Genomic DNA, 125,977 nt, shown 5'->3' on the forward strand with positions numbered 1-125,977 from the left:
GAGATAACAGCTCAGGGAAGACCAAGCACTTCAGCTTGAGTTAAACACACCACGGTCAGCTCCAGGGGAGGGCTTGAGTCATAGCACAGTTTCACCAGCATAAATACAAAGTGCTGAGTCTCCTCTTTTTACTTCAGAATAGGTCCAACAGTTATTTATCCATTTATCCATTATTTATCCTGCATTTTGAGCAGTGAAGACCAAGCCTTCTGCAATATGGCCGCTTCTGTATTGGTTCATCCATTTCCAGGGGAAGTGAAACACAAAATGCCACTCTTTCTGCAGGTGAGCAGAGGGGATTTTTCAACCTCTGAGGGATGAAGCACTGTTGACTGGTCGTACTGCCCAGAAAAGTCCTGACCAACCAGTTCTGTCCTGTGCCAACCTCTTTAATTCGCTCATGTTTTTAATATGATCTTATTAATATCTTCATAGTAACATATTAATATTAATTAACATAACAGACATTTCTCTCAATGACCACACTCATGATCAGGGTTAATATTTTTCAATTCTTAACATAATGTAGAAAGTCTTTCTGTCTCATCTCCTTTTTCGCACTCAGATTTCTAAAATACGTCTTGCTTACAAAGCCCTCACTACTAAATAGTGTTTTAATTCCATTTTATAGACTTGGTTTCATCCTACAAAGGCAACTTTAGCTGGCACAGCATGTCCATATTTGCATGATCTGAAATGGCCGTGCTTGACCTGCCCATTCCAGCGATACCTGGTCACAGTCACCTGAGTTATGAGAGGTGTTTCCCAGACAAACTACTGGTGACCAACCTCAGCTCAGCAGCACTGCGCTTTCCCCTCCCCCCGTGGCAGTGAGACCAGTCATTTTTAAGGGAGTGGTAACGATCCCAGCTTTGTGCTGAATCTCTTTTTCCTGGCAATAATCAGGAGGTAGATGTGATAACAAAGCCTGGGGCTCCGAGCCCAGAGTTTACTTTTGAAACTTTGGTGTCTGTGCAGGAGATCCCTTGTGTGGCTCAGACAGTGAAGATGCAGAACAACTAGGTGGAGATCACACATTCTCCCCAACTCCTTCAAGTATGTAAGATGTCCTCAAAGCCCACCCAGCACCTCATAATCTGACCATTCTTTCCAGTCTGACTGTCCCTTACACAGCTTGACAGATGCAAACAAGATTTCCCTACTGTTTGCACTTCCTTTTATGAGTTATTTACTTTTTTTTTATCTGGAACCTGGATTTGAAGCGCTCCTGTGCTCACAGTTTTGATCCAAGGGAATCCAGTGGCTGGCTGTTTGTAGCTTACTCACTGTTTAAACAAGCCCATAGTTAGGCAAAGAGAACAACTAGCCTAGTTTACAGAGTTTAGTCTATCCTACACTGACAGAATTATCTCTATTTTAACATGATTAGGCCAAAATTTACTGCAGTTACTGCAGTTGCCACAATAGAACAGGCAAGGCCAAGATTGGTTAAAATACTTCTGTAGGAAGCTTAATGATCTTTGAAAGCTGTTTGTCATTCTTTCGTTCAGAGTCCAGTCTGAGGATCATGTACTTAAAAATCAGCCCTTGGGCTTCAGGCTTCACTTTTCCATGCTGGTGACCATCCTTGTCATGTGGGTCCAGAAATAGAGCCTTGATAAACCTTTAGCCCAACATTTCTTATGGCTGAGACACCAGGAGAAGCAGAGCCCAGCAGGTAATGGGGCAATGAAAAAAGGGATTTAACCTACACTTGAGTTCAAAAGGTACAGGGAGAGGTGAGGAACAGAACACAGGAAGGGCAGGAACAAATGAGCCAAAGAACTACACAAAGAAGTACAAATGAGACACCAAGCCATTATGAGTTGCTCCCTTGGTTTATGACAGGTAATTGTTTGCCTTTGTGTGCTCATAAATGCATCTAAAATAAACAGAACATTTCCTAGTATAGGCCATGGCACTGTTTTTTTCCTGGTAAAAGTTTTAAGAATACCATCAGAATATTTAGATGCTGACATGTAAAACTCAATAAAAGAGCTACAAGCCTTTTCCTGTTATTAAACAAACGGAAAGTAAATATTCAAGACTGGGATATATTCCGTAAGAGGATGTTCTGGGTTTGGTTGGTTTTTGTTTGGGTTTTTTATTTAAAAACATATACACTTTTGGCAACAAATTGATTCATTTTGTTTATTTCCATTCTCAGAATGTGATGATTTAGGCCTTTATCTTGATTTCCTTGTTATTTTGTCCTTCTGTCGGCTATGACACATGAACCTGGAGAGCATTTAGGATGAGCTCTGAGACACAGTTCAGGTAATATCTGAAGCCTGTAGGATTGTTTCTGTGCTTAAAGGCAGACAGCCATGTTAAAGCACATTCCTGGACCAGGCAGGGTCTAAATTAAACGGAGTGACACCAGATTTTCATTTTGTTATGTAATAAAAAAAACCTGTTCTGTTTTCTTAATATTGTAAATGAAGTAAAAGTGTTGGAGTCAAATTCAGTTTTAGATTTTACACTCACATATACGAGAATTATAAATCACTAGAGCCTAGTTTGCATCTGGTGCTGGAACCTGCCTTAAAATGTTCTGGCACATAGCATTCCCTCAAATCTATCCTATCCTTACATTTAACAAACTGAAAATGCCTGGAAAACCAGAAGAAAAACAGTGAAAAAAAATCTGCTGGGTTATGCCTAGAACAGAATTCAATAACCTTAAATAAGGCCTTCATTTCAGCTCCTTGGAATTCCCGAGTATTTGAATGAAATAGCTGCTCTCCGACCTCTTATTAATGAATGGGTATGGAAATCACAAAAATTTGCAGTGAAGAGCATCTTGAATAAACAAACCTAGAGTTTTATTAAAATTGTGAGCACAAACTTACATGCACAGGAGCATGACTGTGCCTTCCAACACCCATTAGATACTCAGGCAAAGTAGGTAAACACTAGCCATCAATATTTGAAGAGAAATGTAATGAGCAAAGCAATTATTTAACAATTATGCAGGTGGATCTAAAAATGTGAGCCACTGTTTTAAGGATTCTGCACTCAGCTGAATGCAAAACAGAGCTATGAATAGAGAAACTAGGGGGGAAAAAGCTTTTTCCAACTATTTATATTAACTGCAAGTTAATATAAAACACAGAATAATTTGAAAAATGATTAGGAAAAGAAAGGTTGTAAACAATCAGGGAGACAACAATCAATATGTAAAAAGTCTGCCAGCCTTAAAGGACCTGTTTGAGAGCCTAAGATGTGCAAGTGAAAAGTGGGGTTTGAGTGTTTTGTGCTAGATTTGGTGCCTTTTTAGACAGAGGCCCAGGTGCACACTTCCCTAATATGAAAATCTATCTTGTATTTACATCTCTCAATGGAGCATAGCAATTTTTCTGCTTTCTGCACAGGGCTGCTGCGGTCACTGAAGCTTTAATTGAAAATTGCTGAAACATGGACACCTAGTGGAGACACCCCACTCTGACACTTCTCTTTCCAGTTGAAATACAATTTAAAAATGGACTTTTACTGACGGTCTTGCCCGAACCTGGAGTTTTGTCCTTGTTTCTCACTGCCCTGCCCAGTGCTCAGCCACACGAGGTGAAGGCGAGAGTCAGAATTTGACAAAACAGAAGCTGTACATCATTTAACAACTCACCCAGGGGATTGATGAAGCAGAAAAACTAATGACCTACAAAAGAACAAATGTTTCATCACCAAAAGATAAATAAATCTGATGCTGGAGCTCAAGGGCTGGGTAAAACTCAGGGGCTGTAAGTGCCCTTAATTGCTCCTGGAATGGCAAGCCCAGACTTTCTGCATTAGTTTCCATGGGGAGAAGGAAAGAAGTGACTTTGGGGAGGCTGAAAGATTTGATGCAGAGAAAATGAATGTTCACATCATTTACAGATTCATGTAGTTTGTAATAGAAATTACAAAAGGACAAGGAGTGACTGTGCCCTGTGATGTCTCTGAGAGCCCTCAGGCTATACCTGCTGGGATGGGATGGGATGGCAGCTGGATCAGAGGGTTTGTTACAATAATTCCTCATCCAAGTGTGTTTAATCTCCAAGAACACAAAAGCACTGTCCAAGTCTGAAGTAAGTATGCTAACAACATACTCATATTTAATGTTCTCTTTTCTCATGTTATTCATTTTACTGCTGTCCACCTCGGGATTTCTATTATGGGATTCCTTACTGGGTTGATGCTTGGCCAATATTTGTCTGACTTCTTGGGTTTTTTGTCTCCTGTGAAAACCATCTGAAACTAAGCAGAAACTAACCTTGATTTATTTCTTTAATAAACAAAATTAAGATACAGCATATTAATAAAAATGAAAAGTATTCCCTAGCTGGTTTTTTTTTTTTTTTAAGTTTCCAAAAACAGTCCCATATCTCTGTCAAAGTTAATGTAATCAGAATTTCCATGGGAATTTCTGTCAGTCTGGGGAAACTGGAACTGGCTAATGTAAATAACTACAGTCCATCTTCCCACTACTGTCCAAATCACCTTGTGAGAAAGAAAAGGGCTTTATTTAAAAAGGAGAGTGACCTCATGTTTCTTCTGTGGACTATAACTAGTATGGGATAAGAAAACTTCACAGGTACATTCTGTCGAAACCAGAGACAGAAATTATTATAATGACAAATCATTACTTGAATTTTATGAGATTCTATGCAAAACCTTTTTTCTTGGCATGGATTCCAAAATTACCTAAAGACACTACAAGAATAGATCATTCTTTTATGATTTTATGACTAACTTTCTCAAGAGTGCTACATGGGCAAAGAGTTTTACAAGCTGACATTTCTGGTTTTTTTAATAAGCCTAAGTACGTAAAATATGTATTTAAAGAGTACCTGGCCTGTATGTTTTGGCTGAGATAGGACTGAGAATTAACTTCCCAACTCCCTGTAAAAGCTCCTAAGCATCCAGGAAACAATCACCTTGGATAACAAAATTCCCGGCATATGGCAACTTAATTTTATGGAGTAGAAACTCCATAGCATGATAATTGGTTAATATCAGTTGTTAAATATTAGTTAATGTAATAGTAAATGAACTCCTATTTTATAAATGGAGTGTTTCATACAAATAATTCCAGATGAACTCTGCAGTGCAACAGTCACTGTGGAAGGACACAAACCACAGAGAGGCTGAGAGCACAAAATTGTAAATGTTATGCAGATTTGAGAGGAAATTACCACGTGTGTGGTCACAGGAGGAGTTTAATAAGCCTGGCAGGGAGAGCATGTCTTGCCACTGTAACTGGTTTTCAGCTCTACTCCTCCACCATTGCCTGAGAAATCCCGTAACAACACAGAGCAGAAGCATTTTCCTCCTGGCAAGACATTGCCAGCTCAGAGGGTTTCCTGTGGATGCACTCATGTCCCACATGGGACTATGCTATAGAATAAACATATTTATATCCATATAGCATGGAACTTCTAGGGGAGGCAACATAAACAACGGGACACAGCCAGACAACACCACTGAAAATCAGGCAGCAAAGACAACTGTGTCAGAGTTGAAGGCAATGCATTTCTAGAACTGAAGGCTTCCAACCATCATGATTTAGAGAGTCATATTAGGCTTGTCAGAAAGCTGACATTGGTTTGGACCTTAATTTAATAATGCAGTAATTCAGCTGAGTTTCAAGAAATAGTAAGCAATTGAAAACTCCCGTTAGAGCAATGAATCAGCCAGAGACAACACCAAATAGTCTGTTCTCAGAATGACATTCCTGAACCGAAAGACTGTAACAGGGATGGAAAGCTGAAAGATGACTTGGCAAAAGCTGCAGGTGTTCAGCCTCTGTAGGGCAGCACAGAGCCATGGATTCTCTGCCGCACTGCAGAGAGCAGGAACACTTCTGGAAGGAAAAACAAACCCTGAAAACTCCCAGGAAAGGGATCTTCAGGGCTTTTAGTGCAGTCCCCTGTCTCGAGGCAGGATTAACTTTACTTGTAGTGGTCCTGGAAGATGTTTGTCTAACCTGCTCTTAAAATTCCCAGTGATGGGCACGATTCCTCAGTGTCATCTTCACCTCAAAGGTACAGTATTATTTTGCAGTGTGACCCCCTTGCTCCTCCTATATTCCAGTGGTCATGCAGAACAATGCATGACCCCCTCGTTGCAATGGTCTCTTTTGCCCATTTTACCATTTCTAGACAGTTATTTCAGTCTTTCCTCACAGATCACTTGTCCCTCTTGCCTTGGCTCCTGGCAGCAGTGCGATATTTCTGCCTCTCTGTGATTCACTCTGACCTTGAGGGTTGCTGTTCAGAGCCTCTCATTTAGGTGCTGCCCAAACACCGGCTCATCACAAAAAGAGAGCTGCAGACATTTGTGAAAGTGTCTGTACAATTATTGATATTCTAAAAGAAATGTGGCATGACTTGTCTAAGAGAGTTTGTCCTTCAGATAGCAAGTTCTGGCTGCAGCACAGTCTGGGCTTATCATCAGAAACGGGAGCAGATATTGGGTTGAAGGAACAGGGGTGTGATTAGTTAATTGAGTGACTGGCATATGCTGCTGGTCTCTCTCAAGGCTGCTCAGAGATAAGGAGATGTGAAGGAAAGCCAGTGACCTGTATCTCTGTGTTTTGTCTCCTTCTCCCTGTCATGCACATCTCAGAGTAACGTCTGCACAAGGAGAAAATACAGATGTATCCAGCACAGATAAACTCCACTTCCATTGAAATGAGGCTTGATTTGACAAATTCAGAAGGAATTTTGAGTGAGTAACAATTTTGATGCCAGCTTTCATCTTGTTACCTGCAATATTTTAACACTGGGTATTTTAATGGTACAACTCTAAGAACGAGCCTGAAGTTATCAGAGCATTTCTCTCTACTTTGGTGACAGGAATACAACAGGCCCTCTGTGGTTTAGCTTCAACACTTTGTATGTGAATCAGCATTCAAAATAAATTAACATCTTGAGCTGGTATAGAAAGTGAACCTCTGTAGGCAACAGCCGTAAGAACACAAGCTTGTATTCTCATGGTTTGTGCTGTATTTCCTGTGTGGCCTTGTAACCATTATTCCCTGCCCCATGACTCACTGGTCTGCCTGTAAAATGGCAGTGGGAGATAAAACACCTCATAAGAATGATGTGTCTTTACAACTTTTCACCAGTGAGCTCACTGATCTCTCTGTTGGGAATCCGAATTCTCTACTGAGAGTGTGTCCCTGGAGCCAAACTGGCTTGATTCTCTTTGTGTGTGACAGTGGTACCTCCCAGTGTCACCTCAAAACAAGAGCAGTTGTACGTAGGTGCAGGTGTTGTGTGGGTTTGATGGGCAAGGCTCAAGCTGTGATTCAAAACAGAAGAAGGGATGTCTGCTCCTCACTGAGCAGTGAAAACACTTTGCATTGTACTCAGGTACCTGTTTTTATGATTGCACGAGCAGGTCCTCCCGAGCCAGCCCTGGTTCCCTGGGTCAGCCAGGGCTGTGTTATCCCGGGTGCTTCCTGAGCCACAGCCGTGACAGGCATTGTTACGGAGCCAAACCATCCGCTCGAGCGGAGCACCGGCTGTGCCTCACCTCCCCCGCTGTGCAATGGCATCTCCGTGTCCCATGGCCAGCACCGAGCTCACCGTGAGGGTGCAATGGCATCTCCGTGTCCCACGGCCAGCACCGAGCTCACCGTGAGGGTGCAATGGCATCTCCGTGTCCCATGGCCAGCACCGAGCTCACCGTGAGGGTGCAATGGCATCTCCGTGTCCCATGGCCAGCACCGAGCTCACCGTGAGGGTGCAATGGCATCTCCGTGTCCCATGGCCAGCACCGAGCTCATCGCTCCGGGCCGGGTGTTCCACACAGTGTCACCTTCCCGCACTTTATGGTGTTTGAGCCGCAGTGCCGGTTCACTTGCCCCTGGGGACACCACGGCAGCCCCGGCGGAACCACGACCGCACCACCGGCGGGGACATCGGCAGGGACATCACCGCGGCCCCGGCGGGGACGACAGCGCTGCAGGGCGGGGGCACCGGGCAGCCCCCTCCTGCCTCTGCCCGCCTGGAGCAGCTCCGCGCCCCTCGCTCGCAGGCCGGGGGTCCCGCAGGCCGGGGGTCCCGCAGCCCGGGTCCCGCAGCCCGGGTCCCGCAGCCGGAGCCCGCCGTGCCCGGGGCTCCCCCTCCCCTCAGCGCCGGCACCGCGGGCGCGCGGCCGCGGCGGGACGGGAGCGCGCGCGAGGCCGGGGCTCGGTGCGCACGCGCGGGGGGGCGGGGCTGGCGGCGCGCGGGCCGTGGCGCGGCGGGGCCGGTGCGTGAGGGGAGAGGGGGGGGGGCGGGGGGCAGGGGGCGAGACCCCTGGAGACAACCCCGGGACCACCGCGGCAGGGCCCGCACCGGGGACGGGGGTGCCGGGGGTCCTGGTGCGGCCCCGCGGGGTCCCCGCGCTCCGGGAGCCGCAGCTCCGCCCGCGGCCCTCGGCACAGGGGCCGGGTCAGGGGGTAGAACCCGCCCGGCCGCGGCCCCTCTGCAGCACCGCCCTCAGCCAGGGAATGTCCGGGCTGGGGGGACCCGCCGGTACCGTCCAGAGCAACCTCGGCCCTGCCCGGGCACTCGCCAGTCGCACCCTGTCCCTCAGAGCGTTGTCCAGACGCTCCCTAGGCTCAGACTGTTCAGGACACTCCGTATTCAGAGACTTGAGTGCTGTGGTTTCTGCTCTTCTGCTCATTCCTCTCCTTTATTCCTGAAGCCCTCACAGCGTAACAGAAACTCACAGTTTATGTCCTGAAGTTTCCTTTGTAAACTCTTTCCTCTATGACCTTTAAGAAACCTGCAAATTGATAAATATATGAATATATATGCACAAATTTATAGATTTATTAATATATAACAATTATATAGATTCATAAATATACAGATGTATACTTATAAATTTTTAAAAATTATAAGTCTTTTATTTGTAAGTTCTCTTTATAAACTGTTGGCTGAGAACCATCCCCCCCGGTCTAGGGACACAGATGAACAGAGAACACCAGCAGATCAGTGCCTGTGTTTGTATGGTGTAAGAGTTGCAGAATTAAACTTGTATTATGGTGGAGGATTCATTGATAATTACTTATTGCCAAGGGAATGTTGCTGAAATATGGAAAAACACTAAACTTAAACACTAAAGCTTTTCTTTCCACTTTTTAGGAGGAAATATTAACATCAGGAAATGGCAGAAGCAGTTTTTCACCCCCCAAGAAGGAAAAGAAGAGTTTTTGAGTCCTACGAGGGTCCCTTCCCTGTGGATGTGGGTGGGAAGGATTTCAGAATGTGCCAGGCTGAAATCATCAACAACAACGTGATTGTGAAGAACCCAGAGGATATTGAACAGCTCTATAACAAGGTGCTGCACCCTGTTTGCATAGTATTTTTAGTGTTTTAATTGCAGGTAAAGCATAGTACTGGTTAAAATCTGCTGCCTTTATGTTTTCCTGCACCTTCAGCCTTGTGTGATTCTCTGTATCTCAATTCTTTCCTGAAATCAGTACAAAACATATATTCTGGATCGAATGTGAATAGTATTTCTTATCCAAGCAAATAAATATTTTGAATGAATCGACATTGTGACCTAAAAAACAGCTGCAAAGCCTTCATGTTTGTTAACGTCTCCTTTCAACATTTTATGTAACTTCTTAAAAGCGCTTTCTTGTTTTTAAAGCCCAGGAGGTTGGAATATTAATATTTTATAAATGCTTCTGTAATTATTTTAGCTTCAGAGTGATTTATTCCTGTATAAAATAAGCTACATTACTCCTTTTATGCCTGAGTACCATTTCAGCACCATTCTTGTGCAGTAGTATCTCTTTGGTTTCCATCATGCATTGTCACAGCATCAATACACAGGTGGTGTCTCCTGCATTCGTTTTGAAATGTCTGTTTGGAGATGTTGCCTGACAAATATTTAGAATTGAGGAGAAGACCAGACACCCTCCCAGTTAAACCACCATACCTGGTTAAATCTCTCAGTGCAGGGGTTTAATACTGATTTAATACTGGTTTAATACCAGTTACCAGCAGATAAACAAGCTCTAGGCAAAGCTTAAATGCTGCTGAATTTTAGTTGTGTTTAGTTGTGAATTTTAGTTGTGTGGTCTTGGCAGTCCACATATTGTAATTTGGAAATAAATTCATCTGTTTGTTAAGAAATAATAAGGATATTTTCCCTTTCCTTTGCAGGGCTATTTTGGAAAAGGAATCCTTTCAAGAAGTCGGCCGGTGTTCAGCATTTCAGACCCTCTGCTGGTTGCTAAGTGGCAAGGTAAATGTCCTCTGATAGTTCTTCACTTTTCTTCACAAGGATCTCTCTCTCCCCCTCTCTTGTGCTTGGGGAATGCCTGGGAAAAACCCAGGAACAGGAAATGTGTTGTAGCTCCTCAGTGCACTCTCCTTGCCTTCCTGGGGTTGTTCCTTGGGAAGTCTGTAAGTAAAGGGATCCTTGGACTTCTCTTCAGATAACTCTCCAGTTTTTCTTGGGTTTAATCTGTAGGTTGTAGTGTCCATGAAATCATGAGGGAAGGATATGGGAAGTTTTTTATCTGCTTGTGGCCAATTGCATCCAGTCTGCTCTTGGTTGTTTATACTGTCATTCTTTGCTCATCTTTCCTGTGACAGTTAAGTCTCAGTGGGCATCACTGGATTTTATCATATCCCTTCATCATTGTCTTTTTATGGGCTGGAGAAGAAAAGGTGTATTTAGTTGTTCTCTTGTGCAGGCTGTTACCTCTGTACCTTTCCTGGTTCTACTGTGTCCTTGAATACAAGTGGGACCAAAATGGCTTTGAAGACTGAGAATGGGGGTAATTGTCAGGCTGCAGATCACCCCAGTGACCAAAACCACACAAAAACATCTTTATATTGATGAAACAATGTATGGTTTTTCTTTGTACAGGTGTTAACACAAACATGCCTATAATTACATCTCAAAAGTAAGTTAATTTGCTTTAATTTATTCTTGGTGCTTTTAGGAAACATATTATTTTGTTTTACATTTTTTCTTTCTGGTTTTCAGGTTGTTGGCTGTATAAGTGATGATTTGCTTCTATTTCTTTCCTCATTATTTCATTTATAAATCACATTAGAAGAACTAGAAATAGAGTGGGGGATATTCAGTGTGGTTTTTCATGTAATCTTGCAGGTATTGATTGCTGAATAGAGGCCAAGACTGAGTACATGCATAGTAGGGTGGGTGATTAATCGTAATAATCATAATAAACTTGTGTCTTAGCTGAGGAGGAGAAAAACAAGTTTCTGGGGTAGGCTCTTTAAAACAACTTCCACTTCCTCAAGGAATTACTGTAGCATAAACTGAAGCAGCTCTTGAATTTTTATAATGCACTAATATTTTACTTTTTTAATATAAATTATCAATTACCATTGCTAGTTTGTCCACTTAGCAAAACAGAGTGTTGGACCACATTTTTATTTTGCTTAAATAGTAGATGAACTGTTAAGCATGTGCAGGTGGGTTACTCAGTTTGTTTCAATCTTATGATAATTTTAAAAAATTTACTTAAATTTGAAAATTATGCTCCTTCAGTCCTCGATTTTAGATAAGAAAAACAGTATCAATATTACTGCTAGTGCTAGTACAGTTACTACTGCTCACAGAAATACTTGCCATTCTTATTAGTCTGTCTTGTGACAGCTTTATGTGCCAGCTGTGCCTCAGCATCAGTGCAAGTGTGATTATTGGTGCTCAAAAGGCATCGTGATCTGTTCCGGTAGAGATCTGGAAGTGCAAATTCTATGGTAATTAAATCATAGGACCACAAGGAGTCTGGTTTATATAACAAAGAGTGCAGCACTGAATTGTACAGCTTTATTATGAGGCTTCACAGGGACTTGTGTTTGTGTTGACACGTGAAATTTGCATTTAATTATCTCTGTAGTTCTTCATTACCTGCTCTGGAATTGCTGCCTTAGGATTTTGTTCAGGAAAGTAAAGAGTATTGTCCAGGTTCAAGGAAGGACAGCTGCCCTGAGGTCCCTGCAGCTGCACAGAGGGAAGATTCATGTCTTCAACTGGATATTAATGTTATTTTCCAAGAGAAATAACATGGGGCATGAACAGAGTGGTGTTCTTTGGGGCCCCTGAATCCAAAGGAAAAGGAGAGGGGAAAACCTGTTGGTGAGAGTGCTGTTGCAGTCTGGTCGGGAGTGGTGAGCTGCAGTCTTCCTCTGGATCCCACGAGTGGTTAAAAAGGTCCCAAGACTCCAAGATTATCTATCCTCCAGTTCAGGCAGGAATGCTCAGTAGCCTCCCTCAGGGCGGGGAAGTTCCTTAATGGGTGTGAGGACAAGAGCAACTCCTGTCTCACAGGCTCTTAGCACTTAGTTATAGCCTGAGGAGTCAGGCTCTATGTGCAGATGGTGTAAATGGTTCATTGATAACAGTTTCTGGGAAATGACATGGAGGCTATAGAATACACAGTTTTGGGTTACACCCATCCAGTGATGAACTGGTCTCAGCTGTCCTAACTAGGACAGAAAGGTACTTAGAACAGAGTTTTGAAGCTACTGCTCTCAGTTGTTATCTGTAAAATAGATGAAGTGTGTGAGAGCTCTGTATGCAAAGTCTTGTTGCATATTTTAATCCTGCAAGTTCTACTACCAGGACATTTTTGGGGGGATTCAGGTTTAGGGCTCCCATGGGAGAAGGGACTTTTTGCCCAGTGAAGTTCTTGCTTCTTGAAACTACACAGTCCCTTGTGTAGCCCTTGCAGGGCTCAGTAGTGTTTAGGCCACACAAATTTAAAAGGGAAAACCAGAGGAGGGGAAGAATCCTGATGCTCAGTGGTGTCACCTCCAAACCCCTAAAATCTGGAGCCCCATTGCACTGGGCACACTTGTGTTTGCACAGCAGTTGTTGGGGTGTGTTCAGATTTGCTTGTGAACTGTGCTGAATCCTCTGCTTTTAAGGGCCCTGTTTAAAAATGTTAATTAAAGGATGCAATGCCCTCCAAGTTCCCATTTCTCCTGTTTCCCAGGTACCAGCGGCGTGTTCAGTGGGCCAGGAGTGTTTTGCAAGAGCAAGGCCTTGATGACTGCTCAGTTACCCAAATCCTTGAAAATTACACCAAACCTCTGGAGCTGACGGAGGGTGGAGCTGAACAAACCGTTAATAACAGAATGGGCCCACATAGAGAAAATACTGAACTTTCCAGGCAACCTTCTGCAGATGCTGGCAGTGCAGGAGCCCTGAGTGCTGAGGATCAGAATGGGGGCTCCAGGAAAGCCTGTCTGGAAGGAGATGCAGGGATGGGCCCTGTGTGTGGCTCTAAGGAGCAGGAACAAGGTGACTCCAGAGGGCTGGAGGAAGGGTCCTGCCAGAAGGGTGGTGCTCCTGTGCTCTGTGGCTGTGAGGGGAAGCAGAGCCCTGAGCAAAGGGCTGGGCAGGGGGGCGAGGCAAAGGAAAATGCTCCAGAATATGTGTTGGTGCAAGAGGAAGAAGAAGAAGAGAGCTTATGTCCTGAAGATGACTCTGCTTGTTTACAAGGAAATGTAAGGAAAAAGAGTATCCCAATCTTTTAGAAAATCTCTAGCATCAGTGCTGTTTTCAGAATTCAGTATTTTTTCCAGTTAAAAGTTGTAATAATACAGTAATTTTTTTTCTTATAGCTTGTCAAGAAGGAGAAACTGGTATGTAGAAAAAATCCATTTAGGATTTTTGAATATTTACAGCTCAGCTTGGAAGAGGTATGTTCCAAGTACAAGTTGGTTTGCTTTTAATCTGAAAAAGTAGACATTAATGTATGTTACAACATAATTTAATACCTCTTTCTAAAGTGCAAGGCTCTCCTGTGTCTCCTAAGGATTTGGATTGTCTTAGTCATTAAACTCCTTTTTAATAACCTGCAAGAATTACATGATATGGTTAAAAATATTTAGGGTCCGATCCCATTTACTTTAGATGAATAATCCCACTGGCAGAGAGACCAGTGATTTAAGTGTAAAAATACCAGGAATATAACGTTTAAATAAATCCTGTTTCAGTTGTGCTGCCTCTAAATATATTAGTTTTAACACCGGGCCCCCAGGAACGTACAGCACAGGCAGAGATGGTTTGTAGCTTGTAGATTTTTCTGCGTCTGTTGAAATGTAAAGGTCATGATCACAAGTCTCGTGACATGAGGACTCTTGTATAAAATTAATTTGAGCCTTTGTTCTTGCATGGAACATAAGCCACAGGAAGAAATGAGATATTAGTTAAACTTACTCTGTTTATTTTTTCAGGCTTTTTTCTTGGTGTATGCTCTGGGATGTTTAAGTATTTATTATGGTGAGGTAAGAGATTGGATTAATTTTGGGTTACTGGGGATACCATTAGTCTGGATACAGTTTGGTCTGAAATTTTTAGTTAATATGGCAGTAATTTATGCTGTTAATTCTGGAGGAGGAAATACCAAACAGAGTAATTGGGAAGTTTTTCTTGTAAGTAATGGTATTTCTGTTTATGAAATACCGGTCTGAAAGTTTTAAGTTTAGCCAGACAAATAAAATTAAGCAGAGTCCTTTTGTAGAGGAAGGTTTTTTGTTATAGTTTAGGCAGGAAACATGGGAAGGGCAAATAAGGGAGAAATAATACCTGAGATGGCAACATTCTTTGGAGCTTTAAGCATTAATCTCCAAGTATAACAAGCTATTGTTAATGTCATGGCAAAATAATTGAAACCTGTGCTTCTAGTTTGAGATTGATCAGCCTTTCCTTTAGATAAGGGCATTGTGGGACTGATTGTGAAATGCTAAAAGACCCACTAAATAGAGCAGCAGGTTTCTGGAAGTCTTGTATTTAGGGATTCCGTATTTCCTTGCCGGCAGCCCCCGCTGTGTGCAGCAGCCTGGTTGTGCTGTGGTGTGGCTGTCTGGCTGTCCTGGTGCTCTGTCTGTCTGTGCAGTCCCAGTGCCCTGTGTGTGCTCTGCAGGAGCCCCTGACCATCGTGCAGCTGTGGGAGGTGTTCAGCGAGGTGAAGCCTGATTTCAAGACCACCTACATGGCCTATCACTATTTCCGCAGCAGGGGCTGGGTGCCCAAGGTGGGGCTCAAGTACGGCACCGACCTCTGTGAGTACCTCCTCACCTGGAGCATCTGCACCTCCCTTCTCCTCAGGCAGGGCAGGGCTGCAGTGCCACAGGGGAATTCAGGCACTGCAGCAGCCTCTGCCTCTTGCCCTTGGCAACAGACGTTTTTGGCTGGACTGTGGGTTGGCAGTAAAGCTGGGATGTGAGTGGAAAATCCCATCCCAGAGTCAGTAGCTGAAGAGGGAGCTTGAGAGGCCTGTTGTTTGCCTTCATGAGGTTAATAATTCCTGCAGGATTCCACTGGAGTTCCCTTCCCAAGTGCTTCCGTCCCCTTCTAAACACACCCTCTGCAGTGTCAACGTGACAGTCCCTACAATAACAGGTTTGAATCCAGATCCAAATTCACAAAGTCCATGGATCTCATTCATCCCAGTTAATAGAAGCTGGACTTGTGCTGAACTTACTGCTAGGACTGTTTCTCTGGGTGGTTTTTCTCAGGGCTTTTTTTGGATAGAGGGAGAATGGATTTGTTTCTTTGTTAATGGTTGGGAGTTTAATCTTACAGAAATTATTAGTACTGTCCAAAATCCCTTGCTAAGTAGTTCAAGAACTACATTTAGCTCATGTGCACACAAACAGTACAGTAAAGCCTGTCATTTCAGGAGAATGTGCATTAAGGGAGGTGTTTTTTAATGATTGCTTGCAAACCAGCAGGTGTTTTAATGCTGCTGATGTAGTTGTACATTCTGGGGGTTGTGCTGAGCTCATCCTCGAGATAGTGAGTGGCTTTGGCTGAATTCATCCTCGCTGTTCTTACACCCTGGGCTGTGGATGGGGGTTTGCTGTTGATCACCTGATGTACAGAGAAATTGATACGAGTTGGTTCACCTTTCATTTGTGTGTTGGTCTGAATTTGTTGTTTGGTCACTCACTGCCTTTGGATTTGTGCCAGGCCAAGGAAGTGGAGTAGTTTAAGGTTTGGAGGAGTTCTGCCTTAGTCCTGAGCTTCTGTGCAGCACCTTCTTAGAGTTGGTATTACTACAGTTGGTGATAATGGATAATTTTCAAGTCATGGTTGTCATGAATGAAGTGCTGCTCATCCCCTCCTGACAGGGAAAGCTGTGTAAGAAAAGCTCTGCTATTTAAAGAAAGTTCTCTCTTACAACCCCCTGGCAAAGGGAAGACAGGAAATGTAACCCTTTAATTCAGTGACATCAGTCCAGCTGGGAGGAGTCTTGTGTACCTTGTATGAAGAGGGACCTTTTAGAGGGTCTGGTGGGCAGTATGTAAGAACCTGTGCCTCTCCTAAAACTTGTGGAAAATACTTGTTTGGAACAGAAATGTGATGGCTTACTGTCATTTTACTTGTACTCCAGTGCCTCAGCTTCTGTTGTAAATACAATGTCAAAAACACGAGTCTGTTGCAGAAAAATTCCATCCCAAACTTTTTCCCACAGCAACAGCAAACTGTCCTTTGGCTCTTCTGATTTATCTTTTACCTACTCCACCATTTCTTTGTCTCTTCCCTCTCTCTACTCTTGCTGGAACAACTTAATTCTGAGCAGGATTCAAAAACATTGAAGTTTTGTCTTGTGTAATTAAAACTTAGAAACCATTTGACAATATTGATTGACCCTGGTATTAAACTCTGATGGGAACTCTGTGATTATCAGACTAAGGTGTTTCTCTTCCATTTCAGTGCTGTATCGAAAAGGCCCCCCCTTCTATCATGCCAGGTTTGACATTCTTGTTTCTGTCAAATTTCTTTGTTTCAAATTAGATTTCTTTCACACATTCTCACTGCTTTAAGTACATATTCATCACTCAGAATATATTGCTGGATGTATTCATGCTGGGAATGTGAAAATCCTTTTAGCAGAAGTACTGAATGACACAATTTAATTGAATTTAAGTAACAGACATTAAAAATTAGAAGTTGCAGTGAGCATATTTAACACTTGTATGATGAATGCACTCTGGAAAGTAACTTGATTTATAAGTAAATAAGTAAAACTGACTTTGGAAAATATATGGTATGGGTAACTTATGTAATTTGGGAGATGATATAGTTTGAAGCTGGCTCCCTGCCAAGTCTCCAGACCTTACCACAAGGAGTTTCCCCCCCCCCAAACCTCAGGGAGAAGAGGCAGAAAAACAACAAAGAAAAACCGAAACGAGAGAGAGAGCTAAAGCAATATACATATATTTACACTTATGTTACAGTTAAATACAATTGAAATATATATACAATTTCACAAGGGAAAGGGAAGGGGGAAGGGAAAAGGAACAAAACCAAAATAAAATATATATATCCCGATTAGTAGCCTAATATCTAACAACTAAAAGAGTAAGCAAAGAAATATCTCACTACTCTCCTGGGACAACCGAGAGTCGCTCCGGAACGATCACCGGCAACCTCCGTCTCCCAAGGTCGGCAAGGCCCAACCAGGCCTCGCTCCCCAGCACGGCAGATCAACAGCAGGGAACCTGCACCTCCAAGCTGCTGAAGGAAAGAGAGCGAAGGCCTTCCCTCCTTTCTTCTTATAGCCTGGCTTATGTAAAAATCGTAGGGAATACTGGGGAAATCTGGACCCTTCCTTGGTTACAAACTGGTCACCAAGGAAGGCCCAGACCAAACTACCACAGGAGAAGAAATTTTAAAGGGATGATAATTGTCTTTATTCATTAGCTAGTGAGGTAAAATAAATTAGTTAAAAATGTCACCTTGCCATTCATAAGAGAATGCTCCAGACATCAGGGTGGGGACGGCAGGTGCCATTGGGCATATTCCCAACTTCATTGTTTCTTCTCTTTTCCTTGTAGAAAGAGACTGGAGTTTCACAATTTGCTGCCTCCATGCTGGCATATTGTTTAACACCAGTTTTTAGCCTCTAGTTCTTAAATCTTCTTGCTAAAATGGTAATTTCTTTCAGTGGACTGTGCTGTGTGCTCTGTTGTGCAGTTACTCTGTCCTTGCTGAATTGGTGGATGATGATTTCCAAGGATCTCTCCGCAGACCTCTCAGCTGGATGTCCCTGTCTGGGCTCAACAGAACAACTGCTAATGCTTCCAAGGTCAGTGTTTAAAACAGCTTTAACATGATAACGGGACAGTTGAGCTCCCAGGAGCAGGAGCTGGAGTGAGGCTGGGAAGAGAATCCTTCTGCTGAACAACACGTTTAGTTGCCAGTGGGGAAACAAGTTTCCTTGGTCAATATCTGTAAAGCTTATTAAAGCTTTTTACAGATGAATTCTGTAAAGCTTATTAAAGTTCTGGTGCCTGAAGGAGTGTTAAAAGCTGTGTGAGGAACAGAAGAAAGACCTGAGGGACACTTGTTTCCTGATGCCACTTCTGTTTTTAAAGCCTTCTCCATCTACCAGGATTTTCTTTTGAACAGAGAAGCTTGTTTTCCTCTGTGCTAGAGCTTCGAGCACAGTGCTTCCATAATCCCTTTGAATTCCTGTGTGTGTTTGCTGGTTGCCAACAGGAGCTGATGCTCTGCTATTTGATTAAACCCTCTGACATGACTGCAGAGGAGATGTCAAGCCCAGAGTGTATGAAGAGGATCAAGGTCCAGGTGAGTAGTTCCTGCTCTCTGTGCCATGGGTGGCTTTGCCATGGAGCAGCTCCATAGCTCCTTGGGAGAACTGTCCCTGCCTCTTCGCCTTGATTTGGATTTTTCAAGTGCAGCTGCAATAAAATAATTAGATTCCTTCATGCCCCAAGGCATGAGATGGGCATTGCAGGCTCTCTAAAAACTTCACATCTTCTGATCTAAAGTTTAATGTTGCTGTTACTGTCAATGTAAGCGTTTGCATGGGGAAACGGGGGTGCCTGTGGAGACTGCAAGGTTAATATCTGTTCAAAAATGAAGGGAGAAATATGTGTGAGACCAGCTCATGTCAGGAAGAAACACAGTCATCTACTATAATTTCTCAGTGGTCACATAATACACATCAATTTTAGAGACCTAATTCCCATCCCTCACTGATTATCTGTAGCTTTGGGGTTTTTTCCATAATAATTCCGGGTTTCTTTCAGGAACTGATTGTCAGTCGTTGGGTTTCTTCCCGCGAGCGCAGTGAGCAAGATGAAGCTTAACTGACTGCATAGGAAAAGGTCACTTTTTAAAACCGCTTCTTGTTGGTTTTTACCTGATCTCATGATGACCCATTGCCTCAGAACAGCTCCTGTCTACACATACAGTTGGTTTGTGTAAATGCTATCTGAAGTGAGGTGTATTGTGTTTACTGGGGACAGTGCTGTATTGGAAAACATAACTGAGCTATAGTGATGCATATGAAGGGGAGGAAAAATTAAAGCTGTGTTCCAGTTCAAAACAGAAAATAAAAATAAAATATGAAAGTATAAAACGAGTGGTGGCACAACTGCAGTAATTACTAACATTTAACTTTTTAAATATTAATATTTGTTGCTATTTTAAATGTTAATATTAAATAATTTTTACTTCTCTGGCAGGTGAAGGCGTTAGAGCTGAGTGGTCTGACTCCTGAATGTCTGCCAAATGCCTGAGCAATGAAGGATTAGACTGTTTTCTGGGAATACCTGTTCAGAGTTGGGAATTGTAAGGCTCAGCACAGGGTCTTATATTTCTTCAGAAATGAGGGCTTAAACTTGACAGTCCTCAAATTTAATGCTTAAAAAACAGCAGTAATTACAGTGAATCAAATAACCTTTTAGAGTATCAGTGGTAACTTTCCTCAACCAAAACCTGACTTCATAGCCTTGAGGAAATGGCACGGAGTTTGGATTTGGGGAGAGATTTGGTTGTTGCAGTATTGATTACTGTAACATGTTGTGATTGGGTGCCTGGACCCTGGGATTTAGTGCCTTGTTTTCACAATCACAGCTCACAATTGAGGAACTCTTCCCAGAATGTGCAGGGATTTCAGTGAATTCTATGGGTTAAGCACCTAACAGCAAAGTGAGGTGTTGGGCACCTTTCTCCATCTGGGTAAGATGTCTTTCTTCCCTTTAAAGTAAGGGCCTCATCCTGCCCTGTGCCAGTGAGATGCCCAGCCCAGCTGAGGCCCTTTCTTCTCTTGAGGATGACTTACTGTGCAGAAAATAACACAGCTTTGCTGAGTCAGTGAGAGGAACTCAGTGCCTCTAGCTTGGCAAGTGTGAGTCTCACATTCATCACTGCTTTTTTCCCTTTTATCCAGAACCTACAAGAGTTTATACACTTATTTTTGTTCCTATTGCACTGGTAGCTCTCTCTGTCCTGGCCTATCATGTCATATAGCAGATGAGGATAAAGTGCAGTTTGGATGGAGTGAGGAATAGGACAGTGCTGAGATTTGCTACACTAGTGCCTGCTGTTTTCTAACCTTTTTTTGCAAGATTTAATCATCTGGAAGGCAGGTTCCTAACGCTGATGTTCACTAGTGCTAAGGCACATTAGGAAAAAAAAAACAGCCAACCAACCCAGCAGGTGCTGAGCTGCTTTCAAGCAGAGCCAGGAGGTTTCAGTATCAACTGTGCTGCCTTTTAAGCCTTGCTGCTTCATTCAGGAATTTGAATTCCATCTAGGCTTCCCTGCTTCCCCATGCTGTTCAGGTTTTGTGAGAACACATTTGCTACAACAGTGAGGACACATCAGAGCTGGTGGCAGTGACACACTTTGTGCTGGTTTCACTCCCTGTAAAAGGGGCTTTGCCTTCTGGGCACAGGACCTTTTCCTTGTGTGGTAGAAATTGTGTCACCTCGACCTGTTCCCACCAAACACAACCCCACAATCATGTTTATTTGGCAGTTTAGATTGTAGAGCCATGTCACAAATGCTGGAAACTCCATACAACTCAAAGTGGAAAATCTTCCTGTCTTTGCTTTCATTTAATATGACTCCTACTGGAAGCATGTAAAATGAAATGTGAATTGCACAGAAGCTTTTTCAAGCTGAACAGGTGTGGAGGTGTTAGGTGTAGGGGTCAAGGTGTTTTATTTCAAGCTGCAGAGGACTGTACTTCATGTTTCGGTGCTGGTGGATCAAATAACTTAGTTGTATCATTTGCCACTGTATTTATAATTTAGCACCTAACATATAGTACTTAAATGCAGTGAGGATTCTGCCTCAGAAACAGCACACCAGGATTTGTTTGTGAGCCAAATCCTGGCTGAGGGATTGTACTGTGCACTGGGAGGGGGTGGACAGGTCTCCAACAGCAGCAGGACAGTGCATTTCAAGCTGGTTGTCCCTACTTGTGCTGTGGGTGTTTTAAGTTTGGCAAGAAGTGGAAGAACACGGAGGGGGAGGCGTGTGAAGTGTGGTGTATGTGGTGTGTGCAGCTGGAGAGCACGGGGGGACAGGGTTAATGGGGTCTGTGTACAAAAGGGTAAACAAACCCCCAAACAGTCATGAACGCTTCTCCATCTCTGAGAAAACAAGACTTGCAGCTAGACCAAAACCAGCTTACTTCATAAAAAATTAGAAGGGAAAAAAGCTGAAATTATTTTCTTAAACTAGAATGTAAGTGAAGTGAAATTCCACAAAGTTCTGGACTGCCCAGTTTTGAGCTCAGCATACATTCTGTGTAATGCACAACAGGTAAAAGTGCTGTTGGAGGAACTTTGTCATTTTAACTCAAATTTTTTTTTAATTCTGTAGTTTTAACTCCAAGATAAATTCTGAGGAGTCTGTTGATTATTACAACTACTAACAGATAAGACACTAAAATATCTGTTAATACTAAGCATCTGTCTTGGTTTGAAGAATAAACATGCAAAATGTAAATTGAAAACTAAATATATCTGGCAAAGAGGCTAGATTTCTTTGTTGTTGTATTTATTAGTAATCAGAGGAAAATAACTTTGCAGGTAGTGAATCTGCATTTGGATTTCAGCAGCACAGAAGCACATATTCCCTTTTTTCATTTGTCAATAATCAAATGTGACAGAAAAAAAACATTTTGGTTTGCTATGGCTGAAGATACCATAGTTCATTTGCTAAAACCCTTAATTACACAGCAGTCTTGATTTCTGGTAGGAAGTGTCCTTGCAGAGCACACATTGAATGTAAATAAAAAAACATGTTTGCATATGAATAGTTGCCACAGAAACTCTCTGTAGTGTGTACATCATAGATACATCATTTCACTCAAATGAACAAGGTCAGTATCCTTCAGGTTAAAATTAACTGTGTTTTTAACTAATTAGATCCTGCACCTTAACCCCTGAGATCTGGAGCCTTAAGGCTTTTCCCTGTTTCCTGCTGCAGCTGATTCAGTACAGCAGCTCATCATGCTTAGCACTGCTGCTCTGGCCCCCCTCGGGCAGGGGCACGATGTAGCAGTCCCTGTGTGCCAGCTCCTGGTGCAGGGTGAGGTACCTGGAGGCTCTTCTGCTCTGGGGGAGCACGAACCTCTCTGTGAACTCCCCCTTGCTCAGGGGCTCTTTCCCCTGCCTGCTCAGGACGTGGTTGATGAAGGCCAGGGCAAATGTGTAGCAGTTGTGCTCCTGCTCGTCATACCTGGGGAAAACACCTCCTTAGGAAGAGTTACCACTGAGCCAAGAACTCCCCAGGAATCATCCCCAGCTTCCCTTCACGCTGATGGTTAAATATATTCCATTCATCACCAGCTGTACTTTCCAGCCCAGGAACTCTAGGCATAAAAACTAAGAGGCTGCAAGATGTGGCAGTAATGCATTCTTATTTTCTAGACTGACTTGGCTCTTGTTAAACCTTTGCTCTTCCCTGTATTGTTCCAAACTCCTTCCTGCAGCCCCAGTGTTAATTGTGAGGCCCCACATGTGGTGGTAACATGGAAGCTCCTTCAACCCAGTGCCTTCCATCGCTGATGTGCTGATAGTTGTTGGACAATGTGCCAGTCAAACCCCACTGGCAGTGATCTGTGCCAACTGTGCAAGGATAGAAATGCTAATGGAACAGGAGTGACAGCCATTTAAAATGCTTTTGCCTTTTTTTCCTCTTTTTTTAACCTACCTGCTACCCTGTCCTAGGACATTACAGCACTTATCTGGTCACTGTCAGAATGTTCCTTGTGTTCTCCCAAATGTTTCATGTTGTCCACTAACAGCTTCAATGATTGCATTTACTCCACTCTCTCACCACACTGTGCTGCGTTTGTCCCTGTCCCTGTGTAACTGCATTTGCTCAGACTCCTGTTTGCCACCTGCCTCACCCTCAGGCTGCTCCTCTAAGTGCCTGGCCCCCTGTCCCTTGTTCTCCCCAGCCCTGTGACCCATTCCTTGCCTCATGCTCTCAGTGGCTCCATGGTCTGTGCTGTCGCAGGGAGTCTCTGGGAGGATTCCCTGTCAGCCCTGGGGGTTTCTGCAAGATCTGAGGACTGTGGCTATGAAAAGTGACCCTGAGCCCAGCTCAGCAGAGCTCACTCTTCTCTTCAAAGCTGTTGGTCCTGGCTGTGGCTGCAGTTCTTTGCAGCTGCTCTACACTGTCCTCCAGTAAATGACAAGCAATCAAGAAAATCAGAACTAGGCTCAGCCTGAACCCAGAGTTGTTACAGGATTAGTTTAGTGCAGTTCCTGTCCATTGAAAACCAGAGGAGTTAATTAAAAGAGTTTTCAGCAGTTCAGTGGTTACTGGTCTAGTTGTGGAAAAAGTAGGTCACTGTGTCAGGAGATGGTAGAAAAGTGAAGAAAAGCTCGTAGAAGAGATAAAAACATCTGTCTGCCTTCTGCCAGTGAGGTTTTTTGACACCAAGCCAATTTTAGTATTCCTGTTAGTATCCCCTGCACTGGGAATTGTAAAAGTAACACAAATCCTGTTGGTTTTACAAGTCCTGTAAACATCTAAAAATTCTATTCCAAATCAAAGTCTTCCATCTCCTGGTCTGGGGAGATGATGGATGAGGTCTGAAATTTATAGTCAGCATGTACAGAATCGCTAAAAAATGCTTTTGATTTGGTGGGGGGGTTTTCTTTTCTATTAAGTGAAGTGAAGTGACACACCCCCAGTGCCCAGGCAGGCTGTGTGTTACTTGGGCTGTTCCCAGGGACAGTCCCAGGGCTTTCCCTGGAGAGCTGCAGTGTGGGGATGTGACAGGGCATGTCTGACCTGGGCATTCACTTCAGGGCTGCATATTCTTGGTGGGACACACCAGCTTAGTTCAAAGGGTGAGGATGCCCTTCTGTATTTACCCATACAGAGCAATGCTATGGACCAGGTGGAAGAGCTGGAAATGAGCCTGCTGCCCATTTCTCACCACTGACAACCAGAATGTCACCTGGGTGTCAGATCTGGGCAAGAATCCCAGCCTGGTCAGCCTTTAAATGCAAATACACCTAAAACTGCAGAAACCTCAAAAAGTAATCCCAGAATGGCACCTGGCCCTTTGTACTGAGCAGCAGGTAGGTGATGTTTCATTAAACTGGGGGTTTCATGCAAAATTCCCTGAAATAAACTCGTTTTAGAGCTTTCATGTTCCAGCACATAAGTTTGTACTTAAAACTGAAGAATGCTGCGTTTAGCCAGGCCAGAGAGGTTCAGGACAGGCTGACAGGGCTGTCCAGCCTTGGAAATGTGTGTTCTGAAGGAGCACAAGGCTCTGGATGACCCACAAGCCCCCCGGGGTCCAGCCCCATTTATCATCCCAGACTAAACACTCCATTACACCCACATTTCAAGCCACATACCTGTGAGGAAGCCAGGCCTCTCCCTCGGAAAATTCCTCCAGGAGGTTATCCCACTGCTGCAGGAGCTCCACCATGTGTGGCTGGACCAGGGGGATGCAGATGCACTGCTCCCACCCCGAGTGGGCCCTGTGCACACCCTCCTGGTCATAGTTGTACACCACCCCTGCAACACATAACAGGCTGGCACTGCACAAACAGCCTTTTGGGGGTTATGTTTTGGGATGAAAGCTATGAGTTTTCCATAATCCTGTTCTTTCTTAGGCTGGTTACACCACAGCTTCCCATAAGTGCCCAGTAGGAACTGCAGGCCCGGCTCCCACCAAAAACCTGCCCTGAGTTTCAGGTGCCTTTTGGTAACAAGAGCAACTTAAGCACAACCAGACTTCATTTTTAACCCCCAAATTAGACCATCTTTATATTAATTAAACACCTGAGGTGACATTTTGCAGGCTGGGCCTACTCTGCGGTTAACCCAGTAGGATTTTTAACGTGGCTTTTAAAATGTTTGTTTTTAATTAGGGGTATTTTTAGAACTACCAAAACCCATATTTAATTCATTGTAACTTCTTTAAAGTAGGCCTGGCTTTTCCTTTCCCTGTGGAAGGCACCTGTCCATTCCATCCAGTGCCATGTGGAATGTGGGATATGACTTTCACTGGAGCTGTGTCTGCTGCAAGGTGGGATAGATACTTGGGCTCGGGATGTTTCCAGGGTCTCCGTGACCCTCTCCTGGAGGAGCCCAGCAGAGCTCCCAGCTCCCTGCAGCCCCCCCAGGGCTCCTCAGCAAAGCTGTGCCAGGCCCGGGATGCTCCGAGCTGGGCCGGCCCCAGGAGCACAGGGAGTGAGGGGGCGGCTCTGGGCACACGGTGTCCTTACCCCGGGAGTCGGTGATCCCCACGTGCAGGTCGGAGCTCCCGTCGTACCCCCTGGAACAGGAGCAGAGTGTTGGATCAGGGCTCGTCCCTCGGGAACATCCCAGCATGCGGGTGGGGGGCAGGGCTGCAGGGACACCCGGGCACGGCAGCTCCGCTCCGGAGGGGTCAGCCTTGCCCATTCCCTGCCCATTCCCATACCCTGCCTTGCCCATTCCCTGCCCTGCCCTGCCCTGCCCATTCCCTGCCCATTCCTGTCCCATTCCCATTCCCCGACCTTCCCCCGGCCTTTCCCCCCAGCTCCCTGGCGCCCCCTGGCGGTCACCGCAGGAATGACCCTCGGGTGGGCCTGACGAGGAACGCGCGGGGCTGTCCGTGTCCGTGCCGGAAGGGGCAGTTCAGCCGGACTGGCGCCGAGGGCAGCCCGCCGGCCCCCAAGGCCCCCCCGCACGCGGGGCATTGCGGGGGCGCGCGCCGGCAGTACAGGAGCGCGCGGCAGTGGCGCACGCGCAGCAGCGCCATCGCCCCGCGCCTCCACCTAAAGCGTCCGGGCGGGAACAACCGCCCAGTGGCGGCGGGGCCGGGCAACGGCCACGCCCCCCGCCCCGCGGAACCCGCGTGCGCGGCGCGGGGAGCCAGCCGGGTGGACAGAGCGGCGGCACCATGAGCACCAAGCAGGTGACGTGCAGGTGAGAGGGGGGACGGATAGACAGGCACGGACACACGGACAGACACGCGGACACGGCTCGGGCGGAGCTCCCGCACGGCACTGAGCCTCCCCAGCCCGGCCCGGCCCGGCCCGGACGGACACCCCCCCGGGTCCCCCTCAGAGAACCCCCTCAGCCCCTCACACACCCACACTCCCCGCACAACTGCGCTCCCCCCACACCCCTAAAACACTCTTCACCTCCTCGAACCCCCCTCACACCCCGACACTCCCCCACACCCCCCTGGAACTCGCTCACAACCCAACACCTCCCTTTACTCTCCTCACTCCCCTCACCCCCCCGGCTCGCCCCTCACACCCCCTCACCCCTGGCCCAGTCCCGCCTCCCCCGGCGTGGTACCGGGAAAGCAGCGAGGTTGGGGCAGGAAGGCCCGTCCGAGTGACCGGGGGGGTTCTCCACAGAAAGAGTGGCCCGGCATTAGCAGGGGCTGCCCAAGGTGGTTTGGAGCCTGCACCCCTGGAGGTGTCCAAGGCACTCAGTGCCCTGGGCTGGGGGACAAGGCGGGGATCGGGCACAGGGGGCACTCGCTGGCTTTTCAGACCTCCGTGATCTTGTTAGGAAAACCAAACCTAACCAAACCAGGGTGCTCTGTGTTGTCCCTCCAGCAGGGCCCGCCCTGAGCCGTCTCCTCCCCCACAGGTATTTCCTGCAGGGAGTGTGTCGAGAGGGGAGCAAGTGCCTGTTCTCACACGATCTGTCCACCAGCAAGTCCTCCACCGTCTGCAAGTACTACCAGCGGGGGCAGTGCGCCTACGGCTCCCGCTGCAGGTAACACGGCACGGCGGGCTCCCTGCACCGCTCCCGCCCACCCCACACCCTGGGGGGCACAGCGGGGACAGGAGCACGAGGGGAGTTAAACCAGTCACTGAACGCGAGCTTTGCCACAGCCACAAACAGCTTTTGGATCCAGCAGTACAGTTCTGCTCTGGTGTGGCTTCACCAATTGTTTTACTCTGTAGAAGTGAAACTTGAGGTTTCAGGTGTGTTTTTCATCCAGGTCTCCCCGCAGGAAGAGCTGTTAGATGCCCAAAGCAGGGCTGCAGCTGCACATGCAATGGCCTCTGGCAGCAGGGCTGGCTCCATGTCCCTGGAGAGCCTGGGAGCTGCTGTGCTTGAGCCACCTCCACGTACATCCCAGTTACAATTCCTGGGATTCCAGCTCTGCCTCGGAGCACAGCCCCCTCCTCATGCCCCCTTGGAAAGCTGAGCAGTTCCACACCTTTCCCTGGAGCCTTTGTGTTAAAACTCCCTGAGGAATGCTCTGGGAAATACAGTGCAGGGGCTGATGTTAGTACATTGGTACAGCAGGGATGTGCCCCGCTCCTTCCCAGAGGTGCCTGCGCCTGGGAGAGGGATCTCTCTGTAGAGTTCCCTCCCTTTGCCTGGTTCATGTGCCAGACTGGATCAGGGGGTTGGACACCAGTGATTCCCACAGCTCCCATCAGCTGCCCTGGAATTGTGTGGGATGTGGCTGGGGGCTGTGTCACTCAAAAGGCTGCAAAGTGGGGTTGGTTCTGATCCAGCTGTTTTGCTGGAGTTTGGGCACTCAGTATCTGTGGGCATTGCAGGTCCTCAGCACAGCACCAGAATCAGAGATGGGCAATATTTTTGTTCCCATGAAAAATATTGTAGCATTTGGGTATGGCCATGGCTTTACTGGACCAGCCCCCTTACTGCCCGGGGTGCTCCTGCTCTGCTGCTGGAGGGTGTTTCCATAGTTTTACTGGACGTTTTGAGTCCTTCAGGAACTCAGAAACCCTTTATCTCCTGTGTGGAGATTCCACATCCTCTCCCGTGGTGGGGAAGCACAAGGTCTGGGTGCTGCTGCCTGCAGGAGGTGCTGAACTGTGGCTCCTTCCTGTACAGGGCCAGTGCTGCTTGCCTGGGGAGTGGGGAGGTGTGGGGGTGACAAGATCCACCCGCCACGGCCAGTGGGGGGCCAGCGGTGCCCCTGGAGAGGGACACACACGGCTGGGACCCTGCCAGAGGCTCAGCCCCTTGGACACTGTCCTGAGCTGCCCTTGTGCTTGTCCCCAGCGCCTGTGCTGGCTGTGACCCCCTTCTCTGTCCCAGGTACGACCACGTGAAGCTCCCGGCCCCGAGCGGGGCCGCGGCCCCGCCACCCCTCGCTGCCCCCCTGAGCCCCCGGCAGCCCCCGGAGCACGGCCCCGGCACCCGGAGCAGGAGGGAGAAGAGGACGCTGGTGCTCAGGGACAGGAGTGAGTGGGAGGGCGCCGTGCTTGTCCTTGGGGCTGGGCGGCAGGGAGGGGGGGTGTCCTCCTTTGATTATTTGAGTTCCATGGCCAGCTACAGAGAATTCCTGCCCGATGGAGTCTCCTACCTCGGAACACTCGTGCCTGTCCTCCCTTCCAGTGGCCTGTGGAGGGACTGGCTTTGAGCTCCCTGAGGGACTTTGTCCACCCTGACGGGAGGGTGGAGCCAGGGGGGGTCGGGCTCTGCTCCCAGACAATCAGCAACAGGACAAGAGGAAACAGCCTCCTCGGGAGGGTCAGGTTGGACATCAGGAGGAATTTCTTCCTGGAAGGGGTAGTCAGGCCTTGGCAGGGGCTGCCCAGGGAGGTGGTGGAGTCCCCATCCCTGGAGGTGTCCAAGGAAGGACTGGACATGGCACTCAGTGCTCTGGGCTGGGGGACAAGGTGGGCATCAGGCACAGGGTGGACTGCATGGTCTCACATGTCTTTTCCAGCCTAAATGATTCTGTGAATTGTTTAGTCTATTTGTAAACAGAAAGCAGCTGAAGAAATCTTGCAATTGAACTTTTCAGTAGGTAATTTGGGAACATTCCTGTGATTTGTGAGCAGAAGGATCTTAGAGATGAGATTTCATTGAGAAGAAAACTTTAAAAAAGCAAACGCAGCTGTTGCTCCTGGGAAGGAGAGGCTGTGGAGTGCCCTGGGCCGTGCAGTGCCTGTGTCTGTCCCCTCAGATCTGTGCGGCTCAGGAGAGGAGAAGCCGCCACCGGGCGCCCCCGGGGACGGGGGGAGCTGCAGTGAGCCCGCGGAGAGCCTGGAGGTGAAGCCCCACTCGTACCTGGAGGCCATCTGCAGTGGGCTGGCAGAGCCCGGGCCCGAGGTGCCCTGCGGGGCCGGGGGGCAGCTGTGCCCCTACTCGGCCCGGGGGCCGTGCCCCGTCGGGGAGCGCTGCCCGTACCTGCACGGGGACCTGTGTGACATCTGCGGCCTCCACGTGCTGCACCCCCACGACCCCGAGCAGAGGAGGGCCCATGAGATGGTAAGGACAGGGCACCCTGGGGGGCTTGGCTCACTGCAGGGCTGGGTGTTGGCTCTACAGTGTTTTGTAGCAGAGCCAGTCCCAAAGAGCTGCCGTTGTATTGCTTATCCAGCTAGAGAATGGTTCTAATAGTGGTGTGTTCAAGCATCTGGGGCTTAACTGGGAGCAGTGATGCAGGAATCACCTCGTTTTTTCCTGTTCCATCCCTGTCAGAGACTGGCCTGCAGCCCTCTCCCAGCACACTGAAACTCTGCCAGAATGCCTGTTGCGGGTCAGCCGGTGCCTCGGTGCACGTCACGGACACTGGGACAGGAGCTGGGGCTGCTGTGCTCTGGGATGGCCCTGCTGGGGCAGCTTGGCACCTGCTCCTGGCTGGGGCTGGACCCAGGGCACGGGCAAGTGGGGACACATGGGAGGGAGTTCAGCATTTTGGGGCTGAACTTGCAAGCCTTGGTGAGGCATTGGCTGGGTAAGGATGGGCTGAAGGGTTGCTCGTTCCTCTTCCTGGCTACCAGGTTTACATCAGGGCTAGCGAGGAGCAGGAGCAGAATCTAAGGGGTTAAAAAGCTCAGGGTTTGTGCAGTCTGTGTGTACTTTTGAGATGTGCTGCTGCAGGAATGCTCCCTCCTCCCAGGAGCTGCTTGGTGCCTGGGTCAGTGTCCAGGCACTGGTGCTCTCAGAAGCAGAGCTGTGTGCTGGATGAGGAGCTCCACTAGTCAGACGTGCTACTAATGGGGAATTATTTTGTGTCGTTTGTCATTATGATTATAGTTTGAAGTCTTGTAAATTTATATTACTTTTCAAGCCCTGAGACCTTTGTGCAGGTATGAGCAGTAGCTCACCTTGTGGTTATGGATTGTCACCGTGGGGATGAGAAGTGCTGGAGGAAAGCCTGAAATGAGCCTAATGCCTTAACTGCCTAAAACTTAATATCCAGTGAGCGAATGTGGCCTTAATAATAATCAGAGTAACAACCTGAGTGTGGCACTTGTTCTGGACCCTCAATGTGATGTTTTTTCGAGGTGTTTGAAGCATTAAATGATTCAATACCTGTTCCATGAGAGATACAGAAAGGGGTAAATGAAGAGTGCTCAGGCATCCTTATTTCTGACAGTTCTGAAGCTGCAGAGAACATCGAAGGCTGAAATAAGTGATTGGATTTAATGTTCTTGAAATGAAATGATGATGGGTAGGAGTGATGCCCTTAGTGAGTGTTGTGTGTTTTTGCTGTCACAGACCCTTTCCTCAGACACTTCTGTCCCAGCCTGGCAGAGAGTGCACTGACACTGACCTCTGTCCCCCACAGATGTGCATGGCCACGTTTGAGCATGACATGGAGAAGGCCTTTGCCTTCCAGGCCAGCCAGGACAAGGTGTGTTCCATCTGCATGGAGGTGGTGTACGAGAAACCATCGGCCTCGGAGAGGAGGTTTGGGATCCTGTCCAACTGCACCCACACCTACTGCCTGTCCTGCATCCGGCAGTGGAGGTGTGCCAAGCAGTTTGAGAACCCCATCATCAAGTGAGTGTTCTCCTGGGCCCTGCCACTGAGGGGCTTTCAAAGGAAACTGCTGAGCAGGGATTCTGGAGCTGGAAATATGAGCAGGGAGCTCAAGGGCTGGCCTGGCCAGTCCCAGGACTTGGCTATGAGAGCTGTCTCCAAGAGCAGCAGGACACTTGGGGTGTCCTTGGGTAACAGTTCACTTAATGCTTTGGCTCTGTGTGAGAAAAGTTTGGCCCTGTCCATGTTGTTGGGGCAGAGTGCAGACACGGGGGCTCTGGAGCAGCTGGGACCTTGTTAACCTCTGTCCCTCACAGTAACCTGTGTGCAAGAACAGCAACTCCTTTTCCTATGTAGGTGCTTCATTATGGGACTTTTCTCTAAATTGTGGCTTACTCCAGGTAAAGGTCCCACTAATCACACCTTTATCTGTGTCTGAGTAAATGCCTTCATCTTCTAGCTCAATAAAAAATGTGTTCCAAACATGTTCCTCCTCAGGTGAGAGAATTTAAAACATCCAATCAGTTTCCTTTTTTGAGCATATCTCTCTTAAGTTACAAACACGCTGAGGAAAAGATGGGAAATATTTTCATTCTTCTGCCAAAATAGACTTTTCTCCACAACTTTTACTACAACTTTTGTTGAAGTGAACGGCAGCTCATTGCATTTCCAAAGGCTGAGACACCTTCGTTTGTGTTTCTCCTCTGGTTTGGCTTCCTGCTGCAGGGGGGCTGCAGCACTCACAGAGCAGTGACAGTTTGTTTCTGCTGATCTGCTGGGATTGGCAAATACAGGTTTCTGTGTGTTGAGGAAATACCTGTTGCTTTTGTTCAAGTCCAGAACCAAACAGGAGCCCTGACTGCACTGAGCTGGATGATTTCAAGTGAAACTCCAAAGCAGTGCACCCCAAAGTGTGCTGTGCTAACGTGGGAGGAGGAGCTGCTGCCTCAGAGTGACAGACCAGCCCCTTCCCTCGGAAAACGCTGCTGCTGGCACGTGTAGGGAGGGTGTCCCTCCTGGGAGGGTGTCCCTCCTGGGAGCAGCAGAGGTAACAGGCACCACTGTTTTGTTCAGGTCGTGCCCCGAGTGCCGAGTGATCTCCGAGTTTGTCATCCCCAGTGTGTACTGGGTGGAGGAGCAGGAGAAGAAGAATGAGCTGATTGAAGCCTTTAAGCAGGGAGTGGGGTAAGTTCAGTAACACACACTCTGTGTGTTGTTCTTTAGATGCACCAAGGGTCAGTCAGTCACTGAGCCTGCATTTCTAAACTTCATGTAATTCCAGCCCATTGTCCAGAGAACTCCTGATCTCTGCTCACTCCTCTGCTTAACTTTGTGGCTGCCATGAAAGGGTCTGGCCTGTAATTGTAGATCAGAAATTATTCAACCTCACTGTGCTCTGAAGTGTTGAAGTTATTTCAGCTCACTTGCCAGAATTGGCTTTACGTGGCTTCTGTTTATCCCTCAGACACAATTGCCTGGACTGTTACTGAGAACAAACAGGGAAGGAAAATGTAATAGTCTCCTGCAATATGGGATAAAAAGTCATGGAGCTTTTGTAATGTCTGCTGGAAATGGCAGATACTCCAGGACTGCATTCCTTATATTGTCCAACAGGGATACTGGGAGCATGGGGAGAGGGCAGTGCTGGAGCAGCTCTGCAGAGCTGTGCTTGCCTGGGATGTGTGAGGGCTTTGTGGTTCACAGAGCAGGGAGATAACATTTCTTATCTCCTGCTCCCTGTTTTTAGGGTGACCAGGCAGAGCTGGGCCTGACCCCAGTGAGCTTGGTCTGTTTTGCTGATGGTTTGCAGCTTTATTCTGTGATATGCATCCACCTTTAAATAGGAGTACAGGAAAAAATGGGCCTTATTTAGACCCATCTTACTGTGGCTGCAGCTTCTCAGCTGCTTGAAGACCTGTAGAGCTCAGCAGAAGAGTTGAAAGCAGTGCTGCTCCATGAAACACTTTCCCAGCATCTTGTCTTCTAGTAGGCAAAATATATGAATGAAATTAAGCACTGAAACTGCAGTTCTTCAGATAGGGGTTGTTTTCAATCCCCCATCACTGGTTTGGTTTATTTTAGCTCCTAAAGACTTTGGATTGAGGTGGTCAGTTGTGCTCCAGAGCCTCAGCACAGTTTTTAAACAGCCCTGTTCCCAGCAGGGTCAGCCTTTGTGCCACTGCCTAGAGGTGTAGGTGGTCTTGGAAGTCAAGTTTGACTCTTGTCAACCGTTGTATAGGAGAGGGTGTAAAAAGAGGCTTTGCTGAAGTGCTCAGCTAAGACTAATATATTACAGGTTATGGGTAAAATGTCTTTGGTACAGAAATTCTATGGATAGAGCTCTTGGCAGTTAGTTTAATTTGAGGATTTGGTGTTGGTGGAATGAAAAAATGCTAATAAGATGATGCTGGAGTCTAAGCCAAGAGCTGGAGTCAGACCAGGATGAAAAAAGTCAGACCAAGAAACCTGGAAGTTTGGAAAAACCTGTTTGAGTGTTTGGGTATTCCGTTTGTTAGGGTTGATCTTTGTGCTCCATGTAGTTGCTATTGGATAGACTGTATCTATGTCTTAGGAATCAGTTCCATCACTATTTTCATATTAACAAGTTCCGTTGCATTTTCCCTGTAGTTTCCTCTTCAGCTGTTTTCATTGTAGAACAATCCAACCCCCCCAGGTACTGTTGTACAAACTGTGCAAAGATCAACCCTCTGACAAGTTGCTGTGCAGCCTGGACACCTTGGCTGAACAACAAAGATGAGGAAACATAAATTAACAAAAAATTGTCAAAGGAGATGAGGAGGGGAACTGGTTCTTAAAAATGTAGTGGTAGAAAAGGCAGGAGAAAAGATATCCTAGAAAAACAGCAATGGATTGGCCCATTGTGGTGCTCTTTGAACATCCTTCACTTTCCACAGCTTAAAAGGAAACTGTTTGATTTATGATGCTGGTTCTTTATGTGTTTGTTTGCTTTCAGTGATCTCTGCCCTCTGTTTTGGCTGCTCTGAGGGAAGGGGAGGCCAAAGCTCTGGGTGTGAGAACTGAAGCATCACTAAGGCTGAGCCTGGGGACTGAACTGCAGCTCCTTCCTCCCCAGCTGGAGGCAGTAACTCTCTCTTCTCATTGAATCAGGAAAAAGCCCTGCAAGTACTTTGAGCAAGGGAAGGGGACGTGCCCCTTTGGTGGGAAGTGTCTGTACCTCCACGCGTACCCCGACGGCACCCGCGCCGAGCCCGAGAAACCCCGCAAGCAGCTGAGCTCCGAGGGTACAGTGCGGGTGAGCAATGCTGGGGCACTGCTCTGGCACCCTCTGCGGGGAGCAGGGGCTGCTGGGAGTGTGCTGTGCCCTGCAGGACAAGCGGAAAAAGCACCTCTCAATGCCCCTTGGGGCAAAGGTTTGTTCTTAGGGGAAGGAAAATGCACCTCATTTAACAGCAAAATATTTGCTCTATTTTTTCAGCTAGTCCTTCTCAGGGCACACCTTTCCTCGCAGCAATTCTGCCCTTACAGCTTTCAGCCACACTGCTAAAAGCTCATGTCATGTGCCTGCACAGAGCTAGCCCTAAGGGCAGCTAAAAAAGTTTAAAGCCTCCTCAGAAACTCATCCTGGCCTGCAGTTGGTGCTGGCTGTGTTCCCCCCTTCGTGCAGAGAGGGGTCGTCACCCTGAGCTCACCACACAAACCCAGCTCTGCAGTCCCAACTCAGGGCTGTTCTGCTGAGGAAGGGCTGCCAGGGCAGAGTTCAGCTCTGGGGCTGGTTCCTGCTCAGGCACCTCTCTCTCTGTTGCAGTTCTTCAACTCGGTGCGTCTGTGGGACTTTATCGAGGACAGGGAGAGCCGGGCGGCGCCGGACACGGACCAGGTCACGGAGCTGGGGGAGCTGTTCATGCACCTCTCGGGGGCTGAGGAGGACCCCACTGCTGCCCAGTGAACCAGCACAGCCCTCCACCCACAGCAGTGCAGCTATTGATTAGCCTTGCCTTTACCCTCTGCAGCACAGGTAGAACAAACGTGCCCTGTGGTTTACTGTGCAGTCCCGGTGAAGTTTTCACATAGTTTTTGTATGGCAACAAAAATACTAAAATATATTTAAAAAAAATAAATTGACTGCATGGAAAAAAAAAATCAATCACAAGAGGGTTTTCTCCCTCTCTGGCCCAACATATGCTGTCTTGTGAGCTGAGTGGTAGTGTAAATACAGTGCCAGGTAAAGCTTAAGCTGGTAAAAACTGTTGCTAAATAGAGTTTGGGTGCTTTTTTTTGTTTTCTCCAGTAAATCAACTAAATGTATAACTACAAAGCCCACTGGGAACAATGGTTAGTGTACATTTTTCTCCTTAAAAAGGAGACCTGAGATTTAAGACCTTACACATTATACCTCAGACAGTACCTAGAGTTCAGGATAAAGTTTACTGCACTCTTGGGGTGGATGTCTTGGGAGTGGGGCTGGACAAGGCCTGGCTCTCCCAGACAGTCCCAGTTGGGTTCCCACCCTTGTTTTATGCAAACTGAAGTGCAGGGAGGCAAGAAGTGGCTCTTGGAGCAGCTGCTGTAAAGCAAATACAGCTGCACTGATTCAGAAACTCGAGCAGAGCAACACTGGTGTCACAAGGCAGAGCTAAATTGAACTTACAGCACAAACTAGAGCTTGGAAACTGCAGCATGAGAGAAAGGTATTGTCAGTAATCAGATCCACCGTCCTGCCCCAGAACTGGGAGTGGCTCTGCAGCTGCTCTCTGTCTCCATCTGCCTTTTCCAGAGCAAGACCAGCGATGTCGGAGGCACAGCAGGGGTGAGGGATTTAGGCACATCTCTGCTGAGTGAACAGAGTTTACTGAATTCTGGTTTTGTTAAAAATGGCATTCATGTTTGTGCTGCAAAGGGAGTTAGATTGTGAAATTTGATACACAAAGTTGATTCTGCTCAGTCATTTGCATGAACTTTGCAGTTAAACTAAGAATTGTGTCTGGACACAGGTGAAGTGGCTGCTGAGTCACAGCATGAACACACCTGAGCTGTTAGTGCCCCTGCAGGGGAGGGGAGCTCAGGTTCTCTAAATACATCCCTTGGGATTAGAGTGAAACCACAATGAACGAACAGCGTCTGTAAATATATATATGTGTGTGTGTGAGTGTGTGTATGCACACATATATATATATGTAGAGTTTATTTTAGAACGATTCAGTTAAAGTGGAAAGCAGCGATGGAGTCAGTTTGGTTATTATCTATATTAATATAGCAACATAAAGGCATAACAGTAACACTTCTGAAAGTGTATAAGGGAAAGAAAGAAAGAGAAAGGAAGCATCAAAGTAGAAAGATCTCACCCCATGTGGATCCAGCGCTGAGGTTTGATTGGTGCAGTTTGCATGTCCATGGGGCATTGATGGTGACATTCCTGATCCATCAGGGGAGGGGAAGAGCCATGGAACACCAAGGTCAGTGGATAATGTTCCTTCAGGGTTAGGTGGGAACACCCAGGTACCTCCCCTGGGTGTGAGGCAAAAGGGAGGAACCTTAATCTGGGATTCAAACACCTGCCAGTGGTACCCCGTTAGTGACCCCAGGATTATCCACTGCTGGTTGGCTTTTCTGGGTCAGAAGTGGAGCTGAGAAAGCCCTGGATGGCAGCCCAGCACCTGTGTAGGGGAGAACTGCCCTCTCTGTGCCCAACACTTCCCCCAGACTGAACATGCCAGGTTTGCTCTCTGTTCTGACCTGGGAAATGGAACTTGCCCAGAAATATTTCCCCCTGGAGTTAATTTCTAGCAGTACTTACTGCAGAGTCAGGCCTTGCCTTGTGTCTGTAACAAACACCAATTCTCAGCTGCTTTACAAAACTGGCCCATGGAGGCACAGCAAAGGTCTCACTCAAGTCCTGTTAGTACAACTGGTCATCACTAATTACAAAGATGAAGGAAAATCATCACTGAGATGTCATACAATCAGATGAATGTTCAAGAGCACCTGCCCAAACATACTTTCTACTTTAAAATACAACAGCCCTTACCCTCCCACTGCAATTTGTTTCTAGGTGCTCCTGTACATATTTTTTCCACAAAGAAATAAAATACATCCAAAAAGTCAATGGAAAGGATGTTCTTTACCTTAAGCAAGACATTCCTGATTGACTTTGCCCCAAGAGCAGTGACCTGAAATTAAGAAGGCAACTTGTCTTCCAAAGCTACCTGGGGACAACATAGACAGAAGTTTAAATTAAAGAGCAGTAAGATTTAAAAGGTCTGGAGTTTCTAAATTAGGAGCTTTCATTTAATTGGACATCAAGTGCTACTTAAATAAGCCTATTTATCAAGTATATTTAAATGTTTTAAGAGTCACAGAATCTGTTAAAAATCAAGAGTTAATGGTTTCTTTTGGGAAATTAGAGCTAAAGTAAAAAGCAGCTCAAGCATTTCTGGTGGGTTTTTTCTTCCCCCTCTTTAAGCTTTTGATAATGAAGTTAAAATTACCGATAAATTACATTAGAGAGAGTTGCAGTTAAAATACCAACAGTATTATTAAAACCCATCCAGAACCATTTGAAGCAGTTTCCCTCAAGTCTCAGTTTACTTTTTAGCAAGCAAAGTTTATGGTCACTCTAAGGATCAATATTCCACCTTTCTTGTTACATTATGGAATGTTCTAAGTCCCCTGGTGGTCTGGTGGTCAGGATGTGGTGCTCTCACCGCCACGGCCCGGGTTGGATTCCCGGTCAGGGAACTCCCCCGGGCAGATGGAGCTCGTCAGCCCTGTAAGGCCATCCATCCAAGAGAAGGTCACTCTAAACAAACCCACGTCCTGAGGACCTCACTGCCACCGTCCGAGCTCGCTCGGCCCCAGCGGATGAACCTCAGGACTAAAGGGTGGGCTCAGTTCAGCACACACTGTGTCTCACCTAAAAAATCCACTGCGCAGGCTCGAAGGGTAAAGACCTTTCCCAAAATCTTTGTTCACGAAGACTGGCCACATAAGTCCAGACAGTGTAGATATTATTTCTAAGTCTGTGTCTGGCTCAAGTCCCTCTTTCAGAAGCACTTTGTGGGGTTTTGCTGCTGCAGTGTCTGTCTGGTCATTACAGAGAAGAGCTGGACACAGCAGCTGTCCCCACTGACACCATTTGGGGTGGAGGTGACAGCCCCTGAGTCACCACTCACTGCTCCTGCTCAGACAGGGCCCCCACTCCCCTGTGCACACAGAGAAAGGCAAAATCCCAAACTTCCATTCCAACCATCTGGGTTTCCATCCTTGCCCTAATAAACGTATTTAAACAGAGTGCTATTTAAAAAAACCCGATTTTTAGATTAAAGCACCTATTTCTGTCATCCAGGGAGTTCAGCCAAGACAAAACCCTCATTTCCCCCTACAGAAACAAGAGAAAACAGCAAAACTGGTGCAGTGAAACAGCTTGAGGGGCATCAGTGTGGGTTTGAGTAGATGCTGCTGAAGGATTATTACAGTAAGAATTGTCCTGTCATGGGAGTGATGGGAAAGAGAGGTTGTTGTATCAAGTGTGTTTTTACTTGCACTATTACCTGTCATAGTAACTCTCTTAAAAAGTACTCAGAATATCATTTTCTGAGTTTTCCAAGTCTAGATGTAGCAGTCAGAACTATGGAGTAGTGCATTAAATGATGACATGGAATCATACACCTAAAATTTAATTTATTTTATTAAAATAAGATAATCAGAGGAACCTTGGCTTACAATAAATGCATTTTCTCAGGAGCAATAAAAACAAAATTAAACCCCAAATCAGCAAGAAAAACTGTATATGCTCAGTTTCCTCTTGATAGTGCATCTCTTGCACGACAGCTTCCGATGGGATGCAGACGGATAATGTCCCTCAGCCTTTACCAGCCCCAAGGCTGTGCTTCCACACTCTCCACCTCCTGGGCTGCAGGGACCTTAGTACCAAAGTCAGCTGTGAGGCTTCTCAGGATGACCATGACTGGCTGCTTCCTTCTCTGAGCAGGACAATTCAGAACAGATTCCATTCTTTTGCAAGAGTTTTTCTTCTATGTGCAAAACTATTGCAAAACTATTTCGTGTTGAATTAGCATTTTAACTTATTTCATTGGCTTGATGAAGCTCTTAGGGCAGGAGCTGATTTCCAGAGTTATTTCCTCTTCCCTCAGTCTTGTTTGCAGACCCACTGCAGGCACAGCTCCCCCACCTCGAGGTGGCACATGGCATGGGGCAATCAGAGCACCACGACCTTGTCCTCAGAGCCACCCTGGCTGTGGAAAACACCCCCTCAGCACAGATCCAGCCCGTCCAGAACCACTGCCAAAGGAACATCATCTGCTTCCAGGCGTGGGCAAAGTAAGGCTCAAGTGCATCTATTAAAAAAACAGTAATAGATCTCTTGATCTGAGTCTGTCCCTGCCCAGGGCACGGCAGGGCAGGCCGGGAGGGCTGAGCACGGATCCTTAGCAGCTTGCTGGGACGAGGGGACCAGGGATCCCTCTGGCACTGGTCTGGGCACGAGGCACGGAGAGCACAAGTGTCCCTGTGTGCCTGTCCCCGAGCGGGGCAGGGGCAGGCCTAGAAGACGGGCAGCTTGGAGGAGGTGAGGGTGCAGGCGTTGATGTCCTCCGTGTGCGCCGCGCGGTGCAACGACGGCTCCGACGCGCTGCGGTTGATCTTGGGCAGGGAGTGCTGCAGCAGCTCGATGGACGACAGGATCTGGGGGAACACACCCAGTTAGGGGCTGCTCAGAGAGGCAGCTCTGCCTAGGTCAGTCTTAAACCTTCATTCATCCCTTCATTCAGTTCCTTTCCAACTCCATTCAGTTCTGGCTTTAAGCTTATCCTGCAGAGCAGCCAACGTGCTCTGTGGGCACTGAACACAACACTGCAGCTGCAATAACCCACCTCTACCAGCCAGGCTGTGCTCTGAGAAGCCTCAGGGAGGGTCAGAGGGTGGGAAGGGGTTTTCCATTAGTTCTCAGTCAATTCACAAGCATTTGTGCAATCCCAGCAGAGTAACAGGGAAAGAACTGCATTTTCTGCCTGACAGTCTGTTTGCAAAGAACTGTTGGAAAGAACTTTTTAAACAAGCTGTTTAAAACAGCAAGAAGTTCTTTTTCCAAAATCTGCTGATATTTAATTCCAGCTATTTAATAAGAAAGCACCATCCTCATAGTGACAGAAAAAGGTAAAGTATCCCTTGTAAAAATACCAAAAATTGCTACATGAATTTCCATCCCCCAGTGGATTTTGTTTGCTTGTTTTTAGTTGTGGGGAAGGAAAGGAGGAGTTGTCTCTCATTTCCCTCAAACCTACACTAAAATAAAATGTATACAGAGAAACGGATTTGATTTTAATTGTGTTAGGGTGGGTTTTTGCTTCTCTCTAAAGTGGGTCACCTGGCACAGCCTCAGCTTCATGAGTCATGATTTTTCGTGACCTTTGCAGAACCAAAATACCAACTGCCAAAGGAGCTGGGTTATGAACAAAGGCAAAAATAAGAACCAAGCTGCACTTCATGTAACCCAAACCTTTCACCTGAGCAGATTCTTTTGTGTGCTAATGGCTATTTATACAATACCCTGAAACTCCTGTGCACAAAACACACTTACCTGTGGAAACAGAGGTCGTTCTTCCCTAACCTTCTTCAAGCAATCTGCTACAAGCCTCTTCATTGCTTTGGGGCAGTTCTTGTACAGTTTACTGAGGTCTGGGGAAGCATAACCTCGGCCAACCATGAAAATGATCTGCAGAACAACAAGGAAGCAGCATAAACCAAAGTCAGGGAAGTGGTTTCACTGGTGGTGATCAAATCTGAGTACCAAAGGACAGCCCAGAGCCCTGCAGATTGTCCCAGGGAGTTAACCAGGCTGATGGTCCCACTGTGTGCAGGGTAGGATGGGACTGCACCAGGAATGCTGGGCTTTGGAAGGCTCAGCAGGAGAAGGAGCTGTTGGTGCTCCATGACATGGACATGGGAGCTCCTCCTGCTGAGTCTACAGTGACAACCTGATGTTCAGGGATCTCTGAATCACAGAACCATTCAGGTTGGAAAAGACCTCCAAGATCGTAAAGTCCAACCTTGAAGTCATGTTGTAAAAGGAGCTGCCTGCCAGCTGCAAGAGATCATCAGAACTAATCACAACTAATGCAGCAAAAAAGGAAATGGACTGTTTTGAGACAAACAATAAAAGATGTTATTAGTGTTGGAAAATATTTATTCTGTTTTAATCCAGGTTAATAGGGTCATTGTTTAGGATTTTCATCCTAAATAGTGTCTTTGTGTTCTTCTCCTGGAAATATTCTGTCCCTCCTGAAAACTTATGTGAGGGTCAGCTGCTGCATGTTTTGCAACAGTGATGGTTATTGAAACTTGCATATAATTTCAATATCATGAATTAAAGCATATTCCAATGGCCCAGTTTGTAGACAACCTTAAAATAAGAAACAACTTCCTTAGCTTAACAGAAATGGCCTCTTCTACTTACAACACTGACTGTGAATTATTAGAGATCATAAGAGTCACTAATAGAGGCTAAAATCTAGTTGTTTGCCCCCATAATCTCCATACACACACACTTCTCATTAGAAGATCCTAATTTTATAAAAAGCAACCAAAACCACAAACCACAACTGAGGATCATCAAAACAGCTCCCAAAGATCCCACAGTTCCTGCCCTGCAGCATTGGCTCTACACTGGCTAAGCCAGGAGAAGTGTTCATGGGAAGAGAACAGTTGGGGGTTCTGGCCTCAGTGTGCTTCTTTACCATTATTGGTTGGGTGACTACAGCTCAGGAAAGACTAAATCACACCAACGTTCCATATTTAAAGGTCTGACAATAGGCACTATTTTTTTGCCTTAGTAAAAAGCACAGAATCCAACCTGACACAAGAACAACATTTTTAACATCAAAAGGGAAAGTTCACGTAAATGCAAATGTATAAACCAAGATTTTACTGAGGTACCTAAAGCTTTAACCTGTGAATAAATTCACCGGGCACTTACAATGTTTATAAAAAACAATTTTTTTCCGTTGAGTAACTGTCCCTGTCAATACTGAATCAACATTCAGTAACACAGATTTGCTGCTGAAACAAAGCAGGTTATAAATAACATTTCAATTGTTTTGCATTTGTGTTTATCCTGCGAAATGTGCAATACCCAGAAATCAAATGCTGGTCCCAGCGTGTTCCTCACCTGATCTCGGTTGTTTATGTGGGAATAGGGCAGCTCTCCTGTCATCAGCTCATATAACACTATTCCATAGGAGTAGACATCTGACTGGAAGCTGAAGGGGTTGCTGTCCTGCATCCGGATCACCTCGGGGGCCTGGGCAGGGAACAAACACAGCAGGAGGGGGTTAAACACTGAGGGCACACGAGCAAGGCTCTGGCTGAGCGGGCACTGTGCCACCAAAAGGTCAGTGCTGGGGCTCAGAGAGCTGAGCCTGAGACTTTATCCATCAGTTCTTAAACAGGTATCCCTGTTAAAGGGGGAAAACACACAATTCCAATAAAGACTTGGTATTTTATAACATCCGTATCAAAACATTTTCATGAAAGCCAAGTAGGAAACAGCCCAGATTGAAGAGCAGGGAAGAGCTGCAGGAGCACTGCAGCACCTTTGCAAAACACAGCACAATTATGAAGCAGAACAGCTTAAAGGAAACAACTTTGAATGACTGAACAAAACCAGAGAGAAACAATCCAAATAACTTTCCCATTGACTGAGACTTTTTTCCCCTAATGAAGTCCCCCAGAATTACTGAGCAAAGCACTGAAGTACAACAGCACAACAAAACCCCAGTAAGGGATCAGAGCAACCTGCAAGGAAACGGAAACAACCTCCCCTTCTATGTGATGACAGCTCAGCAAAGATGGGCTACAAATGATTAAAATGGGAAAAAACCTGCAAAGAACAACTATGCAGGGTTTTTTCCCCAAGATCTGTTTCAGGTATCCACTGGGTTAGTTTTAAATCCTTTTACTGAAAGCTGTAAAAAAATTTGGCTTTCTGTAATAAGTTTCTAAAAGAAAAAATTTCTGCTCTTTTGGTTTCAGGTGTTGTGTGTATTTTACAAAGCACAAACCAATCCTGGTCAAGCATCCTGATGTTTTTAAAGGACACTTCCTGGCACACTGACAGCCCTAAGTATTTAAATACCTCCAACACTCCAGAGGAGAAACCTCAGGTGCCTGGTGTCCCTTTGCACAGTGAACACTCCAGCACTCCGTGCTTCAATCTTAACTCAACCTACAACTGCAAGGAGAGTCTCCACAGTACTCAGAGCACATTCATTGAGGTTTAAGGTGTCAAACAGTGTCCAGCTGCCAGAACACAAGAGGCCCAAAGGCAGGGTTGGAGCAGGGCAGGGCTGGCTCACCATCCACAGGATGGAGCCTGTGGGCTGCTCCACCTGCTGGGATCCGCTCCAGCGTGACTTCACCGTGGCCAGCCCGAAGTCTCCGATCTTCACTGTGAGGCCTTCGTGCAGAAATATATCTAAAGGCTTGTTAAAGAAACTGCAAAACTGAGGAAACCACTCTGGATTTTCTGACGTGGCTACAAAGTGTCTGCTGATCACAAACACGAGCCACTATCCAAGAATATTGCTGATTGTTTTATTTAAACCTGCTGCAAGCTCTATCTTCAACACAGGAAAAGCAGTTTATGGCATCCATATTTACAAAGTTAACATTTAAGACTAAACCAGACCAGATGTTTCAGCATTATTTGTACATCTATCCTTATGGTGAGTTAGGACAGAAATCAACAATGCTAATTACCATCAATGCCTGCAGGTACCAAAATACTGAACTGGTGTCGCAAGACACAAAAGGAAACAGCACAGAGGTCTCACAACTCAAAAAAAAAACCCCTAAACCAAACAAACAAAAAATCAAACAAACCTATGAGTAGAAGTAAATATAAAATAAATCTATTTACATAAAGCTCTCTGGCAGATCTCCTGAGATTTAACCATAGTGTAACTCTTTTAACTGGAAATATTCTGTACTACTTGTAATTATCTCCTTAACAGATCTGCCTGTTACGATTGATAGCCAGCACTTTCTTTGCTGGGGTTATTTTAAAATATCATTTAACAATTTCACTTAGGAATGTTTTAAGTTCAAAGAGATGATTCGGAAATATAAACATGACTGACTCTAATTTCCATGTCAGAAGCAGAGTTGATTTATTTCACAAAAATCATTATCAGGAATCACGAACTCCTGACTTCCTATACACTGACATGATTCTATTTCTAGTTTAACTGAAAATGGGAATCCCCATTATGGAACTACTGAATTTGGCATATTTTTTTTATGATGACATTTTCAAAACATCCTGTTCAGATTTTATGGAAGGAAGCCACAATTCCTGCTGTTCCTGGCAACTCCAAAAGCAGGCACTTTCAAAGGCAAAAGACATCAGTTCACAACATTTTTACTCCACGTGCATTACTAAATCTGTATTTTTGCACAAAATATAGTGGTAAAAGGCTGCCTTTTCTTGAGTTTAAAGTAAGATTTTTGGCTTCATTTCTGGCAGTCACAGGAGGTGTTCTAAATATATTAAAATACATGAGAAACAGTCGCAAGCCCCACATGTGCACACAGAGATCAGCAGGCACTGCTCCCACCAAGGGAAGATGCAGCCTGTCCCAGGGTACCAGACAATTGCACGAACACCATTTAACTAAAACAAGACACTTTGGGAGCCCAGCTGTTGCACATCTTTACCCCAAGAGTATGAAAAGCAAGCACATGTGTCCTATGGAAGTCCTCCCTAAAAAGCAGCTTCTTGCTCATCGGTAGGAATTGCTCATTATTTTATATATATATATATATATATATATATATTTATGACACAGCTATTTCAACCCCCCCAAAAGCTCCATTACCAATAAATCACCCTCCCACTGAAGGCAGGACCATTAAGAAAGGATACTATTCGATTTCATGTCTCTGTGGATGATGTTCTTTGCATGTAAATAGCTGTGAAGGAAAAGCAGAGCAGTGTCATTCCCAAAGCTGCTCCCAAACAGCCTTTCCACTGACCCCCAGCCCCCAGGGCAGTTCATGGCACACTCAACCACTGCTCACCCCTCTGGCCTGAGTCCAGGGACAGGATGAGGGCACTTCTGGTCACCAGGAGGAGACTCTAAACAATGAGCTGAATGCAGGACAGCACCTTGGGCACAGGGATGGCATCGCTCACACTCACCCTGCAGAACTGGGGCTGGCCTCCTGTGCAGGAAATCTGTCCCCTGTGCTAAGGGCACTGTTCACAAACCCTCTCCATTTACATGTCCCCAGTTTGCTGAGGGTCTGACTGGAAACCTGGGTCCTGATGCACAAAATGGATGAGCACTGACAGCACCTTGTGTGCTCCCAGCATCAGAACAAGTGCTGGCAGAGCAGTGAGGTGGGGCCTCAGTCAACTCAGACATCTGCAGGGTGTATCTCAGCGAGTCCTGGAGCTGCAGAGTAGGAACAGCCACTCCCTCATTCCACAGAACTACCAGCAGGATGAATTAGTGGTTGTCAAACACTGCAATGTTACAGCAACAGGGGGAATTAAAAAACCCCTTAATTGTATATTTAGAACAGGATCTTATGTAGTGTGTTATAACAACCTCAAGCTATACAAGATAAAATACAGAAGAGGTGACTGATAAGTGACATGAACTGACCTGGGTTTGTTCAGCCTGGAGAAGAGAAGGCTCTGGGAAGACCTCACAGGTCCTTCCAGGACCTGAAGGGAGCTTATAAAAAGGAGGAAGGGGGATTTCTATGGGCAGACAGTGACAGGACAAGGAGAAATGGCTTCTAACTGCCAGAGGGCAGGGATAGATGGGATATTAGAAAGGAATTCTTCCCTGTGAGGGTGGGGAGGCCCTGGCACAGGTTGCCCAGAGAAGCTGTGGCTGCCCCTGGATCCCTGGGAGAGTCCAAGGCCAGGCTGGATGAACTTGGAGCAACCTGGACTGGTGGAAGGTGTCCCTGCCCATGGCAGGGGGTGGAATGAGATGGGCTTTAAGGTCCCTTCCCACCCAACCCATTCCCTGACCCTGTGATCTGAAGAATCCCCAGGGACAAATGACTGAACAGCAGCACAGCTGCCCCCAACAGTGCTGAGCTGAGGCTGCACAGCCCGTTCTGCCCCGTTCCTATTTCAGCACAGCCCCCCCATGCCAGGGTTTGAGGAAGGGAAGGCAAACCCCACTCCAAGGCCAAGGCCAGGCCTGTCCATCCCACTCACTCCATGCCCTGTGCTGTCTGCCGGGCGATGTCAATGAGCTGGAACATCTGGAACTTGGTCTCCTGGACGTGCAGGTGTTTGTACAAACTGCTGCCCTCGCACCACTGGGTCACGATGGCCAGGTTGTCCTTGGTCATGTAGCCCATGAAGAGCAAGATGTTCACGTGCCGAGTCTTCCTAACAGAAAGGAGCAGACAGGGAAATCAGTGTCTCCATAAAAAACGTGTTCAAAGGCCTTTAGAAGTGGATTCCTGGCTGAAGGAACGTATTTCAGCTTTGGAGGCCAAAAAACATGAGTTTCCTGCAAAATTTTTCCAAGTTGGATATGTGACTAAAGTTTGGTTTTACAAATAATAAAAATATGCCAGGGTTGCCAATTTATATTTTTTTAATAAAATCAGCTGTTTTTTTGGTTAAAATTTTAGTTAAAATACTGCTTTTTAGTTCCACAGAAGTTATATAAAATCAACATTTAAGGAAAAGACGTCATGAAGATTTCAGTGTTTTGAAATCAATGACCAACATTCACGTTTGCAAGTGGTATTAGAAAGAGTTACTGGAACAACAGAATCATCCTGAAAGCTGTGCAAGAGTGACAACTTTAGAGAGAAAAATTAATGTCAAGAGGAAACTAAAGGGTCTATATAAACTGAAGGAATTATCAGATGAGAAGATGGTTTTTATGTATCTAAAGAATTCAGTTTCAGGAGGAACATCACAGATAGTTATTCAAACACTAAAAAAACCAGTATTTCAAAGTAAAAAGCTCTCAGATCAAAGTACATGTTTAAGCATTAAAAAAAAAAAAAGTCTTATGCTGCAATTTTAAAAGTATCAAGTATGAGTTCAAGTCCTCTGATGGTGAGAATTATGGCAGAATTTATTAATCCTCACCTCTTCCTGCCCGAGGTGACCTGAACAATTCTGGGTGTTTGCACTACTGAGGTGAAAACACAACTTTCAGAAGCAGCAAAGAACCCCTGAAAGCCTCTGAGCTGTGATTGTGTCTCACAGCTCCACAGCAACAGTCAGAATTGTCAATATAAATGTTTTCGTTTTTCTCTGGAGATCTGCTTTTTGTATCTATCAAACACAGAATATTGGGCAAAAAGGCTTAAAGGAGGGGTGGGAATCAAACACAGAGCCTTGGAATAAAGGAGTTTAGCAGTGAAACCCCAACTCACCTCAGCACAGCCACTTCATTTCTGAAGGCCTGGAACTGCTCTGGGGTTGGATCTACCACCTTTAGTATCTTCACTGCTACATCCCCTGAAAATACATTGACCATAAAAGTTACTAAAAATGCAGCTTTTTTTTTTCTCCTCTCCAAAATAACAGTAATATGCAGTGTAATTAAAACTCCTAATTTGTGTACAATACACCTCTACTAATTTGCATGTAAATCAACATTTTGCTATCCAGCTTCAGCATTTTTATAATTAACTTTAAATATTAAAATGTTTATATGTATATATATACATAACCTTTTTAACAAAACTTTATCTAAAAAGCAAACTTTCTAGACTTAGATACTACTCCATTTTGGAAGGGGAGGGATAAATCTTCTATCCGGGAAGAGCAGAAAAATCGTGAATGATAGAAATGTCTGATTAATGTCTGTTCTTTGCCTTAATTTCAGTGCTGCTACAGTAAGGAAGTTACTGTTTCTCACCCACTACTTGTGGTGCTAGAAAAGCGCAGAGCATCATTAAATTCTCTTTTTCAGGAGTGCTGTCCCACCACATCAACACTGTGAGATGGTGCCAAGTCAAGAACTCACCGTGCCATTTGCCTTTGTAAACTGTTCCAAAGGAACCTGACCCTATCCTGGTGGAAAGCATGACTTCACTGGCTTCTATTTCCCAGTAATAACTGGAATCTCTCTGTCCACGAGGCCTCTGGAACAAAAATTGACATGGCTTTTACTCTTACCTTTTAATCAAATGTATTACATATACACACAAAAAATATGACCTGAAACCTTGAGGGTTTTGTCCTGCAATCTGGACTTTTCTTTTTCTCCTCATCCACTTTCTTGGATGGCTTGAACTGCTTTAAAAAGTTATCCTCAGTTCTGCCCTAGAAACTTAAACCCTAATCTTAGATCTTAAGAAGAACAAATATTTTACAATCAATATTTAAAGCCATTTGAAATACTTAAGAACCTTACTGGCTTCTTCAAAATGACAATGCTAAAATTCTGGAACTCTTTATGTGTTTAAAAGGAATAAAACAAAAAGATGAGTGTGAAACGTCAGATGTCCAAGTGAGTAACAACTGTTGAGTCCCACTTAGCAACTGTACTTGCATTTTGAAAAAAATATAACTAATTATTATTCTAACTATTCTTTCTCCCCCCTCCATCATCTAAGTTTAAATCAAACATTTGAGGGAAAACTTGCATTTTGTTAAAGCTATTTCTCCCTGAGCCATTCTGACTAACTTGCCATGAAAATGAAGGCACTATTAATATCCACTTTCTATGGAAGCTATGGCAACACAGGGATAATAGTGATAATAAGGCTAACCTTAAACATACTAAAAATAATAAAAAAGATGCAGCCTCTGAAGATTTAAAAGGTAATCCTTGAATCTGCACTGGAAAACAATTTCACACTACTATCTGAAATTCATTTTCAATGCAGAACACTTTGTTCTGAGCATTTATAACCCAACGCAATAGTGATTGTTCCCAAATTAGTTCAAATTATATTGCTACTACATACACAGTGCAGAGCAATCCAACACTACCAGCAGCTTTTCATGCCTTTTAAGAGCAGAAATTTATCCCAACACACCCCTACTCCCAGCCTAATCTAACTTTTTTTTTTAAATTAAAACAAATATTACCATCCTTACAATTTTGTTCTTTTCTTGTGTATTAGATCCAGCAGCTCTCTCTCTTTGGGCTGGGACTGGGGTTTTAGGCTGAGACCAGCCAGTTGGGCTCATATTGTTAGGACTTCCAGACAGAGCAGAGGGTGAGGCTTAAATATGGAAACAAGAAAAATAATTCATGAACAAGAAAATAAACAATCAAAATAGTATTAGAAATTATTTAAGTTTTTGAAAACATACCTGATTCACTATGGCTTCGAATTGCATCCTAAAACAGGGAAGATGGATAATGAAGTTAATAAACATCAGACAGCACACAAAGGAACAAGCAGGAATGGTGTTGAAATTGGTTCTGCTGGTTTTGGTTGAGTGCAATATTGGCCAACACCCTCCTAAAGATGGGTGATTTCCTAGTGATAACAATCCTGTATGCTAAACCCATGCAATTTGTGAATTCTTACAAAACATGAAAAGAGTCACAGCATATTAAAGGGTATTACTACCAAAGAAGGAAAGTGGGAGGAAAAAAAAGACACAGAACAAGAAGAACACCATCAATGCTGCCTGCATTCCCCCCCTGCACTTGGGACATGCTTGTGTCTGAGGGCTGGGACAGCTCCTGGGATGGCCTCTGTCTCCAGGGGACAAGTTCCCAAACAGGTTTTGGGTTACAAGTAGGAAAACTTAAAAAAAAGAAAAGGCCTAAAATATTCCAATTCAATATACATTTTAAACATCTCTACTCTACTATTTCAACCCAAAAAAAAAAAAAGGCTACAATTCGTGCCCTCATACAAAACCTCCTGGTTCCCAGGACATCTCCCCCCAGGTTCCAGTCTGGCATTTGAAAGCGTGGGTTTGCACAGGGCACTTGTTGGTACAGTGTGACAGCTCTCACCTCATGCCACAGGCACAACACAACTCTACAGCCATGCACAAGGAAAACTAAGCTCTGACAAACAGGACTGCACAGCTTTTCTCACCTGCTAGGGATTATCCCAAAGAACATACAGGAAAGGTAAAATATCCAGGGACTGTATAAGTACAAAGCAAGAACATGCACTACAGAAATGTTAAATACTGTCAGAGTTAACAGAAGTCAATTCAAACTAACTAGTTAGTAGAATAATAAATGTAAGATTTCATAGAAGGACAGAACAAGCCTACATTCCACTGTACAGTTTCAAATTAAGATTATCCTTAGCAAAGATTCATTTATGAAATGCATCATTTTAGCCAATTGGTTGCATTCTCCCAGGCTTGACTATGCACAGTATTCCTGCACTCAAAACCTGAGTGGATTAATATCTGCATAAACTATCAATGAAACTCTTGCAATTATTACTTTGTCCATCTGAAGGACAATAAAAACCTCTCAGAACCTGAATTAATAACAAGTGGTGGGTTTTGTACATCAGCCTGAGAACGTAACTGCTTTAAATTAAGCTGGCTAAAGAATAACTAAAGAATTTTCAACTGTTCTCATACTTATGTATACTTAATTCTTACTTTAAAAAAGTATTTTGAACTTCAACCCTGATTTGAATATTTTCTTCTTTGCTTATGAATCCAACAGCAAATGAAGCAAACCCACTTTCTTGGAGTTGTTCTCCCAAAACAAATAACACCATACACAGTGCTGTAGTCTGTCAACTTTACTTTCATGTGAAATAAAAACGGTACCTGTTCTTAGTCTAAGGGCTCTGTATGGTTATAGTCAATATAAATAGTTTCCGGAAGGAAAAGGCCACACAACAGATTTGTTTGAGAAGGTTCTGCTTTAAGGGCTGTGTGACCAAAGGCATCTCTAATCCAAGGCTCCTCCAATTCACAGTGCTCTGAATCCACTCAGCTCAACAGAAAGGAAGCTCTTCCATCAGTTTGCCTCTTCCAATTAGTGTCCTCAATATTTAGGTATAAACATGCTACAAAGGTTTCCATCCAATCAGCTCCACTGATTAAACACTTCACGTGGACAGTGCCATGGCTTACGAGTTATAGCAATCCTGTTAATCACAAGAAAACAAAAGGCACCAAGAAAATACCTACTCTTCCCCTCAAACAAAACCGTCTGCACCAGGAACTGGGAGAAGCATTCAGGCTGTTATTCTAGGCCAACATGGTAAGAGATAAAAGAAAAGAACAGAGGAAGTATAAAAAATAATTTTAAAATGTTAGGCTAAAGTAAAGAAAAAGCAGCCTAATTTGGTTGATAAATGGTAAGTAAGTGCAGTAAAATTTTCAAATAAGTATTCCTGCTCAAATCAAAGTTCACTAACACCTGCCTCTGGTAAACCACCTTAAGGTGATCTTTCTCCTGACGTACTAAAAGGTCTCTACTCCCTTTTTCCTGCATTGCTCTGGGACCCTTTTAAAGCCTTTTGGAAAAGCCTTTAAGACACACCAAGTGTTTTTACTCAATCCCTATGATAACGTGAAGAGCCAGAACAGAAAGCATTTCTGTCTTTACTGCTCTGATAACGAATAAAGAAAGCAACGTCTCCTTGAAGTCATCACTCTGCAAAGGTAATTCATCTCTCTTTGAGTGCTCCATCATGTTTGGTGCCACCACAGATGGTCAGCAGGGTTCTGAAGCACTGAAAAAGGCTGTGAGCCTAAGGAAACCCCAGAGAAAGGGGCCACAAAGCTTCCAGCCACAAACACTTCCTGGGGCTGTAGGGCACTGTCCCTCCCTCCCGAAGGGCCACAGGAATTCTGCAGCACACTTCAGCCTTCACATGCCACAGAGGGCTCTGAACTAGCAGCTGAAGATGCACCTGAACTCCGCAGTCAAAGGCTTTTGCTTGGCCTGAAGAGTTTTTGAACTACTCCAGAGGAAGAAACCACCAAACAGTGCTCTGTCTGAGGTCCTGCAGCTCAGCATTCCCTTCTGCCAGCCTTTCCTGCACACCACACCCTCATTTTGTCAGGGTTATCACAAAGCAAAATTAAACAAAACCCCAACCACTTTAGGCCTGACTTCAAAGAGTTGTCCCTCACTACTGCCAGTCCAAGGTAGGAAAATAAAAGAAAAAGGTGCTTGAAGCAAGTAACAGCAGAAGTACCCTGAGATAAGCTGGCTTTAGCCCACAAACCCAGAATCACTGTTATCCTACAGGGATAACACAAAACATATCACCAGTAGGCTTTGACTTGAGTATTCCAAGTCGAAGAACTACACCCAGATTTACAGCACCTGTAGTCTGACCTAAAACAAACACCAACCCCACAACAAACCCAGACTTTTAAGTTTGAAAGAACATTTTTAGATATGCCTAACAGGCATTTCTTCAGCAAAGCTGAGCTTATTTTCTCTTCAGATCTGGAAAACTTGATTGTTAAGCTCCACCACATCCTGACATACACCAAAAATCTGCCTATCAGTTCAGCAAAGTTGATAGACTGCAAGAATGAATTATTAACTTTCTATGCAGATGTGTCACCTCTACTGTACATCACTCAGCCAACTAAGGCCAACAGTAAGCTAATGACAGAAAGCAAAGAAGAAAACCCAATCGGTGACTTATTAGATGGCCACTCAGAGTTTTAGTTTAACTTTATGGTACTTGCTCCCTCCTCCCAGGATTACCTCAATTATCCTGCTGTCTACAGGCATTGTAGTGCTGACCATGTGGACATTTGGTGTGGATGTGGATCGCTGTCTTTGAGACAGAGAGCCCTCAGAGGAAGGATGGGAGGTGTTGAATGTGAAGGCATGAGGTGTAGAATACCTGTGCTGGGAACTGAGGAGAGAGAGAGAAAGGGAAAGTTGTGGTTATTTTTTTCCCCACTAGCAATTGAAAAACACTGTTCAGTGTAACCTATCCAAAAGTAATATACACAGAATTCCAATCAGAGAAAAAGCTGGGACTTTCACACCAACTACACTGTCTGGTCAGCTGAATCATTCCCAGTTTAACTTGGGAAATAAACCGAAAAAACTCAAAGTTCTTGACAGCTCACATACAAACACTAGCGTGTTTAACATAAGACTGTTTCTGCCATTACGAATTTTGCCACAGTTCACCTCAATCCCCATCAAATCACATTTAATGTGCTGACAAAATACTGGCTCTGATAGATGCATTCAGGGCTGTAAAACTTAAACAAACTGCTCATTTCAAGCCTGTAGAATGTACAGCTTGAGAGCTAAGCCTTGAATTTGTCAAGGTTTGCAAGACTGTTCAATGCTTTGCTCAGAACAGCCAGCAAGGAAGTCATGAAACTCAACACCAGTTAAAAGGAGGCCAACACAAAAATCCAGTTCCACAGAAAGTTATAAATCACAGTTAAGGTCACTCAAACCATATTGATCCCAAAACACACATGTATCTTAACTGAAATCAGCCAGTCTTCACAAAAAAGCTTAAAAATATCTATCAAGTTAGTAAGTCATTGTTTAACAACAGCAGAAATAGAATGAGATGGCAAAGATCAATTCTGATGGAGTTCCCACTAAAATAAATAAAGAAATACATAGAACCATTTGCAAGTCAACTATGTGCTTTGTGCCTCATTCCTGAATAGGCCAAGATTTTTCAAAGAGATGCAGAAAAAACAAAAGCTGGCCTGCCCTCTTCAGCCTCTAGAATTTCAAGGAAAAGAATACAGGCACAAGTTAGAATCAGGAGACAGGCCCCTTGGAAAGGAATCCATGTTTTATTTTAGCATTTAAAACTACAAGAATGTTCTCTTGAGGCATCAAAATTTTCTTTAGGAGGAGCAATTTTCAGGTCTCACTGTTCTCTCTTTAAACTCCTATCATCACAACATCACAGCATTATTTTAATGTATGCAAATCATCCAGCACGACACAAACCCCTGATGCACCGTACTGCCTGATCAGATAAAATAAAATTCATTCACAAAAATACCAAAAGGGAGCCTTGAATTTTCTTAGGCAGAAAAACAAAGGTCTCCAAAAACCCTTCCTTACAATTTTAAGACAGAAAATTAAAAATATAAAATCTCAAATCAATGGTCTGCTTGAATTCAAGAACAAGAAAGGACACTGCATATTATCTGTGAGGAAGTGGTGTTGCCACCCTGCACATTCATCCCAACCTTCTGCTTTTGAGGAGTTGGGGGTCTTTTGTTGGTTTTGACTGTTTGTTTTGAAACAAGTGTATTTCCCAAAGCAGAAATGACAGGCAATACTATCTTACCTAACAGGTAGCCGGGAGACAGACTCCCGCATCCGCCTCATTGTCAAGGGAGGTAGTGCAGGGACACCACTGTCACTGATATTTGAATTTGGGAACAATCTGAAATATCAACAAAAACAATTACAACTTCAACTGCTACACTACCTCCTGTACAATGCTCTTTAAAGCTCTAATTTCAAAGGGCTGTTTCTCTGCAGCATAATGAACTTCATGAACGCATTCCTGTTTTTGCATCGTGTTTTCCCCCTGTCTGTGGTACGACTAAAACCTCTGCCTTCAGACTCCAAAAGACAATGTCCATGTGTTCCTTCTAAACTTCAGAGACTTCAGATTTTCCTGAAAGAGTATTTGACCCATGTTTTTCAAGTTCCATTAAACCCCGGTAGCACCAAGTCATCCTACGCTCTAATAACTGATCAGTATGAGAAAATGCATAACTGCATGAGCAAGTTCAGTTATAAAAAAATACAATCACTAAGACACAAAAATGATTCCAGGTTTTAACACTTTTGCATGAAAGGACTTCTAACAATGATTTTCAACTTATTTTAAGCAATACTAGGAAAGTATTATTCTTCATCTGTTTTCTCACCATCCTATTTGTTTTCAGCAGGGTGCCAGAAGTTGTGCAGTTCTGCACGCTAATGCTTCCAACAGCTAAAAACCAACTGAATCATGGCCTTTTTTATTCCTAACAAAAGTGTTATGTGAGGAATTGCTATCACTGTTCAAACAGAGGGTCATTCAGGATATTTGTTTGCTTGTCCCAGATTAAAATTTAGTGCCAGAGCAAAATGCCTTGAATGTAAACAGCCTTCTTTCCCTGGGAACAGACAATCATTGCTGGCTGTTTCATGAAATCAATGCACAATCCTGGATATCGATCCACTTCCCAACCATCCAAATTTATCAGCACGATAAGAGATAAAAAAATGCTTGTCTGTCACAGAGAAATCCTGGCTGCTATTAAAAACAAACAGTCCTTACAAGAGCTGCCTGATGTTGCTCCAGTCCACACACATGGTCGGGACCTTGGTGCTGCAGTGCTCGTGGAATTTGTAGCCACAGGTCTGACAGCGGAAGCCGTTGAGCAGGAACTTCTGGCAGATGTCACAGAAGGCCAACTTCAGGAAGGTCTTCCGAGCCTGGAAAACACCCCAAATCATTCATCCCAGCTACAGACTGCTCCTCATTAACCCCCACCGGGAGCTGCAGAGCCTGGCAGAAATGAGCACCCTGTTATTTGTTATCAGTGCCCCCAGACTGCTACTGAACTGAAAACCGCACTTGGATATTCTTGCATAGATTTCCAGTTTGGTTGGAAAGCTCAGAAACACTCAGGGCTTTGTTTACAAAAAAAAAAGAAAGAAAAAAAGTGTTCTGTCAAACGCAAAAGCAATTTTTTTGCCCAGTAAGGTGACAGAGCTCAGTGGGCCAAGAACTGGGTTTTTTTGTTTGTTTTTGGTAACACCAGGGAGGAAGGAGGATCTGATTGTAAGGACCACTTTGTTATTATTTTTATTAGTCAAAACCCTTGGGGTATGTTTATGACTAACCAATATCCCTTGCATAAGAAATAAGTTCCTTAGTAAATAAAATAGCTTAAGGAATTTCTACTTTCTTAAATGGCAGGATACATTTTTCTCTTGAAGCTTCTGCAATATGAAAAAAGAGTATAATGAACCACAGGGTTTCTTCCTCCAGAACATACTGGGGAGGAAATCTTGAAGTTTGAGCTCCTCTCAGATCTGGAGAAAAATATTCATTTTCTGGTGACCAACTGTAGATGATTTTTTTTGTGTAGTTTTCTAAAAATGTCAAGTAGAATTAATGCTACTTTCAGATTTTGTAAATCAATCCTAACCTTTCTAATGGGTGGAAATGACAATCCTTCGGTTTGCCACTTAGCACAACATATTTCTGCAACAAAACAACAAACAGGCAAAAATAGAGGAATGGAGTTCCTTCCCATGAAGAAGGAAATAACGGAAGAGCTGGAAAAACCCCACACATATACCCAAACCCTAAAACACAAACCTTATTTATTATTGAATAAATAATCCATTTTTGAGAAGGAGCTTGAAAGCCTTTAGCCTTTCATCCCCCAAAAAACCACTCTGTCAAACTACAGGGCAGCATTAGCTCACAGAGCAATGTCACGACCTGCAGAATTAACACTCTCCCTGTATATTCAGTACAAATACCATCAGTCCAATAAATGTCCTGAACTTATCCAGCCTTTTTTGACTGATGAGTCAGAGACTGAAAATGCAAATTATCTCACAGTTCTGGACTTTAAAGACACAATATCTTAATACAATAGTTACATAAATACGTATTTATATAAAATAAAAAATGGCAATCATCAGATCTTTGAAGAGTGTGCATAATGTGAGCTTTCAGAGTCTCTGACACCCAGGAATCACTAATGAAATAAATACAATTCTGGCATTTCAATGCAAATTGATACTTAGCCAGTCTAATTTGCAGGGAGCAGGGGTGAAGGAATCAATCATCATTTCTGAAAATCCCTGTGCTTAGGAAGCCAAAAGCTGTCTAATGCCCAAAACATTCTTTGACTGAGTACGTGGGTCAATTAATACAATTTACATCAAAATACAGACAAGGCAAAGCTTACAAAGTTGTGTGTAGTGAGCGGAACATGATCAAGGAAGTCCACTTGCAGCTCCTCTCCAATCAAGGAGGCAGCGTCCGTGTTCCAATCCAAACGCACCTTTTTTCTGAGGGAGAAAACAGAGAAAACGAAATTCCTTAGGAGATAAAAAGTTTGGCCTAACCAACAATCTGTGTTGTGTGAGTTTTCTTGAGTAAACTGAAAAATACAAAGCAAAGCACAGCCAGCCTCTTACAGGAGCTACATCCCTGTTGTCCCTCACTTCAAACATGGGGAGGAGTTTTGAATGCGCTGCGGGTCACCACTCTCTCGGCTCATTTTTGAACATTTAAGACATTTTATATATATGTTATTTGAAATAAGACACTTGGAAGTCTTAATGGAGTCACAGAAACACCCCTGCAAACAAAACATAAGGAATTATGAACGACAGACTCAGTGACATGAAAGTGCTTGGGCACTGAAGTTACTGGTGACCCCAGAACGGCCTGAGTTCCACAGAGAGGTAACCCCACAAATTCCTGCCTCGTGACTGAGGCTTCCAGGAGCATTAAGCCCAAGCCTCACGAGGTGTGAAGTTAAGTGTATTAACGCCATGAGATACCTTCACTCCCTCAGCTTGTAAAAACAATCATTTGGTATTTAATAGCAGCATCCCCAGTCCTACAAAAAAATAAGGAATATCTGAAGTGAGATTTAAAACCAAACATTGGACAGTTGTATAGGAATCAGAGCCTCCAAACTGAGCACACAGAGACATTCAGTTAAGCTGGCTAAGAATCACTAGCACTGAAGTTTCCCAATGCAGCAGTGAAATGCACCTCAAATATGAAGGCATCACTTATTCCAGAGCATGACAAAAGTCTCAGTGAGACCTTCCAAGCACTTGAGTGAACCCCTCCATTTTAAGCATTTTCAATATTTAGCTTTAAACCAAACTAAAATTGTTAATACCCTGGAAGCTGAAGGATTATCCCCAGGGGAGGGTAACGAAAGCACCACAGAAGAGTTCACAACCAAACTGTGCTTTCAAAAGAAACCAGCCACAGAGAAGAGCGTTATTGCTGCTATGCCAAACCCAAGATTTTCCTGTTCTCTAGCTGAAAAGTTCTCCTCTTACCCTTTCGTTTCAGGAAGTCGAAAAACTGCACAGCATTCTGGCTGCAGCCCTCTCACTTTCAGTGCCTTCATCAGACAGTCGTGCAGGGTCATCCCATTTCGCACGTTCACCTGTGACCAAAGGGAAACAAAGCCAACAAAACCTTTATCAGGGATTGCAGAATTTCTTTAAGCTTTTCCAGGAGTGGAAGGCCATCTTTTTTCTCATTTTCTTGAGAAATTCCAGTAAAACTGCACAGCTGTTTACTTTGGACAAACAGATAAGCAAAAATTACTTGTATGATGTAACCACAAAAGTGCTGTGCCTTCCAATTTAACTCGCTGCACATGAAGCCAACCTGCCAGGCCAGCACATCTGCTGCCACATCCCCACCTATTGTGTACTCCTGCAAAGGAAGTTCTGAAGCCATTTCATAAACTTTTTGGTTTCTTACAACTCCTAAGTTTCTATCAAACAGGATTTTATACAAGTAGGCAGCCCAGGGAAGTAAATAAAAAATGCAGGCAAACAGAGTTACGTGAAGTATAGGCAAAGGCTTAATTTAGATTTCAGGGAACTTTGTGTCAGACTAATTTTAGTACTCTCAGCTCCAAGAAGCTGGACAGAAGTGCTCCCTCAAGACGTTTCACTTCAGCTTTAACCACCACACTTGACTGTAGGCATACAAGTGAGGAAAACGGTGACAGAAAAGACTGTCCTACAGACATCATTGTTTGGGCCAGCCAACAACTGCTTTTTAACGTGATTTATGTAAGCAAAGGATGCAGCTTGTGCATATTGGAAAATTCCCAGCACTGAGGCAGAGGAATACAAGTTCTCAACATACAGATACAGTGCTTTCAAAATATGTCCCCTAGAATGAACCAACTGGTAACACCCCGAGTCACAGCAAGATCCTTTGTGAAGCCTGACATTCCTGGAGCCAGACACACATCCCAGTGTCAGCAGTGGGGACAGGACACTCCTGGGATAAAGGCAGCCCAGACTCACCACGGTGCGCTGCTTGTTGGGCAGGAACACGCGGATGGTGTTGCTGGTTTTGGAAGTGTCGGATATTTTGCCATCGTCAGAGGCTCGGCGCTGGTACCCAAACTGCTGCACAATGGTGGGGGAAATACAGTTGGGGCCATCAAACACAGAATCTTTGAGTCCAAACCCATTGCTGATAGTCTTCCAAGCTCCCTGAATGTGCTCCATGGGTGCGGTCTAGGGAAGAAAAATTGGGAGAGTCAGGGAAAACGACAACGTCCTTTGCTGTGCCGTGGTACTTCCGGTTCCCGAGACAACACACCTCAGCTCTTTGGAAAGCATCGGAAAACTGCAACAATATTGTTTCATTTTTTTTAATACTGTCACAACTCACAGAGTATGGAAGAGCATAAAAAAACATCTCAACCCTCACACACACTATGCTCAGTTACATTTCAGCATAAATAATGGCTGAGAAAATTGAGACTGTCAGCCTGGAGAAGGCTCTGGGAAGATCTCATTGTGGCCTTCTAGGACCTGAAGGAGCCTGCAGGGAAGATGAAGAGAAACCATTTGTAAGGGTCTGGAGGGACAGGACAAGGGGGAATGGCTTCTAACTGCCAGAGGGCAGGGATAGATGGGATATTGGGAAGGAATTCATGGCTGCAAGGGTGGGGAGGCCCTGGCACAGGTTGCCCAGAGAAGCTGTGGCTGCCCCTGGATCCCTGGAAGTGTCCAAGGCCAGGTTGGATGGGGCTTGGAGCAACCTGGGCTGGTGGAAGGTGTCCCTGCTCATGGCAGGGGGTGGCACTGGATGGGCTTTAAGGTCCCTCCCAACCCAAACCATTCTGGGATTCTATAAACCTCTCCCAGTGCAAGGACACAACCAACCCCCTGCGCACTCCCAAATCAGCACACAGTACATTTTTAGCACACACAAAGAGAAAGGTGTCATGGTACATTTTTTTCCTCAGCCATCACAACTGCAATGCAGCTCAAACTCCAAATAATACTACAAAGGCATCTTATTCAAAACTAAGCAAAAACAAAGTCTGCCCTCCTTTCTAAACTTCCAAGTAGTCAGATTTCTTACCAAACATTGCAAAGTACAATTAAAAAATAATCACAGAAAAGGGCACAGTAATTTATTTCCTCCACAGAACTGCACCCCTCTACAAACACCTGGGAAAGCAATGCTGGAACTATGCAGTGTATCCACACACCTTTTCCCATGGTAGCAGTCATCTCCAGTGGTTGCACACACCATCTACATTCCTGATCACCACTAGGAAAGGTGATCAGAAAGTTGTAGAAGAACTGCAGTCAGGACATGCCAAAATGAAGGTCTTCCAAGCAAACCTAATTCCATCCCCTGGTGGTGCAGGAAAGACTTAGCTGAAAGAGCTACAGTGTTTCCTGCAAACACTAACAACCTAACACAGCACCTAACACCCAACACTCCGCACTGAACACACACCAGGAGCTATTCCAGCCTCTTTCCATGTGTGGTCCTGCACCTCTTTTACTGCAAATTATTTGAACCCTCCAATTCATGCTTATGTCAGAGAAAAGACAGTGGTGTTTGTTACAACCAAAGAGGTAAAACAGTGGAATTCTTGGATAAAAAAGATCTCCACTAGTGTCAAGTCCAGTCCACTTTGTGAGGCCCAGAAGGATAAACTGAATTTCAGAGCGTCTTCCCTCACAGTACAACTCTGAAAAGCCTTAGCTGGATTTGCAGTCCTTAACACTGCTCCAGACCCATCCCCAGGTCTGCCCAGCAGCTGGAAAGGAAACAGAACACAAACTTCCAGAGAAGGGGTTGGTTTCTACAAAGCCCCCATCAGATGCAAACTCTGCAGCAGCAGAGCTCTGGGCCTGCCACCCTCACGGAGATCTTTAGGCCAGTTCCTGAACATCTCTCTCACTGACAAGGTGTACAGTGACAGCAAACACGTCCTTGCCTTCCTCCAGCCATCCTTGTCACTCCTGCACCAACACCATCCACTGAGCAGGGTCACTTGGGAAAAGGCTCAAAACCTTCAAATGGAAGTAATATTTAAAAGTCAACATCCAACTGAAATCTAACAGAATGGAGGCACTTGGAATTTTTTTTAATTTTTAAATCTGTGGCACATAAATGACAACAGTCTTACATGTGATGTAAAGAGGGAACATTGAATAGCAAGATAGAGAGACATTCTGAAAAAAGGAGGGGAGATAAAACTGAGGAACACAACCGAGTTCACCACACATAAGCAACTGCAAGGACACCACCTCACAGCTCATACTGTTAGGCATCAGAAAGGTGAAAAAAGTTATGTACAGTTACAACAGCCATCCAATGCATATGGCAGCTAAAGGAGTAGCCAGTTAGATGGTAGCAATAAAACCTGAGTGGAGAGAAACTGCTAGGTAAGAGGGGAAAGGTAAAACCCAGACAGCTCATTCTCTTTCCTTTTCTTGACTTACTCCCTATGAAAACTTCTTTTTTTCACCTTTCCAGGTAACACATGCGACAAAATAAGAAGAGACAAAACTGGGAAGTTGAGATAAGAACTGGCAGGGCAGCCATCAAATCCTCCTTGTTGTCACTGCTGATGCAAGTTGTCAACGCCCCAATGTTACAGCCTATTTAATATTTTGACATGTTGCCAACATTTCCTGAAAAATTCCTGAGAAAACAGGAAATAACAAGAAGTTCAAACTTGTGCTTTGACCAAAGGTAAGTTTGGTACCCAAGAAGGTACTTCCCTCTCCCAAACACAGAAGGCCCACCGCACACAGACACAGCCTGCTGAGGGGAGGAGAGGAGAACCAGCTCAGACCTGGAGCACACACAAACCTGCACGTGGTGGAGAGCAAGGGAAAAGAAAGGGAAGTTTGCCAGATATTCATATGGGATAGACAGGGAATTTCTGATGGAGAGGTGCTAAACCTGCCCCTGGCACCCACAGGAAGGGTGGAAAGTGGAGCTGGATAGGAAACAGCACTGCCCAACTGTCCTGCTGCTGAGCTCCACAGCAGCTCAGGGACAACCTCCCAGGGGGGACAGGAGCTGCCAGGGCCTCTCCAGCACCTCTGCACTCTGCAGGAACAGCCTGGCTGAGCACACTGCAGTGCCCACAGTGCTCATGGCACTGCTCCAATCTTCTTCCAAATTATTAGCACGGTGCAACAGAGACAGTCACAAAAGCTGCTTCTCAGGGAGTAATTCACACATGAATTACAACTTTCCCTGCCCTCTGGTAGAAAGTAAGCTTAAAGGTTATATGGATACAGACAAACCCATCCATTTGGAACAACAGTATACATGGGTGTGAGGTAAGAGAATTAGCGCGGTCAGCTTTGAACTGATTAAAAAATAACATTTAATGACACAACAGAATATTGCACATTCACACACCATTTCTAGTTGGTTCACTGAACACTGAACCAAGCACAACTGCAGAACACAACAGTCTGTGCCACAGGACACAGGTTTTAGTCCACCTTAACAGAGAATTCCTGGGCAGAGCACAGCTCACCTTTCAGAGCCCTGGACCCTGTGCCCTGGTATCGACTTGTCCATTTATTTTGGGTATTTTGCTCCAAGCAGTCATTGATTAAAGGCATTTTTACTGAAACTACATTCATTTACTCCAAATCCCCCAAGATCCACACCAGTGAAAAGTTGTGTGATATGTTTTAGAGATAATTTCATTTAAAGGAGGAAAGATTTTACAATGATGCCTTTATAAATATATTATTCTTAGTTTGTCTATTCCAGAAAACCTATGTTTCCTTCCTTTAAACGAGTTGCCAGCACGTTTCTGAAACATAATCATTACCAGATATTAATGTTTATGCCATGCTCAAATAATCCAATGCCAGCCAAATGTTTTCATGCATCTCTCTAAAAATTTTCCTTTAAAACTTTTCTTCCTGCAGCTCTTCACTGTCACAACAATGACTTCAACCAGCCTGTCCACAACTGGAAACTGCAACTGCAGCATTCAAAGAGTATTTGAAGATATTGCAGCGTGTGAGTCCTCTTGTAGATCCAGGACTGCAGGAAGCTGATACTGAGCAGTTTCATATTAAATGTTCAGTCTGAGGAGAAAAGTAATGTCATATATTCCTCCAAGTCCTACAGGAATACTGCACACTGTGACCAAGATAGCACTTTTCATTAGTGCTTTTTGTGTAATTACAGATCCTGATAATTAATTATTTGAATAAGCATTAAAACCAAATGCACAGAAGGGCTACAGAATGTGCACATCTGACAGGAACAAATTCCTGGAGATCAGTCCCTCAACCCACTCAACATGCTCGTCACTCATCAAATTCAAAAGGTACTTTCAGTTACTTTAACATATTCCATGAGTAGGAAAAAGTGTTTAGTCTGAACTGTTAAAAATTTCAGTCTTCCTCCCTAAGAAATGCCAAAACTTGAAAGTTCACAGGCTACAGAGCTAAACTCCTCTCTTAGGTACCTTGCCCTTTCTTTTTACTCTGAAACGAACACCAAAAGCTTTTCCAAAAATGTAAGAACAGTTCCAACATACACACGTGCTGCCATTTTTATCCACACAATTAAGTCACACTCATGTTTAATGAAATACATCTACAAAGGCAAAACATCACAGAACACAGCCCAGAATCCATTTCAAACTTAACATTTCTGTCAGTAAATATAAGCTTGGAAAGTTGCTTATAAGCCGTGTTTTCTTCTCTGACACAAAAAGATCACACACAAAAAGATAATACATTTAACTGTGGCCTTTTCTCCTCCCATATAGTAATTATTGACTGATTTAATATTGCTTGGGTGACTCATTGTCTGGGGTGAAAGAGAAACCCACACCAAACATCTATCATGATATATAGCAGGTTTTTTTTTTTTAAGTAGCTGTTCAGAGCAGTAGAAGATAAACATGGACACATTCCTATATTAATAAATAAAGCTGTGATCCATGTTAACATAAACACAGGGCATGAGTTGGGATCAGTTTAACAACCCAAGCCCAACTGTCCTACATCTCCAAGGTTGGTGTTTTTCCCTTGTGTGTCCTTCATTTTAGGAGACAGATGCCAAAAAAGCAAACTCCTCCCTAGTACAACTGACAGAAATTAAAAATTAACAGGAGGAAATGTTAGTGTTCAGGAAAAAAATCATAAAACAAGACAAAACCAACCAGTACAGAAACACATATAATTTCAGCCTCAGCTATTCTGATCTTGGAAGTATTTTTCTCATCTTTCTCTTTATTTCTCACAACCATTCCCCTCTTGGTCACTACTTACATGTTGCCAATGTAACTTTGAAGTATTTAAGGAAAAAATAACACTGGTTTTCCAACAATTGGGCTCAAGCAATACAACTCTCAGCCTGACATGCTTTCAGACTGATTGATTTGCAAGATTAATGTCTTTTTGTATGTAAAATAACTTTCAGAGTAGAACTCTGGCTAACAAGCAGAGCCCAAAGCAAACCTGGCTCTAGCAGGCTGCACTTTGGGCTCTGCCACCAAACTATCTGCACCTTTGGCCACCCTGTGCCTGCTCTCTCTGTTGACTGTAACAGCCCCAGGCTACTTTTTCCAAGCACTTTTCAGGAAGATCTGTTTGGTTTATCCTTTCCACACAAATTATTCCCATTTCAGTCACCCATTTCTTACCACGTGACATTTGTATGAAGGTCAAATGTGGAGCTCTGAGTTTCCCTACAAACCCTGAATTCCTACTTTAGAGAAACAGGAGCTCTGAACACCCTTATCTAAAAGAGAGACAGAGAAACCAAATCCTTCCCTTTCCCAAGGCAAAAAAGCAATCCCAGGTAAAAAGAAAAATGCAACAGCTTTTTCCAAGCAATTAGACTGCTTTTAAACTGTAGTTAAGTACAGCTGCTGAGATCATGTATATTCAGAAAGAAGTGTATAAAACTGCCACAGAAACACCTTTAAAAGGAAAAAGCAAGCAAGGAAAGTACACCAGTGTTGCACATGCATTTTGTAGAAGTTTTGCTAACAAAGCACCAGAACTCTATGTCAAAGAGTAAAACCTCTGCTTTTTCTTTATATAATATTTTGTAATTTTTTACCTAATGTGCCCTTAACATGAAGACTATTAACACTGAAGTGATACTTAAAACATCCTCCTTTATTGATTTCATAAACTCAAACACACTGCTAGAAACAAAAAGCATCCCGAGTACTGCTTTCTTAGATCTGATCTATCAGAAAATCACATTATATGACACTCTTAGACTTCTTGTTTCTTCACCATGTTAAATTCTTCCCAGGGGAATCCTCCAAAGACAGATTTACAAAGACAGCCCTTTAAAGCACTGCAGAAGTGGGGCTCTGAGTGTTCTGTCTTTACACAGACAAGACATTTTGGACAAGCATTTCTGGCCCCAAGTCTCTCCATCACCTGCACATACATTCTCAGCCCCATGCCATTTGCATTCCGACCTTGCTCATGCTCCAGTTGTTTCAAGGCTGAAAGCCCCAAACTGTGTTTGCAGTCGCCTGGAACTCGTCCACTTTACAGCAAAGACGAAAAAGTTACTCAAAGGTCAGCAATCCAAATGCCCTTCCCACACGAGTTCTCAAGGACTGAACAAGGGACTGAGAACCCCAGCACGAAGAATTCCTGGCCCTGTGTAGTAAATGAGGCAACACTGAGGACACCAGCCCTGAGAACAAACCAGTCCTTCCACAACCTCAGCTCCTCCTGGGAATCGTGGAAGGGGGAGCTCCGGCCAGGGCAGAACTCAACAGTTCCCTGCATGTTAAATACCACTGCAAAACACAGCCAGTGCTAAGTGACCTGGACAGGCAGCAGAGGATGCAGTGATGCAGCTGGTTCAGGGCAGCTTCAAGCTGATGAATTCAGTTTATTAAATATGGGCTACGGGCCAGAACCAGCAGTGCCACATGGAGGTCAACACTGGGATTCCAAGAGCCTGGGCATGGAAACAATGTAGGGATGAGAGGAGAAGGCAGCAGAGGGGCAAGAACACCAAGAAAAGTTTGAAAAGGCCCTGAGATATCTTCCTGAGAAGATAAAACAGATTATTCCCTTATATTTTAAAATAAAATGCACCAAGGAATAGCTGAATATATCTTTCTGCAATAGGAACTAAATTTAACGTGATACTAACTTGAGTATTTTAGCTACAAACTGCCTGGACAGCTCTAATAACTTTATTTTATTGGTTTGTATACACCTGATTTTGCAAAGAAACCTGCATAAAATGGCAAATAAAAACTGGATGTACCTAAAAATTAAAGACCATATACAAGTAAACTTACTTAGACTATGTCAAATATTTACTAAATTACTATGTTCTGAAAGCCTCCAAAAAGAAACTATGCTCCATTTTAACTCCATCTTACATTACCTTACTAAATACATCCAAGAAATTACAATTCTGGTTTGGGTGGGCTTTTATTTATTTAACAAAGTGCCATAACAGACTTTTAGTTTCGTAGATAAGAGTTCTAAGATAATGTCACAGACATGATTTACATTAGGTCTGGATTATTCCCAATAGACCTGCAGTTGTGTGGAAAGGCAAATGCTGTTTGGAGAAGACAGGCAAATATCAAGATCTAAAGTTCTAAACTAAGGGCTTTTCCCCTGCAAAGTAAATATCTATGGAGACTGACTAAAGTAAGAGCTGAAGTTAAATATACACTTCTGATAAAGCAAACACTGAAACAACTGCAGGTACCATATCAATTTTGTGGTATTTTTCAAAAAAAAATCCCAAAAAGGAAATTTTAGCTGCAATGCAGGAATACATGCACAGAGCTTGGCTAAGTTTCCCTGCCCCCAAGAAAGGTCCAGGCACCTCAGAATAAATAATGGGGCAAGGTAAGGAGGAAGGGAAAGATAACAAGAGAAAGTTATTTATACCTTTAGTTTTCCTTTAAGTGAATGAAGTCCTATAACAAAAGGACGAAGCACATCATCTGTGGAAGGTAACACAAAAACAGAACATATTTACTATTTTCACAGACAAATTTATACACATGCACTACAGATCAAATTAATAACAAAAAAACTAATTTAACTGTCATTGATGTAATTCACAAAGTATCATCCTTCTTATGTCAGAGTTCTCAGGGCCTTCCAACCTTTCAGCGTTTTACACCACATTTCACTGCAAGGAGACACAATGTCCAAGGCCAGACTGCAGGACAATCAAAGGCCATCCAGTTCAACAGAATGTCATTCTCATTGAAGAACACTGTAAAGATCATTTACAGCTCAAAACTAACCAAAGTAAAAATTAAGCTGAAAACTGTCTTCTCACCCATCAATTCCTCACTCCCACAGAAACACCTTGCTGACTCACAAACGGGGACACCTCTTGGATACAAAGCAAACAAACAGCAGTGAGCAGCTGAGCCTCTGAAGGCTCTCTGGTGCACATAAGCACCACTGTGAGAGCAGTGATGAAATCAAAGAAAGCACAAGTAACAAAAAAATCAACAGATCTTATGCTGTAGCTCACTTTTGGTTAGAAGAACCCTCCCTTCTGGATAGAGCAGATGGGAAAAAATTAAAAAGAATAAAAACAAGCTGCACTGATTTTACCCAAGACAGCAAACTCTCTAAGACAAGAAAGCAGAAAAATGCTTTGGGACCTTCACCTTGAGCCACTTGGCCATCTAAAAATTAAAAACTACCTGCAGTCTGAACTGTGCATTTGTCCTGCTTACCACCTCTGCACCTCTCTCCAACATTTTGGAATGTGACACACAAAATATTGTGAATATGATTTCCACCATGGAAAACCAGGGAGACTGCAGAGAAGGGAGGAAGGAATTCTGTCTTTTGCACACCAGAGGAAAAGCTGAGATCTTTAGTTGTAACTGAATACAAAAGAAGCAAATGAATCCAGTCAGTATGACAGATAATGCTGCATGAAAGAGAGGATAAAAACCTGATGGGGAAGGGTACAGAGTTTACAGAATGAGAAGACAAGGCATTTTTTATTGTAAAATCAGCCAGAAGAAAAAAGAATCTCATACACAAATCAGGAAGAGAAGGCACAGCATAAAACAAGTGTGATGGGCTAAAGAAGCAGCAGGTACAGTGTTTTTACCTGCAACCAAAGCAACAGTCACGAGGGAGGAAAAATCACAGGTTTTTCTTGAGAGATGAGACACATGACAAAAACAATCAGTAAGGACACCTGTTAACAGAACTGGCAACAAGGAGGGTTTAAGTGAAAGAGTTGTCAAAAACACCAGCTGTTACAGCAGATGTGAGATTCAATTAAACCTGAGATGGACAATTGTTCAGCAAAGACAATAGCAAAGCCAAGGGAGCAGAAATGACTCTGGTCTGGAGGAAGTTTGCCTACTTGCAGGATTTCCACCTGAGATGCACTGTGGAGCAGCAGGAGGAGCAAGGGAAGCAGGTGTCCTGGGAGGGGAATGCTGAACTCACACAGGTTATTGCTGATCCCACTCTGGGCTCAAACCATGGCTTCTGAAAAATTCTGCTACAAATACACACCTGAATAACAAACAACACCCCAGGCAGAACAAAAGCCTGGGGTTTGTGCTTCAGGGTTGCCAATCACTTTTGAACGAGATGCCGATGGTTTTAGAAAACACACCTAACAACACTGTATTTAATACATCTAACATCTGTATGTGATCCCTCTACAGCTGAACCCACTGTTCCACTGTTAGGGCACTCCTGCTGCTTCCTCCAGTTTTCACTACACATAGTTTGGTAAATACACCACTTTGTCACTGGCAGTGCTGAAAGCCTATTCCCAGAAAAAAACACATTGATTTCCTATTGAGTGAAGGAACCATCAACTTAGAAATTTATCAAAATCAGCCAGGCCTTTTAGAAGTTGTAACAAAAAACTCCTACTAAACTTATTCCTGGGCTACACTGTTAATCCCCACCTTTAAAAACCACATTCCCTATTTAGAGTCTCCGCATGAGAAACTGAGAAAGACAAAACAATCAATATACAAAGGAACCCAAAATTTAAAAAAAAATTCCTCTGCCAGACATAAAATATGCAAACAAAAGTGAAAGAATCTCTTGCAGTCACAGTGGCAGTATTATTTATGGTGATGAAAGAAAAAATATGTTCAATGTAAGACAATTATAGGCTCAATCTGCCCAACAATTTTATTGAAAATTTTCTTCAGAATATACAGCAGTTCTGTAAAACAAAATTATGGCAGGTACTGTCCTGTAATTCAACATCACAAGGGCAGATCTTACTGGAATAGGTAAAAATAGCACTAGTGAACATGCCAAAGTCTTTCCACTGCAGGGCCAGTGCTTAGATTGCAACATCAGCTGGCTCTCTTTTTGTAACCTCTTGATTGCCAGCGAACAAGTCACAGTCACTGCAAAGGTTTGAGAAAGCTCAGAGTGAGCGGTGCCCTGTCTGTGCCCAAATCCATGGGGGTATCCCTGCCGTGGGCACTGGTGCAGCAGTCACTGCCTGCCCAGTGCACACCTGCTCTGCAGCACCCAGCACACGGGGCTGATGGCACGGGGACATGCTTCAGTTTTGTCAAACGTCAGCGTGGAACTGAAGCCTTGCACACTCTGCTGCCTCTTCCGGCTGCAACACACTGGGAGCTACTGCCTGGAGTCCAAACATCCTCCAGAGATGGCCCAAACCCCAACTCCCCTGAGCCAGCACAGCTCAGCTCCACAGGGGCTCACCCACAGCAGCTGTCCCAGCAGGAACACCCCGAGCAGGGACACAGCAGCAGCACTGCAGGTTCCCAGAGATCCCTCCCCGCAGCCCGACTCCCACTGAGCCAGAGTGTGCCATCAGCCCGAGGACAGCAGGACCCTGCCCACCACCAGCTCTGTGCCCGCTCAGCCTGGGCAGTGACTGACACAGCTTCCCAAAGCCCCTGCACACTGAGACAGGGAGGGCAAAGCTAGGAAACAGCAGGGCATCACTCTGCTTGCACAGGTGCTCTGACACTCTTCTCCCTCATCTAAGAGGTCTACCCTTCAGACCCGAAAGTGCTGGAATAATCAAGAGATGTTTCTATTTGCACAGAATGGCCCCTGTACTGCTTGTCTCTATGAAGAACTATAGACAGGTCTCATGCAAATTCAAAAGTAGGAGAGTTGAGACGCTTTTGCCATATTTAATGCATGAGTTTTACAATACAGGTTTTACAAAAAAAAAACCCAAATACATTAAATTACAACAGAAATGCGTGAGAATATTTTCCTAATAAATAAATTAATAAACTAAAAATATTTTAATGGAGTTACGCAGTAGATTACATCTGAAGGAATTCAAATTCTATCAGAAATTATTGAAATAAAGAAAATATTAACCCAACAGTAACCTTGGAATTAACAACTGCTAGATAAATTCTGAACTTCAGGAATCAAAAAAACCAGGGTTTTTTTTGGGGTTATATCCTATGTACCAAATATGATCAACTTTCATAGAAACTTAGCACACTTTCTATACCAAAGCTTAAAAACCACCAAATTGCTATGTATCAAAATACACCTTTTGAACTGAAAGCTTGAGAGGTGATTGCAGGTTCTCTCAGCTTCACATTAAGTGGAATAAAAATCCATCTTTTTCTTCTATGAGAAACTTTTTAACTATGGTACTTTCTATGAAAATCTCTTGGAAATAACGTAACTAGCATTTCTGGGGGAACAATAAATTAGGGTTTTTTTAAAATTAAAATATAATTAACTAGTGTTTTTTCTTCCGAGCAACATTTCCACCACTGAAGCTTCCAATCTAATGGTCCTCCCTACACTTGCTGTATTACTTTGCAAGACTGTCCCTCTGTATTCGTACATTTGTGTAAAAATTCCGTGCAAACCAAAGGGAGTACCTGCACCTTCACCTGTCTCATTATGCTCCTTCAGTTTCACTAAGAAACTCTTATGTAAAATCCCACACATAGTTTATTCTACACAAGCAAGTGAATAAAGAGAGAGCAGTGCCTTTTGTAGTGTGCTAATAAACTGAAAAGACTGCTGGAAAATACTGAACATATGACTAGACTTTGAGCAAACACTCTGAAATGATTGAGAATAGAACAAGAAAGCAGAATATCCAAAAACTGGCACCAGTTACTGACAGAGCTGACAGGGACATACACTGGAATCAATGACTGGCAAAATAAAAGACATTACAGAAAAGGGAACATTAGTCACATTAAAAGTTTCTCAATCTATACAATCATAGAATATCCTGGGCTGGGAGGAACTCACACCTTAAATGCTTTCCCATTATCTGAAGGCATTAGACATCTTTCTTCTAGCTGTGCACTACCCTGCATCTCCCTCCTGCTGATCCCTCAGCTCGAGGCTCCTAAAACCCCCGCTTTCAAAACTCCAGCTTGTTCTGTAGAGAAAAAAAAAAAGTATGTAACAGAAAACTCTAATGGGGGCTCTGAGCCATTTTTTAAAGGCTGAAGCCCTGAGCCAGCTTTGATTAATCTGGTTAACCCCACGCCACACCCAGCTGGAGTTACTGAAGCAACCTCCCTCTCCCTGGGAACTAAAAATACACCGAGGGCTGCGCTGCTCTGCCCCGATCCTACGTGTTTCCATCGGAATGCCCCAGGAATGACCGCCCTCTTGGCAGCTGTTTGTCACAACTGAAGCACTGGGGGGTCAGACCAAGAGCAGGTATGCAGTGTACATGCAGCGAACGCTGAACGTGAAGGGAACAATGGAAGAGAGGGAGAACAGGCCCGCAATCACCGCGGCATCGGCAGAGCCACAGCACGGCACCGGGCACCTAACCTGAGCACCCACAGCGGGAAAGGGGCTCCAGCAGGGAGGGGCAGAGCCAGGGCCCGCCTGCACACCCCCAGACAGCAGAGAGCACACACTGACACACTCACACAGGCACACACTGCTGCGAGGCAACTCCAGAACTGCTCTGCCTGAAGTCAGAGGCACTGAGCTGTGATTTAACTGTGCTCTGTTCCCTTCTGCACTCGGGACACATTTAGAGTGTGCACAGCAGAGAGGCAGGGCAGGCCCGGAGAGGGGCAGGGCAGGCCCGGAGAGGGGCAGGGCAGGCACAGCTGCACCTGCAAACAAACCCACCGCGCTGGCTCTGCACAAATCCAGCTTCTGCACGATAAAATTTTACCTCTAGAAAGGCTGGCATCCCCCATAAGCAAGCAAAACCCACTGCAAAATACACAATTCAATCACATGGACTGTGTCGCTTAAAACCCTGAAAAAAAATATACTTGCTTATGTATGCATTCTACTTATTAATTGTCAGTTCTCATTCTTAGCTCTGAAGTCTACCGAGAAAATGCTTTTCTCCTTTCCCAGTGCCTCAAGAACAGTGCTTTGTTTACCCTCATGTGCTGTTGCACTGCACCATTTTGGTACACGAGATGACCATATTCTATTAAACTGTAAAAGGTCAGTACACACTGCTGCAATAAAATCAACTTTGTGTAAAACAGATGACATTTATAGTACAAACACAATATTCAAGTCACTCAGGGAATAAACGTGCGCCAGCTGCTTTTCAAAGCAAAATCTTTGTTTACAAAAACCCAGCGCATGTAGCGAGAGCCAGCACAGCTCTGAGAATTATTCACAGAACTGGGGCCAAAACAGAGTTTCTTTCCAGAAAAAATAAGAACATCACTAAGCATGGACTACCCATACAGAATAAGCTGTATCTGCTTCATGCTGTCTCAAAAGCCATGAGCTCACTGCTAAAACACCTTGTTAGTTTGTCATAGTTACCTGATTTCCCAGGATTGTATCAACTCCTCTTTCCGTTAATTTCTAGAGCTGACCAAGTGTTTCCACCACCTCATTCAACACACAGGGGGTGTATTTCAGATCAGAACATACTGAAGGGTTTTGCATAAGTAATTACACAAAATCAATCAAAATTGGTACAATGTAGATGTAAGCCTATCTGTTCACAAATTAAACTTATGTGAAACTTTCATGCTTAAATTACCAGTCTTGAAATTTGGCAAACCACAAGCTTCAATCTTGTTTTGAAGATTTTTTTGTTACTTCCCCAAGTAAAGGTAATTTTGACTTATGCAATTTGATGGTTTTTTGAGAAATAGAAGGCTGACTTCTGTTTCTCTTCACACACGTTACACACTTGTGTAACGTGGATGGTCCAGAAACTTGTTTCATACAAAACAATAATCCTTTTCCATCACTTGTTTCAAGCTGAATTTGTACAGAAGTTTTGGAAATCCACCTGCACAAGCCACGTTCAGCTGGTGTTGGGTGACCACGGTCCTGCCTCTCCTCCAGCAGCTCTGGGATGTTATCACCTCATTCCAAGTGAACAGTGAGGCACAGGTAGGAAGAACAGGAAATTCCCACAGGCTAAGGAAGCCAAAGGACAGAAGAATTCTTTGCTCTCCATCAGCCAGGGCACCACGGCACAAACCCTTGGTGTGCTGCAGGAGCACATTCCCACCTGAGGAGCCCAGGTCAAGGCCAAGGAAACCCCTCCCTCTGGCCAAGCTGGCCAAGGAGGCAGGACAAGCAACTTCAGAACTGAGGGAGGAGGAGAAAAATCCGGGGGGTGTTTAAGTGAGGCAACAGCAAAGACAGGGAAGCAATTTAAAGACAGTAATCCAACCCAGCAGCTCTTGGTTCCCATCTCCTACAGAAGCTTTACAACCAACAGCTCTGAACTGAACGTGTTTTCAAATAAGAAAAACTTGGGCTTTTTTCCTCAGCTCCCGGTTTCCCAACAGTAAAGAAGGAGCCACATAAATAATGTGGGGGGAGGAGGGGAGTATATGTTCCAGAAGAAATTAGTGCTGATTTAGCTTACCAAGAAGTGCTGACCAATGATTTCTGTGGGTCATGTCTGTGGTTTATAAAATATGAGCTATTTTAATAAGTCATAGTAAGTTCAGGCCCTGAGACAGCAATGACTTCATATGTAATTTGAACAATGCGGTGGTGGTAAGAATAAAAAATGGGAAAGGGATTCAACTGAAAATAAAATAAGTTTTAGATCTTCTTTAAAAAAAAAATAGCTATTTTCTCTGCTACTTCCAGATTTTCTTTCAAAGCAGGTTAGTCAGCAGTGTTGCACAATAAGTTGTCCAGTCCTGAAGATATTAAGTATGGCAACAAACCATATGAAAAACACATTTCAGGTTTCTGAAAGCACTGCTGCTCCAACTCAACTATGCTGGTTCACTTCTGATTTAATAATCTAACATTAAATTGCTTACTACATTAACTATCCATGTCATGAACACACATCCAGATCCATACCTCTTTCAAGATAAATTGTAGCCCTAGGGATTGCCTACAGAAAATGTTCATTAAGACAAACCAAATTAAAGCCACTTCCATTCTGAATGGGTGACCACAGAAGAGACTTAACTGAACTGCCTCAAATTAACTCTCGCATTCCCCATGTCAGTCTTTCCTTCTGCACCAACACTGCAGACATATCCTAAAGAACAAGAATACCCTTCAAATTACACCCTGGTTTGACACTATGCAGTGATCCTTTAGGCAGTATCTGGAGCTGACTTTTCCAGAAGCCTTAGAAGACATAAGTCTTTTGTACAAAACTGTTTTCATATATTTTAAGCTGGTTTGGTTTTGGAGGAATCTGAGTTTTGCTCCACTACAGATCCTTGTTTTGCCCACCTATGACAACCTACAGCTGCACCTGGAACACACACTGTGCTCCAGCAATTCCACTGCAACTGGTTTTGGGGTCTCGCTGTGCCAGGTAAGGTCCCTGTATTTATGGGTGTCACTTAAATGCTAAGAAAGAAAAAGAACCACACAGGCAGGTTATCTATGTGTGCAGTGAGACTGCAGATAAAGAGAGGCCAGAGACAGCCCCGGCTCTGCAGGAATACCACTGCTACATGGCACGGCTGGAACAGTTTAGAGGAAATTAGGACACGAAAGGATCTCACTCCAGTTTGCAAATGGCTTTTTTTAACTGAATTTAAATCCCAAAAATAAACCAAAATCAAGCAAGCAGCTCCAACCAAAGAATGCCTGAGCAGAAAGCTTTGGTTGTGCTCATACAACCTAAAGGCATTTTCCACTCCCGGTCCAGCAGCCTGTGGATCGCAGTGACAGGAGGCTCGGGGAGCCCCCTGGAAGCGCAGGAGGGACAAAGTTGCAGCTGGACACGAGCAGGCCGGGCCAGCACAGCCACCCCTGTGGGCAGGGCACGGCTCCGGGGGGCGGGATGCTCATCCCCCTGCCCATCCCCCTGACAGGGCACGGCTCCGGCTGTTCCAGGTGCCCCCTGCCCATCCCCTCTGCACAGGGCACGGCTCCGGGGGGCGGGATGCTCATCCCCCTGCCCATCCCCCTGACAGGGCACGGCTCCGGCTGTTCCAGGTGCCCCCTGCCCATCCCCTCTGCACAGGGCACGGCTCCAGGGGGGCGGGATACTCATCGTCCTGCTCTTCCCCCTGGACAGGGCACAGATCCCGGTGCGAGGGATGCCCACTGCTCTCCCTCTCACGGACAGGACAGGGCTCCAGGTCTGCGGGATGCTCACCTCCCCTGGACAAGGCACGGCTCCAGGTGTTCCAGCTTCCCCCCGCTCATGCCCTAGTCCGGGCACAGCTCCAGGGCTGCGGATGCTCCGCCCGAGCCCCTCCGCTTCGCTGACAGGCGGCGGCCCGGCCGCAGCCCCGTTCCCCCGACCCGGCCCCTCGCTCCGGCCGACCCTGCCGCCACGGGCTCCGCGCCCCGCCCGCTCCTGCCGCTCCTCCCCAGGCGCCTGTCGGGGCCGCGCGCCTGTCCGCCCTCACGGCCGGCTCAGCGCGCCCGGGGCCGAGCGCGGAGCGGCGGCCCCGCGGGAAGGGGACCGGCAGACAGAGGGAGCGCGGGCGCTGTGCCCCGCTCGGCCCCGGCGCTCCCCGCCCGTACCCATACCCGGCCCGGCGCTCCCCGCCCGTGCCCGGCCCCGCCAGGCCGTACCTGTGCCGGCCGCGGCGCTCCCCGCCTGTGCCCGGCCCGGCGCCCCCCGGCCGTGCCCGGCCTCGCCGTACCTGCGCCGGCGCCGCTCGCTCGGCGCTCACAGAAAATGGCGGCCCCGCGCCCCGCAGACATTTATCTCCGCCCCGCCCGCTCGGCGCTCGGCGCGCCGTCCTGCGCCGCCCGGCCCGCCCGCTCCGCCCTGGCCCGTCGGGGAGCGCCGAGCGCTCGATCGGCGCCGCCGCCATTTGGGAGCGGCGGAGGGAGGGACGGGATCCCGAGGGGATGGGGGGGGGATTCTGAGGGGATCTCGCCGCCGCCGCGCATCCAGCCTGCCCCGGGACCCGACCTGGCGCGGGGGATGAGTGCTGCCGGGGGGCTGGAGCGGGCCCGAGCCGTGCCGCCTCCCCTCGCTCCCCTCAGAGCGTCCCCCTCAGCTCCCTGACCGGCCTCCCCCTTAGCCCTGCCTCGGCTGAGCCCCTCAGGAATTTGACAGTTAATTAATGAATTAATTAACTAACCGGGGCCATCGGCAGCGCCTGAGCCGCGGTGTGGGCCCGGGACAGCCCCGAGTCCTGCAGGGCACACACCTCGTCCTACCTGTGCAGGGCAGAGCCCGGCTCTGCGGGGAACGGGCAGCGCGCCCCAAGGGGCGGCGCGATCCGAGGGGTGGGGTGTGCGCTGCTGGGAAAGGGATCGCAGGAGAAATTTAAAAAAAAAATAATAAAAAAAAAACAGCGTGCGAACTCTTTTCCTGGAGGAGACAGGGAACAGCTGTCAGGCAGGGGTCCCCGTGTAACTCGGGACGGGCTCCATGGAAAAGTTGGGATACCAAAGGGCTCTGGCTGGAACTCCCAGTGCTCCACGAACTCACTTTTAGCTTTGAAAACGTCCAGCATGGCACATCAAGTGGTGAACGGGGGATTTATCACCCCAAAACGCAGCTCCCAAGGACAGCCACTGCAAAGGAGAACATCTCTCCTAGAACTGTTCTTAAGGAGCATGCATGTTTGCATTTACAGTCATGTCAGTTCCATTAATTGGTAATTAAATAAGCATTTCTCTGAAAAGAGCAAACTTCTCTCAGCCTTATTTGGGATTTCTCTACAGCAGAAGGTTTATTCTGATATAAACCAAGACTTGAGTCCAGCTAAAGTCACATTAACCTCACAGAGGCATGGCAAGGGCAAGGAAAAAAACAGCACTGTTGGGTTTGCCTCTCCTAAGCACCAAATGAGAAAAAAATCCCCAAACATACAGAATCTTTAGATACTGGTGCCCTCCAGGAAGAGATGTGGGTGCCAAGTAATAGGAGATTGAATGGGGGTGACAGCCAGGAGCTCTGGAAGGCTGAAACACAAGTTTCCGTGTCTTTAGGATGCTGTGATTCAGTGTTTTATCCCCATATGTTCTAAAAGTTACCACTTATTCCAGTGTAATAAAGCCTTCAATTTAGAGGATATTTATAAAATAAATATTTAAGCTTTTTGTAGCACTCTTTCACAAGACAGACCACACGGAGATTTCAGCCTTGCTCTTAAAAAAAGAGCTGCTTCTCTTGTTTTCCTCTTCCCCATTGCCCTGGGCTCAGACCTACCAAAAAAACCCAGAAAACCAAATCCAGACCAAGACAGTGCCTACCAAGGACAACATTTAAACATGTGAAGCATCCTTTTCAAATTCCTATAGAGTAACTTTCCTTTTAAGTCTCTCGTTTATACTGAAGAAGTCCTGTGATGCAGACACTGTTTATTTATCTGACTTTAACAGGAGTCATAGCCATGTATCTGAGAAACAAATAAACTGGAGGCAGTGGGTACAATAAATATTCACATGGTTTTGGACTAAGCAAATCCCTGTAACGTGGTAGAAAGTAGTACAGACTTTAGAAAAACATACGAAAGGGTCTTAAAATATTGTAATGTAAAATATAAGTACCTGCCATGAGGAGCTTAAAAAGAAAGAGGTAAAAGAAGGAGGGACATCCACCTCAAGAAGAGGTGGTTTTGATAAAGACTTTTCATAAAGTTTTAAACTTCTTTGAAAAGGGTAGAAGGATCAAGGATTGTATCTGGAACAAATAAACACAGGTCTGGAGGAAAGCAAGCCAGATTTCAGAGAGTTAAACAATGTGGCACATGCAAAGAAATACAATAAGTACAAGAAATAAGAAGAAAAGCAAACAAGGAAACCAATCAAAGAGACTGAAACAAGGCAGCTCTAATGTAGAAGGGAAACAAAAATGGAACAAACTTTCCAAAATAAACTGGAAATTCTCACCATTCTTCCTGAGGCTGACCTGGTTTGTGCTTGTGCTTAGATGTCTGGGGTGTGAATGTCCAGGTATTGGACTTCCATTTGTCCAGGCACACAATCCCATCTGACATTTGCACCCTCTGAGGGGTTTTCTGCCTGTACAAAAAGCAGCTTGAGGAGTGATTTGAAGGGGAATGAGAACCATGGGGGCTGGGCCAGGCTGAGTTAGGGACAGGAACCATTATCTTGAGCAATCTGCCTCGTGGCTGTAGCCTGGGAATTCATTCCCTTTCCTCCAGTGGGTATCTCACCCAGGCAGAGCCATCCCAGCTCCCCAGACCCCGGTTTGCTCACAGCTGAAAACGAGGGGGATGATCCCCCGGGAGCATCTTGGAGCAGAGTTTGAATTCTGGGTGCTGAAAAGGAGCCGTAAAAGTTAAACCTTTCCTCATTTGTGGTGGTTCAGTTTGCTCCATGCAATATTCCTGAATTCCCAGCCCACTTAACTGTCATTACCTGGGGATTCTCCAAAAGTATCAAATATTTGAAGTGGCATGGTGTAACTTAATTGTATCCTCATTACATGACATAGCTGTGAGCCTCAGAAGAATGAGTAGCAAGAATTAGGAGTGGAATGCTGGCTGGAGGAAAGGAGAAATGTATATACACAGTTCATTATGGAATTTGGGGTATCAAATCTTACTCTCTGACTCCTCAAGCCAAGGATTACTATAGAGAAACTTTGCCACTTTATCCAGGGTTCTTCCCCCTGAGCGGCAGTCCAAGCTTTGTCCCTCTGCATGCCAGGTTGATATGTGCTACAAGTCATTCTCTTATTCTCCCATGAGATTTTCTTTTTTGATTAAGAGAACATTGCTTAGTTTAAGTCAAGTTAGATACAAAAGAAGTCCAGTGTACAGAGGCCATGAACATAAGCATTTGTAACCTAAAAGAAAAGCCAAATAAGGAATCTCTAGTTTGTTATGATCATGCATAAACTATTTATACTTTATCATTCGGCTGAAAGACTTTATTATTTGCCTGTGTCACTGAAGTGTTCAAAGAAGAGGGTTGGAAATATAATTTATAGTTTGGGTTTTTTCATGCATTGAGAATTCAAATTGCATAAATTACTTTATAACAACAGGACATATAAAGCTGTTAAGAATAAGTAAATTTGTTTTGCTGGAATGAAAACCACAGCACAGTCTGTTCACATTAATTATTTTTGCTGGTTTGTCCTGAAAAAATTCTCAGCTTTTGATTTTATCCATATCCAGCTAAAAGTGGTTGCTGTTGGGCTGGCTGCAGTACGTGCCTCACCTGATCACTGCTTCATTCTATATCTAAGTTAAAGTTAGTATCTTCATTTTTCCTCTTCTTCCTTTTCACTGCTTTAACTCTTTTCATTTTAGAAACATATTTATCTAAAAAAGTTACACTATTCCATAGAGGAATATTATCCTCTATTGCATGTTCTTCCAAAACTAGTTTCATCTCTGGTACTATAATCTATTAGGTGTTCATCCCTACATGGTTCTTGGCTGTCTTTCTACAAAATTAACAATAAAAATGTTTGATGAAAGCATCAGTTATATAGCTTTTCAATACCAGTTTGTGTGGGAACACTTCAGAGTAAAATTGAAACAGCTTTTCATTAAGCCTTGCACTAATTAAATTATTCTGGGAGTGCAGCTCTATAAACAGCAAACAATAATCTCTTACTTAAAAAGAAATAATGTCATGATAATCTTACGTGAAACATTCTTACAACTTCCCAGAAGCCCTGTCCCAGCGTCCAGCCGGTAATTCCCGGTATCACAGCTGTCCAGTGTGTGCCCGGTTGTCCAGGGGCAGCAGAGCTGTCCTGCTGCTCCAGTTTCAGTGCCCTCCCTTTGCTTCTAGGAACACCCAGGGGCACTGCCCGGCCCCTTCCCTCCCACTCCTCTCCAGGCAGGGCAGCCCAGTGCCTTTCCTGAACTGCGGATACTCCTCGGCAGGACTGCCTCCCGGGCTTTCCCTCTCTCCCGGTGTCCGAAGGAGCCGTGCCGTGGCCGGAGCCGTGCCGTGGCCGGAGCCGTGCCGTGGCCAGAGCCGTGCCGTGGCCGGAGCCGTGCCGTGGCCGGAGCTGTGCTGTGGCCGGAGCCGTGCCCTGCCCGCCCCCAGCTGTGCCCGAGCCCAGCCGGGGCACTGCCCCCGAGCTGCTCCGCACCCCGAGGCCCTTGGTTCGGCAACGCACAACAACCCGATAGAAAACAGCCCCAAAGCCACGGGGGCTCGACGTGGCCTCTTGAAATCGTGTCTGACAATAGAGGGAAAGGTGTATTTTCTTAGGCCACCAGCGCGGTGGTTTTCCCCAGAGCTGAAATACGTTGGAGGGGTTGCAGTTACATTCCCAACGGAGGGACTGAGAATCTGGGCGACATTCCTTTCATCACACACAGAACTTAGGAAGCTTCAAAGAGGAGCAAAGGACAAACACACCAAGGCAGTTGCTATAGCACTGTGTACTGAGAATATCACAGCCCGAAAATAATTTTAGATGAATGTTTTATAAATTCAATGTGGAGATGCTGACCTGATGGGTGCCACCTGCACAGTGAATAAAAACTCAGCCTGAACAAGCTCTCTTGGAGCTTCAACAGGGGGAGAAAACAATTTAAAAAATTAAAAATCTAGGCTACAATTTGTCTACTTGAGCAGTCATTCCTACTGTAGAGACAATAAATACAGCACTTTGATTTATACATGTATTCTATTTTTGAAACCTAACCAGACTGGTTTATTGGGTTTATTTTGACTTTCTGAAAAAGTCTAACCACAATAAAATCTATTCAGAGCTAGGTACTACAGTTTAAAAATAGCAAAGCAGAAACAACTCTTTCCTGACAAACATTTTAAGAACCTGAGCTGAATATATAGTAAAAACATCTTCTGCAGCAGAGCAATTACACCTGATACAGAGCCTCAGGAAGGACTGATCACCAGATTTGGTGGGACCTTCAGCTATGCAGGATTTTTTCTGTGCATGGACAGCTTCTAGTGTGGTAACTGAGCTGTGTTCAATACTTAGATTGTCTACAAGTTGCTCACTGCAATAATGTACCCCAGGATGACAGGAAAATGTCAGTTTTCTGTGAGGAATCATGAGTGCTGGATCAGCAGGAGGTAAAACGGGAGGCTGTGAGTATGTGCACATGTGTATCAGACTATATCTGAAAAATATATAAACTTTATCTTTCTTAAATCACATTTGTTATGTTTCTTCATAAAAAAAGACAAACTGGTTTTTTTATAGCTCTGCTCTCGTTGTCATGTGTTTGCACTGTGCACAGAAACACTCATTCTCCCTGACGTTACAGGGCTTTTATCCAAGGGAGATTTTGGAGACAAGGGAACCCGAAGCAGCCCAGCCAGTGAATCTGTCCAACTGCTATTCCCAGGTAACACCAGGCTAATTAGCGTGTAGGTCTAAGGTTATAAATACCTGCACCATTCAAAAGTTCAACGGAGGGAGCAAGAGGACAAATGAAAAGTCCATTTTAGCCATGTGCACACATTCATGCACTGAGAGAAATGGAACTCTCACGTTCCGGGTTCTGTTAGAAAAATCTGTGCAAAGAAAGACAAAAGGTCTCTGGCTTTCAGCACAAGCCTATTTATCCATTGTCTTTCAAGTTCATCTCAGGCATTCAGCTAAACAAAGATAGGTGATCAAAGGCTGCATTCCCTTTGGCAATACAGCCGTGCTTGAGCCAGCCTGGGATGCTTTGTACCTCCATGTCCTAGGCAGCAATTTGTGCTTGGAGGGGCCTGACAATTAAAAATCGTGTTGCAAGCACAGAGCTTCAGAAGCAGTGTGCTGATGTGACAGCAGGGAAGAGTTCTGTCACTGAGCTGAGCTCGGTGTCCGTACCAGTGTGAGTTGTCCCAAGCAGGCTGGTACAGAGCATCAGGGCCAGCCTGAGGTGCTGGGGGAAATCCAGCCTGGGCTCATGGGCACAGCTCTGCCCCCAGCAGAGGCAGGGGGGGGTCCCCAGTGGAGTTCTGGGCTGATACACCAGTGAAGCTGTGCTATTTTTAACAACAATTGCATATGTATATGGCTCATTTGGCCTCTGATTATAAAGGTGGGGGATGTTTCTGTCAGATGTTCCATGTCAATTGTTAAGGCTTTTCTGTTGTTGCACATTCATTTCTCAGACTGGACAGTGGTAATCAGGTTGATTATATGCATCAGGGTCTGCTTTTGCTACAATAGAAAACTCAACTATGAATAAAGCTGCTAATCCAGGATGATGTTCGTTTTGGTCTTATTTTTGTAAGAACTTCTTTTAATTTCTTTCTGCAAGATAATAAAAACCCAAAACAATGCTATGAGCAAAACAAGTAAATTACCTGAGCAGTAATTAGCCAAGACATCAGGTCAAAGGAATGCAAACATACAGGTCTCTTGCTGTAGCTCATCAGAACCCCAGTGTGCTGCGTTAGGAGATTTGTTAAATCTCTCAGCAATTGCAGAGAAATGAGTGTTGACATGTCTGGCTGTACCTGCGTATTTTTAATACTTTGGAGATATATATCTAATACTCAGATGTGTTCAGCTTAATTTATTCAGACATTCCTTAACTTCAAACCTATTTCTGGTGGAGACAGAAGCCTTGCACTGGCAGCAGATTATGTAAGCCTTTCTTCTGCCTTTCACAGGAATGGAACAGTGACATAAGAACTTCAGTAACTGCTGAAACATTATTACTGAGACATCCATTTCATTTGATAGTAAGGCCAAATAAATACCAAAAAAAGCAAAGTCTAAGGCATGCTAAAGCCTTGTTTTTCACAAAGTGAGCACTGCTAACATCTTGGTGAGTTAGAGTAACTGGTTCTGTGCTCACATACCAGCTTCTAGACAGCAAGTGAAAAGAAGGGTATTTTTTCCCTTAACACGTACAGCGTTGGATGGAGGGAAAGGAATAAGGATTTTTTTGTGGCCAGTATGTAATGTGTATTTACTTAGAATTCCAATGGCGGTGTGATGACCACAACACCCCCCCTGTTAATTCTTACATACGTGCCATACTATTACCTTAATTCCAACCAGAGTGTTCCTTGCAGCCTTACAGGCAGCGGTGCTCTCTGAGGGTTCTGGAATTGCAGTAAAGCCAAACCTTTCCTGGGGCAAGGAGGGTGGAACTCCAAGGCATCGGAGGAGGATCGACCGCTGAGACATCTCCCCAGGACACCCCTGACAGAGACACCTCTTTTAAGGCTGTCTTTGGAAAACAAACCAAGGGGGATTTTTCCTCCCCTTGTGAAAGCCTTACTCTTGAGAATAAGGAGCAGTATGACCAAAGAGATCTTATGTTGGTGCATGAGGTCTTCAGATGGTTTGACCCAGCGCTCTGTGGGTAAATTATCTGACTTTTTGTAGCTTTCAGGGTAAGGGACTTCAAAATTAGCTATTGTAACTAGATACTTGGTTGAAACATTCAGTAGAAACAACAAATTATTTCCTCAAGTAAAGGATTTTGATTTATCAAGTTTTCGAGTAGGGTCACACTGACAAGAATCAAGCAAACTTATTTGCCTTTTTCCCCCCTCTCCCAAGGCTTTGTTTAGCACTGAATAACATATGGTTGACTACACTTGTTCTTAAATAAATATTGAGGATTATAAACACAGTTTGATCAAAATAAAAATGGCATTTTATAAGCAAATTTCCATAATATTTCAAATATGATACCTTATATATTATCACAGATGAAATATATTATAAGGTAAAATAATATTTCGCACCTGCTTTGTTCATGTCTAGTAGAGTTCAGGATATTTCCATTAAAAACAAAGGTCTAACCTCAGACTTTTAGTGCTTTCATAGTAAAGCATATTCCTGAGAATGTTTTCTTTTATAACTCTGTGTATAATCACTCACTTCCCCCTTTAACTCCTGCAATTGTGCTATTCTACCCATCTTCACAGAGCTCAGAGATGTAGGAAGGCAAGATCTGGCCTGGAATTTGGAGATGGAGGATAAAAACCAAGCAGAAGTTCAAGAGTTACTGTGCACATGTGTTAGCCAGTGCTTTATGTTTAAAACATGGGATTTGAGAAGCTGCCACTCATCAAAAGGAGGGATGGCAGCGAGTTCCTGCATTTGAAAACCACAATGAAATCTCACATCTAAGTCATCCAAAGATAAAAGAAGAATTCCCATTTCTGGAGCAATCCTAGGAAGTCTTTGAGTATGGGTAAGAAATGAGATTTGTTCTCATATTTGACACAATACGGCCCATATAATATAATCATAGATTTATTTAGTTTAATACAGGCCATGTAATTATCTTGATTATTTAACTTAAACACTTGGAAAATCCTGGTTTCTCTTAGGGATAGGAAATAGACTCAAGTGATTAAAAGTCTTTGGTTAGTTTTCCTGGTAGCTTTTTGATGCTTGTTTTTGCAGGAAGTTCAGAATTCTCTAAGGAAAGCTCCAAGCTGTTTATGTGGCTTTGTGACTAATGGAAGGAATTTACACAAAATGTGCCACTGCTGGGCAGTGATATGCAACAATAAATCAGGGAACAGGCAAGAGGGAGGAATCACCAAGGCTCCTTTGCCATAAAATAGCTTTTCCTAGAGGAAAGTGGAACTGCTGCAGAAGAACTCCCATGAAACTTTTGGGATGATGCTTTGCCAAGGGAGCCTGCCTTGGAATTTGGCAAGAAGCCAGTGTGCCCTAATTACCTTTACTTTGCAGTTCGATTCTTGGTAAGAAAGCCCCACTTGGAAGTAGCTAGAACTGTATAATTTACTAATCCTGAGTAAATGGGATTGTTCTGCAGGGGCAGAAACCTGTGCAGGCTTTGAAAAAATACTTAAACTAATGTTTATAAAAGAAGACTTGACAAGGATGTAAAATCCTAGGTAGCCAAAGTTGAGCAGTATTATAAATAATCCTTTATGTAGGCTATTAAAATTAGCAGTTATTTTCTACTACCTATAAAAATAGGTAGTTTTCACATTGAATACTGCATTCCTCATCCAAGGAATAGCAGTTCCAAGAAAACTTTCATCACAGAAGGAGAGAATATGTAATTATTCTTTCACAATAACTTAATGCAGTAGAAAACTTTCAAAGCAATAAACCATATAAATACTATTCTTGCCACAACTATTTACTACAAGGCAGTAGCAGCCTTGGTCTTCATTAGCATTTGAAAATTAATGGCTGTCATTAGGGATGTCAGCGTGGAAGCTGCTGATGCTACTCGTTTGCTTTCAGTTCCATTAACATCTCTCTTCCAACAGCCTAAACTGCTTTATTTTTAAGTCTACCCCTGAACTTGTTATTGTGATTTCTCATGGATATTCCATCGGGAGCCCCAACCCCCGTGTGCCTTGTGCCGCTGCCCTGCCCTCCCTGCCCGGCACTCCTGCCGTGTGTGCCACCCGGGGAGCTTCCCACCCGGAATGCCAGCCAGGCAGGGAGCCTTCCCGCCGGGAATGCCAGCTCCACTCAGCCACTCATGATTAGGAGATTGCAGGGGGGTTTGTGATTCATGGAATTAAGCTAAAAAGGTTTGGCAAATTATTCTTGCTAGAATTAAACACTGTCAGACAGATTGACTGAGTCAGACTTCATATTTCATTAGAGAACTTTCGTTTTTTGGCTGAATTTCCAGACGCTTTCACTTCCAGCAGGAGCAGTGTGAGCACCCACCTCGTCACAGATGATGTGCTCCAAGCAAGTCACAGCTCTGATAGTGCAGACAAGCAGTTCAGGGGTTTTGTCAAAGGTTCCAGTTCCTCCCTGTATCAAAGCATTTGCTACAGGGAGAAACCAAGTTCTGTGACCCTCCGTGTTCTCCTCTCTAAACAAAAAGCAGGAGCACTGCTGTGCTTTCAGGCTGAGGTGCAATGGCACAGTCCCTGGAACAGCCTAATTATATCCTGCTGCCTTTTCCCTTTTCCCTTGGAGCCCCAGCTGCACGTTTCTGCCCCCTCTCACACTGATCGAGTCATGACACCGCAGGGTGAGTCAGGGTTTGATGTTTTCATGACTAATCTCACAACCCCAGAGCTCCTTGAGCAAGGCCAGGGAAGGAGCAGGAAGGCTGGGTAGTGCAGGGACTGGAATCTCCCCATTTGGCAGCAGCCTACAGAGCCAGTTATTCGCTGTGTGAAACTGCAGCCGGAGCAGTTGGAAACTCTGTGATCCCAGAAAGAGTATCTTTTGCATATGCAAAATATATCTCCAAAGCCATTCCTCCTGACTCAGCTGTTTATGGTGCTGACATGAGCAATATTATTATACACGTTCAGATCTGAAGCTGTTAAATGCTTTTTTTGGTCTATTGTTCATAAATTCTACATACATTATAATTAATTTACCTCTTACTCTACAGGTGTTACCTGGTTTGAAGAAAGCCCATATGACTTCTTCAAAAGGTTATAAAAAAACAACAACAGGACTAAATAGGAAGGCAAGAAAGTTTGCTGATAAACACCGTTTTTCAAGATACTTGAGACTAAAACACAGACATTGAAAAAGCACAATATTAGCTTATGAAATAGTAGATTACATCTTATGCAAGTGGATGCAAAGCAACAGTCTAGCCAAAGACAGCCTACATGGTGTGTTACCAGTCAGGGGTTCTGCTTCAGCTCTTGACAACCAGATAAAGAGATGTGGGATTTACAGGGAACAGCTCCCTAAAAACACCAGCTCAGTGCTCAGCAATGGTTAAAACAAGAAACAATGTCAGGAATTCAGGCTGAGAGATGAGAACAAAGCAGAGGAGAGTGTTTGCTGCACTGCATAAAGGAAGGATGTGCCCACATTTGGAACACAGCACACAGGTCTGTTCCTGTGCCACAATATGGATGGAACAAAATCAAGAGGAACAGCAAAGGGCAGCAGGGATTTGTAGAGATATAAACCATGATGAGCAACTCACTGCATTAGGACTCTTCAGCTGGGGAGAGGATGACAGAAAAAATAAAGTTATTTTCATAGGACAAATACCTCTCTCATGTCTAGATAGTCATCTCATAGGGACTAAAAAGATTTGAGTAAGAATTAGGCAAACTCAGAAAGCAGGAACTCTGCTGGGCATTCGTGGGCATTTCCTATCAAAGCACCACAAATCCAGGGATGGATGATTAGGAAAAGTAATGTAAATAAACTGGAAAGTGTTTTCCCCTGCTATGACCCCCCAATGTTGTAGCAATCAATGAAAGGTTTTCCTGAATTAGAGGCAAATTTTCTGTTTCTGTGCATTTTCTGTGCACTCTATGCCTTTTGGGATTTGTGTTCACCTTGCTATGATTTTATATTTGAAACACCAGAGCCTTTTTTTTAATTAAAGTCAGTAGATTATGTTGAGCCTCTAAAATAGCATTTTAAGCTCTAAACCAGATTTTTATTTACAAGCATCTCTGAAATATTAAAACACTGATCTTAATGTTTTACTACATGCAGCAAGTACATGAAGTGTTATAGAAATATGCAGCAAATTCCCACCAAAAAGGTGCATAGACAGTTGTTTTTAAATTAATTTCTGCTTTTACAAAATGCAGCCAATATGACAAAAATATTATCACAGTTTGTCACTTTTAAGTGACAGCATCTTAGTTAAGTAATTTCAGGACATTTTCATCCCTATCCTATTTCTGATCTGTGCTGATCTGACTGTGCTTGATTCCCATCCTGACAGTATAGTTGACCCCTTTCCTTAGTCCAACACCCACTGGGCAGATTGTCAGTCTCCAAAATGTGCCCTAAGTGCAGGGTCTGACTAATCTCAGTCTGACCAAGCAGAATGAGTAATCCAGCACTGATATACATTACTTACAGTCTAAATCATGTGCATCTCCTAATCTGAAAAGTATTTAGGACATGAGATTTAGATCCAGATCTATTCTCCAGATGTTCCCCAGTTATCAGAACCCTGATCTGCTAATCCAGGACAGCCTGGGTCTTTCAGAACTGTTATGGCTCAGCTTTAGTGCTGGTCTTGTTCCTTCACAAAACTCTGCAGAGTGATGTATTGCTGTGCTTGAGCTTTGTTTGATTAGGTAGGATAAATACATGGTTGTTTCTCCAACACCAGAAACCAGAGGGGAAAAAATAGCAAAAATACTTAGAATAAGTTTTTACAGAGAAGCAGAAGAAGCATCTAGTTTAATTTGCAGGGTTAAAAAGCTGTTCAGTATTTACAAAAATCCTGCAAATAACTTGAAAATCCTTGACAGGTATTAAAGGATTAAAGAAACATCTGGGGTGTTATAAGGTGAGTAAAAGTACATAGAATATATAAAAGGATGGTGGACTCAGAGCTTTTGTTTACATATAGCACTTTACTTGGCAAAACAAAGCACCATGGAAGTGTGCAACATGTTTTTAAAAAGCAAGTTTAAAGCACACAGGATTGTCATCCCAGACTTCTCACAAATAAGTAAGTAAGTAAATAAATAAATGAGTGAGGGGAAAAAACCAGAATGGGAATGGGGAGAGGAAAGAGAAATAATATTTTCCCATGCAGGTATTCTGGAAATTAGAGCAGACTCCACCAAACATGGTAAACAGACAGCTTACAGAAAGCCAGGCTCAAAAGAGAAGTAAAATGAGGAACTCTGCAGTCAAAAAATACAGAAGTTCCCTAAATAAATAAATGTTGTGTGTTAAAATTTATCATCATCTTGATTCTAGGAACTCAGTGATATCACCACAGGCTACAAAAATAGCCCCCGAAGGAAGGAGTCACATGGAGTGATGTAATGACAACATGGAATAAATCCTTACTTTTTTTAACCTGAAAAAATTATATTCAGCAAAACTCTAGGAAAAAAAACCCACAAAACAACCTCTAGTTGTTGGGCAGCTCTAGTGCAGGGGCTCAGGGCAGGGGCAGCACTTATCCCTACACTCCTGGTGCTCCAAGACTATCCCACGGCAGGAAAATCCGACCTTGGCATAACATGGCAGAGCATCCCAGAGGTGTGAGGGGAGGGGAGGGAAGACCTTCAGTCCTGGAAAAGTTCCTCTGATGAGATGCACCATCACAGAGCCACTGCATTGCTCCTGGCTGAGGACAGGACAGACAGGGGAGTGCTCAGCAATCCCACCGGGAGCTTCTGTCCTCACGACTTTCCAAACACGAAGGATTTTTGCTCTGTTGCTTTTCTACCACATGTTCTTGTCAAAAAAAGGCCCCCAGGAAATCTGGGGTGCAGCAAAGGGCAGTGGCTGGCATTGCAGTTTTGCCAGCCTGCACTCCCATTCCCACAGCTATACGCTCCAGGATAATGTTTTCCAAAGTCTGAAGTATAAAAATATAATCCTAAAATAATTCTAAGGAAGCCAGGAAAAAAATACAACAACTTCAGAGACTTCCATTAGAAAACACTGGAAAACACCCCAGTGCTGAGCTGTGAATGGTTAAAGAAAATTAGTAGCTGTACACACTGATGGCAGCAAAGAGCATCACTCCGTGTGCCCTGGTGCATGAGATCATGGGCCAAGGGGATATTTCAAACCACAGGAGAGAACTATTGCTCCTGCCAGCATGGATTATGGCCAGAAAAGGAAAGAAAAAAAAGTTTTAGAACCTCCTTTAGGAAAAAACAAACAAAAAAGTGGCCCTGCTATGAGCTGCACATGAGTCACCAGGTCCATCTTTTAGAACTGCTCTCGAGTTTAAATGAGCCCAGAAATTGATTCTGAATTATTTTGTCTTTCTACCACATCATCCTCCAGTGAGGAGCTCAGCAACAGCCTCATTTGGCTTTGGAGCCTGTCATAGCTCCTGGTTGTTGAAGTTACTCATTATCCAGCTCCATTAATTCCAGCTTTCTCTTCTAGAGTGCCTGAATATTCAAGTGTGATGCTTTATGCCATTTAATTCTCTTCAAAGATCTATGTGTTAATAAGGAAATCATGTGGGTTTAAGATAAAATGCACAATAAAAATATATACAACAACATCATGGCAAATTTTAGATGATAATGAGCAACGATTACAAAGGCTTTGGGTTTAAAGCAGTGAAGGGCTCAAATACAGGAAAGACTCAAGTCACTCAGGTGAGTAACTGAAATATGTGTAAGCAGATTTTAAATGCTTTACTGGCTCTAAGTTAAATGCAAGAGAGATATTTTCAAGAATGCCAAAATTACCTTGTTGGTGATAGTGGGAATCAAGAAAAAAGTGTGAAGCAGTAACAGGGAACATCTTTCTTTAGCCACACCTGCAGCTTCAAAAGCATCAAACCAAACTTGTGAGACTACACTGAAATAAGTGTAAGGATTAGCCCTGTCCCCTGGGGAGGATCATTTGTTTCTTCTCCCTCTCTATCCCCAGGAGATAAGGGGATTTGTCACATCATTTCCACCATTCTCAAGGTTCCTTGCCCTGGAATTCCAGTGCTCTCCCAGCCCCACCCCTCACTCTGGGTTAGCTGTGTGCTGTCCCAGCCTTACCGTGTCTGCTGCTCCTAAAGGTACAGCAAGGAGGGAACCAGCACTTCAGAGCACCCTGTCCTGTCGGAGGCTGACATCCAGAGTGGGGCTGGAACTTCTCAGATCCTCACAAGACTGATGCCCGTCCTCACATGACTCAAGGAAGTCACAGGACTTGGTGACACTGGGGGGGAATTGCAGGTTTGCACATGTCCATGTGCTTGGCTGTGTGGGAAGGGCTCTGAAAGAGCCCACTCCAGAGCAGCTCCCACATGAGCCCCCAGCCCTGCTGCCCTTCTGGGGGCTGCCCACCCACCCCTGGTCAGAACATGCCCCAGCCATGCCCAAAGCAGCACTGAGAGCTCTGGAGCCTCTGGAAGGGCAGTCAAGCTGCAAAAGCAATCTCTCGGGGGTTGTCTTGTGAGACATTAGAGACAGTTAAAGCCTCCAGATTTCACCCTGGCTCCTTGTTCTTGCTTTACACTTCCATGCTCAGTGAGAAAGGAGGAAGCAAAGATAAGTTAGACATCGTAAGACATCTGGGTATTGCTGTAATGAGAACTCAGGTCGAATATTTTGGGACATATTTGGAAAATGCTTTCTTCAGTAGGGGTCCATAGGTTCCTGATGCATCAATTCTCTGTCCTTGAAGTGGAAACAGGCACATTTCCCTTGGTCTTTCTACACTTCCAACTGTGTATGAGGCACAGTTCACTGGTTATGTGAAGGATGCACTCATTCACAAGCCAGAATTCCTGCTAGCATTGGATGTAACTGGAATACTGACAAGGAGAAGATCTCCAACACTTACTAACACTGGAAACTCTTAATGAAGAGTGAGAAAACAACAAAACCCCCACTTTGAACAGGAGGAAGGATTAAAGAGCACGCTAGATAGAAAACAGAGCTATTTACTCCACAGCAGAACAATTTGCTGCCCAAAGTTCTCCCTTCAGCCACGAGCCAGCTCTACAAGTGTTGTTCCACTGCTGGGCACGGAGGCAAAGTGTACATGGAAGGCAGGCCCAGGAAACCTCACACCTGCGGGAGAACATCTCACCTGCAGAAACATGCTCCTGCACCTGAGGCATCTGCCTCCCTTTGCCATGGGGAATGAAGAGGGGAAAAAGACGCTCAGTAACCAGTAGAGAAACTTCTCAGAGGAGGACATGCTCTCCAAAAGCATAGACTTGCATATCCTTTTCCACTAGGAAAAGCTGCTTCTGATTTCAGTTTAATTTTTTTTTCACACCCTTACCACTTGTAGCATTTGTACATTTGTTCCAGACATCTGTAAAATCTCACATGTCTACCTAGGAAAAGTTTCACTTGTAGCATAAACAGTCTGCTTTTGTTGTCCAAAACATAAACAGAACCAAAATTAGGAATTCCTCACTTCTCAGCATACTGAGATGGCCTTATAATGCTATGAACATTGCACTTCCCTGGCTGGCAGCCCTGTCTTCCCCATGGCCTGTGAAAGAAGGGAAATGAACACTCAGGTCATGTTGCAGTAGTTGGAGACCCTCTGACATTATTTTATAGAGGCTATTTGATCCAAAATTGCGAGTATCTGAAAAGTATGAAATGCAAATGCCATGACAAAGCAGCAAGTTCCCCAGAGAAAAAGGTGATGGTCACTTCAGTTCCAAGCTGTCCTGTGACAGGCAGTTTTCTTTTACTTGGACTCATCTTTAATGGGAAGGACAATTAAACACCACTGAGATACAACATTCCAGGAGCTCTGGAGAATACCAAGTAGTATTGCTTCCAAATCTATTTTTGAAAGCATATGAAGATTTCCAGTGGCAAATTCAAAATAAAAGGTTACATATATCTTGAATGTATCTTGAATTCTCTGGCCACATACAAGTTTTTCTTTCCATTAAGCTCTGATCTCCTGAAGCCAGTCATATAACAACAACTTCGTGTTTAATCCTGCAAAGGGAAATTCTTCCATGTATCCTTAGCAATGTGACTCATCCACGATATAACCTTGTCTCGCTTGAGGAACAGACAATATTCCCTGACCAATTCCTTTGAACTTTGACAGTAAGTGGTGTTAATTCTCATGATTGTACTGGGCAGAGAATGATTCTGCTCTGTGATCCAGCCCATCTTTTGGAAGTCCAGCAGCTCCAGCTCACACCATTTTGAGCCCTGTCTGTGGAAATCCCCTTTGACTCCCTGCTATCCCCATCTGCTGGGATACAGGTCATCATTCACAAGGCAGATGGACCTTGCTTGCTTTCAGTACTAGATATGATTTTTTTTTAGCTGATTTTAAATGGGAAACAGAATCATGAATACAGCCTTTATAGGAAAAAAAGAAGCAGAAAGTACCCAGAAGTGCAGGCCACCCCTCAGCCCTTCTCCCTGTCATTCCTGCAGTCAGCTGGGCTTTGCTCTCCCTCTCAGCATGGACCTGGACTGAAGAACACCAGGCATTCCTGGAGAACTCCAGCCTAGAAACCAGCTCAAGCCTGTGGTAAAAGCAGGTGCTCATTGCAACCCTCAAGGACCAGGAATGGAAATAAGGGCAAGCGTAAATAAGGGCAGAAGTGAGAGCTGCTCCCCCGTGCTGTGAGGGGTGTGCTCAGAGGGGACTGCAGGGAGTGGGACTGGCAGCCTGTATGGTCAGGCAGCTTCAGAAGTGCCTGTAGCCCGAGGCAAATGGCATTCCATACATTTAGGGAAACAGGCAACACTGCAGACACAACATCATCAAATAAATACATACACACTCACACCCTCCAGTGTACACCCTCCATAGGCTTCTCTCGGTTTTGTTGTTGCTGTGGTGGAAGTTTTCTTCCTCAGGATATTCTGGGATCCAGCCTGTGCTTTTTGAGGTTAATTTTGCAATACCAGCACCAGATTTATAGTTGAGGGTATTCTGCTGCTATTCAGCACTGAGAGCCTACACACAGCTGGCAGAATGCTATACACCAAAAATAAAAAAAGAGATTTAATTTCTTCTTTTTAATGATGTCTCCAAGAGTAGGCCATGAGAGGAAATGAGAAAATGAATTATGATCCACTTGTTTTCCTATCCCTAAGCATACTAGAGAGGAGGAATCTGGTCTTTTAGATCGTGCTTAGTACAAAAGGGGACAATGCTAGGAGAGAAAGACCTAGTTGAGAGCCCTTGAGAAATGAGGATTGCTGTGGTGCTGGATACAAAAGGCTCAATAGGATGCTTCTGCTTTAAAGAAGTTTTATTTCTTTTACTACTTTTCTCTGAAAGGAGAAATCCAGACTTATTTAAGCTGTAATGATGGAATATCTCTTATTTCTCAGCTCGAGTCCTGTAGCAGTTCACCTGCATTTGGAATCTGCAGAACAGTTCTTTCTGGGTTAGGAGTTACTTCATCACAGGGTGGAATCGGGAAGAGCCCCCTAAGCAGTTTTAGAGGATAAAGCCAAGACCACTTCTGAAGCTTGTCAATAAAACAGCACAAACATTAAGGGTAAAGCTGTGTCCTAATCTACAAGCTGTGTCCTCAGGTTATGCCAGAAGTAAGTGGGACAGCTTAACCCAGCTCTGGTGGCTGGGTTTGGGTTTTTATCAGTCTTTCAGTCTCTCCTGATGGAACCGGTTTACTTGGTTTAAATACACAGAAATAGGAGAAAAGTCCTGGAACTTACCTTGTCCCAAGCTGTTGGCCTAAACTATTTGCTAATTGGGAATGAAGGGATGTCTCATCTAAACCAGAAACTGTCTTGGAACACTGAGACCTTTCTTGACAAAAGCTTCACCAAAATAAATTGATTTCCACACAAAACATTTGGGTTTGAATCTCATTTTCCAAGGGAAAAGCATTTTGTCAAAAGATTCTTGATGAGTTCTTTTTCTGAAGGGAGATATTCTGAGTAATAACTGTGTAGGACAAGGGAATTTGAAAATCATGAGCTTCATCAGTGTCATTCAACAGATGCATTTTTACAGAAGTAATTAACTTGACAAATGTAAATAAGCATCCCCTGCTGGTTTGCAGTTATTTTCAGGGTATAGTGAGTAATTAACATTGATCTGAAAGCAGCTGCAATTTATTGATGAATACTCTTTGCATATGAATAGATTTTGATCTGTGAATGGCTAATTTCTACTTCTGAATGAGATTTAACATCTTCTACTTCCCCTTAGAAAGCAATTTCAATTTCTGTGGACAATTCAGCATTGAACACTGCACTTAGATTGGAAGCTGTGTTTCATTCTTAACTTGCTCTCTTGCTTTTGATATTGTCTAATAAATTCCACTGAAGCAGAATCTTAAGGCCCATCAAGTGATAACTTCTGTGACTCTGAACAGTTAAATTATATGAACACAAGAAAATCTGAATGTTTTGTATTATCTTTGTGCTTACTTCAAACCAGACACAAAATAAGTCTTTTTTCATGTGAATACTTACAATATATGCAAAGAAAGCCATGATCACAACATCTCCCTGTCAGTTTTAGTATAGGTAGATCAAGTTAAAATGATAGATATTATGAATGTCAGCCTGGAGAGCAGCTTTAATATGTACATATTCCCTGGGGCTACTGCAGGTATTCATGGTTAAGATGACTCCAGCTGGGTTTACTGACCTCTAGGCAGTAACAATATTAAAGGCAGACGTCCCTCTAACACAGCCTTTGCTGGGAGTTCAATTCACCCTCTACACATAACACTGGAAGAGGTTTGATGCTTGTGATGTAGGAACTGGTCAGGAAGCCACTGCTCACAGAATTTACTGGCTATTTCCATCTCTGGGCAGAGGGATTTGCCCTCAGATTTGTGAAATACATTTTTCTTGGACAGTCTCTTGTCACCATTTGCACAAAAGTTGCTGTAAACAAGACAAGCATCACTGTAAATTCCCAGTTTCTCAGCAATTCCCCCACACACGCTGAAGGACTGACTTGAATATTCTCTCTGATTTCTGTAGCAGAGAAGAGGGGCCAGCACAGCTCTGGTAACATGGCCAGTATGTTTTCATTTCCCATTTGGCCTTTTGGAAAACCAGCACAACCAGCTACCAATATGGCATTAAGAATTCCACGAGTGTGTTCCAAAGAGCTGTGAAACGCTGCATTTTGCTTGTTGAATAAGCAAAACCCATTTTAATCCACTGGTGGTCAGAGACACTTAAGCAATGAGATCATATCTTTTTATAATCTCAGAATTTAGTGTGTAATTGAAACCAGGAGAATAAAAAACTGTCTTTTGAAGGCAGAATATCTCTACTGAGGATGCATCCACTCACATTTGGAGACACAGGATACAGGAAGGTGGGAATGGTGCAGTTTGTCATAGTCAAACGGGCAGGGTCCAATAGAATTAAGTGACATTTTTCTTATAAATTGATAGTTAACCACATAAGGGTGTGGTGAGTGTAAAAGACAGAAAAAGAGGCAGCCACTGGATGAGAGGTATTAGTGTGAAGGCTACACTGGTACTTGAAGCACAAAACATTTCACCACTTGTATCAAAGAGTGATGGTCCTGCTGACCCCATGGTTCATCTGTAATATCTTTGACCTTAAATAAACACTACAGTCAGTAATCCCTTCAATTTTTAATGATCCTGATCAGAATATCAGTGCCATGGCATCTATTTAGTCTTAACAAAAGTGGTATAACAACCACATTTGAATCTGGACAACATTGCACGAGTTTCTGATTAAGACCTAAATGTGTAAAACTTTATGTACCAGTACTTCTTCATTAGCCTGCACTCAAGAATTTGAGTAATTCTTTGGTGAATAACAAACTTTCCACAAGCCCTTGTTAGCAAATCAGCTTTGAATAGGAGTAGCATCTGCTAGTGTGAGTCAGAAATGCACAGATTCTCCAGCCCTCGAACCAATATTGCTTGCTTGCACATCCTGGTGGAACTGGGGTTGGCACTGCCTTCACTCAGCTTTGTGTCTGCAAGGAGAAGTGGGTCAAAGCAAGAACAGAAAAGGCAGGCAAAGCATTCCTTTGGGATTTGGAGACTTTGAGGAAAGGCCTGTGAGCTTTTGGCATTAAGTGAAGGAATCCAACACAAAGCCTGTGAGAGAAAGCAGGTTCAGAAAGGTGCTGAGAGATGATGGCAAGGTGGGAGAGCCATCAAACCCAGGGAGCTGCCAGGGAGACTGAAGGGGTGGTTTAGGGGGAACTCAGCCAGGTTTGGGGGTGTTCTCACAGCTAGTGCTCCCAGGTTCATTTGGCAGGTGGGAATGGCATTAACCAGCCAGGCAGGGCACTGCAAACTGCATTTGGAACCTGAGGGCTGCCTGGCTGCAGAGCTCTCCTGCCATCCCTGGCCTCTGGAGTCAGAAGAAACACTTCCTTTAGACTGCAGCACTTGGTACAGCAGCTGCTCAGGTCTCAGATGGTTCAGCTGCACTCTCTCATCCCTTGGCTGTTCCTGATGTGCAGGAGAAAGGGGCAGCAGTGTGGAAACAACAGAGCACCAGGTTACTTTAACTCCCCCAACATGAGCTCAGAGCCCTGTGTATCAGAGGGTGCTCAGAGAAAGGTTTTTATTGATAGCATAGAGAAAGTTTTAGAGAAAATTCCCCCTGCATTCATTCACAGACACAAAACTACACTGATCTGGGTTCTAGACAGATTTGAATCTTATAAATTGAATCTTGTACAAATTTTAAAATAATAATTTAATAATAAAGTAGCATATCATGAATTTGAGCATCCCTCAATTGCAGTAGGAGAAAGAAGCAGTTATCAAATTGTATTTTTTTTAATCTCGGTTTACTTCTGTAATGCAATCTAGTAGTATTTTCTCAGGAATAAAATTGTTACAGGAATCTCCTCTTTTACGTGCCCATACACTCTCAAAGCATCACCTACCACTCAGCATAGGGGTGGAAGGAGTTCATCTGAGCAGAGGAAGAGATAAAATGGCCATGAGACTGTACATCCCCCAGCCTGAAAATTTACTGCAGGAACTGGGTAAGTTCCTGGGTTCTGGTTGCTCGAGTCAGAGCTGCCACATAAGCTTCAAGATCTGCCTACTTACTTCTAAGCTGTGTTTATTCAATGTATGAGCTCAATATGTTCAAAGAGCACACAAAACTGTCACAGGGGTCTCTTATATACCTTGTGTTTCCACACAAAGAGTTAGAGCTGTCTCCAGCCTGTGTGTAAAATTAACTGTGGTATTTAAATGCTTTTCACAACTACCATGGTACCAATTTATCAGACAGTAAAGACATCAGCTCTCTTGGGATAGTAACCATATATTTTGGTAAAACCATATCCACCATTTAAAACAACAAACAAGATTTATAAACGTGTATCCAACTTTAATATATAATCTGAAGACCAAAGTTGCTTCTGCACCTTTGATTAAATGATGATTACAATCTCCCCTCAGATAAAATATATGTGTGTATATATATTTATGTATATAATTTCTAAATCAAAGCCTTGCACTTACTGCATCTTCTGCATGTCATCTGATGGCATTGGGAACTGATCCCAGCATCCCAGAATGCAGCTTGGCAGGTATTAATCTCCTGCCTGTAATGGGCTCTCTAATTGCAATGCATTTTTCCCCCTTTTGAACTAGCAAACTAACCTGTAATTTTTCTTCCTATCTGCCCAAAGGTAAATGAAATATCTGATACACACAAGGAATTCTTCACCTGCTACAGGTGACTTCAGATTGGGAGTTGCCATCACCAAATAAGAATGAATTTACATGTAACCAGGTTTCAATAATATCCCCAGGCAAGACAGATCTCTGGTGCTTCCATTTTTATACTGTTTATTAGCTCTTATAAGAACAGTGAGGCCTGCATGAAATCTCCTCTGAGCTCCAACACAAGACTGAAACTGGGAGAGATTCTGATCATTGAGCAAGTGTTGACTTGACTTAATAAGGCAAGAGCCTCAGTCTGCAGTTGCTGCTGCTCCCCACTGGCTCCAGGTGCTCAGCAATTCAGTACAGCAGCTTTAGCTTGACCCACTTTTTCTTCCCTATTGTGCAGAATCGGGGTTATTCTTGCATTTGGCACTTTGCACACAGACAAATTCATTACAATGAAGTGTCTTCCACTGTCTCAGTTTGGAAAGATTCTGCTGTTCAGAAGTGTAGCCCGTGGGAAAGCAGGGAAGAGGCTGCAGTATTAAATGCAGATTAGCATGGAGTGACAATGGGTCAAAAAAAGGGTTGAACTAAAATACCAAACTACCAAAATACCTAAATAACAAACTACCAAACTACCAAAATACCAGCTCTTCCTTCCCTTTTCTCATTTGGAGAAACGCTCTCCTTCCTGCTGGCTCCTGTTCCGGTGCCCATTCCTTCATCGTGGCCTCTGCCTTCTCCCACAGGTGGGAGACAAGACACCAGAAAAACAATCAATCCCAAGCACCTGAAGTTTGGCTTTGGGAATGCACAGAAAGGATGGGATTTATAACACAAAGCCTTTACTCTGGACAGCAGCACTGTTTCCTTTGCCTGAGGTTTCAAGCTTCTGTATCCAAAGCTGTTCCATGTCATTTAGTTCTCAAAACTACCAGGTTCATTTCAAATCCACTACAGATTTCCTACAAAATAGGTTAAATACTTCTCCATATGAAAGTTACTGAAGGATACTCAGTTTTAGCCAGGTGTTTTAGGTATTGGTGAATTGGCAGACAAACAGATTAAGTTCTAGTTTCCTAGTAAAAAAAAAGTAAAATTATTCCCATGTATGTGGTAAGAAGTAAAAGTGAGAAAAAATGAGCTGGAGGTCAGGAAGACAAATTCAGTTCAGCTTAAGACAACATTGTCCTGGTATGCATAAATACATGTTTTTAGTTCAAGCACTTTTCCCTCATTGCAGTTCCCCGTGGGGTTGGAAATGACACACCCTGGTGAGCAGTGGGACGCAGGGTGGGCTCAGGAACAGCCCCACATCCCTTGCCAGCCCCAGGGGACACGGCTGGGAGCTCTGCTGAGGAACAGCAGGAGCCCTGCATCTGTAGCTTCCCTGCTTTTAGAACACAAAAGGACACTGTAAATCTTGTGGGTATCATCTGTTCCACGCAGCTGGTTGGCAAGGAGCTGTGGGAGATGATTCTCTGCGAGTGGTGCTTTGATCACATGTGGATGCAGTGGCTGGAAGGTTGGAGGTGTGTGTAGACACTTTACAAAGGCAAAAGCAACCTACAGGTGCAGCTAAAAATACCTCTGCTTAAAATTCAGTCAACTGGTTAAAAGTGCTTGTAAAGTCCCAGTGTCAGAGTGTGAACCTGTCAACATTTAGCAAAAATGTTTATTTTTTTCCTTTAATGCAGCTACTTTAAAAATTATTTCAATACCAACATACTGTAAAAGTGGGAGAGTTGGGGCTTGATTTCTATAGAGTGGTTCAGCTTTTAGATTTTTTTTCTCCACCCCTGTGTACACAGTTTTATTTATATGCAAACAATATTTGTGCAGGTGCCTACTTGGGGTTTGGGGCATGCAAAAGCCAGGGCTTGCCAAAACTTTGCATTTTTTGCTTTTCTTCTCCTAACCAAACAATCATTTCACATACCAGAGTGTTTAGGCACCACAGGGATATATTCTTCCCTCTCAATAAAAGTCCACATTCTTTATGGGACTACTTTTACTTTGTTCTTGTACTGCAAATGAATAAGGGGAAAGATAGAATGGAATAAAACCTTTCCACAGAATTCTGGAATTTTTATCTGCAGCCTCCAAACTAAGAAAGTTTCTATCTTAACCTCCTGACACTTCCTGCTACTGATAACTCCAGGGTAGCAAAAAGATTTGAGGCAAGGGGAAAGAGTGATTTCTGGTTTGAAATATTCAAGGATGGAACAAACCAAGGATCCTCAGACATGAGGTTCTTTAAGCAGGGACTACTGTGCACCTTCTGGGATCAAAATGAGCAGGTATTAAACTGGAGTGTCAAACTGAATGTGCTGTATTCAGTGATTGCAAAAGTTAATATCGGCCTGAGTATCAAAATGAACAGCTCCTCAATTGAACCTCCCGTGCAGAATGATTAACAAGGAAATAAACCCCAGCACATCTTGTGTGGGAGAACTGTGTGGCTGCAGTGGGGGTCTGTACATGGGGCAGTGCAGTGGAAGGGAAGGCTCATCCCATCCTTTGGCTTTGCAGCAGCTGCTGCTCCTGACTGTAGGTTTATAAGGCACCACCACCCTCCTTCAGCTTTCCCAGGAGGATGATGGAGTCTCTTTGTGCTTAGAAGGAAAATACAGGCAATGTTCTGATGTTCCCCCACCTGGACAGAGGAAGGAGCTCAGAACACTCCAGCACAATCCAAACTACAGGCACAGGAATCCAACATACAATGCCCCAAATACTCATTCCAGTCTTTCTGCTTCAGATTTTGAGGAAGTGTGGGATATCTGCCAGTGAACTGAAATGCAGTATAGCTTTGGAGCTCAGAGGGGGAAAATCCAGTAACATAACTTTGTGGGGAAAAAGAAACCTTACTACATTTGCATTTTGTTATTCTTTCTTCTACAGCCTGATTATTGGTCATCTATTAATGATTTGGATGCAGTAGAATTGAACTTGGGAATATAACTTGCCATTACTATCAACTTGTAAACTCCTTCAAACCAGAGGACAATGTGTGCTCCATGGTCCAACACAAGCACGTACCTCTGCCAAGAAAAAGGACACTGGGCAAAGGGCTTCTGATGGCTATTGTTTTGCACAGGTCTGTGTTTGTAAAAAACATCCATTTCCAGTCATTTGGGTGGGGAGTTTTCATGGAACAAGCTTGATTAGGTGCTTTCCTAAGGAGAGGAAGCTTATGTAATGGTTCCGTCTATCTCTTGCTCCAAATTTCATACATATTTGACACATGACTCAAAGTCTCAAAAATAATTAAATTTCTACAGTTTCTTGGAAGTCAGCAACTGAAGACAGAAAAAGGAACCATGTTCATTCCTCAGCTGAAGGAAAGAAAGGACCCAGGCACCAACTCTCCTGCTTGCTTTCCGGGCTGGCCAGTCCCCATGTACCTAAAGCTGAATTAGCAACAAGATATGAAGGCCTTGGCCGTGGGGGTGACACTGAAATGAGAAACACGGTCAAGATATCCTTATTTATTATAGTGGGGAGCAAAGGTGCTTTAGGGATGAGGCCATATGAATGTGCAGTGAATCTGCTTTAGTTTGCTGCTCGTAGAACAATGGGGTTTTTCTAACATCCTAAATAAACTCAGTCTCCTTGTTCTTAAAGAAGCAAATTGTACCATACAAGAGGCACCAAGGAATTAAAATACTGGCTGGAAGTATCCACAACATTCTGGTCCTTGGCTGGAGTTCATTTCACCGTGGTAGGAATGGGCAAGGGTGGGGAATAACTTCTGATCCACCTCTCCCAGATCACTTTGATTCCCCAGGTTTCCAGGGAATGAAGCGGGAGTGCAGCTGCTGGAGTACAATATGTTGACTCTGATTTTGCTGAGGAATAATAGCAGTGCAGTGATATAACTCTGCAGGAAACTGTCCAAAATCATAAAATACTTCACTTTTTTTTCCTTATATCTGTGTCATTCCTTTTCCATTTGTTTTTCTCAGGCTGAATTCCTTAGATAACTTCACTGGAGCCTCAGTTTTGCTGTAGATATGGAAAACTGCCTAGGAGTTTTGCTCCTTGGTTGTTCTGGCTGCTTTCCAGCCTCAATAACATTCAAGATGCAACACATTCCACTTGCTCCAGCAATTATTCTTTAAAATACAGCAAAAAATAAAGGACACCACAAAATTAACACTGCTGCCACCTTAGTTCATGACCTCAGGAAGCAGTAAAAGTGAGCTGTGACCCAGATCTTTGGAGGGCAAGTTCTAACTCTGCTAGACTGGTGATGTGAGCCTGAAATACAGGCACAGGTAAAGGGGGCAGGGTCAGTACTGAGGTCAGGAAATACTGCAGGTTTTGAATTACCAGTGTTTCTATGACCATCCAAACCCAAGGAATTTTGGCAGCACATGGACTGCAGTCTAAACACATGCTGAAGTTGTCCCCAACACCTGCTGCTAATAGTGAAAATGAATGCACACCTGGGTTATACATATTTATATATATGTAACCTGGGTTATATATATTTGTAAACAAAAACTACATTGACTTCTGTAGAGCAGTTCTAGCTACAACCAAAAGGAAAAGTCCAGGATAACAGCTGGAGCTGCAGGAAGCATGTCAAGACAGTGAGCCAGCTTTGAAAGCTGTTTGAGAATGTGACACACAATATCCACTATATATCCAAGAGGTACAACCACGCCCACTTGACGTTTTCAAACATAAAATCCCGATTTCTCTTGCTTATTATTTTCCAGCAGATTATTTGAGCTGTGACTTTTCAAGCTGGGTCTCTTCCCTAAGGTGATTCTGTGTGTGTCTGTCCATCCATATGGATAAAAGAGGAATTTAGAAAGCAAAATAGTAGATTTTACTCTGTTAAGCATTTTCCAGGTATTTCTTTGAAGCTGTATTGTGCCCAGCCTTTCAAGCAAGTGCTTCAAATTTGGTGAATCAGTTGCTTTGGTTAAGGATGTGTCTGTGACATCTAGTAGATAAATACACTTCCACTTGCTGGACACCACTGGTTTTACTTCCAAGCTGAATCACTGGTTCATTTGCAGCCCTGGCAAACCACAATAATTAAGAGCATGGGCTGTGAGGGGCCAAGACTGCACCCACTGTCCTTTCTCATGCTGGACAGAGAGCTTGAGTGCTGTAGCCCTGAAACCTGAAGCATCTGTGTCAAACCTCTGAAGCAACTTCTGCCTGTTCCCCAAATCCTGCCCCATGATCACAGTTTGTGCTGTCAGAGACATGTGACAAAGGCAGAGCACAATGCCCAGGCTTTGCAGGGGACTTTTAGCACATCAATCTTTACTTAGAAGGTAAAGCAGAAAAAAGATAAGAACAAGAAAGCAGCTAAAGTATATTCCTATCACTCAGTTTCCTCACTACATAGGAACAGCTCTGGGACTGTGCCAAGCACCTTCCAGGTTTCTACAATTCTTTTTTGCTGAACTTTAGAACTTCCCCTTTCTGCTGCTCCTAAACATCTTTTTACTTTGATACCATTTTGTCCTGGTACAAAAGTCTGCCTTTCTCTCACAGCTTCCATGAGCTTCAGTGAGTTTGTTTGGGTTCCCACTAGTGGAAACTGTGTCCTGGAGCAACTTACTGAGCCCCTGCCTCAGTTTCCCATTTTGGAAAAGGGGAACTGTGTTTCATGTCTCCTACCTTTTGCCTTGACCTCTGTGTCAGGTACAGGAACAGGCAGGGTAGGGTGACCCAACACAAGTAACAACTTCTTTTTACTGAGCAGTGAGAGAAAGGATTTCACCAGAACTGGACACAAAGAAGGAGAACCTGGACACACACAAGACAGAGAGTTAAGAGAAGTTATGATTCTGAGTCAGGCAGAAACTCCAGACCTTCCTGTGCAGAATGTCCTGGTTAACACAGGCTTTGATAAGGAAGGATATTTTTGATTTTCTTGCAGTTTCTGACCTGCTGCCAGATATTGTCCAACCATGGATGGTCATTAGAAAGCTTGGGAGTTTTGTATTCCATCAGAGGATGTGGATGGATGTTCTTTGCACCCTCAGAATCTCTCACTGTGAGCTGCACTTAATCAACTGTTTAGCTGCAAACCTGATGTGCTGCAAAACTATAAAGGAATCTGCCAAGTTCATATACATAAGTAACAGGCATTTTGCATATTCATTTTCAGTTGGTTTTTGTTTAGAACAAACGCAGCCTGAGACACAGGGAAACAGCTTCACATTCCTGCCTGATGCTTCCTTCAGCTTTTCGTCTGCTGTAAATTAAAATATATAGGTCCAAATTTCTTCTACAAAGTTAGTGAGGCAAATTAAGAAATATAAATTAGCATTACAGTTTTTAAAATATCGAAGGAACAGCAAAAAGCTGTGCCAGGGCAGGATCCGGGTGGATCTCAGGCAAAGGTTCTTCCCCCAGAGGCTGGTTGGGCACTGCCCAGGCTCCCCAGGGCAGTGGGCACAGCCCCAAGGCTGCCAGAGCTCCAGGAGGGTTTGGACAACGCTCTGAGGGACAGGGTGGGATTGTTGGGGTGTCCTGGGCAGGGCCAGGGCTTGGACTCGGTGACCCCTGTGGGTCCCTTCCAGCTCAGGATATTCTGTGATTCTGTGATATTGACATTTCATTTTAGCTGTACTATTAAATAGTATAAAATGCTGCATGTGAAATACTTCCAGGGTCACACAGCTGGGACAATAGAGGTTTTTGTCTTACAGTCCTTAGGAGGAACCCCCCAAAAAACCACCCGTGCAGTTTGAAACACCCACTTCATGCTGGCAGGAGACCCCTTCAAGGTTTCTTTAGAAAGCACAGCGTGAGCTGCTGTTCCTCAGATCAGGAATGAAAGAAAACTAAAAATTGCAGAACACCCCAGGCCGAGGTGCTGAGTCCTAAGGCTTCAAACCCTGGCACGGCCTCTGGGCCCTGAGCTGAGGGACGGGGGCCGGAGCTCGGGCTGAGCCCTCAGCGCGGCTGGAGGGCAGAGCTCTCAGCGCCGAGGAGCCCCGGGGCTGCACCCTGGCACGCTCGGAACACGCAATCCTTAACACACACACTCCTTAACACACACACTCCTTAACACACACACTCCTTAACACACACACACTCCTTAACACACACACTCCTTAAGACACACACTCCTTAACACACACACTCCTTAACACACACACTCCTTAACACACACACAGTCCTTAACACACACAGTCCTTAACACACACACTCTTTAACACACACACTCCTTAACACACACACTCCTTAACACACACACACTCCTTAACACACACACTCCTTAACACACACAGTCTCAGCCACCGTTCGGGAACCCCTGCCCTGCCCGCGGCCTCCCCGCGCCCGCGGAGCGGGGCAGCCCCGCGCCCTGTGGGTGTGGGTGTGTTTACAACACTGTTCTGCAAACACGGCCGCTCTCAACCTCAGCTCCGCGGTCATTCATTTCAAAGCGTCAAAAAGGAGGCAGAAATAAAGTCTCCTGCAAATAGGCTTCGATTAAATCTAGAAAGAATTTTCACAAACAAATCAAAGGCAGGCGGTCCGAAGCCCTGAAAGGGAACCGGGCCGCTCAGGAACGGGCAGGCACAAGTCTTGCACTTCAAAACGCAACTTTGTACTTGGCAAACATTAAACCTTGTGCTGGTTTAATATTTAAATGGAAAAAAAGACAATTTCAAAGATTACTAGATTTTTTTTCATCAGAAAATGAGGAAATTTCCACCAAATTCTTCATATGAGATTCATGAAATCCCCTTTAGAAATAGCACTGAGGCTTCTCTATCTGATCTCAGACTCATTAATTTAATCTTTTGAAGCAGGTTGAGCACGTATTTAATCCTGACCCTTTGGCTGGATTCACAGATCCATTATCTTCCATATGTACAATTAAAAGTGCTGCAAAAGCTGTCACATTCCCCCTCCTGTCCCTGCTGAGACTCACCAGAGCCCGGAACCTCTTCCCTCTCCCAGTCAGCACCATCCACGGTGGGTTTGATCCAAAGGAGAAATCCAGAGGACTGAGACTCCCCAGCCAAGTGCACCTGGGGTTACCAGTTCATAGGGAGAGAGGCACAAGGAGCTGAGACAGTGGGAATGGTTTGGCTTTCCCAGAGGCTCCAACGCATTCTCTGTGTGAGCAGAAATACCTGGACCCACAGGCTGAGCCCTGGAGTGTCACATGGGTGTCAGAGCTAAAAAAGGCAAACCCATGGGCTTAATTTAAACTCCCCCAGTATGTCAGTGGTTTCCCCCAGGACTGCCTGTGTGCCTCTTCCAAACTTTTCTACAGTTTTTCTGGAATTTTAATATCCCTCTCTCTTTGGGTTTGTACTTTTTCATTCTTTTATTTTTAGATTCAGTATTTCACAGTGGTCTGCAGAGTCTGCCTGACGCCAGCAAATGTAACTGGATCCCAAGTGCCTGCAAGCCAGGAATTGCAGCCACGATCAGCACGCTGCCCAGAGCAAAACCTTGGCACTGGGCAGCACCAAAGAGTCTCAATCCTCTATTTATCTTCGGCAGGGCTTGGGAAAGGAAGCAAGAAGAGTTCATCAAAATGTAAAGAATAGTTGGGAAAGGTTAGGAGTAAGTCAATAGAAATCAAAGATGCAAATAGGTTCTGTCCTACAACAGATTTGTGTGAGCTGAATTTCAAATGCAAGACCAGGGGTTTACAAAAAACCCTGAGGTAACCCAGTAACAGGCCAGGCATGCACAGAGCAGATTGCCTTTAAAAAGGGCTTCTGTCAGCAAGGTTGACTTCAGTGGATAAATAAGAATAGGCTGCCTGGCAGCAGGACACTGCTGGCACTTATCTCACATTTTCCAAGTTATGATAGCTTGTTTGATAAACACAGAACTGCAACTCCCAGTTCTGTTTGGGCCACATCTTCCACCCAGACTTTGGTGAGCAGCTCTCAGGTTTTTACCTTACTCTTCCACGCCGTGCCACTGGAATAAATCTGTTTTAATTACCTTGCTTGAACTTACTTTTTAATTTTCTGTCACTTCTGGCCCTGTAGCAGAGAACAAAAGGAAGGATTGCCAAGTTATCTGATTGAGAAGTCCTTCATCCTAACTATTCTAGGATCTGTAACTATGGTAACTAATGTCTCCAACAGAATGCGGCCTCTTGAAGGAAGGAGAACGAATTTGGAGGCAGTTCTGTCCCAAAGGTGACATGGTGAGTCAGCAGTAGAGCCCAGATTAGAAGGGAGAGTTCAGCCTGCCCATCCCAGTGCAGCTCCACTGCTCCTGCAGCACCTCCAGGGAATAAAGTTCATGTGGCTGGGTGGGAAACGCTCAGCCCCTGCCCTCACACTGCACCTTGGTGTTTATCCATGTTTTGGCAGAGTTCATTGTTTGTTGCCAGGACAGTGTAAGTCAAGGAAAACAGAGAGCATCGAGCTTGCCATGGAACAACAGACACCCCCACAGCAGGGCTCCACTTGCAGAGGAGAACTGGGCAGCCAGGACACTGAATATATACATTGTGTGTAACGCTGACATTGCTTGAAAATGAATTTTTTACAAGGCAGCTTGTCTGTCTCTGCATGAGTAACAACTGCAGAGTAAAGGAACTGTAAAGCAGAGATCCTGAACGAAGCAACCAACTTTATCTGTCAGTTTTCTCCTCTGCCTAAGGAAGGTTATGGGGTTTATTTTTATTCCTGGCATATTTAAAAGAGGTTTAGGCAAATAATGTAACATGAGCATGTTTCCTTGGCAAAGATGGTATTCAGTATTTCATATTTGCTCACCTAACTGGAGGTAGTTGTGCCAGCTGTACGTGATGCCACTTCACACAGAGGCAGGAAGTGTTCTCCTTCACTGGTCTGCTGAGCATGAACTGAGAAGAGACTGTAAAAACACACCCTGTATTCTCCTGTATCCTCCTCCTCTCATTTTTCAGACATTCTTTGTATCACATTTCCTTGTTTCTCCTTGGTCCTCCTCGTTCAGGGTTAACCCTTCATTTTCATTGTCCCAATTAGCAAACTCTTAAAAGGAACCAAAAGAAAACGGATATTATTTACCCCCAGTTCTGAATATCACAGTTTAGGAGCTGCTGTTGCCACTGTGATGCTGCAGTGTCTCATCACCTCAAGCATAGCTGAAGTGGAAAACTTCCTAGTCTCCCATGTCGATGCAACTTTTCCATAGAATTGTTCTTTTCATTCAAATTTTTCCTTAAGTGACCCAAACCCTTCTCTTTCTCTCCCTGCTGCTTGGCTAGTAGTCTGAGGCACCTGCTTGAAAGTGCTTCAGGTCCTGGTTTAATGCTGAGTCAAAGGTTTTCCCGTTGGCAATTTGCCTGTTGCCCGCTGCCTTACTCTGTTTTTTTAATTGGTAAAACAGTAACAGTGATTTTTTTTTTTAAGGGAGTTTCTGATCTGTTACTTTTTTTTCAATTTTGTAACACTCTGGATGTGCACAGATTATGTCAGGGAGTGTGAGCTCAGGAGTCTGAGAAACCTCTGTGGTTGATCCACAGGGCTTGGAGAAGGTGCTCCAGGCAGAAAGTTCAGTGAATGCTGAGAGTTGATTGGTCTCTGGACAACTGGGAGCAGCTCTGGACTATCCACCACCATGGAGCCCCCTGAGGTGAGCACAGCCTGAGGTGTGATTGGCATTGGAAAGCATAGAATCATGGAATTATAGAATGGTTTGGGTTGGAAGGGACCTTGAAGACCATCCATTCCACCCCCTGCCATGGGCAGGGACACCTGACAACAGAACTGAAAACAGACTTGGACAAAATCTTCAGTAATAATGATTTCAGAACTCTGATTATTCCAGCAGCTCTGATGCAAACCAGGAATCCTTTATCCTGCAGTGATTATTTTGTTAGTCCCATTCTCTCCTTGAGAGCTGCTTCCTGTGCCACCACCTTTGTCTTTTCCCCAAATACCTTTCTAGGGATGATGTGAGATGCAAAGCCCATCCAGACTTAGGGGCACAGCAGCCCTCTTCCCCACTGCACAAGTGTTATGTGGTGCTTTTCCTCTTCCCTTCCCATGTCCTGAATGTCTCTGCCTCTGGAGAAACTTGGTTCCATTCCTCAGTCATTCCTCAGTCTCCGAGAGCACCGTGCTCTCATGGAAAAGAGAGGATTGAGGCATCTCTGCTGAGAAGGAACTGAGAGATGTCGGATTCCAGCTTGCACTTGGAAATGCGCACAATGTGGAATGGGCAAATCATGGAATCACAGACTGCTCTGGGTTGGACAGGACCTTAAAGCCCATCCAGTTCCATCCCCTGCCATGGGCAGGGACACCTTCCAATGTCCCAGGTTGCTCCAAGCCCCATCCAACCTGGCCTTGGACACTTCCAGGGATCCAGGGGCAGCCACAGCTTCTGTGGGCAACCTGTGCCAGGGCCTCACCATCCTCAGAGGGAGGAATTTCTTCCTAATATCCAAGCTAAACCTGCCCTCCTTCAGCTTAAGCCCATTCCCCTTGTCCTGTCACGCCAGGCCCTTGTAAATAGTCTCTTCCATCTTTCCTGTAGTTTCTTTTCAGATAATGGAAGGCCCCAACTAGGTCACCCCAAAGTCTTCTCTTTTCCAGGCTGAACAATCCCAGCTCTCTCCACCTGGAGGGGCTCCAGCCCTCTGATCATCTTGGTGCCTCCTCCCAAGCAGATGTGACCAACAGGACAGAAAATGTGGGACCCTCAGCTTAGCCAGTGGGGCTCTGCCCTGCTTGGGAGGAATATTCCATGAGAAAGCATGGATGGCCACAATGCAAGACCCAGAGTGTGATTCTGAGGTATTACAACCTGTTTAACACATGACCTCAGTAACAGAGATGTCAGTGTGGTCTGGGTTTATGTCCAGCTTTGCATGGACACGGCAGTGCTTTCTGTGTGATGGATGTGCAGAAGGGTTTGTGCTGGGCAGGGAATGCCAGATATTCTAGGAAGCCTCCAGGGCAGCTTAAGGCAGTTTTAGAGAGAAAATGGGGAGCTGCTTAGCTGACTGAGCAGTAAGGGCTGAGTTACCACTTCTGGTCATAATTCATCCGCTTTTTGCATTCCTGTCTCTGGGAAATATGGAGCAGCAAGTCCCTGAGTGCAGGACACACAAGAAGCCTTAAGCTCCTGGCATGTAAATATTTGTGAAGCAGCCAGTGAGTCCTATGCATTAGGGTAAACATCAGTTCTGCTCTTGTATTCTCAAATGCAAGGCTATTTTATTCAAGCCCTAATCTGTGTGCTGTGTAGCTGCCACTAATAAACAGTTTCTTTACAATTAATCTCTAGAGAAAGATTGTTTCCTACCTACCCTGACATGTTCCCTGCAGGAACTTTGCTCTTTGCTTCCCTGGCTTATTCTAGTTTTTGGACATGGTAAAAACCTTTAATGTAGGAATCTGTACTGGGGAGAAGGCAGGGTTTAAAACCATTGACATGGAGATAATTGTCAAATCCAAAGGTTTTTATTCAGTCCTGTAACTTCAAAGACAGCAATTTTAATTATGTTGTTGAGAGAGGATGAGAGTATCCACACTGTCTGACTTGCAGTACCTACATGTGGGGTTTCCAAGGAAAGAAGTGGACTCTCATTTTTTATTTAAGTTACTTTCTGGAAGATCTCGTCTCTCTTTTTTTGAGTACAGAATGTGCCAGGATGAGCAGAGCCAAACCGTTTCACATTAATTCCTTCAATATGAGGAATTTGCTGGAGACTGAAGGCTGGGATCTCCTCTCTCTTGTTTCACTGGGAGAGAAAAATTACTCATCTGTCAAATGTTAACCAGACCCAGCTCCCTGAGCTGTTTTGCTCAATACACGGTTTTCATTGACACATTTTTAAATACAGTTCCACATCACAGCTATAACATGCCTGTCCTTTATGCCATCATCCAAAATGCTTCAATATCTACTTTCCTAAGTATTTCCTTCACAGAGGGAAAGAAGTGTACTCCTCATTTCTTATGAACTGAATGCACCAATAGACTGAACATTCATTTATAACATGTACTTTCTACTACCTTTGATCTCATTTTTTGTGTGCAGGGAAACTATCTGAATCAGTTCAGTGGTGAAAAAGCATTATGTATACAAAGAATATTTCCAAGGAGCTCTGCTATTGATTTGGACTTGCTTCTTGAGTGTTGTTACAGTGGTTTTACTTGGTTTCTCTATTTTGGGGATTGATTTATGGTTGTTTATGCAGATCAGAAGCCTGAAGGAGGCAAGTGCTTTCAGAGGTGCAGGTACAAGAGTGGGGCAGGGCAGATAAGCAGATGCCTGGATGTCTGCAGCAAATAAGAATTCTGGCTCCAGTTGTCACTACTAAACTGAGCAAATATGTTATGCCAAATAAAGTAATTTTAGCTGATTTATTACAGTGCTTAAAGAAGTTTTGGGGTTTTTTCAGAATCAAAGTAGGCTATTCTATCTAGCCCTTTTTGCATCTCGTCTTCTGATGGACAACTGCAAACCCTATTGACTAAAATATGCCCTTATTCTTGTAGGTATAATACTGAACAAAAATGAAAGTGAAATAACATTAACAAAATCCTGGATTTCTTACAAAAATTTCTGTACCTGGTCACTTGGATGTTCTGAGATGATCCAATAGTTAACATTTTGTTTGCCTTTCTCACGCAGGCTCTCAACGCCCTTGAAATCTCCATGTAATATGTATTGATTGTAGTGGGGACACTGAAAACCAGGAACCAAATCTGAGCAGGGGAGTGAACTCCCACATGACTGTTACATCATTGAGAAGTATCAGCAGCCTCTCTCTTTCTTAGAAGAGAACAATCGCACCATATTGCTACACAGAAAACTACATTTTTTGCACGTCTGGGACAGGGCTGCATCTGAAAATGATAGCCTGAGACAATGCAGAAGTAAAATCAGTGTGGAGAGAAAGAACTCCTTTTTTTCCTTCTGTTTTTTACCTCATAAAACTGATGGCTCAGAATAGGTCTGATGATTCTAATAGTTTTGGGTGTCAAGAGCTCATTCCTGAGTGCAGCAGGAAGCACTAAACTGTTAGGTTTCATAAACTGCCCTAATAGCAATTCAGCAGCTCAGTAGAGGCAAAATCAGGGAGAAGATTCCACAGTTACATCTGAGTTATAGCGAGGATTCATGGGAAAGAATTGTAGGTTTTATTCTCTCACCACCATGAGACCACTGATGAATTCTCTGTGATGCCATTAATAAACCTAATCAAATAACACAGTATTGGATGTTACACTGTCACCACGGCCAACACACCATCCCAAGTGCATGGGGCAGCAGGAAACACACACGGAGAGCTGGGATTCTGAGAAACCTGTAGTTGTGAAATGTTACAGTTCCAGAGGTTTCAGTCCAGACCAGGCTGTGTGGCACACCTGCTGAGATCAGGCCAGGCTTTCAACTGACGTGCTCGGAACAAGGACTTTAGACTTTCCCAGCTGTTCCTTCTTCCTTATCCCAGGCCACAGACGCAGGGAAAGCAGCTCTAAAGCATATTTGCCTTCATGATATAGGTCAAGAGCCAGGATGAGAACAAAGACACTCCTTGGTGCTGATAACGACTTTTTGTGGTTGAAACTGGATCCTTGATGTGCAGTTGTTTTATGTGGCTCCATCTCCTCCTGTTATCAGCTGGGAGCAAGTGCTGGAGTTTCTCTCCTGGTGGATGGAGGCTGACTCCAGATGGGGCTCACTCCCACTTGTACAGAGGGCTACAAAAGCTTCTCCAGTAAGTCTGCTTTGTGGAGGACTCTGAAGGAAACTCTAGTCAAAATTAAAATAGCTGTTAAATTTCAGATCTAAGAATTTAACAACTTAGTAACATTAAGAACTTTATTTATTGGAATAATATATTCTAGGTATACAACCACAAGACAGACCTTTGTTTGAATTACAAGACAATCAGGGCCACACCTGACATCTCACACGGTGCTTCTTAGGCAGATTCAGAGCCAGACAATTTGACACAAAGCCACTGACCCTTTAGGTTTTTAATGTGACTTTAGGGAGGTTCTGGGTCTTGCTCAGTACTTTCCTTAAAGACACCAGGAGGTGGGAAGTGAAGCCTTCCAGCGATGAAAAATTGTGGGATGGGTGGGTTGTACAGCCACTGCAAAAGTAGTGCACAGATGAGAAAAGGAACCTTCTGCAACTTCTGCATTAAGATTTCTCTAAGCTCAAAGAACAGAGCAGAAAAACAAGTTGTGATATGAAAAGCCTCTGGTCAATTTTAGTGTTTAGATTATTCCGTAGTAGTGCCAGCCTGTTATTTCTAACGGTGGCTACAACTGTAAAACCTGACTTCTGCTCTAATGGGGACATTCTGGGTCTCTCTGCAGGACTTCAGTCACCTCAAACCATTCCTGAAGTCCCTCAGACAGAAGGAGGGTGCCCAGGAAACAGCAGCATGTGTGTTCAGCCGTGGGGGTGACTTTCTAGTAAGGCAAGGGCTGCTGCTTTCTGTCACGGGTTAAAGGAGCTACAGTCACACATCTCCAAACGCTGTCTATGAAGGATGAGTCAGGAGAACCCTGCCTGCCTCCCGCCTCTCTGGGGAACAGGCCGACTTGGCAGCTCAAGGAGACCTGTTAGTGAAGGAACCAAAGCCAGGCAGAGTAGAGCAGCGCTCCTCAGTGTCCCCTGAGCTCGGACAGAGACCCCACGGTGTCCCCTGAGCTCGGACAGAGACCCCAGAGTGTCCCCTGAGCTCGGCAGGGCTCTCCAGCCGGTTCGCCGCACATCCCATCTCTGGGCAGCGCTGGCCGCTGGCTCTGCCCTCCCCCCGGGGGTTCCTGGGCCAAGGGCTGCTGGAACACGCCCGGTGCCGAGCCCGCGGCTGCCGTGGGGGCTGAGCCTTTGCTGGGCACGGCTCAGGGTCCCACACCGCGTTCAGGGGGTGAAGGCAATGTCAGTCCGTGGAGGGCACCGGTACCGGGCACGGCGCCTCCGCCCTCCCCGCGTGCTCCCGGCAGGGCTGCCCCGAAGGCACTGCCGTGACTCATTCCAGTGCCTAAACGGCCCGGGCTATTCCAGACTGGGTCTAAATTCCAAATGACACCTACCCCTAAGGCTTTTGATATAAAGGTAACCGGGCCCTTGCAGATACGGCAACGTGCTGATCTGCTTTGCATATTTTTCTGCTTTTCAGGCAGTCTGAGGCGGCCAAAGGCATCTGCTGACTCAGGCCCAGCATCTCGGGCAATTTGGGGGAGTTCTGTGTCTCCAGCCAAGTATCCAGAAGAGACAGAGGGTCATTCACTGGTGAAAGAGGCACTGGGAAGTACTGAGGTCAGCTACCAAACCAGAGTGAAATTCCAGCTTTAGTGCAGTATGAAATCAGAAAACTCTTCAACGGAGAGGTGTTCCTGCATCTCTGGATTTCCAGGTTTCATATCCTGGATACTTTATGGTGTGTGCAAAGAGCAAACAACAGCACCAGTTGAGGTTTACCTTGCAGGGGGAAGTGCATAGTCAGAGCCAAGGTAGAGTGAGTGAGAGCAATGTGACTTTTACAAATCCACACATTTTTGCATTCTCGGAGGTTTGGTTTGGAGTCATTCCTGTTTGTCCCATGACCCTCCTGTAGAGACACTCAGATAGGAGAGTTTTTGCACCATCTGGAGGAAGGAGCTATTTGGTTTATACATCCAGATTCTCTTCTGTGCAGATGAGCTCAGTGCAGGGGTGCTGTCCACAGCAAATCCAATACGCAACTCTTTGTGCCACGTTTGCACCAACCCCATTAGAGCTGATCCATGTCTGGAGAGAAAGTCTCCCAAAGCAACTTCAGTCAGTCCAGGCCAATTGAGAGTCACTGGAGAGCTGGTTCCCCTCAGTCCAGACTTTGGAAAGAAGGCTGGGGTTGATTAGGAATTTTTGGTAACCAGAGGGCAAAATTTTTTATCACAACATTAAAGTCTCTTTCCTTTCTACTCCCACTTTTGAATAATTCACAGTTGAAAACTCATTTCACTTGGTCTTTCAAACATGAAAGTTGGCCTTTGACCTAGAACTAAGCACGGAAAGCTTTGACCCAAGAGGAATGTATTTATTGAAGCTAGAAACAATAGAAACAAGGGTTTAAACTGAGTACCAACCCTGCATTTTCAGAGGCTACTGCCTGAGTTTGCTGAGGTTGTGTATAACGCTTCAGCCAATTGATAAAATATAAAATATTGTATTTATTGGAGCTATTTCTTCTGTGCAGTTCTTCACCAAATCAAGACTTAGGTATTCCAACAGTTTTACGTTATTAACATGTTTTGAGCCCCTTTTCTCCCCTTGCCAGGGGGAGTTCTGTACCTGGTAGAGAAGTGTCCCAGGTCATAGAGAGCCAAGGACTGAAACCGAGAAACTTTCCAGCCCCTGAATTCTATTATTAGTGCCTGAGAGCTCTTCCCCAGGAGACAGGGGTTCCTATACAGAAGAAAGCTTCAAGGGAAATGTTTGAGACAGATCATCATTAAATCCACTGTGATTCAGTGATGTGAATGTACAAATTCAATGTGGCTCAACCACTCTTTCATTCCAGAGCCCCAGTCAGGTTACTTTACTTCTGGGTTCCTTCCAGCATTGAAAAGAAACCAAGGGACATTTTCAACCTTCAGAGAAGGATATGAAACTGTACCAAGTTTTTTCCAATACTGCCCTAGTAATTCTTACATCTTCAGATGCCTAAAGGAGATCTGTACCTTTGGGGTCATCCTATAAAGACACTACTGTCGGAGATTGCAACACATACAACTGTTATTTCATATATTTCCAGCTGAGGGAAAAAATGAACCGACAATCACTGAAGTCTCAGGACAATCACGCAGAGCCCAGAGCTGTGCAATGTGGACTTGAGCCTGACTGCACCAGCTGGGCAGGGAACTTGGATGCTTTTGGTCCATAAAGGCAGCACCTCCAGCACCTGGCACAATGTGTTGGAGTTTCTCTGCATCTCCCTGTGAAGAATGTGGAGCAGCACAGGGCACAGCTCTGCACTCAGCAGCACTGAGGATCAGAGAGGGGTTCTGTTGCTCAGCGCTCACCTTGTGAAACTGGTGTCTTGGTCTGAGTCCATTTTTTATTGATTGGCTGGTCTAACAGGATTTGTGCCCTTCCCTCATTCTGTCTGAATGCACAGAGAGCCAGAAAAATCAGTAACAACTCCCTGAAGTTGTGGTCTCCATTCTCCAAATCACCTGCTGTCCTCCTTATTCCCAATGGTTGTGCAGAACACCACAAACAGTCCCCGGGAGCAGGGCAGTGCTGCACAGCAGGGAGAAATTAAACCCTCTGACTTGTAAAGTTGCACTAGTTTAGCCCTAGAATTTCAGTGGACTAAGAACTTTGTATTGCTCTTGAAAGAGCTTCCATGAGAATGCACAGCCAGATGTGACTCCTGGAGTATCCCAAGGGAACAGAAGGAGCCTCTCTGAATAGGTTGTGGGGCATGTCCTCAATGACAGTGGTACCTACCAACATTCTCTTCAGCTTCATGCTCTGCCTGTCAGCCACAATAAACCCATCAAATGTCTTTAACAGATAAATGATGCATTTGGGGACACTGCTCCACTTGAACTTATATAGAACGGGGGACAGCTTTGTGTTTTCCTTTGTTGTCTAATACAGGTTTGAAGCCTGTCTATGGTGCAGGGCTTGGCAGTGAAGGGGTACTTCTAACACCCAGAATCATCACTAGAGGTCAGAAATAGTAACTGAAAAAGACCTTCCAATCCCAAGGATCCAATATGGATAAACTTGAGATTTTTTTTTTAGCAAAACACACATCTGTGTAGCTGCAGATGGCTTTTATGAGGCTGTACAGCTAAGAACACATTGCCTTCTGCTAACTGCAAAGCTGTAATAAAGTTAAAATACAAATGTTTCTGTTTTCTTGTCCAACAGAACAAATAGGATGCTGTGCTGCTATGTCAGTACCACCCAGTACACTCAAATTTCTCCCAAGATTATTTTTATAGATGTTTCACTCACTCCCTGGTGAACAGACTCAAGGTTTTTCTCCCTCAAGAAGTGAACCAGGCTTTAATTTCTGTCGAAGACAGAACAAGTCAGTCTGGGATCTCGCATCATGTTCTCATTGTTGCCAGATTTCCTTTCCTATGCACATCAATAACAATCTGTAAATGTTAGTTCAAGTGTCCACAGCTTGTCTGGGGAAAGCTGCACTGCACATCCAGGCTGGGGAGGGCATTTGCTAGCCCTGGATCCCTCCAGGAATGGACCCTGAGCTGGGATCCACAGAGGCTCAGGGTCAAACTGATGGGCACTACCTGTATCCTGAGGATAACTGTGTCATTTGGAACCACTGTCTCCCTCAAAACATGCATCCTGCATGGACCAGCACCTTTTCCAGTGGCAAACTTTCAGACTTGAGCTCAACCAGGGGACCAGTGAGGGTAAATCCTGCCCTCCCTCCTCATGACTCAAAGCAAGGGCCAACTTGCCACGTGAACCCTGAACCCTCCCAAGGCCAAGAGCCTTGTTTGGTGCCGTAGGACAACAACCTGGGTTTGGTTGTGAGAGCTCCTAAACAGATCCCTGATATCCTGATATTAACCCAGGATTTCTGGCTCACTGTCAGATTACAGACTGGCCTGGAAAGAGTTAACAATAATTTCCCTCCTGCCCTGCAGCAAATTCTCCTGCAAAATATCTGCAGGTAGCTGGAAACAAACATCTAGAGATCCAGGAGCATGGGGGCATCTGAGCAGCTGTATGTGAGGTTAATGCTGGCTGTGGGGAGTGGGATGGAGGGGTTAAGGGGCTGGATATCCATAGCCACTCTTTCAGATTACTTTATTCAAATCCTGGATCACAAGTGTTTTCAGAACGTTTTAACAACATTAACTCCTACTCGTCTCAATGGTGAGTACACTGGTACTGAGGCCGTGCTGGAGCTGGCATGTCATGGCTCTAGACTAAAAAATTCCAACTACAAGGATATAAAGAACATGTGGAAGTTCCTGCAGCCAAGTGCTTGCAATCCATAAACCACAAACTGTCTCTGGCTTGCGGGGATGGGAAGTGCTGCAGTTCATTAGTGAGCACAGCTGCACGTGGGGATGAAGGAGGACACAGTTTGGGGTGTTCCTGGAGCCTGTGTGACTGTGCCCTGGCTGAGCCATGGCCATGGCACAACCAGCTGTGCTGCTTTGGTGCTGTGCATCAAGGACATTGTCACAGTTGTGCTTATTGAGCTGTGGAGTCCATGGCCCAAAGGATGTGTGTTTGTAATGAACTGTGGGACGAGGCCTGGGAAACAAGCACAGAGGTTTATACCTTTTACCTAAACCTCAGCCAGAGGAAAGCAGCAAAACCCTCCAAAAGTCACTATAACAAATCAAGCTGCATTTCACATTTCGCTTCCAGCTGCAGGGAGTGAAGCCTGGCAGAGCTGCCAAACAACGAGGCCAAATGGATACCTGCTCAAAACAAAAGTACCAGAGCAAGCAGTTAATATCTAATTCTAAATTAGAGCTTCATTTCTTGGAAGTCATCTGTGAGCTGTCCCCTCACAGAAGGTTACAGAGTGCCTGGGTATGATGTAATTGTTGTGGCACTGACAACCTGCTGAGAACTAACTCTGCTGGGATTAGTTCATTATAACTCAGAGATTGAGTGAATCTATAGTGTTGCCCAGATTAGGGCACAGAACTAGAAAGAAATTCCTTGGACCTCAGGTCCAGTGCTCCTCCTATCACAAAGAAATTCTCATTATCAATGGGGTGATGACCTGCCACCTCCAATTCACTGTTTTTTGAATCCCGCCTGACTTGGTGGGGAAGGCTGAAGGATAATTTAGGAGTAGTTGTATGAACGAGGCCATCACCATTTTCACTGTGTCAGCTGGTAAAAACTTGTTTATTCATGAATATCACCCCGTTTAAAATACAAAATGTATACTAACTGTCTTTCTTTTCAGGCTGTCCTCTTTAACATTCAGATGGAAGTATGTTCACTCAGAGGGTGAGAGTACAACCAAGATGTGGTGACTTTATGTGAATTGCACAAGTAGTGGTAAGTGTTTGAAAACCAAATCTTAAGGTATTTTTGCAATGGGAGTCTCCATGAAGTATAGGCTGAATGGGACAATTCTAATACCTAAATCTCCAAGTTTTGTCTCTTTACATTTGCTGCCATTTGGTCTGTTCCAATGAATCACAACATAATTACATTTAGAATGATAACAAACTTGAAAAGCTGGCAGTCCCGAGCACTTGGTATTTCTAGAATGGAGAAGTGATAGCTGGTACTTTAAATGTAACAAGTCAAGCTTGCTGAAATTTTTCCAGCCAGGACAGTTTTCCATCAGAAAATGTTGATTCAGTGGAAACTTACTGGACTATTTCTGGTCAATCCTTAATCTTAGCAACTCTCTTTATGCTGATGTGAAGTGACTCCTGTTTAATTGATACTGTGGATGGCTCCTTCTTGCTCATTTTCTCCTGCAGCTCAGCAAAACAGTAGGTGCACCTTTGGCTCTTCAGTGCTGCACTGGTCAACATGGAGGTACAACTTATTTTTAACAGGAGTTTTAAGTACTGAAATTCTTTTTTTTTCCCCTCAAAAGAAACTTGCAGATCTGAACACATGGTTGTCACAGTCTGGGTTATTTTCCTCCATTTACTCTTGGCTGACATGACCCATAGAGTATAAATTGAATTATCATCACTCACATCATTAGAGTCTCCCTTTGCCACGTGTCTCCTGTGCAGCCTGGGAATGACACTGTCCATCCTTTTGCTTCCAGGGCAACCTCCCTCTGTATTTTTCATTGCTCAGAGTAACTCCTGAACACAAGGAATGCTGCTGCCTGACTTCTTGTGAATCTGAGCTCGGGCAGTCACTCGTCTTCAGACTTTGCTATCCTCTATGTCTGTCTAATATTGTAGCCAAAACTCCCCTTCTTACTGCTAAAATCACTAATTTTTAACCTTGCTTTGGAGTGTCTCAGGCTCTGCTTTGCCCCTCTCCTCACTCCTGCTGCAGTGTTGGTTCTTTTGTCTCTCTGGCACCGTGTGCGACACAAGAGCTGCCTCCCGAGCAGCTTTCCTGGGCCTCATTAACTCCTGCTGAAGTTTCATATTTCAGATGCCAGTTTAAGGCTTTGGTCATAATCTTCAAAGTAGTTAATGGATCAAGCCTTAGCTACATTAAAGGCTGAATTTTGATCTCTGAACCATCCTGACAGCTGCATTTCCTTGGGGCAATGCAGATTACAAAGCCTAGGAGGAAGTGTGGGAAAGGGAGGAACACGGTGATCCTAACTGAGAGGAGCAAGGGATGGAAACAACGCTCAGAAGACGTGGTACAGATCCAGACCTTTCAAAACTGAGCCACTCCAAAAAGTGATTTCCCCCTGTCTCTGAGCAAACAAACAGCAACACCTCAGCACCTCATTGAAACAAATCCTGAGGATATTTTTTATAGAGAGACACCAGAAATTGCTACAAATTGGGCTTTAAATGCAAAGTTCTCAAGCAGCCAAGTGCTAGAACATCATTTTTCCCTTGTCTTCGGATGTGTCCCTGCATTCCCAGAATGCCCCAGTGGTAAGAGATTGTCTGGATGAAGCAGAATCAGCACCAAAAATAAATGCAAAATATTCAAATGGCAACAATCAAATACAGATGAGGAGTCTTTTCTTTAAGAGGGACTTTCTGTGAAGCTGATGATGAATATAGTGCACAGTTTACTTTTGAAGATAAACCAGAGGTTTTCATTCCTATTCCAAGCTAAATTAGTGCATTTCAAGCTCAGTGTTTATCCAAACACAAAGGTCCCACTTGGTTAATCTTCCACGGAGGTTTCAACCAACCCAGTTAAACTGGTATAAACACTTCTGTAAAGACTCTTAGTTTAGTTTATGTCAACTTGGAATCTGTTTATGGCAACCCAAAATAAGCTATTCTTACACTTGTCTACAAATGTCAGCCAACATCTTGCACCGATTTTGGCTGAATTGATTTAAAATAGAATCTCTGCATAAACTAGTGCAACCTCCCCGTAAACTGGAACCTTCTCTGGTGCGATCCCCGTGTCCCGCATGGCACGTCCTCCCTCTCGTGGCGGACGCGGAGATTCGCAGTGTTGGGAGCGCACGAGAAAGCCCTAAAATGGATTAATTGGGCTGCCCTGAGCCACGGACTGGCAGCAGGGACAGTAAACCGGCCCTTAATTTGGTATTTAAAGGTAAATGAACACAGCTTTAGAAAAAGAGAATTGCAAAATACTAAAGTTGGTACTTCGAAAAATAGAATTTATAATCATTTTGGAATAAAGTTACTACTAAATTATCAGTAAACATTGCTGGTAAAATCACTTTATTAATAATATATTAATAATAATGTACTAGACTACTAGTATAGAATCACAGAGTCACAGACGGGTTTGGCTTGGAAGGGACCTTAAAGCCCATCCCATTCCATCCCCTGCCATGGGCAGGGACACCTTCCACTAGCCCAGGTTGCTCCAAGCCCCGTCCAGCCTGGCCTTGGACACTTCCAGGGATCCAGGGGCAGCCACAGCTTCTCTGGGCAACCTGTACCAGGGCCTCCCCACCCTCGCAGCCAGGAATTCCTTCCCAATATCCCATCTCTCCCTGCCCTCTGGCAGTGGGAAGCCATTCCCTGTGTCCTGTCCCTCCATCCCTTGTCCCCAGTCCCTCTCCAGCTCTCCTGGAGCCCCTTCAGGCCCTGCCAGGGGCTCTCAGGTCTCCCTGGATCCTTCTCTTCTCCAGGTGAACCCCCCCAGCTCTCCCAGCCTGGCTCCAGGGCAGAGGGGCTCCAGCTCAGGGGGATCTCTGTGGCCTCCTCTGGACCTGCTCCAGCAGCCCCACACCCTTCCAGTGCTGGGAAGTACAGTCTCCTAACACCATCTATTACGATGGGTACACTACCACTGCTGGCACAGCCTGTGCTCTGGGAGGGCACCAGGAAAGGAAAGCTGGCAAGGATGGGTGATCGGGAACTGGGGGGGGCTTGGTTGAGGTGGGGACGAGGAGAGAAGATCCAGAGGAATGAGGTTTGCAGATTTGAGACAGTCCAGAAACTACATTTCCAAACTGAGTGTCCCTTGGCATCCTCTGGTGGCAGAGAAACTCCTGGACAGCTGGATGCCAAGGAGACACTGAGCATCCAGGCCTTTGCCCCACGGCAGTGCTGAGGCACAGGATCACAGTGATCCATGTGGCCTTCCCAGCCCTGCCCCTTTGGATACTGAGGATGGAAACACCACCCAGGGCCTGCAGGGGAGGGAGCTGTGCCTCTCACAGATGGGAAACAGCTGCCTAAGGCTGCAGGGAAAGCACAGCTACACAACATCCATCCCTGCCTTTATCTGCTGCTTGCCCCATGGATCACCTGAGCAACCCGCAGGTGATTGCCAACATGCTCAGGGGAGGCTTGGAGCTGCCATAAGGGCCTAAGTCCAGCATTCCCAGATTAATGTAATTGCTGGTATTACTTTACTGACACTATTAGAAGGTTTTCTCCTTCGAAATGTTGCCTAAAAAGATTTGGTGCCAGATGAGTCCTCTTCTCTCATGCTCCACCCTGCCAGGGTAAAGCCGTGTCTTACAGTCAAGGACAGTGAGATGATCAGAGGGATGGAGCCCCTCTGCTACAAGGAGAGGCTGAGAGAACTGGGATTGTTCAGCCTGGAAAAAAGAAGGCTCTGGGGTGACCAAATTTGGGCCTTCCAGCACCTGAAGGGAAACTACAGGAAAGAAGGAAGAGACTATTTACAAGGGCCTGGTGTGACAGGACAAGGGGAATGGCTTCACGCTGACAGAGTAGGGTTAGCTTGGATATTAGGAAGAAATTCCTCCCTCTGAGGATGGTGAGGCCCTGGCACAGGTTGCCCACAGAAGCTGTGGCTGCCCCTGGATCCCTGGAAGTGTCCAAGGCCAGGTTGGATGGGGCTTGGAGCAACCTGGGACATTGGAAGGTGTCCCTGCCCATGGCAGGGGATGGAACTGGATGGGCTTTAAGGTCCTGTCCAACCCAGAGCAGTCTGTGATTCCATGATTTGCCCATTCCACATTGTGCGCATTTCCAAGTGCAAGCTGGAATCCGACATCTCTCAGTTCCTTCTCAGCAGAGATGCCTCAATCCTCTCTTTTCCATGAGAGCACGGTGCTCTCGGAGACTGAGGAATGACTGAGGAATGGAACCAAGTTTCTCCAGAGGCAGAGACATTCAGGACATGGGAAGGGAAGAGGAAAAGCACCACATAACACTTGTGCAGTGGGGAAGAGGGCTGCTGTGCCCCTAAGTCTGGATGGGCTTTGCATCTCACATCATCCCTAGAAAGGTATTTGGGGAAAAGACAAAGGTGGTGGCACAAGAAGCAGCTCTCAAGGAGAGAATGGGACTAACAAAATAATCACTGCAGGATAAAGGATTCCTGGTTTGCATCAGAGCTGCTGGAATAATCAGAGTTCTGAAATCATTATTACTGAAGATTTTGTCCAAGTCTGTTTTCAGTTCTGTTGTCACCGAAGTTGGGAGGAAGAGGATAGGCTGGTCAGGGCCAGCACAGCCTGTGGGTGTCCTCGGGGCCCTGAGAGGAGTGTGAGGAGCACAGAGCACTTCTGGCAATGCCCTCAAATAAAACCTGTAGAGAAGAATAAAGAACCCCCACATAACTGGCTGGGAGCTCAGGGAGTCTGGAAAGGTAAAGTGTGTGTGGCAAACCCCCTTGTAGCACATTTTGGAGTGGCACAGTCAGGAAAGACAGAGTTTCTGCTTGTTAGACATGTCAACAGTCAGTCTAGGGGCAAACTGCTGCTTCTGGAAACACTGGGCTCTGTTACAGAGGTCCAGGGCTTGTCTCATCACCCCAAGGTGACTCATTGCAGGGTTCAGCTCCAAAAGGAGGAGAGGGGGACCCTGAATTCCAAATGATCCTGAGTTCCCTTTGTCACAGTTATTCCTATTGCTTATTACACTGCACTGTAGGGTGGGAAAACACTTCAGGAGAACAGCTAGGCAAAGGATGAAGCATCTCTGCCATACTGAAGGCCAAACAGGTCTTTGATGATAATAACAAAATTCTTACTGTCATTCGGTAACAAGATGGAAAAAACTCATGTGGCTGTTTAGCTTTATGCTGAAGTTGCACATCTGGCTCCATAGTTCGGGCTCCTCTCTGATCCTTGTTTTCCCTCTGTGTTCAGGAACAGTGAAGTGACCAGTGTCAGGCAAGGACAGGTGACAGTGCAGAACTTATGCCTGCTGAACAGCATTGGGACAGGGAATAGGAAATTGGACATAGGAAAACTGGACAAAATGATTGCAAAGTTCATGGTCTTTACATGTATTAATTCAACGCACTGACACAGACATTTTGCACATCCTGCTCACATGGTTTGCATTAAAAAGCATTATGAAATCCCAAAGTCTAGTGCCAGATGGTTTTGGGTTTCTTTGCTTGTATAAAGGGTTTAATTTGGGTGCATGGAAAATGTAAAATACCCTGGTAATGGCTTTAGCAGGACACCCAGCCTGCATTTGCTTTATTCGTCACCCTGCTGGCTCCTTCTGCACGTTACATTCGAGTCATGATAAAACTTCAAAACATGAATTCAAATTTACTGACTTCCCAGAACAGACTATGCTCTGTAAAATGCTTAAAGGGATTGACGTGAAAGGAAATATTCCTAAAGACCCTCTGTGCTGAGAAACCACACGGTGAACAAAAATAACCCTCTCTTTCCAAATGCATGGCTCCCAGGAATGCCTGAGCCTGGTCCTGAGTGCAGAGGGAAGGGGGCAGTGGGGAAAGGTCAGCCATACAGCTGTTGCTCCTGCCAGGAGCTTTCTGCCTGCTTTACTTGATGAGCTGAATGAGCCTTTTAGATCCTATTAACAGGGATCACATTTTTCAGCTGATCTTTTCTTGGGGGAACAGATGAGCACCAGGAGTATAAATACGGAGTTAACTTGAAATCTGAGCTGTTGGAATTCACACATCCCGTTCTCCAGGGCAGGAACAGGGTGAAGGGGCCATGGTACTCTCCGGGTGTCCTCCTGCAGGGCCACTGTCCCAGCACGTACTGGGGCTCTGCCTCCTCACTATTCACATATAGAATTACTGCCCTCAGCCAGTCACACTCCAAATGCAAGTGAAAAATGTTAACCTGCTTAATCCAGTAGCTTTCTAGGAGATAATAATGAAAATAAGCTGGATTGTGTTTTAGAACATTTTGAAGTTACTTCTTTAACTGGATGTGATTTTAGTTTTTTTAAACTTAGTCTAGATGGGGAAGCCAGTGACCAGTTAGCGACAGTTTTTATCTCAGTATCCTCTTTTCTACTGCTTCAGAAATAAATTGCTTATTTTCGGGGCACCACAAAAGTAAGGGCATGACATATGAACAGTGGTCTTGTTCTCAGAGACGTAATGGGAGGAAGGCTGGTTTGTACAGAGGGAATCCCCTGGCTCTGCTCACCACCTTTTACCAGTTTTCACTCACCCTTTTTCCAGGAGTATGTTTTCCCCTGAGTTTCTGTGTAAAACCCAGAGAGATGTCAAATAGAAAAACAACCCAGGGTTTGTAGATTTGATTTTGACAAGTTTAGTATTACCAAAGAGTCTGTGTTTCCACTTGTACTGCAATACATACGAAATTGCTGACTTGCATTACATTTGATCAGTCTCCAAGTACTCTGCAATAATTATTTGGGAGTAATTTTTCTATCAAGTTTTTCTTTAAAAAGCAAGTGAAACAAAGCAAAATTTAGGAGAGCTGCAGGCTGCCATGAAACCTCGTGAAATGCACACAGCAGAGGGGACAATTCCAGGATTACAGAGGCCTCCTGCACAGTCCCAGGTAAGTCT

General features: G+C 44.7%; 4 protein-coding genes and 1 long non-coding RNA gene across 27 annotated transcripts in view; 3 read left to right on the forward strand and 2 right to left on the reverse strand.

Annotated features, from left to right (window-relative positions):
- LOC135420493 (uncharacterized) overlaps positions 1-3,492 on the forward strand; it is a 9,474-nt gene extending 5,982 nt beyond the window's left edge. For 2 of the 5 annotated variants that reach the window (XR_010433547.1, XR_010433546.1), the window contains exons 2-6: positions 138-285; positions 979-1,056; positions 1,512-1,848; positions 2,168-2,277; positions 3,375-3,492. This is a non-coding gene — a long non-coding RNA (uncharacterized LOC135420493). The remainder of the gene's footprint in view (positions 1-137; positions 286-978; positions 1,057-1,511; positions 1,849-2,167; positions 2,278-3,374) is intronic. The other 3 variants (XR_010433550.1, XR_010433549.1, XR_010433548.1) reach the window with 3 other exon arrangements.
- Positions 3,493-8,179: 4,687 nt separating this feature from the next.
- Positions 8,180-19,363, forward strand: TSEN2 (tRNA splicing endonuclease subunit 2). Of its 7 annotated transcripts, none has more exons than XM_064668037.1 (12): positions 8,180-8,235; positions 9,117-9,312; positions 10,146-10,227; positions 10,858-10,894; positions 12,956-13,469; positions 13,587-13,664; positions 14,202-14,252; positions 14,891-15,029; positions 16,687-16,723; positions 17,950-18,061; positions 18,475-18,564; positions 19,029-19,363. In XM_064668037.1, exons 2-12 carry the CDS (start codon positions 9,139-9,141, stop codon positions 19,086-19,088), a joined length of 1,374 nt encoding a protein of 457 aa, XP_064524107.1. In that variant the 5' UTR covers positions 8,180-8,235; positions 9,117-9,138; the 3' UTR covers positions 19,089-19,363. The 7 variants fall into 7 exon arrangements, 5 of the variants coding, with proteins under 5 accessions (XP_064524107.1, XP_064524103.1, XP_064524105.1 ...); XM_064668033.1 differs by having other exon boundaries at positions 8,187-8,235; positions 14,864-15,029; XM_064668035.1 differs by having other exon boundaries at positions 8,187-8,235; positions 13,587-13,607; positions 14,864-15,029.
- A 2,408-nt stretch (positions 19,364-21,771) lies between these two features.
- MKRN2OS (MKRN2 opposite strand) lies at positions 21,772-26,037 on the reverse strand. 2 transcript variants are annotated; one of them, XM_064668043.1, is made up of 4 exons: positions 25,830-26,037; positions 25,497-25,546; positions 24,621-24,783; positions 21,772-22,476 (listed from the first exon to the last, which is right to left on the reverse strand). In XM_064668043.1, exons 1-4 carry the CDS (start codon positions 26,012-26,014, stop codon positions 22,230-22,232), a joined length of 645 nt encoding a protein of 214 aa, XP_064524113.1. In that variant the 5' UTR covers positions 26,015-26,037; the 3' UTR covers positions 21,772-22,229. The 2 variants fall into 2 exon arrangements, with proteins under 2 accessions (XP_064524113.1, XP_064524112.1); XM_064668042.1 differs by having other exon boundaries at positions 25,818-26,036.
- A 25-nt stretch (positions 26,038-26,062) lies between these two features.
- On the forward strand, positions 26,063-37,057 carry MKRN2 (makorin ring finger protein 2). Its single transcript, XM_064668038.1, has 8 exons — positions 26,063-26,181; positions 26,860-26,988; positions 28,294-28,439; positions 29,168-29,472; positions 30,779-30,993; positions 32,047-32,157; positions 34,102-34,246; positions 34,760-37,057. The coding sequence occupies exons 1-8, from the start codon at positions 26,156-26,158 to the stop codon at positions 34,898-34,900; spliced, it is 1,218 nt and encodes a 405-aa protein (XP_064524108.1). The 5' UTR covers positions 26,063-26,155; the 3' UTR covers positions 34,901-37,057.
- A 1,563-nt stretch (positions 37,058-38,620) lies between these two features.
- RAF1 (Raf-1 proto-oncogene, serine/threonine kinase) lies at positions 38,621-106,266 on the reverse strand. Of its 12 annotated transcripts, none has more exons than XM_064668027.1 (19): positions 106,092-106,265; positions 66,840-66,895; positions 58,953-59,168; positions 57,963-58,072; positions 56,846-56,948; positions 55,195-55,352; positions 54,208-54,306; positions 52,632-52,785; positions 51,092-51,151; positions 49,283-49,310; positions 49,064-49,191; positions 47,985-48,102; positions 47,389-47,473; positions 46,205-46,381; positions 44,891-44,937; positions 43,323-43,441; positions 42,137-42,268; positions 40,550-40,684; positions 38,621-39,654 (listed from the first exon to the last, which is right to left on the reverse strand). In XM_064668027.1, the coding sequence occupies exons 3-19, from the start codon at positions 59,157-59,159 to the stop codon at positions 39,514-39,516; spliced, it is 2,001 nt and encodes a 666-aa protein (XP_064524097.1). In that variant the 5' UTR covers positions 59,160-59,168; positions 66,840-66,895; positions 106,092-106,265; the 3' UTR covers positions 38,621-39,513. The 12 variants fall into 12 exon arrangements, with proteins under 12 accessions (XP_064524097.1, XP_064524095.1, XP_064524088.1 ...); XM_064668025.1 differs by lacking the exon at positions 106,092-106,265 and adding an exon at positions 76,406-76,488; XM_064668018.1 differs by lacking the exon at positions 106,092-106,265 and adding an exon at positions 75,959-76,038.
- Between the last annotated feature and the right edge of the window lie 19,711 nt (positions 106,267-125,977).

Source organism: Pseudopipra pipra, chromosome 11, assembly GCF_036250125.1.
Source record: "Pseudopipra pipra isolate bDixPip1 chromosome 11, bDixPip1.hap1, whole genome shotgun sequence".
In the NCBI taxonomy this organism is placed as follows: domain Eukaryota; kingdom Metazoa; phylum Chordata; class Aves; order Passeriformes; family Pipridae; genus Pseudopipra; species Pseudopipra pipra.

Excerpts from the sequence above, each read along its gene's own strand:
- TSEN2 (XM_064668033.1), top strand. The coding sequence starts at position 9,139 with ATGGCAGAAGCAGTTTTTCACCCCCCAAGAAGGAAAAGAAGAGTTTTT. Across the intron at positions 10,228-10,857 it reads GCTGGTTGCTAAGTGGCAAG|GTGTTAACACAAACATGCCT; the intron begins GTAAATGTCCTC and ends TTCTTTGTACAG. Across the intron at positions 13,665-14,201 it reads TACAGCTCAGCTTGGAAGAG|GCTTTTTTCTTGGTGTATGC; the intron begins GTATGTTCCAAG and ends TTATTTTTTCAG.
- MKRN2OS (XM_064668042.1), bottom strand. The coding sequence starts at position 26,014 with ATGGCGCTGCTGCGCGTGCGCCACTGCCGCGCGCTCCTGTACTGCCGG. Across the intron at positions 25,547-25,817 it reads ACCCGAGGGTCATTCCTGCG|GGGGTACGACGGGAGCTCCG; the intron begins GTGACCGCCAGG and ends CTCCTGTTCCAG. Across the intron at positions 22,477-24,620 it reads GAGGCCTGGCTTCCTCACAG|GTATGACGAGCAGGAGCACA; the intron begins GTATGTGGCTTG and ends TGTTTTCCCCAG.
- MKRN2 (XM_064668038.1), top strand. The coding sequence starts at position 26,156 with ATGAGCACCAAGCAGGTGACGTGCAG. Across the intron at positions 32,158-34,101 it reads GCCTTTAAGCAGGGAGTGGG|GAAAAAGCCCTGCAAGTACT; the intron begins GTAAGTTCAGTA and ends TCATTGAATCAG. Across the intron at positions 34,247-34,759 it reads GCTCCGAGGGTACAGTGCGG|TTCTTCAACTCGGTGCGTCT; the intron begins GTGAGCAATGCT and ends TCTCTGTTGCAG.
- RAF1 (XM_064668018.1), bottom strand. The coding sequence starts at position 76,019 with ATGTCTGCGGGGCGCGGGGCCGCCATTTTCTGTGAGCGCCGAGCGAGC. Across the intron at positions 59,169-66,839 it reads CACTTAAAGGAAAACTAAAG|ACCGCACCCATGGAGCACAT; the intron begins GTATAAATAACT and ends TTTCTTCCCTAG. Across the intron at positions 54,307-55,194 it reads AGCAACATCAGGCAGCTCTT|ATTGTTCCCAAATTCAAATA; the intron begins GTAAGGACTGTT and ends TTGATATTTCAG.